Genomic DNA, 142,938 nt, shown 5'->3' with positions numbered 1-142,938 from the left:
ACAGAAGCTCATCGTAAGCGAAGCGGCACTTTTCCGGCTTCAGAGTCAGCCCTGATGACCTGATGGCCTCTAGTACTGTTGCAAGCCGCCTAAGGTGATCGTCGAAATTTCCGGCGAAGACGACGACGTCATCCAAGTATACGAGACAGGTCTGCCACTTCAATCCTGCTAAAACGGTGTCCATCACGCGCTGGAACGCTGCAGGCGCCGAGCACAGTCCGAATGGCATAACCGTGAACTCGTAGAGGCCGTATGGGGTGATGAAGGCGGTCTTTTCGCGATCTCTTTCGTCGACTTCTATTTGCCAATAGCCAGGTTTGAGGTCCATCGACGTGAAGTATTTAGCGTTGCAGAGCCGATCCAATGTGTCGTATATTCGTGGGAGGCGGTATACGTCCTTCGTGATCTTGTTCAGACGATGTTAATTGACGCAAAAACGTAGGGTTCCGTTCTTTTTCTTCACCAAGAAACGTCAAGTGTGTGCTTTCTTGCCAGTCGGCGCCAGTGGACACCTCAAAGCGTCTTTCTTATCCAGTGATATACCTTAGACTCACGCTACCATCCAATCTCTGGGTGTGTAGGAGGCAGGCTTTTGTTAAATTTCTGACGCTCACCCACGTCAGCTCCCTCCCCTCGCCAGACTAGTCCTTATCACAATTTTTCCGTGGAATACGAGCACAGGACCACTTAAACAATGCAAAGAACTCTGCGACACTTCGCAATAGCGAGGTGGAGGAAATTAAACGATTCAAATACTCACTGAAGTTGCGCGAAATACCGCACTGCCTTCATTCTTTTTTTATTAAAACCTGAATCAATAGCATTCGCCTCTTATTTCCTTTATTTTGTTCATTCGTTTATTCATTCATTCATTCATTTATTTCCTAGCTCTAAAGTTCCGGAGGCTCGATAGAGAGGAATGGGGAGTATATAAGTAGTCATTAGCAAACATCTTGAAAGTTTTCGGCGTGGATGATGACAGCTACGAAGACAGGAGGGTGGCTCCAGTCATCGGTGGTCGGTGGTACTAATGCGTGAAAGTAAACGCTGATGTCGCATGGCCTTACCAGTACCAGATCTTTAGCGCGAGATGAAATGTCAGATGGACGCAGGAACAACTCAACTTTAAGGTCAATTTTAGTGCAGTAAATCTTAGTGTAGTACAGAAGGCCTAACATCTTCAGCTGCCATTAATCTCTCTCTATCTCTCTCTATCTCTATCTCTCTCTCTCTCTCTCTCTCTCTCTCTCTCTCTTTACATTCTCAACAGTACATTACCCGCTGCGGTGGCTTAGCGGATATGTCGTTGCGCTTGGTGTGATAGCTAGAGCATGGCGGTGCTGTGCTGAGGGACCGGGGTTCTACACGAACTGTCACAGACAAATCCCCAGCACGATAGAGGTTCTTTCGTAATTTGTAGCCATCTAAGGCATGTAGACAGGGGCGTAGCCAGGGGGGGAGGGGGGCCTTATGGGGCTACAACCTCCCCCCCGCTGAAATGTTTTCGTGCTGTCATGCCCCGCCGACTAAAGCAACCCCGGCGCCGGAAATCATGCTCAATTTTGTCCAGAGTGTCCTTTTCACTCTAGAAAGGGCATTTCAGCGCGAACATTACGAAATTGGACTGAAATTCGCGGCAACGCCAATGCACCGGGAGTAACATCGGAACGCCCCCCCCCCCCCTCCGAAGGAGCTCCATCCGAGCAGTTTCAAAGGCGTTTTGTTGGCTAGCGGGCTTGGCACTGCATCTCGCGGAGGCCGTGGAATCTAGGGAGCGCCTGGATTTCAATTCTGAAACTTTATGTGTATAAAGTTATCATAACATTTTGTTTCGAAAGGTCCATTGACATTTCCAATGTCGTGCTTTAGATTTTAAATTCCGGAACTTTGCGGGTTTAATGTAGTTACAATTAAACATTTCATGCCAAAGGTGCATTAAGTTTTCTAAAGTCGTACCTCGGACCATACTATGAAACAGAGCAAATCAACACACTATCAGACAAGTCTGCTAAGTACGCAGCGAGGTCCGATTAGTCGAAGCGTTGTGGGGGTTCATTTTTGCCATTATGTCACAGAAAAGAATATCAACATGTTTTTCACCTGCGCCAAAGCATCCATATCAAGACACTAAACCCAGCGAAGGTAACTACATTCTTATTCATTTTTCCACTTTGACTTTTATTCGCGAGTACACATTTAGCCTCTTCACTTTTCTTGTTCTCGTTACCCGCGGGCTGCCAGAGCCAGCCAGAGCGCATGCGTTTTTCTCGTGTTGCCCCGACCACCGCGCGGCGCACTTGGATGCGTACTCGTTTGTCCGACCGAGTGGCTTTTTGCCTGGCAGAGTTTTGGACGCTTCCTGGCTAGCAGACGAGTAAAAGAAACAATGGTCCCTCGCCACCATCACAGTGGGGACTCGATGGATTGCAACGCGTTCGCTTAAGCGCAATCTGTCCGGAAAGTCATGTCTCGCTGGTGTAGGATGCCGAGGAGTATGCGTATGGTACTCTGTGGGTCAAGCGTCTCACGTTTTCTTCGATATTCATTCGGTAGCCACATGAGGTGCCCAAAGTGGGCATTCAATTGTGCCCAACATGCTTTCCTTCGCATTTCTTTTTTTTTCATTTTGGCGCCTGCGCGCCACAAAGAAAGAAAGACATTGTTGCGGCGCGGCGAATTGCCGCATGGTGAAAGTTCGATTTCGTTACTTCTCCTGCGGCGGATAAAGGGCCACGGGACGCTTCAGTTGCCGGGTACTCTTATTATATTGCTACGGCACAATATGTGCGATCACGAAACGCGAGCAGCGTGAAGACGACGACGACGATTAGAAGCTAGCGCGAGCTGTTGCCTCTTGGCCAAGCGCAGCGTATTGCCTTGTAAATATACTTGTAAATAGCTTTTCGTCGGTGTTTTCCTACGTAACATATCTGGTGGAGGTGGACGTTCCCTGTACCTCGTCACGGAGCTTCGCAGTGGACGGTACGTCGAGCCTTCCTTCATGGCTCCCGGCGACGACATCCCGACTCCGCCGGCTCCGACACCTGCTGCGACTTCGACGACCTACACCACTCTGCCCGCTCCCCGTGATCCTGGAGTATTCTAAGGCAAAGATGGGGAAGACGTCGATGACTGGATCAGCCTGTATGTACACGTCAGCCGCAATAACCGGTGGGACCCTACTATTATGCTCGCCAACGTAGTCTTTTACCTGGGTGGCACACCTAGAGTTTGGTATCGCACGCACGAAGATGAGCTCACCAGTTGGAATTCACTTAAGACACAGCTTCGAGACTTGTTCGGCAACCCCTACGGTCACCAACTTGCCGCGCAGAAGGCGCTTTCCGGCCGTGTGCAGTCGTCAACAGAGCCCTATGTCACGTACATTCAGGACGTCTTGGCTTTGTGCCGCAAGGTCGACACCCACATGACTGAGTCAGACAAGGTTTCCCACATCCTCAAAGGCATTGCCGATGACGCCTTCAACTTGCTCGTTTGCAACAACGTAACGTCGGTGGATGCTGTTATAAAGGAGTGCCGCCGCCTGGAACTCGCCAAAAGCCGACGTATTGACCAGAAGTTTGCCCGTCTGCCCAACACCCCAGCGACATCTTCCTGTGCCGACGCTCCTCGTGCCAACAACACTGCCGATGTTACCAGGATCGTCCGGCGTGAGATCGAGGCCGCCTATCCAGCTGCCTTCGACTCCAGTCCCACCAACACATCTGCCGTCACGGTCTCACTGATCCAGGCAGTTGTCCGCCAGGAGTTCGAAAACATGGGTCTTCACACCATCTGCTCGGCCCATCGCCCTGATACCCGCCCGGCTTCTTCCATTCCGCCCCGTCCCGCATCTTCTTACGCACCACATTTCCGCAACCCATCTGAATGGCGCACTGCTGACGACAAGCCCATTTGTTTCTACTGCCATCGAATCGGCCACATTTCTCGGCACTGTCGCAGTCGCTGGAGTTTTCCGATCCGGTCTACTTATACTGCCTACTCTCGCTCCTCAGGTGGCCCTTCTCGTCCCTATGCCGCACGCTCCGATAATGCCGCCACTGCTTCTCCTGCAACGAACCGCCCCTATTCTCGTTCGCCTTCGCCCCAACGACGACAATCTCGCTCTCCCCAGCCCCGTCGCTCCTATTCGCCGACTCCTTTCGGACGCCGCTCCCAGCCGGAAAACTAGACGATGCAGCGCCTCGAGGTGACGCTGCATTGCTCCCTACGCCGCCAAATCCTCTACTGACGTTGCCCACTCACCTGAACCTTCTTGACGTGCAAATCGATGGTGTTTCTGTGTCTGCACTCATAGACACTGGGGCGCATTTGTCTGTAATGAGCGCTGACCTTCGTAACCGGCTCAAGAAAATTATCACGCCCGCCACGACGCCTGTTGTCCGTGCCGCCGATGGCGGAACAGCCCCCGTAATTGGTATGTGTACCGCCCGCGACTCCGTCGCCGATCGCTCAACAATCGTGCTATTCACAGTCATCGCCCGCTGTCCCCACGACATCATCCTCGGCTTATTTCCGCACATTCTGCTCTCATCGATTGTTCCGCCAGTACTCTCCGCCTTGACCTGCCTGTTCTGGATCCTGCTGAACCACACCCCAGTCGCCTCAGTTCCGCCGACTTCGTTCGCTTGCCACCTTCGGCACTGACCTACGTTGACCTAGTGTCATCCCCACCAGTCCCCGACGGTCACTACATCGCGGCTCCTATGCAAGACGTCCTCCTCACACACGGGATCACAGTACCTCATACCGTTTTATCTATTACGGCGAATTGCGTCTGCCTGCCAGTGGTCAACTTTGGCTTGACGACACAAGTGCTGCCACGTGGGATGTCTCTGGCCCACCTTTGCTCCTTCGAAGATCACTCAGTAGCATCCATTGCAGTTGACGACACTTCATCCGATACTCCTCTACCATCGCAGTCGGCAAATTGTACCATCGCTGACTTACAGAAAATGATTGCCCCCGACTTGCCGTCCGAGTACGCTCGTGAACTCTACCGCGTTCTCTTTTCCTACCACGATATTTTTGACTTTAACGATCGTCCTTTGGCCCAAACTACAGCTGTCAAACATCGCGTTAATACCGGCGATGCCCCTCCTATTCATCGCCGCCCGTATCGAGTGTCACCAGCTGAGCGTCAAGTTATTCACGCAGAAGTTCGCAAAATGCTTGCCAAGAACATTATTGAACCATCATATAGTCCATGGGCGTCACCTGTAGTACTGGTTAAAAAGAAGGATGGCTCATGGCGCTTTTGCGTGGATTATCGGCACCTTAATAGGGTTACCAAAAAGGACGTGTATCCCCTACCTCGGATTGATGACGCCCTTGACTGCCTCCACGGTGCTTGCTATTTCTCCTCTATTGACCTTCGCTCCGGCTACTGGCAGATTGCCGTGGACGATCTCGACCGCGAGAAGACTGCTTTTGTCACACCCGACGGTCTTTATCAATTCAAAGTGATGCCGTTCGGTCTATGTAACGCCCCTGCCACTTTTGAACGCATGATGGACTCCCTTCTTCACGGATTCAAATGGTCCACGTGCCTGTGCTACCTGGACGACGTTATCGTATTCTCCCCAACGTTCGCTACGCACCTCGAGCGCCTCTCAGCAGTCCTGGACGTTTTTCGTCGAGCCGGTCTGCAACTCAATGCATCCAAGTGCCAATTCGGCCGTCGCCAGATTACCGTCCTTGGACATCTCGTTGACGCGAACGGAGTGCAACCGGACCCAGCCAAGATCCATGCTGTTGCGCACTTCCCTGTTCCGAAGTGTGTCAAGGATGTGCGCAGCTTCATCGGCCTTTGTTCGTACTTCCGCCGTTTCGTGAGAAATTTCGCCGCCATAGCACGACCACTAACCGAGCTTTTGAAAAAAGACGCCCCTTTCCAGTGGGGCGATAACGAGGCCTCTGCATTCTCACATCTAATCGACATTCTCACAACGCCTCCCGTTCTGGCCCATTTCGATCCTTCGGCGCCTACCGAAGTCCGTACTGATGCCAGCGGTCACGGAATTGGCGCGGTACTGGCACAACGCAAGCGTGGCCACGACCGTGTTATCGCTTACGCCAGCAGGCTCCTCTCACCCGCGGAGCGCAACTATTCCATCACTGAGCGTGAGTGTCTGGCCCTAGTTTGGGCGGTTGCGAAATTCCGCCCATACTTATATGGCCGATCTTTTTCGGTTGTCACAGACCATCACGCGCTTTGCTGGTTATGCTCACTGAAAGATCCTACAGGAAGACTTGGTCGCTGGGCCTTACGCCTCCAAGAATATTCGTATACTGTCACCTATAAATCTGGCCGACTACACAAGGACGCTGACTGCCTGTCTCGCTACCCGGTCGACGAGCCTGACGACGCCGACAGTAGTAGCGCCAACGGCATTTTCTCTGTGTCTGCCTTCGCTAACATCGCCGATGAGCAGTACCGAGACCTATCGCTGCGAGCACTTATCGAGCGTCTGCGCTCTACACCTACCGACGCATCCGTTCGCCGATATGTCCTCCAGGGCGGCATTCTGTATCGAAGGAACTTCCTCCCTGACGGCTCTGACCTTCTTCTTGTCGTGCGAAAACAGCTACGACAGACTGTGCTCTTTGAGATGCATGACGCACCCACTGCAGGACATCTTGGGGTAACCCGCACGTACGACGGCGTCCGCCGCCGCTTCTATTGGCCTGGTCTCGCTCGCTCCGTTCGACGCTATGTTGCTGCCTGTGATCCCTGCCAGCGTCGGAAAACACCTCAGGTGCTACCTGCCGGTCATCTCCAGCTGATCACCGTCCCTGTGGAACCGTTCTTTCGTGTTGGATTAGACCTGCTCGGTCCGTTTCCCACGTCATCCTCTGGGAACAAATGGGTAGCCGTCGCGATTGATTACGCCACCCGATACGCTATCACTCGGGCTCTCCCTACCAGTTGCGCCACTGACGTCGCGGACTTTCTCTTGCGTGACATTATTGTGATAGCAGTTATATGGAAGCTCCAGGCGCATTCCTGCCATCGCCGTCGAACTCATGTTCTCTATGAAGTTCAAAGGCGATAACATCGCGACCGGCCTCGGCATGTTGCATGTGCGAGTGAAAGCGAAATGAGGTGGGGGGCGGCATAGGTGAGCCGACGATGGTTGCTTAGTCTTGTGTGTACAAGGGAGAAAATCTGCGGCGCCGCCTTCCGTCGCGCGCGATACATCGGGGGATCGGAGGGAGGAGGAGGCGGTGATCTTTGAATCTGCGGTTGCGCAACATGTTTATTTGCCTTGGTTGACGCATCATATATAGTGACTTTTGCTTATATACGTAGGTTTATTTAAATATTTATATATTTAAAACATTTAAATATTTAATTGCGAGGTTTTGCGTATATGTGCAGTGAACTTTGTTTCCAGTTACACATTTTTGTCATTTATCAAGGTGTATCTTCGCATTTGTGTATTCCATTGTATCTTCGTATTTCTAATGTACGAAGGCGAGTCAAATGAAAGTGAGCCAACTCACCCTGCGCAATATTGACTCGGTTCATTATCGGCGACGCATGCGCGAGGCACAGAGGCATCTCTCATTTACAAAAAGTGACACGCAGGTGGGAGGATCAAGGTTCTTTAATGCTCTCGTACACTAGGTTGAACATGGTTGCGTGACATAATGGACACTTCAAAAGTTGAACAGCGTGGTGTGGTGAGGTTTTTGACAGATGAAGATGTTTCCCAAGAAGAAATTAGTTGCCGTATGGCTGCCGTGTACTTTGAATATTGCATTTCATTGGCCACTGTAAAGCGTTGAAGCAAACGGTTCAAAGAAGGACGGGAAAGTTGCGAGGACGATCCAAGACCGGGCCATAGCCACCGTGCAATAACCTCCAACACAATTGCAAAGGCTGATTAGAAAAGAACGGATGATAAGCATCGAACAATTGGCAGGGCGTGTGAACATCGGTCACGGTTCGGGACCTACCGTAATTCATGAACATCTCGGTTATCAGCTCTTGTGTACGCAATGGATGTCCAATATTTTGAACCACCGCTAGAATATGGAGAAGTTCGGCGCTGCCTTGACTCATCTAATCCGGTATCATGATGAGGGTGACGACTTTTTGTCTGCAATTGTGACCGGGGACGAATCATGGTGTCACTGCTACGAGCCTGAAACACGACGGCAAAGCTTACTGCGGAAACATTTGAATTCACTACCCCTAAGGAGTTTATTACCCCTAAGGAATTTTATTAGAATCATGATACTAGTTAGTCAGTGGGACAAATATCTAAATGCTCATGGAGGCTACTTTTAAATAAAGTACCCTGTTTGTTATATATTCGCATTGGCTCACTTTCATTTCCCTCGCCTTCATACATTTTGCAGAACTTCTACTTTCTATATATTCTCTCTGCTTAGACCATAATTTTGGTGCAATTACAATACACGACCAGTGACAGCTGCTTCTGCACAACACATTGGAACAAATGACAGCGTCATTGATATTTTTCTCGGGTCGTTGCATATGTACAAAAATGCAAACAAGCTTCTTGAATGACAGAGAGAGAGAGAGATGCAACTGAGAGAAATGGCGGGAGGCTTATAAAGTTTTATAAAAATATTTGTCCTCAACTTGTTCATTTCATGGCCTTTACATTTTTCATATCAGCGGCATACACTGCTTTGCTGGTTTGAAACTGATATAGTTCTAAAGTTCGTGTGATATTTGCTTTACGTATTAAATATACAGAAAACATGAAAGCATTGATATCAGTTATTCCTGGCACAATTTTTCAGGCATACGTGTATATTCTCTTACGAACAAATACACATTTTACTCGTCTTTACAGTGCGTAGCGTTCAAGAATTCGTTTGCAGCAACTTTGGCAATGGCAACGCACTTACAATTAATGTTTAATGTATTTGATCCCTGTACAACTTCTATAAGGAGGAGACCGAGCAGCATCGGCCCAAAAAGCGATGAAGGTGCTTTTCTGCTTCTTAAGCTGTGACTACTAATGCAATTTCAGTAAGACCACACGCGTAAGCGAAACCACCGCAATTTCCATCTTTCCTTCCCTCCTCTCTCTCCCAGTGATCTTTGTTTTCCCCTTTCCCATTGCACCGGTGTAGGCTAGCCAACCGGACGTTATTCTGGTTAACCTCCCAGCCTTCTGCTTTTCTCTTTCCTCCTTTCCTTCCCATGTACCACTGGGTATCTGCAAGAATAGACAACGTGGGCCACTGTAAAGTGTAATTTAAATGCAATGAGCATTCTTCGAGAACTTCAGGCACTTTTCAGTATGTCGGCCTGGATCTAAAACCCTTTACGTCAACTTGGTCTTCATACTTCTTACCTTTCCCTGGGCAGAGTAGCAAGCCACACACAAAGCTTTTCCGACCGGCCTCTGTGCTTTTTCACATTAAGAATGTTCCCCTATCCCTGATGGCCGCTGGGTATGTGAGCGATTTTGTTCTGTCTCCGAATAGGTAATGTTGGAGTAGACCACTTGGGACATTGGGTATGTGCCACTACTTATATGCAAGAATAGACAACTTGGGTCACTGAATATGTGCAACTGGGTATGTGTCACTGGGTGTGTGCCCGAATATTCCGCATTGTCCATTCGGTATGCGGAAATGCAAATGTGAAACTAAGTATGTGAACGTCCTCCAGAATGGGTCTGTGCCACTGTGTACGTGCGTGGATAGACAAACAAAAGAAGAACCAAGGTGTTACATATCGAGAGCATAAAATTTTAGAAGTCCACTACAGAGAAGTAAAAAAGTCAGCGTCAAGATCAGCCGAGCGTGAACAAAGTGGTGAAATTAACCGAATGGAGGAATACCGCGCATTCAATGTGGATCGCTGCAGATGTCCTGCTGCAGAAGTGCAGATGTCCGAACCGGAAAATTGATCGAATCGACTGGAAAGAAGGGAAAATTTGACAAAACGGTGGCTCTCTACATTGCTTGACAGGAGTGCACTTGACAATCATGGCAGGAGTTCCACCGGGTATTTTTTTAAGCAACTCATGGGATAGCCTTTAGATAGGAGCACACCAGACTAGTAGGACAGATTACTAGGATAAACATACAAATTGCATTATTAAGCGACGAAGCGAAATGAACTATTTTTTGTTCGCCAAGTAGCAAGCTGAAATGCCAACGCCGTACAAAGGCCCGCGACACTGTGACGAGTGTGCAATGCCGCGCGTTGTGGAAGAAGAAGAAGTATTCGTTTCGGCAGGTCCGCACAGCTAGCTCTCGTCAGGAATCCTTTCTTCCGAGATTGTCCAGGACTACTAAACCAAAAGAGCAAGACCTCAGAACCAGGCAATGGACGTCTTTCTCCCCCACCGACTCGCCGGCGCCGATCTCCGAACTAGCGAGTCGTTTGACTGCCAGGAAGCCTTTGGTTACGGCCCTTTCCAGAGGAGGATGCTCTTTCTCATTCTTCTGGGACTCTTCTCGGCTCATTGCCAAACCGTGATGATTTCACTCGTCACCGATGACGTCGACCATTGGTGCAAGCCACTAGCCGGTTTCAACATCTCTGCAGCCGATTGGAAGAATATTGCCATACCGATCGAGGCCGACGGACGCTTCAGCCGCTGCCGCATTTACGCACGCTGCATGCCACCCGCTGAACACGGCGATTCCGCTGAGCCTCACAAGGTCGGCGCTGTTCTAACCAGGGCCGAAGAGTGGCACAGCCGATGTTTCCAAAACACCAGCGACCCGCGCATCGTGCCCTGTGAAGAGTGGGACTACGACGTTAGATCGGCCGAGGCCAGTGCGGTGAGCTCTTGGAACATGGTGTGCGACAAACGTTTGCTTCCGGCCACCCTTGTCGCCCTGTACAACGCCGGCGCCGTTGTTTCCCTTATACTGACCGGAGCCTTCGTAGACTACGTCGGCAGGAGAGCCATGCTACTGTCCTCCGCCGCAGCGGTAATGACCTGCATAGTGTGCACCTTCGCGGCGACAAATTACGTGCGCTACGCTGTTGTGCGCTTCCTTACCGGGGCCAGTGTCGCGGTATACACGATTTTTACCTGCCTCATACCGTTCGAGGTGATGACGCACGCGCACAGGCCACAGCAAGTGCTCCTCCTGGCGGCTCTGGGCCTGGCGTTATGTGAGGTTTGGAGTGTCATCATCAAACTTATGGTCATCGACTGGCGTCTGAAGCAGGTCATGTTCCTGGCCCCGACGGCTCTCCTGCTCCCGGCTGTGTCTACCGCCCGAGAGTCACCCCGTTGGCTCGTCGCGAAAGGAAGACTTGACGCGGCCGAAGCACTCATGATGGAGGCTGCCAAAACCAACAATACCCCGCTTCATGTCACTGCCTGTCTAGTGGAGAAACTGAGAGAACAGATGAAGAACCACGCAAGTCGCGAAGGTGCGGACACGGAAGACTTGGTCGACTATCGCTCCCTCCGGCGTCGAGCGTTGGCCATGTTTGCCGTTTGCTTCTCCATATCTTTTGTTTTTTACCTCGACGCCTTCTCGACAGCGCAGCATAACGAATTTTGGATCCCATGCTTCACGGCTGTCGTCACACTAACGACGTACGCCGGGATGCACTTCCTGATGACCGGCGTCGTACTCGTCAGAGTGCTCAGCGTGTGCTTCCTGTTGACAGGCTCCATACAATGCGCGCTGAGTGTGACGGTCGGTACTGGATACGTCACGATCAGCAAGAACTTACTCGTCCTGTCCAAGGGCGTCTCTAACGTAATCCTTGTACACTGTTTCACCTACGTCCTGGAACTTTTTCCATCCGCAGTGCGCGCCGGTGTCGCCTGCTGGGCATTCGCCTTCGGGCGCGTCGCGGCCATGTGCGCGACAATGACCCTCGTCCTGAAGCCAGCGGGACACGAAGACCTGGTGTTCGCCGTTGCGGGACTTTTCCTCTTCGCCTCCTTGCTCGTCATCCGGCTCCTTCCACGGACGACAGTGGTGGAAGAAGCACGAATCGTGTCCAGACGCTCTTCATACTTCACCAGGATGTCCATGAATTACATGAAACTAACCCTCGTACAGAGGATATTACGCAATAAGTCCAAGACTGGAAGCGTGGAGTCATCCAGCAAGAAGAGTGGGAGAAGTGGTGGCAGCAAAAGTCCTGGAAGTTTTAAAGTGTCTCGTCGATTTCGAACCGAGCAAATCATGGAATGAAGCCACCGGAAGCTTTGTATGGAATGACCGGGCGCGATGTCCTGTTGGCGACATCAAAGAGTCGCTTCTTGAGTTCGTATCTGCTATAATTACGATTTTTAATGTTCATTTGCACTCAGCCCAAAGAAAAGCACAAACTTATGTTCTAACTTCCTATCTGTTTTGACGGCACAGAGTATTCCTGTGTGTTTTGTAAGCGTTCATTTTTACCTGACAAATATAAATTTATCCTTTGGATAGCTAAAGCATTGGCCCGTAGAAAGTTGATCTGTGTGTTTGACCACGAGACTACTGAAACTTAACCAGAATTCCAGGCTGCACATCGGGAATGGGAAAAAAGGACCATGATTTTTTCCATTGCGAATATATACATAAACTCATGCACAGATGTTTTAATGAGTACGCGCACGTACAGTACATATGCATGCCCCCCTGACCAATATTACTGGGAATAGGGACTCCCCGATAAAGGAGACTTGGTTCCGCGGTCTACGAAGTAACTTCAAATTGAAGACTACAGTCCAAACTGATTTCCACAGTGGTCGGACTACCACTGCGCCAGAGTTCCCCTAGTAAGTTGAATATGAAGCTATAGTGCACCGAGCCATGCAATGAGATGCAATGAAGAAGGCGCGTAGCCAATCTTCAAAGGGGGCAGAAATAAATGCCGCCGTTTCTCACGCAAGACGAAACGGAAGGTCGAGACGTCCATACGAAATATGGATAGTTGCTCTATCGGCCACATAAATAAGCTGTATCGGGCCTGCCAACCAGGGTCCTCAAGCTTAGCCACCATGCTGTGTAAGCATGTCAGCCGGGAGGCTGATATAAAGGCGCAAGCGTCCAATAAATCGGATTGTTACTCTTCAGCGCGGCCTAAAATAATTGACGCCATAATGATTTCGACCACATAGGGTTCCTTAACGTGTAGCTAACGAGCGTTTTTCCCTTCGCCCCGTTCAAAACCCGCGACATCGAGCTCACCAGCGCAACGACCAGAGCCAGAAAGCTGTACCGCAGCGAGAATGGCCAATCTGTGAGTGTGGCATCTCCATACCCTTTACAACAGGAAAGTTTCTTCTAATGTATAGACGTATAGTAGGAAGGACAAAATGCGGCAGTTTTCAGTTGCATTGCATACAGAAATTCACCGTGACCTTCAGAGAAAACATCAGGATATATAGTTAACGAAAATCCTCTTGGAAGAAAGCAGCGTCCTTTAAGCCGATGCAAATTGACACTGCTTACTGTTGATTGCTGCACTATTGATTATCTACACGGAAAAAATTGTTATTCCTCAGAGTGTAGACGCTAATATCAAGGGTGGTTATAGTAAGCCGCAATTGCTGCTCTGCCTTCCTTCTCGAATATGTCAGGAATTCTCTCTTAATTCTTTAAGCAGGGAAAGCCGCAGAAGCTCTAGCCAAGGGTTTCGCAGGGAGCGCATGCCTTTAATCAAAAGTAAGTTTCCACGTGATTTGCACGCACTACCGCATGCGAGCAGTACACTGGGCTTATCCTGAAGGCATCGCACTGGGTGACATTGTTTGCGCAGTTCACTCAAGGTAAAGGAAGCAAAGGGCACTCAATGAACCCTGTTATTGTTAATTCGGTATTTAAAATGTGTTCTGTGACGTTTTGATGCTCCTCGTTTTTCTGTCATATTGGGTGGCAGCAGTTATTATACTCCCATCGCAGAAATGTGGGCAAAACGTTATGCGGATCCCACGCATCCCGGGAGTCAGTGGACACTAACTTCTTTTTTTTTCTGACGTGGCTGCTGGCATTATTGTTAAATGTGTTGACATTATACGTCTAGTAATGTCAACACATCTAGTAATTAGACGTTATAGTAATGTATATGATAGGTTACATTATGTATACACTGTGATTATGTGTTATACGCTCTGTCATGCACGTTATCAAATTTATTGCAATCTCATCCTCTGACATCTACGGTATTTCCGTGGCACAAACAAGGTGTTTCAGCGAACACTTTCAGAAATTGTTAAAGCTCTCCTGTGGCAGATAATGCAATTCCACTTCATTAGGTAGTGTACTCGAACTGGCGGACACTGCTTGCACAAGAACTTTAAATGCATAATGGACTAATTAACATTCACTAAATAAGTTTTAAGTAATTACCTTACCTTCCATATTGCAATTTACAGATTATAGCCGTGGAGTTTGCAAGGCGGGTCCAATTGGAACGAATTTGCAGGATGACATCACTTTCAAGATATTAATTCCCCATCTTTACGAAGAAATGCATTGACATTCCATTTACTTGTTGATTTGAAATAAAAGGTTACGCTCTCTCTCCATTTACTTTCTTATCAAAACTCGTCGTTTTATGCATTCAAGCAAAAAGGATCTGGATGCGAACCTCGTGAAAGGGTTGTCATCCTCATAATTCGTTCCAAGGGGACCTGCTTTGCGAACAACACTGCTAAAAAGTGTAAAATACAACTTGGGCCATAAGGTAATTACTCCAAAACTTAGTTAGTGCCTTTTTAATTGCTCTATTAGGCATTGTAATTTTGTTTTGCACGTAATGTCCGCCTCTTTGAGTAGACCATCTCATGAGCTAGAATTGTGCTAAACCTTTACAAAATGTTGAAAGTGTTCTCTGAAACACACGGCACAACATATGCAACAGCATTTCTGCTGATAGCGCCTATGTTTGTTCGACACGAATAGATTTTTCATTTTGATTGTTACACGATGGCGAACAAAAGTCTGCAAGGTTATCAATAAAGAAAACAAATGCGCTCAGTCCGCCGAGCCGGATTCAAACCAGCGACCTATGGATGTCCTCTTCGAATCAAACCTCTACAGTCCACCGCTCTACCAACTGAGCTATCGACGGCACGGTGACGAGGCGTCTACCCGCTTGTCTGGACTGCACAACAACATGGCCGAGTAACGGGATAATTGGGGCCTGGCACGTGGCACGCATTGCGAAGGTGTCTCTTGAGTCGCAGCCTTTGTCCTTGAGTATAAAAGAGCGATTGCGCGCCTTCTATGCGTCTTCCTTCCTTTGCAATCGAGGCGTGTTGTCGCTAACTGCTAAAAGCACACGATTAAACGTAGTATAAACGCGAATGTTGGTTGAGTTTCTTCAACGAGTGCCTCGTCCTCAATATGGATGATTGACCAAGAATATAGGATCATTCTTGAATATAATTAGCCGAATCTAAAAAGAAACACTAATATGAAATTGCGAATATATCAAGAGAAGAGAATGAGTTAACATTTTTAATAAATTTGAAAATTTACCAAGTGAGTCGTCCTGATTTATTTATGAAAATCACAACAGCTGCAACAACATCCGTATAATAATGTCCTTGAGAGGAGGCTTTTATATATAGAATATAGGGAGCGGCTAGATTCAATCCAGCACCGCGAGATTGTACCACTGAAATTATCTGCAAATTATTCCTTTCTGCAAACTCTACTAATAACTGCTATTCCCCTACTATACCTAGAGCCTATGCCATATTCCCCCACTGACTTGTTTCCAGCCTGCTTCTTGCCTGCCCTGGCAGTGAAGTCGCCCATCATCAATCATCATCATCATCAACAACAACATCATCCTGGTTACGCCCACTGCAGGGCAAAGGCCTCTCCCATACTTCTCCAACTACCGCAGTCATGAATGTGCTAATTGTGACCACGTTGTCCCTGCAAACTTAATCTCATCCATCCACCTAACTTTCTGCCGCAATCTGCTACTTTTCCATTATCTTGGAATCCCGTCCGTAACCCTTAATGACCATCGGTTATCATCCTCCTCATTATATGCCCGGCCCATGCATGTTTCTTTTTTCTTGATTTCAACTAAGATGTCATTACTTCGCGTTTGTTCCCTCACCCAATCTGCTTTCTTCTTGTCCCTTAAAGTTACACCTATCATTCTTCTTACCGTATCTCGTTGCGTCGTCCTCAATTTAAGTAGAACACTTTTCGTAAGCCTCAAGGTGTCTGCCTCGTAGGTAAGTAGGTTAGCCCATCAGTACTTTACCCATCGCCGTTTCCACGTCTTCATAGAAACTTTCGACTTCCTGGTCATCTTGACTTGATGTAGTCGCGTAGACCTGTACAACCTTCAATTTGTACCTCTGCTTAAATTTCATAACAAGATCTGCTACCCTCTCATTAGTGCTATAGAATTCCTGTATGTTGCCAGCTATATCCTTATTATTCAGGAATCCGACTCCTAGTTCTCGTTTCTCCGCTAAGCCGTGATAGCAGAGGACGTGCCCGCTTTTTAGCCCTGTTTTATGCTTCATTTGTCCTCCTAACCTCACTGAGCCCTATTATTTCCCATTTAATGCCCGCTAATTCCTCCAATAGCACTGCTTGACTTGCCTCACGAGATAATGTTCTAGCGTTAAACATTGCCAGGTTCAGGAATACAGGCCTTCAGGATAGGGCCAGCGTATTGTTCGCATGTGGTAGCGCATTCAAGCCGTGTTGAAACTAATGTTAGATTGCAGGCATCTGAGCGTGATCTCTGCGAAAACCTTCCATAAAACTGCTGCGCCTTTCCCTGCTTAAAAGTATTAAGGGAGAATTTCTGACATATGCCAGAAGAAAGGCAGAGCAGCAGTTGCGGCTTAATATTACCGTCTGCACCTTCCCTTCTTTGCAAAGTTGTTTCAGTGTTATTCCTCTGCATTTTGCTAACTACAGTCACTGAACCAATGTCATGAAACAAAGCACCGACAGCGCATGCCTATTATGTTATATGTTCTCAGTCTGAAATATTAAAAGTGCGGAAACAATAAGAGAAGATTGGCCCACGCAAAAGACCGTGCTTCTACCAGAAAGCTCGCCTTTGTGCTTTGCGTTCGCCGCCAGGGCTTCCCGGTAAACTTTGCTGTCACATGAGCGCCTGTTCCGGGAAGCGTGAGAATCATTCAGGGATCTTTATATGCTATCGCGTTCCACTCTTGAAGGCGAAGCGTAAGTGTCTTCCAATTTTTCTTGATGTGGATAGTCTCAGTTTAGCACTGTACAATATTTGTAAGGAGTAGTCGACTAACGCCACCCATGTATCCACGCAGAAAATTGAAATTGCAGTGGTCGTCTTGCTTTCATTCATTACGTCCAGCGTATTACTTAGCGTAGCCGACGGTGTATCAATCGGCAGCGTGCTGTGTAAATTCACCAAAGCTCCTCAGTGCGTCCTTCAAAAAGCAATTTTATTAACTTTATTTCCTAACGTGTTCTTTGAAAGTCACGGGAAATTTCCGTAGGCAATGCAACATTATACAGGCAGTCTGCTTGCAAATACAGGCAATATCTACTGGCGATTACTCCGGTCGTCCGAGCGTCTCCTTTTTGTAATGCGGAGATAAACACGGCGCGTAATGAAACGCTCTCGGAGCAGGCCTAAAAAATGGTCTGAAGCTTTCTGCTCCAGTGCTACAAAGTAAAGCCTAATTGGCCAGTGAGGCTTGATAAGACAGGAAAGATGCCGCAACTGAGGCCAGGTGGCGTTGCCATGTTGAAACTTTTGCAAGAGATCCGTTTAACGTCATGGATTTTAAGAGCGTCCGCTGGGTCTGAGTTAACCGTCAGGTGATAAAGGATAACTACACTGCATTTTCAAAGGGAGCGAGGACAAGTAAACCTCTTGGCCTTTCACGAACTTTTTCTTCGTAAACATTACTCAAGCACATGGAAATAAACTGCAATTTCTCGCGCCACAACGATGTCATCAGCGCGGCGGAATTTAAAAACTAACGCATTATTCGTTTTCTCATCTGATAACCAACCTTATTAAGCCGTACAGATGCAAAGGATGCGTGAATCACATGCCAATAGGCTACGTCGAGTAGCGGAATCTTAACGGAATCTCAACGAATCTCCTCTTAACGGAATCCTGGCAGGGAAATTATCAATTATGCTTTTTTTCATAGCCTCTTCTTTTATAGTTCGATTTTAAAACTACGTTAAAGAGCGTAAATTCTACGAGCCCCATAAACAATTAATTCTTTAGTGGCTGAGTTGCCCTGTGGCATAACGGTGAAATGAAATTACATGTAATCGTTAAAGCACACTTCATGCAGACAAACTCCAACGGCGACTTATGAAATTAATTACATCATTCCTACGCGCCCAGTTAAGAAAATACACGGCAATGTTTCACTTCACGAATGCGGGTGACCAATAAGCGTATGGGTGCTATCGGCCCTCGGTGCGCCTGAACGCCAGCACTGTTCTCAACGCATATCGTATTCGAGACAAAGCTCGCGCGGCCGCACTATATATGCGCAGCAATCGGTGGAGAAGGACGTCACGCTGTAGTCATTCGCTTACTGACTAAATTACCTGGTATGGTGTCAGCGCGCATAGGCAAACGTGAAGACTTCACACTCGATGACCGCGGACACACGCTGTTAAAACGCTGGAGTGAGGAATTGCGGCAGCAGCAGCGAGCGAAGTGACCTTCGTGCTGTATATCCCATCAACGGAAATTGAGTTGTGGTAACACATCGCCCGTGAAGCTACGAGCAGTCGGCCCACGTAGACTGTGTAGTGGGACACTACGGTGGTATCGCTGGCAGGGTAATACCGTTCAGTACCACATGTTTTAACGGTGGTAAGGGGAGCGTTCTCGCGTTGTTCCCTCGTGACAGCTGACGCTTTCACACGCTGTCGTTGAGACGCTGCGCCTCTGGTTACAGCGTCTGCGATCAGAGGTACACGGTGTTCCGAATGCGTTGATTGAGGAAGCGTCGCCCGAAGTACCACTTGGCTTCGGCTTCCGCGTACAGGTAAGGCACGGTGGTAAAGGGGAGCGCCCCCCCCCCACACAACAGTGTGCGGTATAGTGCCGCAAGTAACAACCTCCCAATGCACGCTTAACGTATTCTTGAAAAGTGCGCGAGGTTGGTTCGTCATAACTTTTTTTTCGTTGTCCATTAAGAGAAAACATTACGGCAGCGCAATTTCAGGCATATATGCGTGTCAGACTTCGTGTTGAAATTGTTGGTTTAAAGAGTACGAAGGACGCTTAACAATTTTTATTCTGAGATTTCTGCGTTCTGGTTGTCCACTGAGGTGATTAAATGTCTAGGCGAAACTTGCAGACAACCTGGAGCCAGCATGGAGGCCCAGGCGCCCTCCTTGTTCGCTTGCTTGGCAGCTTCAGAAACCACCGATTTCACGAGCTGGCCAGTTACGCTTCCACGCTGCATGCGTGCGAAGTGCTGTGCTGTTAGTGCTGAAAACTGTCACGTGGCAGTCTCGGCCCTCCCTATTGTACGCCCATCGATTGGAAGTAATTTTCCAATTTCAAAGGTTATGCATAACCCACAATCACCGACTCGCGCTTCTCATTGCTGCACAGCTTTTTGGCTCGGGTCGTTGCGCTGGTGGGCTTTACGTCCCAGGTTTCCTCCCCGTCGCGGACAGAGTAGTTGAATGGCGGGGGAAAAGGATGGAGGAGTGAAAAACGCTCGTTAGCGGCCCGTTATGGAACCTTATGTGGTCAAAATCATTCTGGAGTCAATTGTTTTAGTACGCGCTTCGCAATCAATTCCTGGTTTTGGGGCGCAATACAACACCATTTGGATGTTAGCCTGAATTAACCATAATGGGGTTCGTTAAGTGCCCTTAGCCTCCTTGACCTTGAGTGACCTGCGAAAGCAATATCGGCTAGAGCGACGCCTTCCGAATAGGCGAAGTGAACTGTTCGCATGCGCTAGTGCGTGCAAATCACGTGGAGACATAGTTTAGATTGCAGGCACGCGCTCCCAGCGAAAACCTTTGCTAAAGCTTCCGCGCTTTTTCCCTTGCGTAAAGTATTGAGAGAGAATTTCCGACGCATGCAGAAGGAAGGCAGAGCAGCACTTGCGGCTTGCTATAACCACCCTTGATATTAGCGTCTACACCTTGAGCGACAACATTTTCGCATCTAGGTAATCAGGCATGTAGCAATCAACATCACGCAGTGTAAATTTGCATTGGCTTAAAGGAGGCTGTGTTTTCCCAAGACTACTTTCATTAACTTTATATGCCGGCGTTTTCTGTTAAGGTCACGGTAAATTTCTGTATGCAATGCAACTGAAAACTGCCGCATTTTGTCCTTCCTACTGTGCGTCTATACATTAGAAGAAAGTTTCCTATTTGAAAGGTCATGCAGATCCCACACTCACAGATTGGCCATTGTCGTTGCTGCACAGTTTTCTGGCTCTGGTCGTTGCGCCGATGAGCTGTTTGTCGCGGGTTTGATTCCCCTCGCGGAGACACCAGATGAAAGGCGGAGGGGGGGGGGGGGGGGCAGTGAAAAACGCTCGTTGGCTGCACGTTAAGGAGTCTGATGTGGTCAAAATCATTCTGGAGTCAATTATTTTAGGACGCGCTTCGCAATCAAATTGTGGTTTTGGGGCGGAATACCACAACATTTGGTCATAATATTCCTCGTTGCAGTGGACACGTGTTTTGAGCGTTTAGCAGTAACGAGGAACACAATTAGTTATTCGTTGTACTCACAATGAATTGAAGCTGGAAACCATTATTACTGACTCGATTGCTTTCTCTATCAGTTATAAAAAGACGAAAAATTGGAGGATGCTTAAGCTTCACCTTTAGGAGTGGAACGCGACAGCATTCAAAGATCCCGGACTGCTTTTCACGCTTCCAAGCAACTGCAGCTTATGTAACCGTAATGTTTACCGGGAAACGCTGGCGGTGAACGCTACGCACTAAGGCGAGCCTTCTGGTAGAAACACGGCCTGTTGCGTGGGCCGACCCCGGAGGAAGAGCACAGCCGCGCGAAATCGGAAACGGCAGCTGGAAAAAGGGGTTTTTGTATGCGTTTCCGTGTAACAAAATTACTTTCTCTCGTATACTCTAATGAAAATCCGACGCTATCACGTCAGTACGTAGCGTGTAATTCGTACTCTACTAATTTTCTGACGCATTTTACTCAGAGATATTCAATCAGTTCAGTAACGCCTATGCGCCACGCGGAGGATCTGCGTGGTTCGAGAGTATTTTTTCTCTCACAGACAACGCCGCCGACGCCGACAGCGGATTTTCTGAAACATGGGCCGTTAGCGCTCTGCCATCAAAATTTTGTGGCAGTATATCCTTGGATGTTCCATTAAATTTTAACCGAATAAGCCAATTTCTCTCAGAATTAGAAAAAAAATCATTGCAGGTACTGGGTATCGATCACAGTACCTGTCGCATGCTAAGCGAGCGAGCGCTCTACCATCTGATCTACACCGCCGACAAGTAATACCGGTAACGTAACGGCTTTTCACTCCGTACCGCTTTTCCCCCCTCAAACTACGTCGAGCGCAGAGACCGGAGACTTCCGGAGGCAAACCGTTCGCATTGGAATGACTTGCTATATTCGGATCACTTTTACGGGCGACAGATGTCAGTGAGAGATGCGGACCGGACGAAGCTTACTCACCTATGAAGAAATTCGCAAACATTTGCGCGTAAGTCCATGCAGCGAAAAGGAGGCTTCATTCATGTGGCCACTTAAAGGCGCGGTCCAAATCTTCTTCCGATTCGTAAGTTTCCGAACGAATATTTATTTATTTATTTATTTATTTATTTATTTATTTATTTATTTATTTATGATTGATTGATTGATTGATTGATTGATTGATTGATTGATTGATTGATTGATTGATTGATTGATTGATTGATTGATTGATTGATTGATTGATTGATTCTGTTTACAGCCATAAGCATCAAACGGGCTACGTGCGTACGCGTAGGGATAGACAGGAGAATGACAGTCACTTGCTGGGTTTTCGTGCACCTACTTTTCGGTACACGAGCGCTTTCGCATTCCACCCCCTCGCAAACAGTTCCGTTGCAGACCCGAATGGAACTCGCGACCTCTTTCTCAACAGCACGACGACTGCCATATATAGCCACTAGGCCGCCGAGCCGGTCACCGAGTGTCACTTTCAAACGGCTTATAACCCAAAACGCTTCAGACGCATTGGACGTGTGTGTGCTCTTGCCAGTCCGCGCAAGTGCACACCTCAAAACGTCCTTCTCGCACGGTGCGATACCTTAGACTCGCGCGGCCATCCAATCTATGGGTGAGAAGGAGGAAGGTTAGCGTTAAATTTTGCTGACGCTCACCCACTTCCGCTCCCCCTACCCGGCTGACTCCTCCTTATCACGAGTCTGCCTTGGAATACGAGCACAAGACCACTTAAACAATTCAAGAAACTCTGCGACACTTCGCAAAAGCGAGGTCGAAGAAATTAAACGATTCAAATACTCATTAGTGTTGCACGAAATACCGCACTGCCTTCATTCTTTCTTTATTAAAACCTGAATCAATATCATTCCCCTCTTATTTCTTTTATATTTATTCGTTCTTTTATTCATTCGTTCATTTATTTATTTCCATATTCTAAAGGCCCGGAGGCACGATAGAGAGGAGTGGTGAGTTAATACGTAGTCATTGGCAAACAACTCGAAAGTTTTCGGCGTAGCTGATGACAGCGACGAAGTCAGGAAGGTGGCTCCAGTCGTCGGCGGCCGGTGCTACTAACGCCTGAACGTAAGCGCTGATGTCGCATTGTCTTCCACTACCAGACCTTCAGTGCGAGATGAAATGTCTAATGGACGTAGCAACAACTCATCTTTAAGATCAATTTTAGTGCAGTAAATCTCAATGCAGTGCAGCAGGCCTACCAACTTCAGCTTCCATTAATCTCTCTCTCTTTCTCTCCAATCATACGGCAGACATACTGATCCAGCATATCTGCCTGGATCAACATGAATTACGTCAACATGGCCTTTCCTTTTCCCACTTTTCCCTGCGCAGAGTAGCAGGCCCCAGGCAAAGCTTTACCGACCGTCTTCTCTGCTATCTCACATTAGGAATGTTCCCTCATCCCTCTTGGCTGCTGGATATGTGTGAGATTTCGTTCTGTCTCCGAATAGGTAATTTGCCAGTAGACCACTAAGGCCAATTCGTATGTGCCACTGGGTATGAATAGACATGTGCAAGAATAGACAACATGGGCCCCTGAATATGTGCAACTGAGCATGTGTCACTGGGTATGTGCCCGAATATTCCACTTCGCCCATTCGGTATGTGCAAATACAAATGTGAAACTAAGTGTGTGAACGTCCCCCAGAATGGGTATGCGCCACTGTGAGGGTTCCCGGTTAGACAAGCAAAAGAAGATCTAAGGGGTTACTTACCACCAGCATAGAATTTTAGAAGTCAGCTACAGAGAAGCGGAAAAGCCAGCACCAAGAACAGTCGAGTGTGAAGAAAGTAGTGAAATGAATGGCACAATAGCGCGCATTCAGTATGGATCGGTGAGAAACAGAAATGTGAAGATGTCCTTACCAGAAAATTGAGCGAATGACTACATAGAAGGGAAAAATTAGACAAGACCGCGTGTCCCTACACATTGCTTCAGTGCTATTCGCATGATTGTTTGCATTAATCATGAAAGGACTTCCAACGGATATTTTTTTTCCGACAATCATGGGTTAGTTCTTACATAGCAGCACACCAGACTAATAGGACAGGTCACTAGGATAAACATGGTAATCTAATTATTAAAGGATAAAATGAAATGGACAATTTTTTCTTCGCGAAGTTGTAAACGGAGATGCCAACGCCGTGCAAAAGCGCACGACACTGTGACAGGGTGCAAAGTGCATGCGCTGATGAAGGAGAAGAAGAAGCCTTCTTTTCGGCAGGTCCACTCAGCTGGCGTTTAGTGAAAATCTTCTATTCCGATACTGTTCAGGACTACTAAACCCGTTGAGCCACATCTGAGAACTGGGCGATGGACGTTCTTCTCCCCCAACGACTGGCCGGCTGTAGTGAGTCGTTTGACTGCAAGGAAGCGTTTGGTCATGGCCCTTTCCAGAAGAGGATGCTCGTCCTCATTCTTCTAGGAGTCTTCTCGGCTAATTGCCAAACCGTGGTGATTTCCCTTATCACTGGTGTCGTCGACCATTGGTACAAGCCACTCGCCGGTTTCAACATCTCTGCAGCCGATTGGAAGAATATTGCCATACCGATCGAGGCCGACGGACGCTTCAGCCGCTGCCGCATTTACGAACGCTGCAAGCCACCCGCTGAACACGGCGATTCCGCTGAGCCTCACAAGATCGGCGCTGTTCTAACCGGGGCCGACGAGTGGCACAGCCGATGCTTCCAAGACACCAGCGACCCACGCGACGTGCCCTGTGAAGAGTGGGACTACGACGTTAGATCGGCCAAGGCCAGTGCGGTGAGCTCTTGGAACATGGTGTGCAACCAATGTTTGCTACCGGCCACCCTTGTCGCCCTGCAGAACGCCGGCGCCGTAGTTTCCGTCACCTTGGCCGGAGCCTTCGTAGACTACGTTGGCAGGAGAGTCATGCTACTTTCCTCCTCCGCAGTGGTAGTGACCTTCACAGTGTGCACCATCGCGGCGACAAACTACATGCGCTACGCTGCGGCGCGCTTCCTTAGCGGGGCCAGTGTCGCTGTACGCACAATTTTTACCTGCCTCATCCCGTTCGAGGTGATGACGCACGCGCACAGGCCGCAGCGATCGCTCCTCCTGGCGGTTCTGGGCCTCACGTTATGTGAAGTCTGGAGTGTCATCGTCAAACCGGTGGTCATCGACTGGCGTCTGAAGCAGGTGATGTTCCTGGCCCCGACGGCTCTCCTGCTCCCGGCTTTGTCTACCGCCCGAGAGTCGCCCCGGTGGCTCGTCGCGAAAGGGAAACTGGACGCGGCCGAAGCAGTCATGATGGAGGCTGCAGAAACCAACAATTTCCCACTTCCTGTCACGGCCTGTCTCGTGGAAAAGCTGAGAGAACAGATCAAGAACCACAGAAGTCGCGAAGGTGCGGATACGGAAGACTTGGTCGACTATCGCTCCCTCCGGCGTCGAGCGTTGGCCATGTTTGCCGTTTGCTTCTCCATATCTTCTGTTTTTTACCTCGATGCCTTCTCGACGGCGCAGTATAACGAATTTTGGATCCCGTTCCTCACGGTTGTCGTCACAATGGCGACGTACGCGCGGATGCACTTCCTGATGACCGGCGTCGCCCTCGTCAGAGTGCTCAGCTTCTGCTTCCTGTTGGCGGGCTTCATACAATGCGCGCTGAGTGTGGCGGTGGGCGCTGGATTCATCATGATCAGCAAGGCGTTACTCGTCCTCTCCAAGGGCGTCTCTAACGTAATGTTTGTACACTGTTTCACCTACGTCCTGAAACTCTTTCCATCCGCAGTGCGCGCCGGTGTCGCATGCTGGGCGTTCGCCTTCGGGCGTATCGCGGCCATGTGCGCGGCAATGACTCTCGTTCTGAAGCCAGCCGGACACGAAGACGTGGTATTCGCCGTTGCAGGACTTTTCCTCTTCGTCTCCTTGCTCGTCATTCGCGTCCTGCCACGCACGACAGTGGTGGAAGATGCACGAATCGTGGCCAGGCGCGCATCAGACTCCACCAGGATGTCCATGGATCACATGAAACGAACCCTCGAACAGAGGATAGTACGCAAGAAACCCAAGACCGGAAGCGTGGAGAGCTCCAAGTCATCCAGCAGGAAGAGTGGGAGAAGTGGTGGCAGCAAAACTCCTGGAAGTTTTAAAGTGTCTCGTCGATTTCAAACCGAGCGAACGCTTGAATGAAGCCACCGGAAGCTTAGTATGAAATGACTGGGCACGGTGTCGTGTTGGCGACATCGAAAAGTCTCTTCTTGGAATCCTATCTGCTATAATTACGCTTTTAAATGTTCTTTTGCACTCAGCCCACAAAAAATAGGTACTTTCTTCTGTTCTAACCTCCTATCTGTGTTGTCTTCACAGAGTATCTTTGTGTGTTTCGTGCGCGTTTTTTTTATCTGGAAAATATAATTTTCATCATTTTGGTAGATAAACATTGGCTCTTTGAAAGTTTATGTGTGCGCTTGGCCGCGAGACTGCTCCAACTTACCTCAGAAGTCCAGGCTGCGCGTATGGAATGGAAAAAAGAAGCATCATTCTTTGCCCCATTGCGAATATATACATAAACGCATGCATACGTGCTTTAATGACCACGCGTACGTATAATATATATGCGCACTCCACTGACCAATATTACCTGGAGTAGGGATTCCCCCGATAGAGGCGACTTTGTTCCTCGGCCTAAGAACGTAACTTGAAATTGAAAGACAAGAGTCCAAACTCATTTCAGCGATGGTCGGACGACCACCGCACCAGAGTTCCCCTACTAACTTAAATATGAAACTGTTGTGCACCGAGCCATGCAGTGAGAGGCAGATAAGAAGGCGCTAAGCTCATGTTTGTCGCCAGGCGCTTTCGAAAGTAATCAAACCACGAATGAAATGCAAGGTCCGCACGCAACCGCGTGTTGTGTAAGAAGGGTAAGCGTATCAACCATTTTCTCCACCGGTCGCTTTTAACAACCATGGAACAAACAAATAATATCGTCCCATTGTTCCCGCCTGCACGTATTGTTGCATCACGGTACACATAATTAACGCACGTTTTATTGCTACATTTGCCTTTGTAACCAGTACGCTGACTACTATGGCCAACATATTGAATACAGCGATTGAACCGGAACATTTGTTCAATTTTCCTTCGACACAGTCGCACCGCCTTATAGCAAACTATGAGCTGCTTCATTTGGCTTATTTATTTATTTATTTATTTATTTATTTAGTTAGTTATTTATATATTTATTTATGCGCGGATCGTTTTCTTTGGCTTCTAAACCGTTTTCTGGGTCAGCGGGCTTCTTCCGCTGAAGGCTCGTGGTCTCATGGTACCGAGTTGCAGTACACGTTCGACGTCAAACGCTCTTTTGAGGGCAACTGCGGCGATATTATTTTTACTACAACTGGGTAACGGCAATGTCATGTTCCTGAGACCCTCCCGTCACGTATGACGTATCAGATAGTGGAATTTATCAGCACATTCGGAATTAATTTTAAATAAGCAAAACAGCGCAACAACATTTACATCTGGCCGAGCAGTCGAGGGAACCCCTTCGTGTGACGTACCTGGTAGTCAACGAAAACGGCGAAGGGCAGAGACGCTCAGCCGATTCGTGACGGTGCCGGACCATTTTCACAAAGTCTTCGGGTGACAATGTCAGCCGCACCAGCTTTTCGGAGCTGTCGAACAGTGACAGCTCCGATTCCGATCAACTCGACAGCCATAAATCGTCGTTCGCCTTCGACATGCCGCCAGACCGCGAGCGTCAAGCGCAACCCACCGCACCGCGATGCAACACAAGGACCTAGCGTAAGCCCTAACCACTGATTGGATGCGGGATGCTTGCTATATTAAGTGTTCTACCCCCTTCTCCGGGAATCGTTTCGGTGTGCCTTTCTTCATGTTCCTGCCCGTGTCATTTTTTACGCGCTAGTGCAATGTCCCATTATGCGTATAGCTCAGGATCGTCGAATCCACTACGCCGTCCTCACCCGTCTGCGTATGACGTCATTTCTGTCGAAACGAAATGCGGTCAGTAACTGAGGAGGAGGCGAGGCAGGTGGTCCGAGGCAATTGATGAAATCGATTTGTGAAACATCCGTGACACTCTGCCGCCTGCTGTTATTGAAGAAATTACGGAAGTGTGCAGAGAAACGCACCAGTCCGTTGCCCTTTTAGAAGCACGGGTTCTTGTTCGAGAGCTTCGTGGTGTCCGAAGTTTTAGATGCAACGCTCCCCCTTGACGCGCTGTTTCGCGTTTCTGCGCCGCCTGTGCTAGAATGTTCTAGAAAATACTGCGAGAGTGGCGAGATCGGTGCGCGAATATGTGGACGGAGCGTCAAGCCTTTGCTGCGAGCAGCGGCCGGAGGCTCTGCTTTCGTGATCCCGTGCTATTTCGCCACTCGAATAAGCGGCGGGCATCAGATACACGCGTGCTTTAGTCATTAACACGATAACACTGGTGACGTCAAAATTGTACGACGCTGCAAGGTAATCCTGGAGGGACTAGCCGCACAAAAGTACGTGTTCGCGTCTTACGTGATGATTTATATCTTTCCCTTCCACGAGTGCGTCTTTCCCACCGCATTTCCGTGCCGCGACTCGCCATTCTGAAAGCGCTGATTATTGTGCCACGTGACTTGTGTCTCGCGAATTCAGGAGTGACCTGGCGGTAGCCCTGCTAGCCCCAACTGCGGCATGGGTTTCCATAGGATGTGGGTCCATTTTGTTTTGTGTGTCGTGTTGCGTGGTTGTTCAACGCTGAAGTAAATGCCTCGCCCATCTGCGAAACACATATCGAGTGTTCCTTCGCCGGGAAGAACGGGTCACCTGTCGACAAGTTCATTTTGGGGGTGGCAATTAGGCGGTGAAGACGAGACGGCAGTAGAGTACGCCCCTTTCGGGCCACAAAGAATGGGTAAATGTTTGAGCTCTGGGGTAAACGTAAGAATGCGCCCCTCATTCAAACATAGTGGTATGCAGCGGCCACGTCTGATGAAGCGCTGCTGACGTCAGTTGCTTTTTCTCCGGTGAACAGAAGCGTGCTACGCTGAACAACGCTGTCCTCAATCTGAGGGAAGGGCCAAAAGATGTCGCCTCGGAGATTTTCAAGAGCCAAGAGGGCGGTTCGTCTCCTGAAGCTAATAGCACCCAACCGCCCGAGGTCCGATGACTGCTTTCATTTTATTCTCCCTTCTGGGTTATTTAGACAGCCCAGCCACGCATCTTAATATTCCCTCTCATCTGAAGCCATCACTTTGTTCTAACTAAAACGTTTCAATTTTTGCAACGCAACGTCGTCATCACTACTTGGTCGCCTTGTACATCTGGCTAATGGCACGTTTAGCTGGGACTCCTACCATTTAAGCAACGCCGGATGGGTGTCCCCCATCCAAACAATCCACATTCGTTGCGCGCACAGTTATTCGTAAGCGGGATATTATAAAAGAGTGATCAGTGGTCTGTACCAACGTGAGGCATGACGTACTGTATGACGGGAGAAATCGGGACGACCCGTACAACCAGCCCAACGTAGCAGATATGTTTATAGCGAGCGTCTAGTTCACGTTGGCACTTGGCCCTTCATTGTTTTGTTCTCTCTATTAGTCAGGACCGAAACACCGCTATAATGGAGCACTAAGTACCGCTTAGGTGTCTTAAATGCGTTTAACAATTATTTTTTAGGGGCTGAGTTGCCATAGTGGCATAACGGCGAAATGAAATCACATGTAATATCGTTAAAACCCAATTCATGGAGACAAGCTGCAACGGCGACTTATGAAATTAATCACATCATCTTTTATGCGCCCTGTTAAAAAAATTCGCAGTAATGTTTCACTTCACGAATGCGGATGACCGGCAAGCGTATGGGTGCTATAGCGCACACGACGCTATCGGCCCTCCGGTGCGCCTAAACGCCAGCACTATTTGCAACGCAGATCGTATTCAGGACAGGGCTCACGTGGCCGCACCATACGCACCAACCGTCAGAGTAGAACGTCCTGTTGTAAGCATTCGCTTACTATCTAAATTACCTGGCATGGTGTTAGCGCGCATAGGCAAACATGAACACTTCACACTCGATGACCGCGGACATTCACTGTCAAAACGCTGGCGTGAGGAATTGCGGCAGCAGCAGTGAGCGAAGTGACCTTCGTGCTGTCTATCCCTTCAACGCAAACTGAACGGTGAGAACAAAGAGCCCGCGAAGCTACGAGGCAACGGCTCACGTAGACAGTGTCGTGGGACACTACGGTGGCACCGCTGGCAGGGTAGTACCGTTCAGTAACGCATTGTGCCATGGTGGTAAGGGAGAGTTCGCACTCTTTCCTCGGGACAGCTTGCGTCTTGAGACGCTGTCGTTGAGACGCTGCGCCTCTGGTCACAGCATCTGCAATCAGTGGCGGTGGCAGGCGCTGCACGGGGTTCCAAATGCGTTGCTTGATGAAGCGTCGTTCGAAATACCGGTTGGCTTGCGCGTACAGGTAAAAATGGGGTTTGACGTGCGAAAACCACTTTCTGATTATGATGCACGCCGTAGTGGAGGACTCCGGAAATTTCGACCACCTGGGGTTCTTTAACGTGCACTTAAATCTAAGTACACGGGTGTTTTCGCATTTCGCCCCCATCAAAATGCGGCCGCCGTGGCCGGGATTCCATCCCGCGACCTCGTGCTCAGCAGTCCAACACCATACCCACTGAGCAACCACGGCGGGTGCGTACAAGTAAGGCATGCTGGTTAAGGGGAGTGCCCCTATAACAGTGTGCAGTATAGTGCCGCAAATAACCACCTCCCAATGCATGCTTAACATGTTCTTGAAAAGTAGGCGAGGTCGGTTCTTCATAACTTTTTTTTCCTTATTCATTAATAGTAAACATTCCGGCAGCGCAATTTCATTCATATATACGTGTCAGAGGTTGTGTTCCAAGTGTAGTTTAAAAAGTACGAAGGACGCTTAACGATTTTTATTCTCAGATTTGAGCGTTGTGGTTGTCCATAGGGCTGATTGAATGCGCACACAGAACTTGCAGGCAAGCCGGAGCCAGCACGGAGGCCCAGGCGCCTTCCTCGTTCACTTGCTTCGCGGCTTCAGACAGACACCGCTGATTTCACGAGCTGGCCACTTACGCTCGCGCGCCAGATGCCTGCAAAATGCTGTGCTGTTGGTGCTGAAAACTGCCACATCAGCCCTTCCTATTGTACGCCCATACACTATAAGTATTTTCCTATTGTAAATGTTATGCAGATCCCAATAAACAAGTCGTTAATTCTGCACCTACTCATTCATCCAGGTTGTCGAGTCCCAAATTGTCTATTAGGCAGCAAACCCAGTGGCACGTATACCTAGTGGCTCAATGGACAGAGGAGAACAATTCTAATGCGAGAAAAGCAGAGAAGCCTCCCGGAAAAATTTTGCTACTTTGTGTTGATAACAAAAAGAAGAGCAAGGACCAAGTTGATGTGAAATAGGCTAAATACGGATCGACGACATATCCGAAATGTCGGGGAGGTTAGCTGATGACAAACAGAGGGACAGACATCCTCAGCGAAAACATAATGACCTCTGAAATAGTCCCTATTAAGGGAAAAAAAAGAGTTACGAAAGTTTCAAGTCCCAATAAATCAACCCCTACAAGTTATCCGTTTACTGCTTTTTAATTTAGCGTTTTCCACTGAAGATTTAGATGAAGCAGTAGAAGTAGACGACAGTAATCAAAATTGTCGCGTATTTACCAAATTCTTCTGTCGTATATCTACATGAATCTATTGTCTGCATAGGTCTGGCGCCCTCCTCCTTATTGACGTGAAGATGAGTCTACAGGAAACTTCTTGTCATGCCGCGATTTCTCTCGATTAAGAAAGCAAATTCAGTGGGACAATTTCACGACGCTGGATCAAATCTAGTCTTTCCCGAAATTCAATATTTGAAAGCCTCCTCTCAAGGACATTATTGTACGGATGTTGTTGCAGCTATTGAAAGGTTCATAAATAAATCAGGACGACTTCCTTGCTAAATTATTGAATTTTTTAAAATCAAGATTTATTATCTTCTATTGATACATTCAAAATTTCTCATTAGTGTTTCTCTTTAGATTCGACTAATTATATTCAAGAATGATCCTATATTCTTGGTCAATCATCCAAGGTGAGTATGAGGCACTCGTAGAAGAAACTCAACCAACACCCGTGTTTATACTTTGTTTAGTCATGTGGGCTCAGTAGGTCGTGACAACAGCCTCGATTACAAAGGAAGAATTAAAGACGCATTGGAAGCGCGCAGTCGCTCTTCTCTCCTCAAGGAAAAATGCTGCGACTCTAGAGACACCTTTGCACTGCCTTCCACGTGCCAGGCCTCGATTATCCCGTTACTCGGCTACGTTGCGTGCTGCTCTGCAATCCAGACAAGCAGGTAGACGCCCTGATACTGTGCCGTCGATAGCTCAGTTGGTAGAGCGGTGGACTGTAGAGGTTTCATCCCAAGCGGACATCCATAGGTCGCTGGTTCGAATCCGGCTCGACGGACTGAATGCATTTTTTTCTTTCTTGATAATCCTGCTGACTTTTATCTTTGTGTACCAGTAAAAATTTTTTTTTAATCTATTCGTGTTGAGAAAACGCAGGCACTTTGAGCAGAGATGCTGTTGCTGTAATACCGGGTGTTTCAGAGAACAGTTTCAAAATTTTGTAAAGGTTTTCTGTGGCAGATAGCACAATTCTAGTTCATGAGTTGGTCTACTCGAAGAGGCGGACATTACGTGCAAAAGAAATTAAAATGTATAATATATTCATGAACAAATATTGACTAATTAGGTCTCGGACTAATTACCTTAGACCCAAGTTTCAAATTACCAATTCTAGCCGTCTTGCTCGCAAAGCGGGTCCTTTTGGAACGAATTCTCAGGATGACAACGATTTCGAGAGGTTGTCATCCAGATACTTTTGCGTTTGAATGCATGAAACGACCGTTTTGATAAGAAAGTAAGTGGAACACCAATGCATTTCTACGCAAAGCTTGCGAATTATTATATCGAAACTGGTGTCATCTTGAGAAATCCTTCCAAGTGGATCCACCTTGCAAAATCCACGGCTATAATCAGCACATTGCAATATGGACCATAAGGTAACTTATTATTTAACTTATATAACTTATTTAGTGAATTTTACCCGCCGTGGTTGCCCAGTAGCTATGGTGTTGGGTCAGTAGCCCAACACCATAGCTACTGGGCAACCACGGCGGGCAACCAACCGGCCGCGGCGGCCGCATTTCGATGGGGGCGAAATGCGAAAACACCCGTGTACTTAGATTTAGGTGCGCGTTAAAGAACCCCAGGTGGTCGAAATTTCCGGAGTCCTCCACTACGGCGTGCCTCATAATCATAAAGTGGCTTTGCACGGAAAACCCCATAATTTAATTATTTAGAGAATTTTTGTTAATTATTCATTATGCAATTCAATTTACTGTGCAAGTAGTGTACACGCGTTGGAGTGCACTACCTAATGAACTAGAATTGTATTATCTGCCACAGGAAACCTTTAAGAATTTGTGAAAGTGTTCGCTGAAACACCGTCTTTGTGCAACTGAAATGCTGCCAACGAAAAAAAAACGCAGCCGTAGACGCCAGAGGACGGCATTGCAATGAAGTTCATCACATGCATGACACAGCGCATAGGAAGGAAAGAGGTAAGAAGAAGGCAGGGTGGTTAACCAGAATCACGTCCGGTTGGCTACCCTACACCGGGGGAATGGGAAAGGGGAAAACAAAGATAGCAGGGAGAGAGAGGAGGGAAGGAAAGAAGGAAATTGCAGTGAGTTCGCTGACGTGTGTGGCCTTACAGAAATTGCATTGATAGTCACAGATGGTCGCACAAGCCCGTCGTCCTTAAGAAGCACAAAAGTGCCTTCACCGCTTTATGGGCCGACGGGCGATGGGGGTGGTGTTCCAGCAGCACCTGCACAGAAAGCGGCCGATTGTCCAGTTCTTGAAAAGCTTTGGCAAGTTCTCGTCTCTCGGGGGTGTATCGTGGACAGTGGCACAGCAGGTGGTCGACGTATGAAAACATAAACACAATACCTACATAACGTAACGTATCATATACATTACTGTAATGACGTATACCATCAACACATTTAGCAATAATGCGAGTGTCCACGTCTGAAAAATAAGAAGTTACTGTCCACTGACTCCCGGGTTGCGCGGTATCAGCATAACGTTTTTCCGAAATTTCCAAGACTGGAGTTTAATTATTACTGCCACCCAATATGGCAGACTGAACACGAGGAGCCTCAAAACGGCACAGAACACATTTCAAATACCGAATTAACCGTAATGGGGTTCGTTAAGTGCCCTTTGCCTCCTTGACCTTGAGTGACCTGCGAAAGCAATGTCGGCTAGAGCGACGCCTTCCGAATAGGCGAAGTGAACTGTTCGCATGCGCTAGCGCGTGCAAATCACGTGGAGACATAGTTTAGATTGCAGGCACGCGCTCCCAGCGAAAACCTTTGCTAAAGCTTCTGCGCTTTTTCCCTTGCGTAAAGTATTGAAAGAGAATTTCCGACACATGCAGAAGGAAGGCAGAGCAGCACTTGCGGCTTGCTATAACCACCCTTGATATTAGCGTCTACACCTTGAGCGACAACATTTTCGCGTCTAGGTAATCAGGCATGTAGCAATCAACATCACGCAGTGTAAATTTGCATTGGCTTAAAGGAGGCTGTGTTCTCCCAAGACGACTTTCATTAACTTTATATGCCGGCGTTTTCTGTTAAGATCACGGTAAATTTCTGTATGCAATGCAACTGAAAACTGCCGCATTTTGTCCTTCCTACTGTGCGTCTATACATTAGAAGAAAGTTTCCTATTTGAAAGGTCATGCAGATCCCACACTCACAGATTGGCCATTGTCGTTGCTGCACAGTTTTCTGGCTCTGGTCGTTGCGCCGATGAGCTTTATGTCGCGGGTTTGATTCCCCTCGCGGAGACACCAGATGAAAGGCGTGGGGGGGGGGGGGGGGACTAGTGAACAACGCTCGTTGGCTGCACGTTAAGGAGTCTGATGTGGTCAAAATCATTCTGGAGTCAATTATTTTAGGACGCGCTTCGCAATCAAATCGTGGTTTTGGGGCGGAATACCACAACATTTGGTCACAATATTCATCGCTGCGGTGGACACACGTTTTGAGCGTTTCGCAGTAACGAGGAACGTGATTAGTTATTAGTTGTAGTCACAAAGAACTGAAGCTCGAAACCATAATTACTTACTCGATTGCTTTTTCTATAAATTATAGAAAGAGAGAAAAAATTGGAGGACGCTTAAGCTTCGCCTTTAGGAGTGGAACGCGACAGCATTCAAAGATCCCGGACGGCTTCTCACGCTTCCCGGCAACTTCAGCTTACGTAACCGTAATGTTTGCCGGGAAACGCTGGCGGCGAACGCTACGCCTGATGGCCAGCTTTCCGGTAGAAACACGGCCGCTTGCCTGGACCGATCCCGGAGTTTGCGCAGAGCCACACGAAATCTCAAACGGCAGCTGGAAAAAGGGTCTGTGTTTGAGTTTTCTCATTACAGAATTATGTTTTCTCCTATATTCAAATTAAAGACCGACGCTATCGTGTCTAAAGGTTGTGTGTATGTCACACTTTAGGAGTTTTCTGACGCATTTTACTTTGAGAAATTCAGTCAGTTCAGTAATGCCTCTGCACCACGCGGAGGCCTGCGTGTATCGGGGGATTCTTTCTCACGGATAACGCCGCCGACGCCGACATCGGATTTTCCGCGACACGGACCCTTATTGCTACCACGTCAAAATTTGGTGGCACTCCCTTTAATGTTCCATTACATTTTAACCGAAGTTCGCAATTTATCTCGGAGCTAGGAAAAAAATTCATTGGAGGTGCTGGGTATCGATCACAGTACCTCTCGCATGCTAAGCGAGCGCTGTACCATCTGAGCTACAACCTCGACAAGGAATGCCGGTAACGTAACGCTTTTTCACTCCGTACCGCTTTCAGCGTAACACTACGTCGAGCGCAGAGACCGAAGATTCCCGGAGGCAACCGGTTCCCACTGGAGCGAGGTGCTGCATTCGAATCACTTTTACTGCAAGCGATGTCAGTAAGAAATGTGGGCCGAATGAAGCCATGAAGAAGTTTGCAAACATTTGCGCATAAGTCCATGCAGCGAGAAGGCTTGTCCTTCATGTGGTCACTTTAGGGCGCGGTCCAAATCTTGTTACGATTTGTACTTTTCCCAACTATTGATTGATTGATTGATTGATTGATTGATTGATTGATTGATTGATTGATTGATTGATTGATTGATTGATTGATTGATTGATTGATTGATTGATTGATTGATTGATTGATTGATTGATTGATTGTGTTGACGGCCAAAAGCATCAAACGGCTACGAGGTATACGCGTAGTGGTGGACTCGAGAATAATATTCACTTGCTGGGTTTTCGAACACCTACCTTTCGGTACAGGAGCGTTTTCGCATTCCGCCCGAAAAGACAAGTTGGCCCATTCGGTATGTGTAATGGGCATACTGGGTATCTAAAAAGATAGACAACATGGGCCACTGCAAAGTGGAATTTCAGTGCAATAAGCATTCTTTCAGAACTAGAGGCACTATTCCGTATGTCGGCCTGGATCGAACATCCTTTGCGTCAACCTGGTCTTTACTCGTCTTACCTTTCCCTTCGCAGAGTAGCAGGCCACACACAAAGCTTTTCCTGCCGGCCTCTCTGCTTTGTCTCATTAGGAATGTTCCCTCATCCCTCTTGGCCCCTAGGTATGTGCGCCATTTTGTTCTTTCTCTGAATAGGTAATTTTGGAGTAGACCACTTTGCCCATTGGGTATGAGCCAATAGTTATGTGCAAGAATAGACGTTTGGGTCACTGAATATGTGCAAGTGGGCATGTATCACTGGGTGTGTGCCCGAATATTCCGCTTTCTCCATTCGGTATGTGCAAATGCAAATGTGAAACTAAGTATGTGAACGTCCTCCAGAATGGGTATGTGCCACTGAGTAGGAGCCCCGATAGACAAGCAGAAGAAGAACCAAGGTGCTACATATCGGCATCATAATATTTTAGAAGTCAACTACAGAGAAGTGGAAAAGCCAGCATAATGAACAGCCGAGCGTGAAGAAAGTGGTGAAATGAGCCAAAGAGGACAATAGCGCGCATTGAGCGTGGATGGTTGAGCAACAAAAAAGTGAAGATGTCCGTACCAGAAAATTGAGCGAAGTCGACTACATAGAAGGGAAGAATGCAACAAGACAGTGTGTCCCTACATTGCTTCAGTGTTATTCGCATGAACGCCTGCATTGATCATGACAGGAACCCCACCGAATATTCTTTTTAAAGGAAATCATGGAATAACATTAAGATAAGAGCACACCAGACTAGCAGGACAGGTACCTAGGATAATTATGGTAATTGCCTTATTAAAGGATGAAGCGAACTGAACTATTTTTTGTTCGCCAAGTATAAAGCGGAGATGCAAACGCCGTACAAAGGCGCGCGACAATGTGATACACTGTGAATTGCGCGAGCTGATGAAGAAGAAGAAGAGTTCGTTTCGGCCCCTCCGCACCGCTAGCTCTCGTCTGGAATCGTCTCTTTGGACACCGCACAACACTACTAACCCCGAAGAGCGACACCTGAGAATCAGGCGATGGACGTCGTCCTCCCCCAGCGACTGGCCAGCGCCGATCTCCGAACAAGCGAGTCTTTTGACTGCGAGGAAGCCTTTGGTCACGGCCCTTTCCAGACGAGGATGCTCGTTCTCATTGTTCTGGGACTTTTCTCGGTTAATTGCCAAACCATGCTGATTTCCCTCGTCACCGGTTACGTCGACCATTGGTGCAAGCCGCTCGCCGGTTTCAACATCTCTGCAGCCGATTGGAAGAATATTGCCATACCGATCGAGGCCGATGGGCGCTTCAGCCGCTGCCGTATTTATGAACGCTGCAAGCCACCCGCTGACCACATCGATTCCGCTGAGCATCGCAAGAGCGGCGCTGTTCTAACCGGGGCCGAAGAGTGGCACAGCCGATGTTTCCAAAACACCAGCGAGCCACGCGACGTGCCCTGTGAAGAGTGGGACTACGATGTTCGGACGGCCAAGGCCAGTGCGGTGAGCTCTTGGAACATGGTGTGCGACCAACGCTTGCTTCCGGCCATCCTTGTCGTGGTGCAGAACACCGGCGCCGTTGTTTCCCTCATCCTGGCCGGAGTCTTCGTTGACTACGTCGGTAGGAGAGCCATGCTCCTGTTCTCCACCGCAGCGTGCGTGACCTGCACGGTGTGCTCCATCGCGGCCACAAATTACGTGCACTACGCTGTGGTGCGCTTCCTTACCGGGGCCAGTGTCGCGGTAAACATGATTTTTGCCTGCCTCATCCCGTTCGAGGTGATGACGCACGCGCACAGGCCGCAGCGATCGCTCCTCCTGGCGGTTCTGGGCCTCACGTTATGTGAAGTCTGGAGTGTCATCGTCAAACCGGTGGTCATCGACTGGCGTCTGAAGCAGGTGATGTTCCTGGCCCCGACGGCTCTCCTGCTCCCGGCTTTGTCTACCGCCCGAGAGTCGCCCCGGTGGCTCGTCGCGAAAGGAAGACTGGACGCGGCCGAAGCAGTCATGATGGAGGCTGCTGAAACCAACAATTTCCCACTTCCTGTCACGGCCTGTCTCGTGGAAAAGCTGAGAGAACAGATCAAGAACCACAGAAGTCGCGAAGGTGCGGACACGGAAGACTTGATCGACTACCGCTCCCTCCGGCGTCGAGCGTTGGCCATGTTTGCCGTTTGCTTCTCCATATCTTTCGTTTTTTACCTCGATGCCTTCTTGATGGTGAAGTATAACGAATTTTGGATTCCGTTCCTCACGGTTGTTGTCACAATGGCGACGTACGCGGGGATGCACTTCCTGATGACCGGCGTCGCACTCGTCAGAGTGCTCAGCGTGTGCTTTCTCTTGACGGGCTCCATACAATGCGCGCTGAGCGTGGCGTTCGGTACTGGATACGTCACGATCAGCAAGACCTTACTCGTCCTGTCCAAGGGTGTCTCTAACGTAATCCTTGTACACTGTTTCACCTACGTCCTGGAACTCTTTCCATCGGCCGTGCGAGCCGGTGTCTTCTGCTGGGCGTTTGCCTTCGGGCGTGTCGCGGCCATGTGCGTGGCAATGACCCTCGTCCTGAAGCCAGCGGGACACGAAGACGTGGTGTTCGCCGTTGCGGGACTTTTGCTCTTCCTCTGCCTTCTCGTCATCCGCGTCCTGCCACGCACGACAGTGGTGGAAGAAGCACGAATCGTGGCCAGGCGCGCTTCAGACTTCTCCAGGATGTCCATGGATCACATGAAACGAACCCTCGTACAGAGGATATTACGCAAGAAGTCCAAGACAGGAAGCGAGAGCTCCAAGTCATCCAGCAGGAAGAGAGGGAGGACTGGTGGCAGCAAAAATCCTGACTGTTTTAAAGTGTCTCGTCGATTCCAAACCCAGCCAATGCTGGAATGAAGCCACCGGAATATTTGTATGAAATTACTGTGCGCGATGTCCTGTTGGCGACATCGAAAAGTCGCTTCTTGCATTTTGGTCTGCTGTAATTATGCTTTTAAATGTTCTTTCGCACTCATAACAATGAAAATCACGAACTTAAGTTCTAACTTAATTCCTTTCTGTTTTCACGGCACAGAGTACTTTTGTGTGTTTCGTAAGCGTTTTTTATATCTGGCAAATATAATTTCATCCTTTCGATAGCTAAAGCATTGGCCGTTTGAAGGTTGATGTGTGTTTGTGACCACGAGACTACTGAAACTTACTTCAGCATTTCAGGCTGCACGTTGGGAATGGAAAAAACCATGGTTTTTTGCATTGTGAATATGCACATAAATGCGTGCACACATGATATAATGACCACGCGCACATATGTATGCGGACTACCCTGACCAAAATTACGTGGGCTGGGGATTCCCCGATAAAGGCGACTTTGTTCCTCGGCCTATGAATGTTACTTCAAACTGAAGACTACAGTCCGAACTGACTTCGACAATGGTCGGACTACCACCGCGCCAGAGTTCCCCTAGTAAGTTAAATATAAAACTAATGTGCACCAAGCCATACAATGAGAGAAACAACTTTATTTAGTCGCCTGCAGAACGACACCATGACTAAATGGCGCCGCGACGCGGGCCCCGGACGTCTTCTCAGCGGGTGGTCTCTACTCAACTCCAGCGCTTGTTACTCCCGCGGTCGGTCGCCCTCAGGGGGACAGTCCCGTCGGTTTCGTTCGGCCTTTGTCTTGCAAGGGCCGCCGAGACCTGCTGGGCGGCTGCGGTTTCGATTTCGTGGTCGTAGCATTTCGCCGCAGCCGCCAGTCACGGCGGAATCGTTGAACTTGTCGAAGCTTCGTCGGGCAACTTGGTGCAATACCATAGGATGTGCGTCAGGGTGGCCCTCTCCCGCTGGCACACGCAACACACATCACTCCCATATACTTTCGGGTACAGAATTCATTAACACTGGGGTGGGTAAGGAACCAGCTTGTCATTCTCTGAACAGCACCGCCTCCGCTCGGTTAAGCCCCGGGTGCGGGGGTTGGAAAGTCCTTCGAGCCAGACGGTGAAACTGTTTAAGTTCGTTGAACGTCATCATGCGGTCCTTGGCCCTACACCATGTTGGACGGTCGGTTGCAGCGGCGCGGTTGGTTAGCGCTCGCGCCACTGCGTGTGTCGTCTCTTTGTGGTTATCGTGCTTCTCCGACGCATCGTTGCCCGCGTGCGCCGGGAACCACTTCATTTTAGCATACCTATTCTCTCGTTGCAGGTCAGTCGAGCACAGAACGCGCACAGCCTCACCACAAACTTTGCCCTTGGCATAATTCCACACTGCACTTCGCGAATCACGCAACACCGTCTGGCACCCGGGGTCGGCAATGGCCAGGGCAATGGCCAACTCCTCCTGACACGCATCTCAGACCCGTAAGCTCGCCGCTGCCCTCGTCGCGCGCCAGACGACGCCTCGATGACAGTAGCTGCGACCGCCGAGCTGTCTCCCTGATATTCTGCCGCATCCGCGAACTTTGCGTGCTCGTCCTTGGCGTGAACGTCGATGAGGGCCTTGGCCCTCGCCGCTCTTCTCTCCTTGTTAAACTCCGGGTTCATGTTTCTCGGGACGAGGTCTACCCGAATCCGGCGCCGGGTCCCGTCAAGGGGACAGGAACGTCGCTACTCGCCTTTTTCGCCCCGGGCATGAAGCCGAAGTATTGAAGTATGCGCCTGCCGGCTTCGGTCATAGAGAGCCGCTCTAGCTGGGCGGTCCGTTGCACTTCCGCAATTTCCTCGAGGGTATTGTGTACCCCCAGGCTCAGGAGCTTGTTGGTGTTCATACACTTGAATAGTCCGAGCGCCGCCTTGTAAGCTTGTCGTATAAGGGCATTGATCTTATTCTTTTCACACTGCAACCAGTTGTGGAAGGCTGCAACGTAGGTGACGTGGCTGATTACGAAGGAGTGCACAAGCCGAATCATGCTTTGCTCCTTCATCCCGGCCTTGTGGTTTGCGACCCGTCTGATGAGACGTATTGCGTTGGTATTCTTGGCTGTAAGGCGGGAAATGGTCTCGCCGTTGCCCCGTCGCTTGTGTATAATCATGCCGAGCACCCGGAATTTGTCGACCTCCGGGATCACTTGGCCGTTGCTCGTCACGATCTTGATAGCCTCGTAATCCCTCGGTTCGCTCTTGTTGAGTCTTCTTGTTAAGTCTTCTTGGTTCGCGCTTGTTAAGTTCGCTCTTGGCAACACCAGCAGTTCTCACTTGCTCGGTGAGCAGATCAAACCGGAACCGTTTAGCTGGTCTTCGATCGCGTCGACGGCATCTTGCAGCCTGCTCTCAGTGTGCAATGCAATGCAACGCTCTCAATGCGATGCAGTGCTTGCTTCTCATGCAATGAGATGCAATGAAGAAGGCGCGAAGCTCATTTCCAAAGGGTGCAGAAATAAATGCCGCAGATTCCCCCGAACGACGAAAGGTCGAGACGTCTATACGAAGTTTGCATAGTTGTTCTATCGGCCCCATAAATATGCGAGCATTCTTTGTAACTAAATTAACAAGCATGGTGACACTCGCACACAGGCAAACGTGAACACAAATCGCTTCGATGACCGCGGACACTCGCTGTCAACACACTGGCGTGAGGAAGTCCTTGGGTTCAGGGATAGCAGGCGGAAAGCAAACATGTCTGCAATAAGGAATAGTAATAGGTGATTGGAAGTTTGGTGGCAGAAAAGTAGAGACCGCAAACAACGGAGGCGTGTGCGTGTGTGTGCGTGTGTCTCTCCATAAGCAAGTAAGCTTCCTCCGCCCTACATTTCGAATGTGTGATTCGAATGCAGCATGTCGTTCCAGTGGGAACCGGTTGCCTCCGAGAGTCTTCGGTCTCTCCCCTCGACGTACTTTTCAGCGGAAAGCGGTACAGAGTGAAAAACCGTTACGTTACTGGTATTCCTTGTCGGGGGTGTAGCTCAGATGGTAGAGCGCTCGCTTAGCATGCGAGAGGTAGTGGGATCGATACCCAGCACCTCCAATGAATTCTTTTTCTAGTTCTGAGCGGAGTTGCGTACTTCGGTTAAAATGTCTTGGAACATTAAAGGATAGGATAGGAATAAACTTTATTTGTCCAACGGTTGTTGATGTTGGTGCCCGGGGCTAGGCTGCCAGGGTTCCATCACCCGAGGAAAATCTTTCGAGAACCTCGGCAACGGCCCTGTTTTGGCTTGGTGCAGCTCGGCTCGCGACACACGGTACCAGCCGAGCCTTTCGGACTCCTTACCGTCTAGTATGCCGTACGGAAAGTCATTCTGTACGGTAAAGTTCGCGCAAGCGTAGTCCTCAACCGGTACGGTATTACGCACTTACCGTATCGTATATCGTACTTTCCTTAGCCCCGCTAAAATACCCTAATGTCTTCTATGCCATTTCGAGGCTTCTCGTGTGCATTCTGCCATGTCGGGCGGCAGTTATAATTATACTCCCGTCGCATAAACGTGGGAAAAACTTTGTGCGGATCCAACGCAACCTGGGAATCAGTGGACACTAACTTCTTTTTCTTTTTTTTTCTGACCTGGACGCTCGCATTATTGTTAAATGTGTTGAAATTATACGTCGCTACAGTAATGTATATGATAGGTTACGTTATGTAGATCTGTGTTTATGTTTTTATACGCGGTGTCATGCATATGGTGAACTTCATTGCAATATCATCCTCTGCCGTCTGTGGTTGCGTTTTCTTCTTGTTGGCAGCATTTTAGTTGCACAAAGACGGTGTTTCAGCGAACACTTTCAGAAATTTTTAAAGGTTTGCTGCGACGGATGATACAATTCTAGTTCGCTAGGTAGTCTACACGAACTAGCGCACATTATACTTGCACAAGAAAGTGAAATGCATAACTGACTAATTAACAGAAATTCACTAAATAACTTTTAACTAATTACCTTATGGTCCAGTTTGCAATTTACAGATTATAGCCGTAGAGTTTGAAAGGCGGATCCAGTTGCAACAAATTCTCTGGATGACACCAGTTTCGAGATATTCATTCACAAACTTTGCGTAGAAATGCATTGCCGCTCCAGTTACTTTCTTATCAAAACGTAGTTTTATGCATTCAAGCACCAAAGTATCTGGATGACAACACCTCGAAAGGGTTGTAGTCCTGAGAATTCGTTCCAAGTAGATCCGCTTTGCGAACTACACGGCTAGAATTTGTAAATTGCAACTTCGGCTATAAGGTAATTAGTTCCTAACACAATTAGTGATGTCTCGTTAATTACTCCAATAGGCATTCGAATTTTGTTTTGCACGTAATGCCCGCCTCTGCGAGATGACCAACTCATGAGCTAGAATTGTGCTATCTGCCACACGAAACCTTTACAAAATTTTGAAGGTGTTCTCTGAAACACCCGGTATTACAGGCAACAGCATTTCTGCTCAAAGCGCCTGTGTTTGTTCGACACGAATATATTTTTTTTTATTTTGATTGGTACACAAAGTCAAACAAAAGTATGCAGAATTATTAAGAAATAAAAAATACATTCAGTCCGTCGAGCCGCATTCGAACCATCGACCTATGGATGTCCGCATCGGATGAAACCTCTACAGTCCACCGCTGTACCAACTGAGCTATTGACGGCGCAGCGACAATTTATCTACCGGGTTGTCTGGATGCACAACAACATGGCCGAGTAACGGGCACGCTATGTAGATACTGTGTTTATGTTTTTATACGCTCGTCATGCATGTGATGAAATTGGTTGCAATGTCATCCTCTGCCGTCTACAGTTGCGGTTGTCGCCAGATAACTTCCCCGACTTTTCGAGTATGTCGTCGGTACGTATTTAGCCTCCTTCACGTCAACTTGGTCCTTGCTCTTCTTTTCGTTATCCGCGCAGAGTATCGAAGCCTTTACGGGAGACCGTTCTGCTTTTCTCGCATTAAAAATGTTCTCCTCTGTCCCTTGAGCCACTGAGTATACGTGCCACTGGGTGTGTTGCCTAATAGACAACTTGGAACCACCTGGGTGAATGGGTAGGTGCCAAATAAACCACTAGACCATTCGATCGGTATCATCCTCGGTCTATATTTTTTCGTGTCCACTGCAGGACGAAGGCCTCCCAGCGATCTCCACTCACCCCTGTCTTGCGCTAGCTGATTCCAACTCTCGATTGCAGATTTGCTCATTTCATCACGTCACCTAATTTGCTGACGTACTCGACGGCGCTTCCCTTCCCTTGGCACCCACTCAGTTACTCTCTAATGGTCCATCCGTTATCTACCCTACGCCTTACATGGCCTGCTCAGCTCCATCTTTTTTTCTGTTAATGTCGACTATAATATCGGCGGTCCCCGTTTGCTCTCTGATTCACACTGTTCCCTTCTGGCTATTAGCGTTACACCTAACATTTTTCGTTCCGTTGCTCTTTGTGCGGTCCTTAACTTTTCCACGACTTTCCTTGTTGGCTTCCAAATTTCTGCCCCATATGCTGGCGCCGGTATGATGCAATGATTGCTGGCTTTTCAGTGACAATGGTTAGCTCCCAGTCAGGATTTCGTAATGCCTGCCGTATACACTCCAAACGATTTTTATTCTGTAAATTTCCTTCTCATGATGAGAAGCATTAGTAATTAGTAATTGACCAAGGTAAAAATACTCCTTCACAGACTTAAGAGGCTGAATGGAGATTATGAATTCTTGTTCTCTTGCCAGACTATTGAACATTAGCTTTTTCTTCTGCATATTTATCTTCAACTCCACGTTTAAATTGTCTTGATTAACGTACTCAATAGTAGTTCTGCGGAAACCCGCAAGGTGGAGAGAAGCAATGAATAAAGGGAAAATGAGACATCCACCCGTTTTGTAGCAATTGCTACAAAGGAAACCCATACGGGTTCCTCGAAAGAAAAGCCTCATAGTTGAAGAAAAATTCGTCCTGGTCCGGGACTCGAACCCGGGACCACCGCCTTTCCGGGGCAGCCGCTCTACCATCTGAGCTAACCAGGCGGCTAGCAGATGGTAGGGCGAAGTCGAATTTGTCGACAACACGAAGCAAAGGCAAGAGTTTGACGTAGCAGTTCTGCGGAAACCCGCAAGGTGGAGAGAAGCAATGAATAAACGTACAATGAATTCAACGTACTCAATAGCTTGTTGTAGTACATCCCCAGTACGTGTTGCTGAACAGGACAATGCCATCGGCAAACCAAATTTTGCAGAGATATTCGTGTTGATCCCCACTCCTGAGCCATCCAATTATAATAGATTGATATTTCTAAGCATGTCGTGAAAAGGATTGGAGAGACTGTGGCTCCTTGAGTGAGCCCTCTCGTTATAGGTATGTGCAACTGCAAATGTAAAGCTCGAACATGTGAACATTCTTGGTGAATCATCCATTATGCGTAAATGCTGCAGGGTAGAGTCCCAAATAGCCACGCAGAAAAAGAGACAAGAAGTGAAGTCGGCCTTATATAATTAAAGAAGTCAGCTATAGACGAGTGAAAAAGCCGACACCACTAACAGCTTAATATGGAGAAAGGATTGAAATTAACAGAATTGGACCATCTGCAGCATGCATTGAGCAATACGCGTTGAGCTGGAAAAACGAGAACAAAATGTCGTTAACAGAAAATTGAGCAATATGGCTACATTTAACGGAAGCACATGACAATAAGATAGGTCCCTACATTGCTTCAGTTCGATTCTCGTTAACGTCGACATCATTCCTCGTAGCCTTTCCGTCGGATGTTTATTTAAGGGAGTCATGGAACAGCATTTCGATAGCAGCAACCCGTACGAGCATTAGTAGTCCAAACTTTCCAATAGCAATAATAAAGGTTAAGATCTGATTATTTTGTTGGGTAAACAGTAACCAAAGAAGCTGACGCCGTACAAGGGCGCGCGACACTGCGACTACCTGAAAAGCACGCGCTGAAGAAGAAGAAGCCTTCTTTCTACTTTCTTTCGTAACCAAAAAAGCTGACGCCGTACAAGGGCGCGCGACACTGCGACTACCTGAAAAGCACGCGCTGAAGAAGGAGAGGCCTTCTTTCTACTTTCTTCTTTCGTTCTACTGAACCGTTTCGTTTTTCTCTCGCCTAAATTCATGTAACAAAATTTTAGGTTGTTACCTCCATTTTCTGAACACTTAAGCAAACTCTGCCCGACTCTTGGCCAATCCCCGCGAGTGGGTAAGCGCCAAACTCATCAAGGACATCATCATCATCATCAGGTCCGCAAGGCTGGCTCTCGTCAGCAATCCTTCTCCAGGACTACTAAACCCCAAGAGCGACACCTGAGAACCAGGCGATGGACGTCGTCCTCCCCCACCGACTCGCCGGCGCCGATCTCCGAACAAGCGAGTCTTCTGACTGCCAGGTAGCCTTTGGTCACGGCCCTTTCCAGAGGATGATGCATCGTTCTCGTTCTTCTGGGACTCTCCTCGGCTAATTGCCAAACCGTGGTGATTTCCCTCATCACCGGTGACGTCGACCATTGGTGCAAGCCGCTCGCCGGTTTCAACATCTCTGCAGCCGATCGGAAGAATATTGCCATACCGATCGAGGCCGAAGGACGCTCCAGCCGCTGCCGCATTTACGAACGCTGCAAGCCACCCGCTGAACACGGCGATTACGCTGAGCATCGCAAGATCGGCGCTGTTCTAACCTGGGCCGACGAGTGGTACAACCGCTGCTTGCAGGACACCAACGACCCACGCGACGTGCTCTGCGAAGAGTGGGACTACGACGTTAGAACGGCCGAGGCCAGTGCGGTGAGCTCTTGGAACATGGTGTGCCACCAACGTTTGCTGCCCGCAACCCTTGTCGCCCTGCATGACGCCGGTGCCATTGTTTCCCTTAACCTGGCCGGAGCCTTCGTAGACTACGTCGGCAGGAGAGCCATGCTCCTGGATTCTGCAGTAGCGGCAGTGACCTTCGCGGCGACAGATTACGTGCGTTACGCTGTGGTGCGTTTCCTTACCGAGGCTAATGTTGCCGTACACACGATTTTTACCAGCCTCATATCATTCGAAGTGATGACTCACGCGCACAGGCCGCAGCGTGTCCTCCTCCTGGCAATTCTAGACCTTACGTTATGTGAGGGTTGGATTGTCATTGTCAAACCGGTGGTGATCGACTGGCATCTGAAGCAGTTCACCTTCCTAGGCCCGACGGATCTGCTGCTCCCTGCTTTGTCTACCGCACGAGAGTCATCGCGGTGGCGAGTCGATAACGGAAGGTTGGACCCGGCCGATGCAGTCAAGGTGCAGGCGGCCAAGACCAACAATTTCCCGCCTCCTGTCACGTTCTATATTGTGGAGAAGCTCAAGGAGCAGATCCAGAGCCACGGGGCTCGCGAGGGTGCCAACATGGAAGACTTGGTTGACTATCGCTACCTCCGGCGTCAGGCGTTGGGCTTGTTCGCTGTTTGCTTCTACATATATTTTGTTTTTTTCCTCGACGCCTTCTCCATGGCGCAGTATATCGATTTATGGATGCCATGCCTCACGGTGGTCGTCACAGCGGCGACGTCACTCTGTTTCAAGTACTTGCCGAACGCGCTTCAGAGTCCACCACGACGTAAGCAAACGCTCGAGCCGCGCATACTACGCAAGCTGTCCCAGGCCGCAAGCGTGGAGAGCACCAAGTCAACCATCGTGAAGAGTGAAAGAGTAGTGGCAGCAAAAGTCCTTGCACGTAGTTTTAAAATGTCCCATCGTTCTCACGCCCAGCAGCGGGTGATGGGAGAATACCACCGGAAGCGTACTACGAAGTGATTTTACATATGGTGTTGGCTTCGCAACATAAAATAGCCGGTTCCTGTGTTCGTATTAGCTGTAACTATGCTTTATAAATGTTCCTCTACACTGGACCTAAAGAAAAACTCAAATTTGCTAATGTTTCATCTTGTCTGTTTTCGCGCCATAGCAAGTTTCTGTGTGTTCCACATCGTTTTCTTGAGTGGCAAAAATATATTTTTTTTCCTCATTTCGGGAGTTAATGCGTTCCACTCTGTGAAAGTAGTTGTGTATCGTTGGCCGGGAGACTACTGGAACTTGCCTCTGAATACCAGGCTGCGCTCTGAGGATGAAAAAAAAGATAACGTTATTTCTATGTTACTGCTCCATTTCTCAATCACATAAACGCACGCACTCGTGCTTTAATGACCCCAAAGCCATAACTTGTATACGAACTCCCCTAATCAAAATCATCTGCAGTCAGCTATTATACGTACACCCCTCATCAAAATCATCTGCAGTCAGCTATTATGACGGCTGCAGAAAACAATTCAAAAGAAAACATCATAGTTGACATAATGGCAGCACAATTTAGATTAGGGATACTTCATAAGCCCATCACTTCAGTGCCGTTTTGTTGGTTCCCTTCCCTCTAGCACCTCGTTAATTGTTGGTCTGGTGCATGGTATTGGTTCACGTTTAACTAATTAACTGCGCACTGAATGATTATGAATGTTGCGTGTTGTGTCTATGTCTTCAGCTCCGTTTTTAGAACTTCCATGATTAGCCATGAATCATAAATGCTCGCGCTTAATTAATCGATGTTGTGGATTCGGCAGGTGCGCAGCATTTTCCGAAGTACTTTGCTTGTATTCATTCGCTCACCCGTAAGATATACTTGAGTTACATGACCAGCGCAGCGTCGTACTTCTCCCCAAAATGTCGGCGTTCATATGTACGGAACGTAGCGTCTCGTAAGCTTAATTATGATGACGACTGCATTTATAAATCAACATTGTGCCTAAATTAGGCTGTTGAATAATTGGTAAGTTCCAAGATGCAAAAATCAAAGCTCTCCCTATTTTACTGGGCAATAACGCTGTAAATTCCGGTAACGCTGCAAGATGTTTCCAGTCAAGAAATTTATGTCTCTCTCTAAAAAGTGACAAAAAAAAAAAAAACAAAGACGAGAAAAAAAGTACTCCGTCGAGCCGGATTCGAACCAGCGACCTATGGATAACAGCGTGGGATTTCCTCTACAGTCCACCGCTCTACCAACTGAGCTATCGACGGAACGGGTTCAGTGGCTACTTCGAGCAGGTGTGATTCGAGCACGAGGATTCGAGCAAAAACGACTTTGTAGGTAAGGGAGTACTGAGGTGAGCGCGTACACTGATACAGCAGATGAACACTGCTTTCGGCGTAACTTTGTAGGTTCTACGACTCGAGCCCATCGCTTGGAACCGATGCACGCTAGTTTAAGCACCTCCGTTTGTCTTCATTTTACTAATTACACTCAAGGACTCCAAAAACAGTGAGACTGAAAAGTAATACCAATCGGGAAACTAGCAGCAGCATATACCAAAAGATTGAACGCGATTCACGATAGGTCCACGGCTCGAGTCTGTCGACTACGACCTACTGTATAAGTAGGTCGTGCTGTGGACGCACGAGAATTTTGGATTGAAAAGCAGCCTTGCATAGGAGAGCCGATTTACAATATTTTTGTAACTGTGCTTTTTTTTTTTTCCTAAAGCTTTCTCAATCACTGATGACAGAAGTTGCGTAATTCGAACACGCCCGGCGTCTCTAGTGTACGTAGTGCTGCTGCCAGTGACCAGTGGAGTAGCCAGTAAGTTTTTCCTGCTGGGAGGCAGGGGGCGCGGGATGGGGGCACGAACTTGAGCGGGGACGGGTGTGTGTGAGGGGACTTCGGTCGGCCGCATATTCACTCAGAAATTTTCGGGGGAGGGAGAGCACTTGCTCCGTGTGCATCCACGCCCTCCCCCCACCCTTGCTGCCATTTTTGTATTAAACTTTATTCTTGCTGCCGTTTGTTGGTGGATGGATGTTAGGAGCGTCCCGTTTGGAACGTGGGGCGGTGGGTTGCGCCACCAAGCTCTTGCTATTATATACTGCCTAATGTCCTACCTAGGCTAAAAAAAAAGCAATGGAAAACCACGATGAACTCCCACAACCAAATTTTCTGACCCCCTATTCTGAACTTGGCGTTTGTACGTCTCCGTTTTTTGTCGTTTCCCTACTTGGGAACCAACAAAGCACCTCCATACACGTTTTTGCCGACCAGTGGCGGTGGCGCGTGGATGGAGGCTATATTACAACCAGGTAGTGACCATAGCTAAGTTCGCAATTCTGGCTCTAGAGGTCATCATTAATTTTACATAATTCGGATACAGCAAGCGGTACTATCGAGAAACCCTATGATATTTGGGTATTTTGTAACAATCCACTTAATTTTCTGTCCTCTGTCACTCGTGGCACCGAGTGCCCGATTCTGTCTGAGCCATAATTAGGATTAGAGGAATGAGAAATGGAAGAGGTCGCTACCTAGGTCAACTAATCACAGGGAACCCTGACCATGAGAAGAAAATTCACAGATAAAAATGGGTTAGATCGCATACGGCAGACATTGCCAGTTCCTAACTGGAAGCTTACCGTTATCATTGAAAAGGAAGGTGTACAATCAGTGCATTTTACCTGTGCCGACATATGGGGCAGAGACTTGCAGACTGACAAAGAAGCTTGAGAACAAGTAAAGCACTGCGCAATGAGCGATGGAACGAAGAATGCTAGGCATAACTTTAAGAGACAGAAAGAGAGCGGTTTGGATCAGAGAGCAAACGGGTATAGATGATATTCTTACTGACATTAAGAGAAAGAAATGGCACTGGGCAGGTCATGTAATGCACAGATTAGACAACTGTTGGACCATTAGGGTGACAGAATGGGTACCAAGAGAAGGGAAGCGCAGTAGAGGACGGCAAAAGACTAGGTGGTGCGACGAAATTAGGACATTTGCGGGTGCTAGCTGGCGCAGGACAGGGGTAATTGGAGATCGCAAGGACGGGCCTTCGTCCTGCAGGGGACATAAAATAGGCTGATGATGATGTTACGAGGTCAATGGAGCAAACAGACGAATATTCATTACAGCGCAAGCTTCAACATACATCAACCTTGGCATGAATATTCCTACAGACCAATGATAGTTGGAAAGCACTGTCTACAACACACTTCTAAGTATCAGAAGTTGGTATTCTTGCTACCGACAACAGTTATTGAAAGAGCTGTAGATATGGGTCGCACATTCTCTGAAAACTTCCAATGCCTCTTCTGCAAACCGCATCGTACAATCCGGCTGCATCATTCCGCTTGCTTGACAAATGGTTTGCATTAATTTTGTCAACTTGTTTCATTTTATCCAGTGCTACTAATAAAGATTGTTTTATATTGCAAGAAACGTTTTACTTCACCCAGGCACACTTGAGCATATTTCCAGTTAATGCTGTCGGCATTGTTTATTGAAAGAGCTCAGGGCTGAGATAACGTAAAAATATTCCAGGATGTTTTTATGCCAAATTCGCCATTAGCCTTCCGTGATAGGTCAAAATGAATCGAACCAAACCCACATGGGTGGGCGCCACATCCATTTGAGCACATTCCGAGCCATTTTGACCTATCACAGAGGGCTAATGGCGGACTTGGAATGAAAACAGATCGAAATAAACTTACATTATCTCAGCCCTGTGCTCAACAACAATAGCGCATACAATATTTTAGCATCTCACTTTATCAATTTTGTTTGATCTACATTTGAATTTAGTGTCCTTCAAAAGCATTATTGCTTTGATGGCAGCTGGCCTATGTACGATGCCTAAGCTGTTTTATATTACATCCCTCATGATTTATTTGGACTTTTAGTGAGCTCCTCTGAAATGAAAGAACCCATACCATTACCACTACAGGTAGCATAGTCCCTGTCAATTTACTTTTGCGTTAGTCAAGACAAGCATTACTCATATACTGTCTACCTATCAAAGCATATACACTTCACAATGAGACTGCATTTCACGGGAAGGTCACATTTTGCAGCACAGACATAAAAACTGCTGCGGACTGCAGAAACTTTGGGTCAGTTTATTTCAAATGAAGTCAGTGTATACACAATAGTCCGCAGGTGGTTCAGAATATTTACACAGTTAGTTCATCTCCCCATTCTAAAAATCGGCTGGCATTTTGTCCAATTTGCTGTTTTCTGTTCTCACAGCAAAACTTCCAAAAAACATCTCAGCAGTCAAACCTTTGCATGACCGCTATCATGCAACAAAAAGAAGAAAACAATGTGTCTACAGTCACCAGCAACACTTTCAAATGGCCACCACATCTGGAAAAGCAGCACTGTGGTCCCACAAATTGTAAAAATGTATTTCTTGGGAGATCACAGATAGGTCTTCGTCTTATAGGCAGGGCCAATGAGAGGTATGATCTCTATCAAAACTTTCCAGTACATCTGTAACGAACTTCTGTATGCCAGCACAATCACTGGTGAAGCAGCGAGACGATCTCATCATACTCCCTCTGCTTCTCACTCTCCTCCATCTTCAGAGCATTGACAATGTTCTGGAACCGCTGCTTGAGGGCCTGGTTTTCTATCGATGCTATCTCAAGCTCCTGGGCCTGCCTTCGCTCCTGCAGCTGAGCGATCTCCCGTTCCAAATCCGACAATCGGTTCAAGAGCGCAGAGTTGTCCTGCTCCGGTTCGTCCACGTCATCGTCTTCCTCCTTCTTGGTGGCAAACTCGATAACTTCCTTGTCATCACCGTAATCGGGATCATCAACATACTCGTCCACAAGCGAACTCGTTGCTGCTGCTGTTGCCGCCGCACTGGTGCTTGCACCAGACGCCATCTTATCGGTGGCTGCCAGCATGCCCCGCCGGAAGTCAGTCACCATGTCCGGCGAAGAGCCACCATCCCGCTTTCCAGACAACGACGGATGCCTCTGCTTTGGAGGCCGTGAAGAGAGCTCTTCCTCCCCGCCCGAGTCGACGATGTTGACATCATCCTCATCAGAGCTGCTCAATGCTTCGCCGAAGAGGTCGTGTTCACCAACATCCATGCTCTGCGAGTTGCTGTTGAGCAGCGCACTCACGGAAGGTGAGCCGAAACCACCGCTCACGTGAGGCTCACCAGAACCCCCACCAGCCACTTCAGTTCCATCAACCTTGCCATCACTGGTTTTGTCGTCATCGGCATTGACCACCTCATAGCGGATTGAAATGGCTTCATTGTCCGTGCGGAAGAGTCGCTTAACCTGCAAGCGAGTACAGCAAAATTATGTCTCCATTTAAAAAGGCGTTATGGCATCCAATACATAATCGTTTTCATTGAAGCTTTAAACTTCTCAACAAAATGTGCAATGCAAGAGGTTTCAACAATACCTTACATGGAAAATAGGTTAATGTTTCAACATGAATCACATTTTAATTGCTACACAAAAGTTTTGCTCTTGGTACACAAAGGTAACATTTAATCATGATAACGTTCAAGCCTTCCAGGGGACTTATCTGCTTATAACTGCAGATGGGAAGTAAAATTCCAGATTTTTCTCCCTAGCATGAATGGTCAGCAACCAATGTTTTCTAGCTACTAAATCCCCATTTGATGACACCCACCATTTACGGAATAATGTGTGTAAGCAACAAAAGCCTTCTGCAGCAGGCCCTGTTTTTTTCAGAAAACAAGGCAACTGAAAAACATTCCGGAAACAGTCTGGCAAGGGGCGGTCCGCATGCTCGCCTCCCCCTCTCCCGATCCAACCCGTTCACTAACCGCAGGCACCTCTCCGTGCCTCAAACCTCATGTTTCATGACTTTGTGTCCCGTTAAAAATACCACTTCGTTTCGAGGAGTAAGGTTGTCTCCCTGTTTGCGACTTTAAGTGCCCTTTTGCGTGAGAGCCATTTGGAGCGAGTGTACACGTGTGTTACTTTGCGGCATGTATTTCTGATCCATGTGTCATATTCGAGGCCGCTCTTAACCAGGACGAGTCTCTGCAACCAACTGCACAGTTTGAAAGCAGAGTCCGCGGTCGGTAACTTTACACATGTATATGTCGACCCATGAAAGATCAATGCTTAGCAGTGCAGCAGTTTATGGTACACTAGTGGCACTAGTGGCAGTTACCTGCATCAAGAACTGGTTACATTATCTCTACAATGGAAGCGCTACCACAGCACGGCAAGTGTCGTAAGCTAAAGGTCGCCACTACACCTAGGCCATAAACCAAGGTGTAGCGTGCACAAAGCAGCGCTGATAGACTGACACATGCACAGTGAGCACCGACAGTTACATCATGCACTGAGCAGTGCTGACACCCTAGCTGTTTCAGCATGATGTAGTGGCATTGGGTTGCTGGAAAGATAATACAAGAATTCGAACTTAGCATTCGTTACATTCGCTTCTCTTATCCCACGACTACTGTTTCGATTCGTATTTTCTGCACCGTAGTGGTCAGTCTTCTCAACACCACCGCAAGGCACTTACTTCCTTCTCGATCTCCGGGAAGTCGACGTACTTCTTCTTGAGCACCTTGCGGAAGCGGCGCTTCCGCACGTTCTTCAGCGAGGGCGTGATGCCGTGCGGGTACTGGTACTTCTTGTCCTTGGCGTCCTTGCGTTCCTTGCGGCGCAGCGACTCTTCGTCGTCGGCGGCCGCCGCCTTCTTGGCCTCTTCGTCCTCCGCGCCGTCCTCTTCCTTGCAGATCATCAGCTGCGCCACGTCGGCCGTCTTGTAGAAGGTCTTGCGGTCCAGCGTCTTGTGCGACTCGATGATGGACGGCAGGTCGACGACGCGCGCCGACAGGCTCCAGCGGTCGAAACGAACCGTGCCGTGCCGGTTGTCCGGTTCCAGCTGGATGGTCAGCCGGTCCTTGAGGTTCATCACGCCGGACCGCACCGCGGCTCGCAAGGCTGCGGCCACCTGACCCGGCAGGCGCAGGATGACCTGACTCTCGAGTTCGGCCGGAGCTTCTTCCTTGGTCTTCTTGATTTCGGGCGGAGCGTTCATCGTGCCAAGTGTGTGTTGGCGTCCACGAGCAGTGTATCGAGCAGCAGAGCAGTACAACTGCGACGACTGGTGATGCCGAGCCTGCCAAGAAAGCTCGCGGCACCCGGTCGTGGAGTTCAGTCGCAGCAAACTTCGTTTTCGGCCGAGATCCGCTTTACTCAGTCCCGTTAGCCATCGCGTAGTCAGCACTTATAAGTGTGGCAAGACGCTCCTGCAGAACCGCCAGCACCACCTTTACAGTGTTTGTTTCAAGATCTACCACTCAGACACATTCGCAAACGACAGGCACAAGGAATAGATCGCGCTTGACTAGAAAGCAATGGAAAAGTGTGGAAAAACGTAAATAAAAGCGCAACGTGGCTGATGTTTACATAGATCGGGCTGCCACTTTCCCAGAGAGCTGACTCTACTGTGGATTTGGTGTGTTGCGTAAAAAAACAAGCACGCATGTCATCTTACGTATCTGAAGCTCACATACTTAGCAAAAACAAGTCTGTCCTTGAGATACAACACACGCTTCACACAGAACGCGCGTTTTCAACCATTGCAGATCGCAAAAGCTGCGAAACCTCTCTTTAGCTAGCGACACTTAAAGTTTCACCTTAAAACATCTATGTAAAACATCGCCATTGTTTAACAACATTAGCATCTGCTAAACTTCCTTTATAAAAGCCATGATAGTGTGATAATAAATTGTAGCATATTGCTGCATGCTTAGTTGCAGCCCATTTGCGGTCACGACATCGATTGCGGCAAAATCGAAACTGCCGTGTGGCATCTGCAATCTGCATACAAAATCAAGTCGGGCCAGGTCGATTCGAGTCGCAAGGTTTCGCACAAAATCGTCAGTGGCGAGCGAAAGTATGTTGAAACCCGAGTTCAAACTGCCGTGAACAGCACTATGTCGTGTCAGTTAGTGAAGATAGCAGCAATTAGTAACGTCGCCAGAGTCAAGTCCTACTTGTTTCCAAGCGGTCAAGAACAACAGGGTGAGGGGTCTGTTTCAAATCGTTGGACCACTAGGGCATATTTTCGCGTCAGCTGCTAGGCGCCCTCGCTCTTACTATCGGATGTCTAACTTTGTTACAGAAGCTCTTGCATTTTGGTTATCCTGGAAGCTATTCCTTCGCTATTACTTCGAGAGTAATAACTGCTTCGAGTTTCTTATTCTGCTGTTAGCTGTCAAAACTCGCATTGGAAACAACTTACGCTCACAACTTGTTTATAGCAGCTAAATATCTGCAGCAAGGATGTTTCAAGTTATTCTTCCTTTTATTTTCTAGCTGATGTGATTGCGAGCGTTGTGGCTATCAGCCGGCGCCTTTAGCGCAAAGAATGTTCGCAAAGAATGTAAGTGGCGAGTTGAAATCGCAGTCGCTAGGTTTGCAAAAAAGTGTTTGCTTACTGCCAGTAACGCAGGCTTTTTTGCATGGTGTGTAGTTAATTTTTTCTTCTTCGGATATGTAGGTAATCATCAGCGCCCGCGCCTAAAGGTATCTGTTCTATCCGCTGATGACATTGCTTTGTCAAAGTCTTTGTTGCAGGTGCTTTCGCTGGAAAGCTACGCTGCAGCCGAACAATGCTCGGCTTTTGAATGTTTTCATATCTTACTCTAATATATTCCGAAGTTGCCAGTTCGTGCTCCTACGTTTTCGCAATTTTTGAAAATACCTTTCTGACGTGGAGTGGCATGTTTTCTTAGGTTTCGCGACATCTTGAACGGAATTGCTTTTTATATTGCAGATACTTGCTCTTGGTTAGACCGCCACTTGTCAGCTTCTAAACTCCCTTAATTAGAGAACTTAACACTTTACAAATGCTCGCTTTTTTTTTACGATAACTGTTCATAAATTGGATGAAGTTCATTCTGTGCACCTCGAAGGCACTGATCAAAAGCCTGACGCACTCTATTGTCATCGTGTGAGAATCATCACATAATCACATAGTAATGATTACCACACTAATGGCAACAGAAGAGCAAAGCAGTGCAACTATATTAGCAAGAATGTGTTTTCCTATTTAATATTGTAAACGTTTTTATGAAATGCCAAGACATATAAATCGACCTTCCTGTCATTAAAGGCAAGCGACAGTGAAACTTTGCATTGCATAAAAAATATTTGTGATGATGGTGTAGGCCACAGGGAAGGCTCAGTACAAAATACAAATGGGCGCATTAGAAATAACTCATTGAAATCCATGTTTTTACATATCAAAACTGGAAAAAGCACTGCCACTACAGCTTATCCGAACTGATATGCCTGCTCGGTGCTTCAGACACATAGTCTATGCTGCATTTGGCTGAAGTTCCAATTCCAAGACATTTTCACACACTTTAAGATAGAAATACCTTTGGGACAGCTATCAGCACACCGGAAGGGATTGTGGGATAGATGTCATATCTGCCTTATCGTGTAGCTGTATACTACATGACTAGGGGCATCTACCATCTGTTTTTAACACGTTGAGCTCGAGAGAGATTTTGTTTTGAGTTGGCTTTTGAGTATATGTTTATTGACCACAGTCGCTGCTTTGTATTCTTGTTTTCGCTTCACAAAGCAGACGACGCAGCATCAAAGGCAGCCATCGATGCTTGGGATTGGCCTTTGGAAAATGAACAGCCGGCAGAAGCAAAGTCAGCCAAGGAGGAGGATAGGTGGCTGCAAGATTGTGTTGTCGCTCTTTCATCGACGGCCGATGTTCTGGCACTGGCAAGGGAAAATACAGTCGTGTTTCTCACGGGTAAGTTGCCAATAGCTACCCCCTCACATTTCTTGTCAAGCAGATTAAAGGCTGCTTCGAAAGTTGATTCCCCACTCGCCAGAGTAGCCCAGTGGCTAAGGCTTGAGCTTGAAGTTGTGGGTTTGATCCCGGCTATGGTGGCCCCATTTCAATGGGGGCAAAATGTGAAAACGCATGTGTACTTGGATTTAGGTGCACCTGGGATGCACCTGGGATTTAGGTGCACCAGAACCCCTGGGGGCCAAGGTTAATCAGGAGTCTCACTATGGTGTGCCTCATAATCGGACCATGGCTTGGTTTTGGTGCACAGAACACCGGGGCCTAATTAAAAATTTTTTGAGTGATTATTTCTGCTTGCCTTCTGGAACTTTGTATGCAATTGCATTAAAAACAGGTCAATTCACTGTGTCTAAATACTGCACGTTTTATGTTGATAGTTATCAATTTCAATAACCAAAAAAAAGTTCCACCAGGTTTGTGCAAATCTTTTAGTGTCCACGTTCTCCCAAGACCTGTTGTGCAGTCAACCACAAAAGTGGTTGTCTGTACGTGTTGACTCTGCTGTGAGCATCATCTGTCATACTGTCTGCATGAGGAGGACAGATGGGGTTATCTGTGCAATCCTGTTTGCATAGAGCCGGTGTGAGAATAGGTGTAGATGTAGAATATGTGTGTTCTAGTCTGGCGACTACTGCGTATGGCACAGCCGCGCGCTCTGTCCTGAAAGCAAAGTGCGATGAGGACAGAGTTTAGGTGCGCAGAGGGCTCAAAGCTTCATGTGCGCTGTGTTCTCAATGCTTAATTCACATTGAAGTGTGAGGCAGAACGAAGGTCGATTCGCTCACTGCTGCTGCTGCTCTTCCGCATGCCAGCATTTTTGACAGCGAGCGTCCGCACTCATTGAGTGAAATGTGTTTGTTTGCTTGTGTGTGCATCACAGCGTGCTTGTTAATTTAGTTAGTAAGTGAATGCTTATGAGTTTATACAGCCGATAAAACTACTGTCCTTACTTCGTACAGCTGTCTACTAATTTTCTATTGCAATAGATGCTTCGCCTTTCAGGCAGAACTACAACGTTTATTACTTCACGAATGTGACATTCCAGAAATTTATTTTGGTTCTTTTCTTTGGCAGCCAAGCATGGTATATCTGAGAGGAACGACTGGAAGTATGAGGTGTCATTCCACAGTCAGCTGCGTGAAGCAAATGGGTATGGTACTTCACACCTGCCTTGTGTTCTTGTAGCAATGGCTTTTCGAGTTGCAAAATTTATTGTTCTTGCATTTTTTTTTTATTTAGAGAGGAAACAAAGTATGCAAGTAAATGTAGGAGCAAATGAATGTGCCTGTTGAAGAAACCTTTTTCCCTAATACTAAAACGAAATAATTTTGCATGCTATTTCAGTGACTCTGTCTGTGCCATGCTGTGCTTGCCAATGAGCTCCCAGAAGAGGTGAGCACTTCAAAAATTAAGCATGATATAAAAGCATTTCCATGTAGCTATACAGCTGAAGCTTCTTACAGGGAACAACTGTTTAGCAAAGTGGGGGATGCTGGTTTGTGGCTGTAGAGTTTGATTGGTCATGCATTGTTTCATTGGAATACCTGCAAATTCCGAAAGTTTTCTCATAAAGTACCAGTTCTATCAAGCTTGTTTACAGCTGTAGTAATGACAACAATAATTTTATTTATTTATTTTTTGCATCCAGTTCGCGGAAAAACTGACCGAAGGAAAGATGCCAAGTACAATTGCCAATCAATCTTTAAGAATTTTCAATCTCGCTCCATTTTTCAAACTTTCCTGTAGCACTGACACACATTCTGTAGATCCAGTGTATATGGGCGTTTGATATTTCAGTTGCTGTTGCGTGAAAATTCGATGAATAAACATTGCGAATATTCTTGTGTGTGCACTTGTTTGTGTGCGTGTGTGTGCAGTTTGTGTGGGGTGCAGATCATTATAATTACAACTGTGAAAAAGAATGCCTGTTCACTGCATATGTACAAAAGAGACTGAATATTTTTTAATAAATTGTCTAATTGTGTCTAATAGACACTAATAAAGTGTCTAATTTCAATATTTTGTGACAAAACTTAATATTATATTTGGCTTTGGCTGTAGTATATTTGCAAATTTTAAGATTAGCAGGTCTGCATTGAGTGTTTTGCTTATGTAATGCAGCCTAAGCTGCAATATCTGATAATTTGAACATGGTTGAGCCAATGGTTTAGCTGTGTCCTGTGCAGGATGAAGAACTCTGCAGAGATCTTCAATCATTGCTGCCCTGAAAAGACTGATTTTGGCATTGCTGACAAATTTCCTAATTTCATCAGTCTGTCCTATTCTCTGCCACTTTTGAATGCACTTTCCTTTCCTCTGCACTCATTCTGTTTTACTCTAACAGACCACCAGTGTGGTATAAGTTACGTTGTCATAGCATGAATCTCTGCTCTTGCACTGCCCAGTATTGTTATAAATTTTTCTCAAAGCATGTAGTGCCACCTGAAGGCAACAGCAAACACTATAGTCTTGCAAGCGTGAACTCACCTAGCATCATCCCTCATCTTTTTTACAGTTAAACTTATATTTAAATTAAGGTAAATTCAATTAAAAGCAGGAACAGGGGAACATTATACATTCATAATATAGGCTTTTGTTTCACACTGGCAAGTGTTGGCTACATTTAAATGCATTTTGTGCACGCCTAGCTCATGTTAATTTCTGTTGCTTCACTTGATTAGATTTGCTTCGAGCATAATTGAATGGCATTCATGCTGCAAGGAGTTACATGTCTTTTCATAAAGGCTGTATTATCATGAATGGATAATAATGTAAAGAGAGAAATGCTAACTAGAATCTGTTATTAAAGGGATATCTAAAGAATGCAATTTTCAAGCCCTGTGTCCTTTTGGCAAATATTTTTTAGGCTCAAACCAAGTCTACGAGCCGAAATGATGCGAATATCACGTGAAGTGGTGAAAGGAAAAAATAAACAAATACATTCTAGCTAGCCCTAACGTGTTCTTGTTCTCATTCATTTGTGATAGTATCTCAGCTTATGTTTTATTTGCTCTCACTTGCCTGTGGCTTGTTGGTAATTTTGTCTGTCTTCTGTTTTCCCCTAACATGAGGAGCTACCAGGGGGGACCTGACTGGACCTGCATTGTAGTCGGCTTCAAATCCGGCTACGTCCACATGTACACTGAGGTAAGCCCAAGACGAAGGTGTAACACAGGTACTAAACTACTCTCATGGCTGAGGTTTATTGGAAGAAAGAGACACTTATGTACGCACGCAAAGAATGCCAGGTAAGTAGACAGTAGAAAAACTAAAACACTTTCATATGGCATCTATGAAGGTGACTTAACCTTGGTACAATGACATTGAAGCCTGACTCGCACGTTTATTAACACTAAATTAACGAAGTACACTTCCGCGATCTCTGTTGGGCTCATGTTGTGACAGTGATTGAGTACATATGTATTTTCAAAGTGTGTCCGGCGTCTCCAAATGGTGCAATGCTGTGTCAAATGTTGACAGGACGGAGGCTGGCACAGTTTACAAGCTTGTTCAGTCAAAACTGACTAGCTCTATTTTCTGTAATGTGAAATAATACAAAGTGCTTTATTTATTATATTTTTTATATGTTAAGAGGATTTAATATGACGCTTGTGGCATACTGCACAAAACTAGTCATCAGGCTGGTTTACTCGAAGAGACAGCCATTACTTACAGTTGAAATCAAATTGTATACCTGATTAAAAAATTTCAGAAATAAATTTTTTTTAACTAATAACTTTAGTGCACATATTGCAATATACAAGTTGAAGGCAGTGATATCACGAAGTACATCCACTTGAAAAGAATTTTGAAACTTGCACCAGTCGTTTTCTTTTTTTTTTTTTGATAAATGTCAAACTTGCAATAAAAATACCCTGTTGTTCCACTTTTTTTAACGAAATGCATTTTTGTACATTAAAGCTAAAAAGTTACTGGAACACCAACGGTATTTTGTCACGAACGTTGGGGAACTTCTATCTCGAAACTAGTGCCCTCCTCAGAATTCGTTACAAGTGGATGTGACTTTTGATGTCAGCAGCTATAATTAGTAAATTACAATATGTGCCTTAAAGTAATTAGTGGAAACATTAATTAGCCAGACCTTGTTAATTAGTCAGACTTTCATATTGATTTCTCCTGCTAAAAAGATGCCACATCCACCTCTGAGAGCAATCCATCCCAAGAGGTAGAATAGTGCTACACGTCACTGGTGATTTTTAAATGTTCTGTTGAACAAGAATTTTTAAAAAATGCCCTGTACCATGTTGCGCCGACACCGATCTGTATTCTTCCCAGGACGGGCGCCTGCTTCTGAACCAGCTCCTTCACGAGGAGCCCGTGTTGTCACTGAAGTGCCAGACGTACGTGGCGCGTCGTTTCAGCGGTTTCGGAGAGCAGGTGAGGTCATCGAGGTGCACCTTCAAATTGTGATGTCAGTTCTCCACGAAGTGGCCATTGTTTCCCGTGCGGGAGTTGGACCTCCTTGCACGCGGACAAGCATTCCAGGGCACCTCCTCGTGCCAGCCGCAAGGGCGGCAACTTGCGCTGGTGGCTTAGTCAAGAGCTTGACAAACACTCGTCTGGGCAAGCAGCGAGTTAGTAAACTTAGGATTCCGGTCGCTAATCTAGTCGAAGGTTAATTGATATCTTGGAAACCATACGGCTTCATTGTTCACGAAGAATCACTGCGTTGGGCCAGTGGCTGTGGTGTTGCACTGCGGAACTTCAGGTTGCGGGTGCAGTCTCGCAAGAACCACTGTGTGCCATGCATTGAGTGCGTGTTGAATGAGCCCCATTTGATAAAAGTTATCCTGGGCCAACCTCGTTACGGCGTGCTTCATAATCAGATTGTGGTTCTGGCACATAAAACCCCAGAATTTAAATAATATTTAGTTCGCGATGAACAACGAACCCGTGCCGAAAGGTTGCTTAACTTTTGCTTTGGTCAGTAACCAGAAATCTTTTGTTTTTCTAATGTTTTGGTGGTTATTTCTGTGTATGTGAATCTAGAAATAAGTTTTTGTACGTGTTATACCTGGCGTGTAAACTACCACATTTATAACAGGCCCCCTACTTGTGAACAGCTCAATACCCGAAGGCGAGAGTTATAAATTTTTGTCTGGTCATGAAGACCTATGGAGAAATGGGACAAGCTCCAACTAAGAGGAAAAAATAATTAAAAGCTTGGTGTTATGACGCACGCATGGGTGCCTTCAAGATTTTAATCTTTTGTGCCTGTCATTTGTAACACTACTTTTGTAACAGTACTTGCATTCTGTTCACTTCGTTTAGGATGAGCCAAAATTTGGGTTGTTTTAAGGTGTTTTGTAATAAATAGTTAAATCATGTCAGTTATGTCATGGCCATGTCTCCTAGATGTGTTAATCGAAGGAGCCCACACATAACCTGGTATGAGCACCGCAGCTCATTGGTCCATCCTTCTTAAGCTGTATGTTACAGTTTTCTTAGGTGCATTGTGTTGAAAGGCATTTACGACTGCTTACCTAATTTTTAAATTTATTTCCATTTCCACTGACAGCAAGACGAAGTGCGGGTCACTTATCCCCATGCCATCGTGTGCCTCGAGGGCTTCGGTTTGTTCCAGACACTTCGAGCTTGTCGGAATCAGCTGGCTAGAGGTAAGTCTTGTCTAACATTTTATACACCTCTTTTGCAACACTGCAGGAGATATGTAGCTGTCCTCTTGTGCTTGAAATGCATGCCTTCTGATTGCAAGCATATTCATAGATACCCACATGATAATCAACAAGGTGAAGTAATTAATGAAGCTTCGTAGGCCAGGAGTCTGCAGTTAAGTGGATGCTCACTCTCTTTCAGCAGTTGGTTCTCGTTGTTTCACTCGAAGCACAACTTCATTGGGTCTGAGGGACAACAAGTTGACAAACCTGTTGCCAACTGTGTTCTTATGCTGTTTCCACAAACCACGCAAATCCCACAATGCTACATCCACAAGTTCTTCATTGTGTTCTGTGCATGCACTTTTGAAGCCACTATTATGTAGGCAAAGGCATGACAACAATGTCGTCATTGCAGAGATTGAAACTTATCTCTGGTTAAAAGAAAAATAATTTCTGCCTGTTCAGAAGCATACACGACTGCTTCAGCTGCTAACGAATCATCTTTGGTTGAATAGGTGGCGCTGGCAACCAGAGTCCCATGGTGACTCCCCCGCCGTTGAGCTACAAAAAGTGGGGGCCCCAGGACATACGTCATGTGGGAGACTGTGAGGCCGTAGGTGAGTCATACCACTTCGTTGGCGTTCGATAACGCAGCCACTTGAGATTGTGAGATGAAGGAAGAAGCTTGAAGGGACCATATTCCGACATCGTCATTTGGAAAGCCTTAACCCCTTAACTGCTTCAACAAATTCCGAAAAAGAACGTTTGAAGTGTATAATTTCTTTATACCTGCATATCTTGCACCACTCATTAACAAAAAAAACCTAGAAATACCTATTGCATTTTTACTGGTCTTGTTGAAAAGCAATAGCAAAAGTCACTGTGTTTTATTCATTTGTCGAAATTATGAGAGGCTGCACATATACACATGTGCAAAAATCTCTGAAAGTTCACAACAAGTTGATTTGTCATTGGCACCAGAGGGTGCTCAATTGTGATGACAAGTTACCTTGTCATCGGCAATTAGTGGGTGAAACTGTTTTCAAAAGGTAGGGAGCTATGAACCACGCAATTAATGATGGAACAGAAAGAGGCATTGAACATGTGTGCATCTTCAACACATATGTCATAAATGCTAAGCTGGGCATTCCCAGGTCAGTTTGCTTTCTAAACCTGGTGAGTGCACTTTTGCACACACCTTGTGCATACTAACCAAGATGGTGGACGTCAGGCTAGAATCGTAAATAATGCGTCAGCGTGAGCATTGTTGCTGCCACCACTGCTGTTCATTCCTTGCAAAACATGCTTTTGACCCCTTAACTGCCATGAGAAATTTTGAGAAGTTGTTGAGTGGTGTGGATTGCTTTTAAACCCTGTGTTTGTTTCCCTTTCTTTTTCTAGAAATTATATTACCAGAATTGCCCATAGTGCATTTGCTGCTCTTGAAAAAAATGTACCAAGAACATTGTGTATTATTTATCTATGTGCCAAAATTACAGGGTAGCACAACCTTTGTCACGACAAGTTAACTCGTCGTAGGCAGGTAAGGGGTTCAAAAGGCATCTCTTAGCTTCAAAAGGGCTTATTAGTGGCAGGTTGGCCATGTTGGCTAGGGCATGTTAGGTGTGTGGGAACGCGTGCTTGTGGCTGGTTCATGAACAAACCAAACAAAGCTCACGACTTTTAGTGCTACGCCATTGAGTGCGACGAAGCGCGGCCATCTCCATGTGGCTGCTCGGCCATTGCCGCCGCCCTCTTGCGAGCAAATGCAACCACGGTTGCCCGTTTCTTTCAGGAACCGTGGCTCCACGGCCGTTCGACCAGATGGTGACAGAGTCTATCCGCAAGGCCCACAGCGGCGTGATGCGGTTCTCTGCAGCTTCCTCAAGCCTCATTTGTGCAACGGGCACGGACCCGTACGTCGGCTTCTACTATGCCAAGGAGGTCAGCAATGCTTTCATTGTTTGCTGCGCTTCACTGAAGCACCTGAGGTAGTTTGCATGACCCTAACCACAGATGTTGCTGCGCATCATGTCAAGCTCAGTGGCTATGGCTGTCTGTTGCTGAGCCTGAGGAGGCCTCGTTCCAACAAGGCCGGAATGCAGAAGTGATTGGTGCTGGTAATTGGATGAATGTTATCAAAGAAATCTAGGTAGTCAGAATTAATCTGGCGACTTTTACTGGGGTCTCTCATAGTTCCTGTGTTGTTCGTGGTCACTAGACTCTTTCAGTGAATGAATGACTGACTGAATGAAACAATCAATTAATCACTGCAATATGGTGGAAACTGGCAGTGTACTTGTGGTTAACAGGTGTCATATTTATTCATATGTCTGTTCTGGTCACACCATCTGTTCAAACAGCAACCATGCCTGTATATCTGTTCATAAAACAGCTCGTAATTCTGTTTTAGACCAAGCTTTACTCAGTTTCTAGAGTAACTAAAATCTCTGGTAACTGAAATTAAACCTGTGATTCCCACAAGTTCCGACTTATCAGAGTTGAATGTTCATAAGTTCTTATACAAATAAAGCTTTAGTCGTCATCTTCCCTTTCCCCTCTGCAACTAGTTTCCCCTTCCAACTAGTTATTCCTGAATTTTCTGGAATTCATGAATTGCTAGCTGGAATACGAGATTCGGAGGCACCTTAACTGGCCAACGATCGCAAGTAGCAAGGGCATTGCAACAAAACAACATAATTTCAACTTGCTCTCATTCATTGCAGGGCTTTGTTCAGCCGCACCTCACGGATGTTGCTGTTGCAGTGGCGTCACGGGTAAAGACCTTCCTCGCTGAGTAAGAGCCGTGCATTGTACCATTCTTGCTTCGTACAGCATCTTCTGTTGTCATGGGAATAAAAATATGAAGTACACTCTAAGAACAGTTTACACCCTTTGGCATGCCCCTTCTGCCACACAAAAATAATCGTCATCTGCCTTGATGCGTTTCCTTTTTTTATCGCTGTGAGCCCAGAACTTTCCAGTAACGAATGGCACGCACGTTATCGGCATAGAACAGTTTACACCCTTTGGAGTGCCCCTTATGATAACGCGCATGTCGTTTGTCACTGGAAAGTTCCGGGCTTGCAACTATAAAGAAAGGAAACGCATCAAGGCAGATGACGATTATTCTTGTGTGGCAGAAGGGGCAAGCCAGAGGGTGTAAACTGTTCTTAGAGTGTAGCTTTGCGCTGGCCTTGGGTGGATGGCCATTTTTCTCCATGTTGTAGCCCTCTTTGTGAACCACTCTGACGAAGCTTTACCTCAGCAGCTCCCACATGGGAAGGCATAAATTATTACATTTGTCAGGAGTGCGGCACCCATTATGTATCGCACCTCCGTAACGCATGGCCTCCGAGATCCCTGTCACAGCTGCATAAGAAAGCCCATTCATCATGAGTGATTTGAATAACGAAAGAATTGCGTGGCCCTTTAACACATCTCTTGCCACAGAAAGAATGTTGCAAAGTTTCCATAATGTTAATTGAGCATTCTAGATAGGCTGAGTGTTTGCCTTTTAGTCTCCCCTTCATGCACAGCTTTTGGCAATTTTAATTTTTTCACCATGTGGACACACTTTGTGACCATGTTTCTTGGCCCACGATGTCGCCCCAGCTCTCGCACACCCGGTGCGTCACCCTTCTCCTGCGTCTTCCGATCCTGACAAGCCCTTTGTTCTGCGTCGCGGTCACGCTGGGATTGAATGGTCACATTCAGAGAAATCTTCCTCCACTACCGCAGAGGGCGGTTACGCTGCCCCCCAGCGCACAAAACACTGAGTAAATCTCAATCCACCACTTGGCGACTACTTCAGACGCAAACTTTCCCAAACCGCCGTGCTATACAACCACATTTACCCCGATGCATACTCCCCACTCTGCAAAGCATGCGAGGCCCGCGTTAACCTCGTTCGCATTATGTGGTCATGCCCCAAAGCCTCACCCACCACACTAACACTACATGCATCACAACTACAGCCGAGCAATGGGGTACTTTGCTGCTCAGCTTGGACCCAGAAGAACTGCTCTGGGCCGTCCAGATAGCAGAAGACGCCGCCAGTAAGAAAGGACTGGCCGCCGTCTGAGGAAAGGGGGCACTTGGGGTTAGTCTCCCAACTCCCGCCACCCCTGGACCCCATCAAGGACACAATAAAGTTTTATCTCTCTTGACTTGTTGATCGATCTCAGCAGCGCTGCTTTCTCCTTCAGAAAAGGTTGTTGTAATGCGATTATCATTATTAGGATAGTTTGCGCACTTTCTGGTATCTATCTGCGTCCAGATGTAACTGTTTTCTTTTCATGCCAACTTGCATCACTTGGCATCTGCCATTGGGTATGTGCCACTTTTTAATGAAGCTCTTTGACGCCAACTTGGGTCGCTTGGTACGTTCCACTCTTCGTAATAATCATCATAGCTTATAAAACATGTCACCAACTACACACCCATCATAAGGTAGATGGATAATCTCATTAGTGTCGCCAATCATTTCCAAAGGATGGATGCGCCACCAATTTTCTTGCCATAGAAGAAAAAAATGAATAAATAAACAGAAGAGAGGAAAAGCTAGAAATGGGGAGAAAGATCCCTGATATAGGCAGTTTAATTTCATTTCTTGAGCGTTCGTAATGTAAGGGCTTGGCATATGTAAAAGAACAGCTGGGGCAGCTTCTCTTTTCAAAAGTATGGAGATGTGAGCCCTGGTACTTGCCAAATGTGCGATTGAAGTTTGTCCACGCTCGTTTCAGCTCCCTTCTGGGCAAGCTCACAAAGACTCAGCAGGAGGAAGTCAAAGCCCCTCCGATTGAACCTGCCTCCGGTGTACCATTACGGTAAGTTGTGCTAGTACTCGATATCAAGGCTCATTGTCCATGGCATTCCGCTGCTAAGCACGAGGCCTGGGCATTCTGCTTCTAACTGCAGCAAACGCATTACAATGAGTGAGGAATGCAAGAGACGCATGTCGACCGTTCTGTGGGTGCATGTTAAAAAAAATCCCCAGGCAGCCAAAATTAATGTTGGCTTCAGAATGAGGTGTGCCTTGTGTCCAAGCCTGCAAAAGGCTGCAAATGGTGGTACTATGTTGTAGTCTTATGCAGTTTTTCTCTGATAACTAATACTACAATAAAACTTGGTGCTGGGCTAGTTGGTGATGCATTCTTTAAAACTGATGGTAGTGTTTCCTCGTCGTCGTGTCGTCTTTTCATCGTGTGTCCGTCCTTTTTAGCGCTACCATCAGTTTTAAAGAACTGATACTAACTTTACGGTAATCGAAGATCTAGAAAGGGGCCAACAGATGGAGTTGCAAATTTTGGTATAAGAGTTACAAGCAGGAATAAGGTGCCTCAGAAAGGCTGGCGTACATTGCTATACTAGGTGGGTCTATTGTTAGCATAAATAGCATAGCCCACCTATTGAAACGTAGGCGAGCCTTTAGGTGCCTTAGAAAGGTTTTGCTTTAAATAGCTCAGACAACTGTCGATCAGCACAGCGGTGTAAGCATTTGTCACCTGTCAGTGCACATCGAAGTCTGCCAGTGCGATATAATCCGCTCTGTAATATTACTTAACTACAATACACATTTATACACAGGACATGTTACATCACGGGAACTGGTAGCTTATATTCACAGTCCTCCCCTGTGTTTGCATCATATTCTCCCTCACACAAGCTCCTTTCGCTAAAGTGATGCTTTGAATAGCTTGCAACATTCGTCTACCAATCTAGCGTGGCTCAATATTTGTCTTTAATATCTTGTTAAACCTCTAAAAACATTGCTACTCGAACATATTAGACATGTAAACATCCGGTAAAAGACCCTCGTGTCATAAAATAGAGTTCCATTAATTCAGCCCCAGTTAATTCGATCCAGGCCAAAAGTCCCAGCCAGCACCCATACACTTCTGTGGCCCAAACTTTCATTATTTCGATCCTAAAATTGACATTCGCCGAATAATTTGAACTTGACCAATCAGCATGCATGTGCCTGACGCCCATGGTGACCCAAGTGGCTATCCCTTAGTGGCAGCATCTATCTCGTCGGAGCTTAGGGGGCAATGTATGCATTGAACACACGTTGTCTCCCGTCAAAAAAAGTATGAGGGCAAATCAGAAAGTCTTTGCCCCTATTTTTATTAGCCAAAGTAAGGTACATGCACCTAATTACAAATATAAGTGCTGTTCTACACACCTTATATTATTTTTCCACATAGTCCTGACACCGGTTCAGACACTTGTCCCATCGCAGTACTAAATTTGATGTTGCTTTGTTGACTTCACATTTACAGCTGTAATTTGGCTTTGAAAAAAAAGGCAAAGACTTTCTGATTCGCCCTCATATTTTTGGCCTCTCATAGGAAAGTTTTCAAGCGATAACCGTAGCTTACGATGTCTGATTATGGTATTTACCCAATTCTACCCCGCATGTTTTCTTATTTCTTTTTCTTCTTTTTTTTTTCAAGAATTGGGACGAAAATTCACTGCCCGATACAATTGGACACAATACCGAAACCGCCTTTGTGGCATTCATATGCATTACCGCATAACAAGAATGTATTGTGGCGAAGCTGACATTAGGAAACTGTTCATCATTGTGCAACGCATGTATTAGAACCTTGCTCTCCTGCCTCCCCCCCCCCTCTTTTCTTTCATTGTTTTTCTTTTCGAAAACATTCGATGTGCATTTGATTTCTGCTTTGTTTAGCTTTAATGTCATTTCTACATTCATTTTTTACTTCAGGCACACAGAATGTGGGTCTGAAAGAAAGGTGCACTTTTGATTTGGAGGCGTGTTAGAATCGAGGAATATACTGCCAAGTAAATTAGCAATGTGTTTTGGAATTTTTTCTTTATCTTGTTTAATTTGATCTGCCATATAATTAAATCACTTTCGTCCAGTCAGAGTCAAATTAATGGAAGTCAACTTTATCTGGTATTTTACATTGTGAGCCATTTGTCACTGTGGCTTATTGACTATAGTGTTCCACTGTGGAGAGAGAAGTCGTGGGTTCAATTCCCAGCAGCCGCAACTTCATTTTTATAGGGGCGGAATGCAGAAACTCTTGTTTACTTTGATTTGCGTGTACGTTGAAAAACCCCAGTTTGTCAGAATTTATCTGGCACCTTTGCTATGGTGTCTTTCGTAGTTCATGTGTTGCATTTCTATGTTAAACTCTACAATTCGGTTTTCATTTTGACATTACTTACCGTTCCTTTGTTCTTTGCCAGTAACAGAAACTTCTGTTGTTTTCCCTAGGTGCGGCATCTTTGACAAGCACCGTAAAGGCATGCGAATCTTCCTGTCTCCAAGCAAGCAGTTGGCCGCTGTCACCGACAGTGTCGGCAGGATTGTTCTGTTCAACGTCTTTCAGAACACCGCAACACGCATCTGGAAAGGTGCATAGGCATGCAAATTAGATTTGTACCAATATTGTATGTTTTGGGCACAAAATACATGCCAAATGTTTGAAAAATTGAAGAAAACGTTAGGCCACAGGCTTTGCGCTAATATTGCCACCGGCGGCAATTTCAGGGCGATGCATTGCCGTAAAGCCGCATGTTGCACCTAACGAGCTAAAATTTACTTATTAACTTGCACTGTATTACAGGCAAGCCACACCTATTGTGAAAAAAAATGTAGCAACAATAGTAGCAAGACATGGACATGCAAAGCAGAATTGCTGCCAGAGCATCACTTTCAACCATTGATGGTGTCACGTTGCTTTCATGAAGATTTCCATGTTGCTATCCATGGTCATTTTGGTCAGGAATACACTGGAGTATCAGTTTTTTTCAGTTTTGATTTGGGCCGCTGCTTTTTATAAGGGTCAGTTGTATGCACGAAAATAAGGAAGACCTGTGGATTGGAGCTGAACAAATACTTGTTTTTGAAACTGAATTTAGTTCACATCAAATAATTATGGTAGCAAATTGAATACTATACAAAATATTTCTTCTAATATTATTTCTTTAATAGTCTTTGGATATATGTACTGTTCGACCAAATCTATTTATGCTTTATCATGGTTAGAAGTGTACAGAAAAGCAGCACGTGTAACTGTGGCTTGTCTTGTGCCTGGCAACATTTTTAAAAAACGCCAGGCTACCGAGATGCTGAGTGTGGCTGGGTTGAAGTGGAGGACAGTTCACCAGACACAGCGATCAATGGAGTGCCGAGGAGAACGCAGTTCCTCATTGTCTATGCACCACGCTGGGGTGTTATTGAGGTTAGTGCCGTTTGCATTCACTGTGCTTTATCTGTACCGTCTATTAGGTTGAATGATAATAATAAAAGCAACCATTTAATAGCTTGAACTTAAGAAATAAGGGAGGCACTTAATGGATGAACATTTGACCCGCCGTGGTTGCTCAGTGGCTATGGTGTTGGGCTGCTGAGCACGAGGTCGCGGGATCGAATCCCGGCCACGGCGGCCGCATTTCGATGGGGGCGAAATGCGAAAACACCCGTGTGCTTAGATTTAGGTGCACGTTAAAGAACCCCAGGTGGTCAAAATTTCCGGAGTCCTCCACTACGGCGTGCCTCATAATCAGAAAGTGGTTTTGGCACGTAAAACCCCAAATATTATTATTATTATGAACATTTGTTCAAGTGAATCACTGGATCAGATGCTGTAACTTACAGTGTAACTGCGATTGTACAACTTTATGACGACCACACAAGAATGTCGTATAATTCAGGCATCGTATAATCAAACCAACAAAAATTGTATGTATAGTATAGTCAACATTCAATTTTTCAGACTTCCTAGGGCCCGCGAAAAATATTTTGAAAAATCAGGCAGTTCAAGATAAGTACATGCCTTACTGCCCCCAAGGGCTTAATTCGCCACAAGTATGTCAAAAAGACCCCTGAAGGCCCGCCACTGCACTTACTAAGTGTACTGGTGCTCTTACTGTGACAGAAGATTTTGAGTGAATGCATGTATAATTAAACAATACATATGGTATACCACGATAGTGGCCCCTTTCCACTGTTGGTGTGCTCCACCGCAATACATTGCATACGCTTGGCCGCGTAACACTTCTATGTTGTGGTGAAGCTAACTTTCGGGAACCGGCATTATGCAGTGTCAGTACTTCCCCCCTTACTTTCTCCCTTACTTGCTGTGCTTCGACGCCATCGACGAAGGTGACAGAGGCGCAGTCGGCACCATTGCTGACAGGGCCAAATTTTTTCAATAAAGAACATGACACCAAACAGCAGAGAGCTTGGTAGCAAACATCAAAGCAGCTAGGCCTAGCATTGCCAAGGTGGCTATCGCTGCTATTGCATCAGCATGCGAATGCTGGGTCAGTGCTGCGAGGTAATGGTGGTGGAAGCTTCAATTGCTGCCATTTTGTACCTGCAGTCATGGCAAAAAGTCAGGAAAGCCAGGTAGGGGAGGGTTTTAACGTCCAAAATTTCAGAAGTCCTTATGCATTGGCTTTATGAAGTACATGGTGGTGCCGTGAAGGCATCCAAATTATTGGGCATGTCCAAAAAATCTGTCATTAACTAACATGTGCCTTCGTGCTACAAAGTAGCGAGTAGCTTGAATTTAAACTATAGAAGGGTAGACATTCGGCCTTGTTGGTATGGCATACTGCAAGTGAAGCACATTCAGTAATAAACTATAGGCTTACACTCTACTGGACTCAGAAACCAGTACCCCCAAATAAGTAAATGCAAAAAGTGTACTGCAGTGCATTGGGAGAGATTTAGCATACAACGTACCATGATTTTCACCCACCAAATGCCATAATGTTCTTATTCTCACCTACAAAAAGAAATTGGTCAGTTTCCTTGAACATTATTTGAGTCAGACAGCGGGAGCTTTCATTCAAGTGCAGCATCACCTGCAAGGAGGCCGCCTATGGCATTGCCTGCATAGACGAACGCCAAAATGTTGTAGATGCTACACAGAGCATACGCTGGCACAGGCACGGCAGAATCTGTGGCATTGTCCTTGGCAGCCAGCAGTGTCAGCCTGAGGGAATACCTTCTTGCACATCCCGTGTCGTACGACGACCCATGCAAAACTGGCAATCCAACAACAGATTTGTGAGAAAACAAGTCTGGGCTTTCTGCTTGCCAATGGGTGCGGTCCCGCTCCTCATGGAGGGGATGGTGCCGCAAGGGTGCTGTCGAAGGCTGGCAACCTTTCTCACATGTTCGTCATTGGTTCGCAGTTTTTTTTTAGTCATCGTATGAGATGGAACATGCATGATCCTGCGTTATATATTAGAGGTTTTTAACATCATCCCTGTGGGTAGTTCGCTAGGACTGCACCAGTCCGTTGTAAAACCCTGGACGTCGCAAAATCGGGAGGCGCATAACCAGGGTTCCACTGTAGTGTGAAAAAAAAAATCAGTGACAGTGGTTCTAATCCTTTCTGTACCGCAGGAAATGATGAATATTGTACGGAATTTTCTAGAAATGTGTGCACACAGGCAGCCACATTTCCAGTGCGAGCATTCAAGCAGTGCCTAATATAAAGACTAATCATAATGCCACTAACATTAAAATCACTGGAATCTTGAAAGTACCGCAACCATCGTAGCTTGTGCCGACAAAATTGTGCTATTATTGCGAGATTTGGTCCAGTGCACCTCTCCTACTACAGCCATCTGTAGTATCGCTGATCGATGCCTTTCTTTGTTCTTTATTTAAAAGATGAGATGCTGCATCTACATTGCATAATGATGATAAGTTGTGCTGGTAACTAAGGTAACAATGTGACAGCCAAATTGTGTGAAGCAAGATGGGCGATAGCATGGCCACTCATACTCCTGTTCTGTATACTCTTCGCCGTCCCTGAGCTCTCCGATAAGTTATGTGTTCGTTGCTAAAATGTAATGGCTGGGTACTAAATTACTCTATACTATGCTTAACTAAGAAGCATTGTTAATGTATAAAGCATTTATACATGGCCAGCCGATGTACATGTAGCTAGCGTAAGAAGCTTTGACCGGGTACTCGTCATCCACACACTGTGGAAAGTGCGATGAGCTCTTGACATTTTCTGTACTTTCGCGCAGCAGAGAAGAATAAATAATAGAAATAATAGTTGCAGTTTGCGCTATGAAATTCACACATGATGCCGAACTCGATACCCATGTTACACAGGCTCTTTTAGCTGACTTGAAATCAAGCACTGCTATGCATAATGTTAAACTATTGCTGTAATTATGGTCGAAGTGTTTCACACTGATCAACGATAAGGATCAAAATAACCAATGTGGCTGTAGTACAAAAGAGACTTGCGTTATAAGAAGCATTGGTGCAATGTCTGGCTCATCTTAAGTCAGAGTAAACAACAAAATACTACTGCGACGCTCGCATTGCAAAAAAAATTCGTCGTAGCTTTGCGACTTATAGCGAATGACGCAGGCCGAACACACTTCTGCAGTATACAACACTTCATGCAACGCTTCTTTAAAGTGTTTGTCTGTGGAAGCCCTTGTCTCTCAAAGTCAGGTGTCACCAGTGTGAGTGAATTTGTCGCACTGTATCCGGTGCAACTATATATCATTGCTCTTGCTGTCGTTCTTTCCTTTAAGTATTACAAAAAGTACCTTCAGCAGAAGAGAAATAGGGTGAGTTGATATCCTAAAAAGCACTTCTCCAAACTCCCAGTGATTTCCACAACCAAAATCTTATCCCCCAGGCACTCCTGCTCACCTTTTTGATTTGCAAGAGAGATGTAATGTCCTAATAGACATACAATGAAATATTTGTCCACGTGGACCGCTGGCATGCACAGTGATTGCAACATTGCTTCACCTACCGTCCACTTCATTACAACATGGACCATTCCTGGCAGGAATCAACCACATGATGGCAACTGACCAATCAGTGGCGCAGCAGCAAAGAGAAAAGGGTTGCGATATTTTCCAAGTTCAAGCAACTTTAATTAAAATTGACAAGCACTGCCATCTAGTGTCGACAATGGCAATTAAAAGCAAGCTGACAAATATGCCCGTCATTGGTTCACACTGTGTAGTATTTTTTTCTAATGCCGACTGTTTGTCATTTGTAGAAAAAGAATTAAGGTCAAAAAGAGGTCTTCCAGGAAAAGAATCAAGATTTGGGAGAAACTACATTTGATTGAGTAACTATCATATAATGCCAACACCCAGTAAGCCCAAGGAAAGCACAAAGGAAATGTTCATATTTTGTTTAATTAAACTGTCTAATTGCAGCAGGGACAGTGAAACTTGTCTTTATTTTGTCAGATATATTTTTATTCTGCAGGATGCACATATATTATATCTGCTTAACTTGGAATTTGAGAGATGGTGTGTAGCAAGCATAGCTATCACATATTCTCAGTGCAATCTATTGCTGCGTTCTTATCAACAGCTTGCGTCCTTTTTGACTGCAGGTATGGTGTCCTCATCAGTCTTCAAGGGTGGCTGCCTTTGAAGTCGGAAAAGGTGGCAGGTGTGGTGGAAATGTTTTCAGCCTTCACTTATTGAGCCAAACATTTCACGTTCACTTGACGTGAGATGAACAACACTAGTACTGGCTAAAAATTAGGAGCCGTGCCTTTTTTTTTCAGCACCATCTTCAAAGTTGATGAAGGTGGCGGTGAAAGTGCCCTTCACTTATCGAGTCACAAATGACTTAAGTTTGCTTGACTTGAGGTGAACACTAGCACTAGCTAAGAACTAAACCTTGTTTTTTTATCACCAAATTATAAAAAGAAGCGAAAGAAAAAAAGTGGCAGTTTTGCCCAAAAGGCAAAGCATCGATTGCGATAGCAAACTACCAAACAGCTATACAAAGTAAGCATATAGCTTTATTGGCCATATAAACTCATAACCATTGACTTATGCTGCATTTTTTAGCATGTAACCCACCATGGCACATAACCCACACCCCCAGTTACAACAGCCTGGAAAAAAAATCAATTCGTATAACCCGCTGAAACCGCTGTATTCAACAATGCTGACATCTTTGCAAGAACAGTCTCCATTCACGGACGCACGACATGTCCATGTCTTCAGCCAGCGGCACTGTTCCGCCCTTTTTCAGCGATGCTGTGCTGTAAAGGACGGCCGTTGAGTACAGCTCATTGTGGTCTGAGTTCTAGTTTCTAGATCTGAGTAGTTCTAGTAGTGATCCAAGATTATCATCATCCGAGTTCAGAGCAGCATGAGCTGTGCTGCCGTGAAACCACCTCTCCAAACGAAATTTGCATATAATCCGCACCTTCACTTTATTATCAAATTTTTTTCATTTTCAGTGCGGCTTATATGCACAAAAATACGGGAACTAAATTAACAAGCATGGTGTCACGCGTGCACAGGCAAACCTGAACACATCTCACTCGATGACCATGGACACCATGCTTGGCACAAAAACCCTGGCATGAGGAAGAGTGGTGGTAGCAACAAGCGCATTGGCCTTCATGCTGCCTCTCGCTTCAGTATGAACTAAGCAGAGAGAAGACAGTGCGCACAAAGCTATGAGCCCACGACATATCTACCATCACAGATTGCTTTTAAGATAGTGCCCGCGTGGCCATGCTCAGCCACACCATACGCGGCCGCCACCAGAGAAGCCCCACTCATAGCCCTACTGCTGCTTTGGAATGTTAAGACCACATGAATTAAACTTCTTCCATCAGACACCAAGTTTAACCCCAGGCATGGTTGAAATGAACTGCAGCTACAATAAGTTCAAATGCACGAGGCTTACTCGTCTTCTCAATTTCATTTGCTTCCAAGGCTACTGTACAGTAACTACACACTCATGGGCCTGAACAACGTCCTGGTGAAGACTGTACGGCCAAACACCTACCCGTGCTGCTACATGACCTCTGAGGGCAAGCTGTATGCTGTGGCCGTTCCTTTTCATCGTGTGCTCAGGTACAGCTTTTCGTTATCTCCAAAATGTTTTTGAAATGCGCAATCAAACCGTGATTGCTGAGCATGACTATAACAAACTATCGGGAATAGGGTAATCTTCCTTCTTGTTTTCTGTTACCTCCTGCTACAGTGAACGCAGCCGCGCACGTGACTGGCAGCTTCTCAACGAGGTACAGGTGCTGCTGAAGGAAACCGATCCACCGATCGACGAGGGTGAGTGCTGGTCTTACCAAGGTCAGTACTAACACCTGCTTCCTTTCAATCTGTCATACTAACCGTCTCACCGACTGTCCCATGTTCTTGCTGCTGCATGAGTATGCTTACTACGTTCCCGACTTAATCTGAACATGTGGAACGTACTGTACTCTGTTTCATACATCAAAGGCAACACTACAAAGGCGACTTCTTCGACTTCTCTCAGTGCTTTCATTCGGGACCAAAAAGTAGTGTGTCACTCATGAGATAAATGTACATGCATCATGTAATTTGGGGTAACATTGAGTCTTGTGCATTTATGTTGCAAAATATGGTGTAAATATTACATGGAAGCTATCGCAAATTAGAATCTATTTACCAGCAAACAAGCAGAGCGACCCATTTCTGTGACCAGCAGCCACAGCTCACTGCTCGCAATCGCAATAAATATATAATACGTTGAGTGCTGGGTGCACAAATGTTCACAGATAATGTGCATTGTGATGTAACCTAATGTTCACTAACTGTAGTGCATAAAGTAGCTATTCCGTAGAAAGCTTTTTTGCGGCACTGTGTTCTGTCCTCAAGCCTTTCCTATCTCGCACCTTTCTCTATGCATGCTGGGTAAGAGTCTCGTTTTTATTGGTCCTGTTGGTGGCCTCAAGGCTTTTGCACCCGCAGACCAAGCTCAGGAATTGCATATGCACTCTCCAATCCAAGATGTGGACTGCTGTGGGAGAATTGGGAAAAGTTGACATTGCAGAGTTCAGGCATTTGTTACCGACACATAATTGCAGGTGTCAGTAGCATTTGGTCAACAACAGTTAGCCCACTACATTTAAACTTCAATACAGTCAAACCAGTTTATAATGGTACTGTTTTAACAATACTGTATCTGATGTATCTGTTCTATGTTAAAATAAACTATTTACAACAATGCTCCTATACAGTGTTATCAGTTATATAACAATTAAATCTGGCTACTGGGTGTGTGCCGAAAGGGAATAAAATGCAGATTCTTTGAGAAGAAGAAAAAAAATGCAAGCCGCTTCGCCGCCATTGCATTCATGCAACACACCCCGTCATCACATTGCTTGGTCTTCCATGCCCCTCTCCCATCTCCCTTCCACCACCTCGCGGGCTTTGGAGGGGTACTAGGGAGAGGGGCAGTGAAGGCATTCAGGCAGGGTGCACGGCACAAAGGCGAGTGTGGCAAAGCGGCTTGCTTTTTTTTTTCATGGAATTCCCTTATGTTTTAAGTGCAGACACCCAGTAGCCAGGTTTAATTGTTATAGCCGGTAATGTAGCGTGGGGGCATAGTCGCAAGCAGGTTATTTTACAATCTTATTTTACTTATTTTACTATATTATTATTATTATTATTATTATTATTGCAGCTGAACCCAGGTATATTGAATTGTCTATGTTAAATAGTTGTAACATACCCTTGGAAATCCCATGTGAAGGTACTATGCTTATATCGAACTCCCGTTCACCACCACATTCGATATATCGAACACTTCACTGCAGTGCACTTCTACTAACGAGACTCCAATTACTGCTCGTGTCATGGAAAACATTCATGTTGCCAAAACAGCACTGTTTTGGCAGATGCTATCAAGGAATTGAGTATGAAAGGCTGTACATACCACAGAGAAAAAATTAGCACAGTGCATGCCTCAAGATATGGAGGGCTCGTGCAGCAAGGGTCCTATTTGCACTCCATAGTGCCTGGTTTGCTTAAGTAATCTTCACCGCGCTACAGCCGTGAAATGCGGTGAAGCACACTGATAGCGCAAGAACTCATTGTCAAGCAGTGAAGCATACTGCCTGCAGCCATTCGTTATTTGAAAAAGAATTGTGACGCTGCTTCAAGAGCGCAAAAGGCCTCATGGTCCGATACATGCTCTCCACAAGAAATGCATGGCACTTTTAACCAAGTGGCTCCGAATGTGCAATCAGTAAATTCCTGCTTTTAACATTCTCTGGAGGCTGACCGAGATGTGTGGAATTTTCAGATAAACTTCAGATACTCATATTTTATTTTTCGAATTATCGATATATCAAGCTATTTTCCAATCCTCTTCAAGTTCAATATACCTGGTTTTGACTGTATTACCATTATTAGTAACTACTTCACAGACAGGATGTGACAGGCATTCTGTAGAGAGCAGTATATTCTTGTTGAGAATTGAGAATTGCACCAGCACATTATATTAGTGTTGCCACAAAAATAGATAGGAAAATATTAGGATTAATTTTCCAAATCATGGTGTCCAAAAACCCAACGTCTGTTGCATGTTTCTATGAGCAAAAGCATAGAAGATCCACATTTTCAATCCAGAGAGTACCAACCTATGGGACGTGGATTCAGATGCCACCTGTTTCCAAGCCCAAAGTTCATTTGTCCTAGCACTTTGTACTAGCACCAGTCGAACCTCAACTTCAAAAAAATTTCAGGTATAACAAAGTTTCATGCACAATGTGCTTTTGTTTGTTGAGGCCCACCTGTATTGCCAAAGACAAGTGCTGCTCATCCATGCCTCTTTGCCGCTATAATAAATTTTAGCACAGGCCCTATCAAAGATTACCTACCCGGATGTCACTTGAATTATCTCTAAGACTTGGGAATTCATTTGCTGGGAATTTGACAGTATAACCAGTTTTAAGTGAACTGTTCAGGTACTTTCAGGAACTATTCAGGTACAACTGTCTCGGGCTGTCAGTGCAATTCAGTTGACTCATGCCAATGCCAGTGCACAAAAAATGCAGTGATCACTCAGGCACAGTTGTAATCGGACAAATGCACGAGTTTAATGCCGCTATGTCCACTAAAAAAAGAAAGGTGTTAATAACTGCCCGTACTGAAAATGGTTGAATTTTAATCTGTTTGCAATAGTAAGGGTTTTTTTAATTGAGAATATTTCGTGATTTTGAAGGTGGGCAGCTCTTCATCATCATTCTTTCTCTTTGCAGCCCAGCTGGTGGCAAAGCTAGGCCGCCTTTTGCGGGACATGAAAGCAGTCAGCGTGCAGCAGCAGGTAACATGCTATCACAGCTGTAGCTCACATGAGCTCTGCAGGCTCCTGACATGCCCCACATGCCCTTATTCTAACATATCTACTATCCCGATTCATGCCTTAAAGACAAGTTTCATTTACGATAATTGAAATCCTCTAGTACCGATCATAGTCATAACATGTCTGTTACTCTTTGTACGAGCCAACACATTTACTCCTTCATTTCTCAAACATGTAATTACATTACTGAAGTACTAAAGCGTCAAACAGACGGCACAAGAAGAGACATCCGAAGAGTTCGTCCATGTCTCTTCTTGTGTTGTCTGTTTGGCGCTTTAGTACTTCAGTAACATGCACCAGCTAGCCCAACAAAAAGTTCTGCTGGAATGTAATTACATGTAATGGCTGGAACCACCTTCCCACCTCCGTTGCCTTTATTATAAGCTTTAGAATGTGCTTGAAGAGTATGTTGGGGCTCAATTTTTGTGTTTGTAGCATTTCGTGACCCCATTCCCTCTTATGTCAATTTATGGATCCTGAAGGTGTGTAAACAAGTAAATATGTAGTCTACACTACTGAACTAGCTAACTCACACAAAGTTCTTAGTTACTTCCTGTAAGTGTGTTGTTGAGCCTGTTCAAATGCTTCTATTGTCGTAACAGCCATCAAGAAATAACATGAGTGGTGAGAAATTCTAATTACAGTATATTTCTTCCAAGCTAATATTGCTGTTTCTACAAAGCTTGGTTCTGTGTTCACTATTGTGAATGTTGTGGTGGTACTAGTAAAACCAATTGAAAATGCCCGATAATGGGTTACTGCAAGGTGATGGTAGGCAAAGTGGCTTAAACACACATTCTGCTTGTATGCTGTGCAACTATGCTACATTTTATTAAAAGGGTTCATTAACTGTGCTTTCTTTTATTCATACGCTGCTTAAAGCCAGATGCGATAGTTTGTAAAGATTCCTTTGCTGCAATCCACTTAATTTCTTGTCATCCATGCAACCAAGTGGCTGATTCCGAAGATAATGGGAGCACGACTTTGTGCGAACAGATGGAAAAGGACTGGAAGGATGGCAAATGTAAATAAATTGCCATAAAATACCACCCCGAATTTGAAAAACAATAAGTTATTTGGGAGGCTCCAGAATCTTAATTTTGGAGCCACTTGCCTAAGGCTCTAGCAGCTTCAACCTTGCAAAAGAAAAGCATCTGATTTTAAAATTTTTCGGTTTGCTTTTGTGCAGGCTCTGGAAAAGATTGTCCATAGCAGCAAGGCGTCACATTTCGTCGTTTCCACAGTACTCGAGGTGCTGGAACCAAAGTCTCAGGAACCTCAAGGTATGAACGGGACGACACTGTCGTACCTGTCACGATGACACAGTGGCCGTGACATCCTTCTGATGTCGTAGCCGCAAGTTTGATTCCCAGCCACAGCAGCTTCATTCCAGTGGAGGCATAATGTGAAAATGCTTGTACAATCGAACCCACATATAACAATAGTGGTTTTAGCAGCATATTTGATATAACAATGAGCAGCTGCGACACTGAAATTTTGTGTGTGCTCTGTGGTAAAATAAACACAAACACATTTACCTAAATGTTCCCATGCCACTTTATCAGTTATAACAATTAAATCTGGCTATTAAGTGTCGGTGCCGAAGAGAAAAAAGGCGAAATTCCCGAAAACAAACAAAAAAAAAAGAAAACTCGAGCCACTGCACTCGGCCATATGCCACGCAGCACGCCTTCGCCAGACTCACACAACTCTCTCCGAAAAAAAATTGAAATCGATTGCGCCAGCTGCAACGACATCAAAGGGATGCAAGAGAGAGGGGAGAATGTTAAAAGAGAATGTCAGGTTAGTACTCTCCCACCAATTAAAGCCAAGATATGACATGAAGACCTGTGGGCTACATTTGTATGCATAGATGCCTGCCTGATGCTTTATATGAGACCCTTCATTTCGATTAGCTTCAGGAACTGTTGCTTTCGTAATGATGTAAGCGTTCCCTCCAAGAGGGGCCCTTGATGTACATATATAATAGTGGGGATGACGATGTGTCTTGTTGAATATTGAACCTGATGTATACATTGTCTTGGACTCTAAGACAGTGCAGGAAGATTTAGCTTTTTTCTTTTACTGCTGATTGTCCGTGCTTTCATTGCATCTCTTTATAACTAGCATCGGAAGACGAAGAAGTCAGCTGTGACTTTGATGCCGAGCTGTTGCACGAGACCTGCCGACGACTCCGGCAGCTTTGCCGCCTCCACAAGGCTGTAGACAAGTCGCAAGTCGATGACATTTACGAGCCATCGTTGGAGGACGTTTCGCCGGAGGCAAGTGCACTCCAGGCCATTGTTGCTCATCCTTGGGTGTTCTGGTCAGCTCACATGCAGTGGTAACAACAATGTAGAGGTGATCACATTTTCCCATGCCGGTGCCGCACTACGAAGCCAAACTGGATGCCTTTCATGGTCGGTCTGCATGCACAGCCATAGAGAAGAAAGCCACTTCGAATCGCACCTTAGCTATTTATGCCATCGGGTCATTTGGCACTATCGTGGGAGTGCTTGCACCGTCTCTTGTAGCTACACAACTATGACACCAACTCCCGCAGTTGCATCTGTGTCACGCAGGCAAGTCGACGAGGAGGAAGAGGAGGAGGAAAAACATTTATTTAAAGAAAGAAAGGACAAGCAGGTGTCTTTCTGCTTGTGCGTGAAGTGCTTTTAGTACAGGGCTCCTGCGGCTCTTGCTGTCTCCTGGGCCCGCGGCACCAGTTGTTGCTGGTTACGAGGGTCCAAACTAGACAGCAAAGCCTCCCATTGCTTGGGTGTGGGGTTAGGTATTTGCAGTGCTGCCTTGACGTTGGGGCACGCCCGTGTGGCGTGATATAGGGAGGCGTAATCGTTACAAAGGGAACATTTGTATGAGTATAGTGTAGGGTGTATTGCGTGTAGTCTGCTTAAATGGGGGTATGTATTGGTTTGTAATTGTCGCCATGTTACGGCGTCTTCACGTGAGAGGGTCTTGTGTGGAGGTAGGTATTGTCGTCTGTTCAATCTGTGGTGTTGTAGTATGGTATTGTATTGTAAAGGTACGGGCTCCATAGATGCGACCATATCCCTCTCTTGTGGCACCGGGGAGGCATGAGCTCGGGCTACAGCGTGCACACGCTGATTTCCACGGAGGGACTCGTGCCCTGGAGCCCATACTAATTCAACGTCCAGGAATTGGGAGGCTTGTTTGAGGAGTCGGTGGGCAATCGAAGATATTCTGCCTCTTGTTTAGCATCTGTCATGGTCAGTCACTCAGCAGCAGTGCTGGATAAAAGGAAGAAAACATGTGGTCCTATAAACATCCATAGCACACTCTACAGGAACGGTTGACTTTCTTGTGTACCCTGATGTTTGCCTTCCCTGCACCACTCGCATGTCCAAAGTCGATGAGCATCAGGAGACGTGACTGGTGTGGGGAAGGTGAACATCAGGGTGCACAAGAGAGTCAACCATTCCAGTAGAGTGGGCTGTGGATGTTCATAGGACCACATGTTTTCTTCTTTTTATCTAGCACTGCTGCTGAGTGTTTTGTCTTGTCTGTTACAACTGGCTCTTTCTCATATTTGCACAGGAGCTAGCAGATGAACTGTCCATGCCACTCAAGAAAGTGTCGCGCGTGTTGACGCACGTCTTGCGTTACCTGTCACTCTGGACATCTAGCTCCAGCAAGCGGGTGACCTTTGGTGATGAGAACCCTGTTGCACTGCCTGTGTTCCTCGGCTACTTCGACATTGGCGACAGTCGTCGCTTGGCAAGGGATCGAAATGATGAGTCTCCCCTGCCTGTGACGACCAAGGCAGATGCCGACTGCAAGCAGCTTGGTGAGAAAGTTGCGTTTTTGCTTGACATGCTTTCAAACTGTGTTTTTCTTAGTGTTGTTTCTTTGGAGCAGCCAGCAATTTGTGCTACGGTCTTCTTTTTCTGTATTAGCCACCTAATTTTATCATGGTACTGTACTCTCCAGAACGAAATAAAACATGAAAATGGAAACAGAAAAAAATAGGTTAAAAAGTTCTCGATGTTTCAGCTTCCTCACGGAAGATTTTACAGCCTTGTTCACAGACAAAATGTCTTAGATGTTTTTAATCTAGCCCCTTTTTGTTGTGTGTCTTGAATGTTCTTTTCTTTTTGTTCAACATGCTCCCTCTCAACCAGACGCAACATTATCAAACGATCGATTTTGTACTCTCCAGGCTTCTAATGAGTCAGGCTCCTGACTTTACACATTACGATGTTAGATTTGTGTGCTGTAAAGACAAGTGTTATTTAGAATTTTGTGTTCCGGATCACCTTGTTAGGCTGTGACAATACCTAGCCTATTCTCCCTGTGGGAAAGTGATGTTGGCTGAAAAAGCAACAGCACTTATTTGACATAGTAATACGGACCTTTTATTGATTGACTGATCCTTGGCTAATTGATGGTAGTGTGTACCATGAGAGATGCTGTGCTGCAAATGGCTAAAGATAAGACAAGCATCACAAGTAGAAATGACTGTTTTAAATCTAAATGCATCTCCACCAGAGCGCCATGTTCCACCACATTGCACACTCCTGTGGTGCAGTCAAACGTAATCTTGCTTGAAATAAGTGCACCAGTTCAGCCCAAGCGAGAACCTATGTTCTGACCAGCTATTGCCGTTTTGAGTATCACTAATGGCAGTAATTTGAACTACATTTTGTACATTTTTTTCGCTATTCTTGCAGGACACCTTCTGTTCTCAAGAGCACTGGCATCAAGCGGCTGTCATCCATTGCTCCTGGAAGCCCTGAGGAAGTCAGGGATTGCGCCTTCTTCACTAGTGGTGAGAGCAACAAAACCGTCACAGTGACTTCACACTCATGACAAATCGCTTTTTGAATTAGGTCAAACTCGCTCAGCCTTTTGTTCTCCTAAACTACACCTATGCCTTATACCTTACAGCTGACTTAACACCTTAAACTAATCCATTGTAACCTTACTCAGTGGTTGTATCAGTAAGCAGTGCTCTAATTTAGTTAGAAGGGACAGCTGTTCACTTTGCATGTTACGTGAGTGACTTGCGCCCAGTGCAATCTTATCTGCTGCCCTCTAACACGTCTCTCTTCCCTAGGTACCCACCCCATTGCTCTCGCAGACCAACAATTATCTGTTCTGCGCATCACGTGACATGCCCAAATCAACTTTCTTCTCTGATTCTTAACTAGAACTAGAATCCACACTGCCATCTTTTTGTCTCTTAATGTTATACACCATCGTTTTCCGTCACGCTGTTCTTTTCACTGTCCTTAGCATCTCTTTGAAGTACCTTTCTTATCCCTCAAGCCTCAGCACGATAATTTCGTAACCCCTGTAACCTGCCTGCACCGATTCAGAACCCTCAAGCCTGTGCACACACGTATGCACAAGTAAACACACATCTCTATGGCACCTATTGCGGTTGGCACTACCAGGGTTATGTCGCAAGCAAAAAGCTGGCTTGACCATCTGATTCTGTCTTGTGCAGCAATCCCTCCTGAAAGAATGGCTGTCATCCACGTGGGCCATGACCAACAAAAGGAGCTGGTGCCTGTTCAGTTCACTCCTCAAGTCACTCGTGGAAATGGCTGGTAGGGACTCTGATGGACACATTAAGAAAAAAAGTGATGTCAGCAACTTCTGTTCATATTCAAACCTCATGAATTTGTGTCTGACACATTATCCTCATTACATCCAATATTTGTTAAAAGTGTACATTCATTACACTCTAATATTGGCAGAAATATTTTCGATTCACTTTTTTACACAAAAAAATTGTTATACAGTAGACTTCCGTTTGTTCAACTCTGGTTACTCTGATTTCTAGGTTAATTTGACCCCGTCTGAAGGCCCCTGTCTGTCTCCTACATTTCTATGGGCCCAATCTTCCGTTACATAATCTCAAAATGGGCCTTCAGCGAAAAATTCGAACTTGACTGGTCAGCTTTGCCACAATATAACAATGTTATGCGGTGAAGCATACATAATTTATTGCGGTGTAGCTTATTAAGGATGAAAAGGGCCACTGTCGCAGGATATAGTACATGTTTTTTAATCATACAGGTGCACACGCCGTCTCCGGTCACAGTACGAGCACTTAGACTCCTAATAAGCATGCTGGCAGCCATTCAGAGCTGTTCCCGGCGTTGCTGTGGCAATTTGAGCCCTCGTTTTGCCCACCATGTGTGTCTGGCATATAGAACCGTTAACGCGGCCTAGCTTGTGGTCCTTAATTATACATGGGCACTTGCGCCATGCACCTAGAAGTGGGAAAGAAACCATCTGTGTGTTAGGGAAGCTAGAGATAAAGGAGGCGGTAAAATAGGAAAAAAAAACTAGGGAAGTCGAGGGGGCATTTAAAGCTAAGAAAAGAGCAGAAATCTATCTGAAACCTTGAAGACCTGGGCGCACGTACCATGACCGGAGCTGGTGCGTGCGCATGTGTAAATTAAGGAACAAGTGCCACGTCTCGTAGCAGTGGCACGTTTTCTCATTGGTGTGCTTCACCGCATTGTACGACTGTACTACGGTGAACCTAACTTCAGAGGAATTACTGAGGAAACCAACAGTGTGTTTCAGCATTTTTGTTCTTCCTGCATTTTGTGTAATTCAACCCGCCAGATAGTTTCACCAGTTTCAGCAGTGCCGTCAGGATCGAATTAATGGAAATCGACTATTTGTGTTCGCTAAAGGAAGGTTTGACTGCACGGCGACGAGCGATCAAGCCTGTCTGATGTCGTCCTTATGTTACTTCTACACGTGATATAAACTTGCAACATAATTAAATGTCAATTAGCCCAGTCTGCCACCCTTCCGAGATTGCATTGGTTTGGTCCTCATCGTTCATAAAAGCACTTGACATTCTTGATTGACTGATTCATCCAGTATAAATGAAAAGCTATTGTTGTTGGTGCACTTTCATTTCACTTCAGTACGGTAACCTTGGACTTCTTTCCGCACTCTGCTGCAGAATATCTGGTAAAATGTACCTGTATCTGTGCGTCTATCTGTCTGTCTGTCTGTCCATCCATCTGTTTATGCATGTCTTAAATATATCTTACCTCATCTGTATACACACATGACTTGTTGCAGGAGAAGAAGCTCACTTCACAGCATCGATGACAATGTCACCGTGGTGGCGGAGCATTCGGACGGTGCTGGCTGCATCATCAAACGTTCCGGCAGCCTACATAGGAGCAGCCGTTGTTGGCTATGCGGCAAGAAGCTTTCTCCAGTTTCCAAGTCCACAAAAAGATGAAGCTACCAATGCTGCAGAAAAAGTGGTGGGCACACTTTTTCACGTACCACCTTCACACACGGATCATACCAACTCATAAGACAGCTCAGGTTAGCGGCAGTAAGAAATGAATGCCGGTTAAAGAGCCGAGGTCTTTTGTTAATCCTGTCTCACAGTAGCCTTGCTTTTTTATTTAATGCCAGGGGGAGGCTACACTTGAAAGCCAACTTTATTATTTATGGATAGATCTTATCCAAGTTTGCATACCTTGTGTATGTTGAATTTCTGATTACAGAAATGTAATTATTTATGTCCTAGGACAAGCAGTCACCGTCATTTGCTGTCTTGCTGACTAGAAGTTGTAGCTATTTGGGATACAATCCCTTTCATGAGGTTTCGTGTGACTTGCCACTGGACTTGTTGGCACAGGAAGCTAACAGTGTTTCTCGGGCTATGCCAAACATGCTATCTTTATGCAGTGCCAGGAACTCTTTCAGCTATCTACTTCGATGCATCTGATGCCGAGTTTCCACAAAATCTTGGTAGAGGTGACGATATCACTGAAAGTTATTGATCAAGAGTATTTCCCTTGAATAAAACTTTCCTTTGTTCTGTAAGGCATGCAGCCATGGCTGATGAACGTTACAGGACACATTCTTCGCTGAAATCGTCTGTGAATTTTTTATTGTGCTGCGCCATTTTGTCTTGCTGGCTCATTGAAGCTTCAGTTTCACTGTTTCCCACACAGTACATGGAATCTGTAGGATTTTTTTTACTGATTATCAAGCCTTGGAGTATTCCTCGACATGTCTTATAGGCAGTTTCATTTTTTTTTGTCGCCGCATATTGAACATGGTTGTAGTCATTTGTGATAGGTAATGTTAGTGCATTAACACAAAAGGCATGCTTTACACCCACTTAACGAAACTGCAGTGCATTTTTAGATGTGGTCCAGATCTTGTAATCTTTAAATGATGCATGTCTCTGGAACATTCTCTCCAATTGAGAGGTTACTAACGACACTTGATGGGGTTTTGTATCCCATCAAGGAGGATGTGGCATGGTCGCCCAAAGGTTTTCATTTTATCGCTGTAACTGATAGTAGAGGGGCCTGTATAGTTCTGCACATGAAGAAACTGGGCTCTCAAGGCACATTTCAACTTGAAATTACAGTTTTAAATTACTGCCTCTAAGGCCCTCCCACCAACAGCGACTGCCGTTTTGTCATCACTTGTGTGACATCGAGAAGCGTGGGCGCACTGCTGTGTCGTCTGCTCCGAAACATTTGGAAACCATGTCTGCACTGCGTCGAACTCTCCTTGTTCCACACATTCAGTCAGTCTATGGCACAACACGGGTGTCACTGTGTTAATGTGTCTGCAATTCTTTCACTCGCTCGAGAAAGACACCACGAACTGGAGAACACCTGCAGCAGCTATCTTGGGGTGACCGCTGATATGCACATGCAAAGACAAAACTGCGCACTCCCGTTAACCACGCAGAACATGCTTCATTTCGTCACCCATCTGTATTGCCAGCTTAACTGCAACTCTGAAAATTTTGAACACATTTTCTACTGCACCGAATGCACTCAAATTTTGCCATCTTGCTGTGGAACGCATACGGTTTAACTTGCAATGCATAATTCAGAATCGGAAATTTTTAGAGGGACGTCATAGTGGTGAGGCTTTGGGTGAAATTTCGGCCACCTTCCACTCCGTGGACATCGCATTGCAACTGCCATGCTAGGAATCATTCCTACAGTTTTCAGTCTTGGCAACAGAGAAACACCAAGCTGCCAGGAAAGGCGTTCTGCCTTTGTTACAGGCATGCAGTTGTTAGCATTTACTGTTACAGACCTTCAGTTCAGGAAGACCTTCAGGAGAGAGTTCAGGAAGTTGCAGACCTTCAGGAAGAGAACAGAAGTTTACGATAGGTATCGAGGCACTGAAAATGGTAAGGGAATACATCTACTTAGGACAGGTAGTGACCGCAGATCCGGATCATGAGACTGAAATAATCAGAAGAATAAGAATGGGCTGGGGTGCATTTGGCAGGCATTCTCAGATCAGGAACAGCAGGTTGCCATTATCCCTCAAGAGAAAAGTATATAACCAGCTGTGTCTTACCAGTACTCACGTACGGGGCAGAAACCTGGAGGCTTACGAAAAGGGTTCTACTTAAATTGAGGACGACGCAACGAGCTATGGAAAGAAGAATGGCGGGTGTAACATTAAGGGATAAGAAAAGAGCAGATTGGGTGAGGGAACAAACGCGAGTTAATGACAACTTAGTTGAAATCAAGAAAAATAAATGGGCATGGGCAGGACATGCAATGAGGAGGGAAGATAACCAATGGTCATTAAAGGTTACAAACTGGATTCCAAGAGAACGGAAGCGTAGCACAGGGCAGCAGAAGGTTAGGTGAGCGGATGAGGTTAAGAAGTTTGCAGGGACGACATGGCCACAATTAGTACACAACCGGGGTAGTTGGAGAAGTATGGGAGAGGCCTTTGCCCTGCAGTGGGCGTAACCATGCTGATGATGATGATGACCTTCAGTTCATAATTTCTCACCTCTCATTGCTGCACGCTAGCCTTGACTTTTTCCTCTGTTGTTCCACAGCCTCAACCAACAGAAGAAAACGAAGGCAAGCCACTACAAAAACTGTTGGGAGCACAACTGCCTCCCACCGGGGACCGTGATGATCCAGTCATCATCAATGATGAGGGCGAAATCGAGGAAGACAGCTGGGAGCCTGTGGTCATCGAGTGTGATCACTGGGAGTCACTGCTGTGCAAGCTGGAGGACGTACTGGTGCTGGCGTCACTGCTGAGGCGCTCCTGCAATCAGCGACAGCTCTTCCCCGAGCACCGCGAAGTCTCCCTGTCCTCCCTCTTCGCAAAAGGCCAAGGTGAGGTTTGCAACGGTGGTGCTGGAACTAGTAGTACAACTCATACCACTTATAATGTAAATGCTTATAGTGCAGAACTGGGCATAACTTGGTCTTTTCTGACTCCCTTTACCCTCCCATATAACTCCATGTATATGCATACCGCTTATAGTGCAGCCGGTTATAATATGCGGCGGCAGGAAAATCCCACAGGCAAGCGAGACAGCGAGCCTGCTTCCCTACAAGGTGCGCCAGCCCTGGAGAGAGCAAGGAGGGCAGCCAAAAGGAATGCGGAGGCGGAGGAGACATGAAGTGAACTAATAAGGAATCAAAAAGAAAACACCATGGCGGAATAGGCGGCAGCCTGTTTTGTGTATACTATATGCAGCGCTGGTGCACATGGGTTGCAGGTGGCGGAGAAGCTTTTGCTCCGGCCACTTGTGAGCAGGCCACGTGTCACACCGGATGCATGCACATTGTCGCCCTTTGGCTTTTCAGTTTGCATACGGAGAGTAAATATAGTTTTCAACCGCTCATTGATGGCCGCTGAAGTGGCATTTGAGTCCGTGGTCAACAAGCCGGCAACCAGAGCGAGCATGCATGCCAAGTTTCTCTGTGTGCGGACATACGAGTAAAAATCTCCCAACTGTGCAAAACTACATGTGCTAATACCGAACTCCCATATTTGATGCAATCAACATGGCTTTTGGTGGCTAATCAGTCCTATCTTCACACAAGCTTTCGTGCTTTCCACATGCACTGCTCTTATTGTTCTCTCTGTTCACATAGCGTTAATCGTTTCAATCGGCCTGGTCAACCTGGTCGAACTTTGTACCGATAAAGATCGCCCGCGGTGGGAACTCGGAGCGTATCAAGGCACCGACCACAGCCGGGTCATTCACTGAAGGTGCCAATATGTGAAAAATGGAATAGTCGGCACATCGAATATTATATTTATAGATGTTATATTAGAATGTTAGATATTTCATTTGCAAATCGTGTTATTAGAACAATCACTGTTTGATTCGAAAACGAATATTCTAGTATTCGCACACCCCTGATTACAAGGATTTATTAGGGCTTTACTCTAGTCTACAAAATAAAGTTAAGGCTTTTTTGGTTGTTCGAGTCACAGAATAAAACAGAAGTTTATCATATAGTCTGGTTCACAAAATAGTCACTGCGATAAATTTATATACTGTAAAGGTAAAGCTTGCTTGTCTCATTTTTTTTTTTTTCTTATTGCCAGAATCAAAGGCATGCTAGGTTTTTTTCTTGCTAATAATCGTGCGGGCTTTCGATTTCTACATTTGTTTTCTACTTTGAACCCATAAAAAATTGGTGTGCATTCAATTTGGGGACGCGCTAGAAGTGCACAAATACTGCCAAATGAATCAGCAGTGTGTTTCGATGCTTTTTACAGCCTCTTGATTTAATTCTAAACCCACCAGAGGATAATTCAACCAGTTTTGATGGTCCCGTTTATGTTGAATTAACAGAAGTTGACTTGAAACAACAAAACAAACAAACAACCAAGAGAAAGCATCACAAGTGCTGTACACGCAAGTTTTCTTTCTCTCTTAGTAAATATTTGATGTTCCTGCAGGCATTATCACTGAACTGGTGTCGGCATGGGCCTGTGATCTCGAAATGACCCCTGACGACCTCCAGCGGCTCACGAAGCTGCCATTTCCCACTGGGTCCGAGTCTCAGGAAGATGGCATCGATTGTAAGATTTTTCTTCTTCCTATAGCCAATGCACACCTGAAACTGTAATACTGTGGAGCCTCGTTGATACAATCCTGTTACGTACTATTTCCTGGCGCCAACGTTCATGATAAAGAACAAAAATATGACCCAGTACAACTACACTTCTTTTTTTTACCATTTCATACATTGCCAGAAAAAACAGACTCCCAACACCAACGTCATACATCGCCAAACAGCGATGTTACAATTTCCAGCCGCCAGGTCCCATGTAAACAAGAAAAGGCACAAGGCATGTTTGATCAAGAACAGTAGCTGCCTGTCGCAGCAGCTTGCTTGCAATACTCACCTGTTCATCTCACGTGAAAACGCCTACACACACTCGGTTTCCTACTCCGGTACCAGCAAATCTCCTCTCTGGTCATGGCACACATTCACAGTTATCACTGCCAACCCTATTGCGATAAGCATCTTCACCTATCGATTTCACAGTGCGTGGGACGTATTGCTGTTGGAGTCATACTGCACATATTTAATGAGTTAAAACTCAAATGTGCACCGTTCCCTTCTGCAGGTGGCACAAAGTGAGCATCATGCTTCGCTCTCGCGACGTCGTAGGCGCTGTATTCCTGCATCGCCCACCCTCGTCGGCTCGATTTCGTTTGTTTCCCATCTAGGAAAATGACAATGTGCCTCTCAGGCTGTTAGGGCCCCACTAGCGAGTGGGCACGTCAAAACTGTACTCGTCGAATTGCCCCGCTCAAAGCTCAGGCAGAATTCGAGGAGGTTGAACTCTGGAAGCTTACAAGTGTACATAGAAGCTTCAACAAAAGCCTGACAAAAAATATATTAGGCAGATTTCACACATTGCTCACTGAAATTGCAAGAACAACAGCACACATCTTCACCACCTCGACATGCTTCGGTACCTCGAGCTACAACAATTCGATTTGATTTCAACAGTTCAGTTTGACAGGCTCAACTAATTGAGTCTGTATGTTATTTCTCGCATGTTTTTCCAAGTACATATGAACAAGGTTCTACTGCAAATGTTTCTGCACCTTATTACCAGCATTGTTGAGTATTCCATTATTAACATTATTCCAGTATTAACCCACCGTGGTTGCTTAGTGGCTGTGGTGTTGGGCTGCTAAGTACACGGTCACGGGATCGAATCCCGGTCACGGCGGCCGCATTTCAGTGGGGGCGTAATGCGGAAACACCTGTAAACTTAGATTTAGATGCACGTCAAGGAACCCTGGTAGTCCAAATTTCTAGAGTCCCCCACTACGGCGTGCCTCATAATCGGATCGCGGTTTTAGTCCGTAAAACCCAATCGTTAAATTTTTGTTTAATTCCACGAGTATTAGTGTGCTTCTTTAACTCTGGAAGCTTACAAGTGTACATAGAAGCTTCAACAAAAGCCTGACAAAAAATATGTTAGGCAGATTTCACACATTGTGGGAATCTATGGTAATGCAAAGCATTTGCTGCATAGCGCTTGTGGTGAGGTGTTTGAACATTGTGGCTCGTGTGTAATTAATTTCCAATGTTGGCACTTGCTAAGGGGCCATTAGAAGCAGACCTTACAGTTATACAGCACAATTGTGACTTGAACCGCCCCGATGCCATGTGCAGTAGAATCCGTTACGGGAGTCAACTGTACCAGAGAGCTGTTGGGCTGCTGAGCACTAGGTCGCGGGATGCAATCCCGGCCACAGCGGCCGCATTTCGATGGGGGCGAAATGCGAAAACACCCGTGTGCTTAGATTTAGGTGCACGTTACCAGGTGGTTGAAATTTCCGGAGTCCTCCACTACGGCGTGCCTCATAATCAGAAAGTGGTTTTGGCACGTAAAACCCCATAATTTAATTTTTTTTTTTTTACCAGAGAGCATGATGCAAAGAGGAAGCCTTCTCAACATGCCCAAAGTGACGCTATGCTTGGTGATCACTTTGGACTAATCAAGACATGCCGTCATTATGGAGTCAACAGCTAACTAAGGAAAAAAAAATACCCAGGACAATTTTTTTTGTCAGTGCTCCTATGATGTGCTGTGCAATAGATGGTAGTTGTTCTAGTGTATATGCTATGGGTGTACTAAAACCTAGTAGTGCAATTTCTCATAATTGTGTTCATTAACATTTTAGTTGAACGCACTCAACTGAGGGCCTTTTAAGAGTGCTGTGAATAAATAAAATAAGTACAGTTGACTTCCATTAATTCGACTGCTGGTAATTTTATTTTTTCGTTAATTCGATCCCGACAGAAGGTCCGAGCCTGCGCCCATGCATTTCGTTATTTCGGCAGTGCATTTGTTTTCCAACTTTCGTTATTTCTGTCCTAAAATCGGCCTTCACCGGATAATTTCAACTTGACCACTCAGCATGCATGCATGACTCCTGTGGTGACCCCAATGGCGACACTTTTGGTGGCATTGTCCATCTCGGCAGAACTTGGGTGACTGTGAAGGCATTGGAACACGTATGGCGACCCATCAGAAAAGCCTATTTTCGGTTAGCCCTAGGAAGTTTTTCAGGTAATAACCGCAGCTCACATGTCCGATTGCGGTATTTACCCGGTCCTAATGCGCGCATCATTTCTTTCGTTTCTTTCTTTTTCAAGAAAACTGGGCCGGAAATGTCTGTGCAGTGCAGTCAGATACAAAACCAAAGCAGTCTTTGCGGCATTTGTATTTTTTACCGCGTAGCACAAATGTACTGTGGCGAAGCTGACTTTAGAAAACCGGCCACCAATGTGCAGCACATATATTTTTCTTGCAAAAAAATCGGGCGTGCTTGATTTTTATATTGTTTGGCTTTAATGTAATTTCTCCATTAGTTTTCTGTTTTGGACACCTGGAAATTTGGCACGCGTTTGATTCGTGGGGCATGTTAGACTAGCAAATACTGCCAATTGGATAGGTGGCTTATTTTTGCATTTTTATGTATCTTGCTTAATTCGACCCGCTGGATAATTCACTCTATTTTGTCCGTCCCATCAAAGTTGAATTAATGGAAGTCGATTGTAATAAGTGTAGGCTTGCTTGTGGTAACCTCTATGTGGTCTTTTATAGTCAATATCAAATCTATAGTATTAATGCAGTTTGCCTTGATGCACTAAGTTATCACAAGGCTCAACTGGGCCGAAAATGTCTGTGCAGTGCAGTCAGATACAAAACCAAAACCGTCTTTGCGGCATTTGTACGCTTTACCGCGTAACACAAATGTACTGTGGCGATGCTGACTTCAGAAAACTGGCCACCAATGTGCAGCATGTATATTTTTCCACAGCGTTGTTGTGCATGGTATTGCGTATAATGATACTTTTGCAACCTGTATTCATATGGTACTTAAGCCAGTAATATTTTTTGGCTATTGGACAGTCACTCATGACCCTCTTCATGATTCTTTCTTTTCATATGTTTAATGAATACCACCACTCGTTGCAGTGACTCAATAGCTGTGGTGTTCTGCTGACTGTGAGGTCATGGGTTCGATTCTCAGATGCGGCAACCACATTACGATAAAAGGCAAGATGCAGGCATGCTAGTGTACTTGGATTTAGGACGCATTTGAGGTGGTCAATTCATCCAGATCATGTCATGCTGTCTCTCATAGCCGATTAATTGCCATTGAGACATTAAACCTTATAATTTGGTTTAATTTTGATTTTGATCAAGAGAATCTGTCAAAACCCTTTTGTGAGTTCTGGGCATCTAATTTATATGCATATGTATGTACATAAATGTAGCAATCTTATTAGCAAGGCAATTGCTGGTTGAGTCAGCACTTTTTCTGTGTTTTTCTCTAATTCTGCTTACATCCCCTTTTCGTTGTGATGATCACGAATTTTCTTAGTAGCCACAAGTCTTTACATCCTTGTTTCCTAACTGACGCAGTGCATTTTGTGCGGGCAAGACGACGGTTCGCTCGGTCCTTGGAACTGGATTCTTTGCTAGTCAACTGCGCCTCGGAGCAGCTGGTGCGATGGGACCGGGACCGGGACCAGATCGACAAGCTGGCCAAGGCTTCGGCTTTCCTCTCGGCCGTCTCCAGTAGCATACTCAAGAATGGTCAGTGCAGTTCCCTCTCGAGTGCCATGTTTTCTTACTTATAACACACACCTTCATAGGGAAAAATGGGAAGGAAACATTTTGTCTTTAACACATGCAAATGACTGCACACCAGAGCATTTATGTCTTTATAAAAGCAATGTGGTAAATTTTAAAGCACAAAGCAATACTCCAGGAGCAGCAAAATTTGTTTTCTTTGTTTAGTTTTTGTCACTCCTAATGATGTTCGTTACCGTCGCAAGGTTATGCCTTCACAGCAATACGTACTTGCATACTTGGCTTCACTGTGATGTGCCCCATATTACAGTCGACTTTCGTTAATTCGACCCTGACGGGACTGACGAAATCGACTGAATTATCTAACAGGTCAAATTAAACAAGGTGCAGAAAAAACAGCGACACACACCGCTCATTTATTTGGAAGTATTTGCCCTTTTGTAACATGCCCCTGAATGAAACGTGCACCCACTTTATATGTGTCCAAAGCGAAAAACTAATGTAGAAATGACATTAGAGCTCCTAAACAAAGTATAGATAGAGTATAGATGTTTGGCAAGGAAAATGGCCTAGGGTCTCATATGTGTTGCACAATAGTGGCCAGTTTACTTCACCACAATACATTCTTTTTATGCGGTAAAGCATATGAATGCCACGAAATTGGTTTTGTTTTTGTATCCAATTGCACCGTGAAGGCAATTTTCTGCCCAGTTTTCTGAAAAAAAAAAGAAAGGCACGCATTAGAATTGCATAAATATCATAGTCAGGCTTTGTTAGCTACACTCATTGCTTGAAAATCTTCTTAGGGCAGGCCGAAAATAGGAATTTTTGATGGGAGAGGGATGTGTGTTCAACACATTTACTGTCCCCTAAGCTCCACCGAGACTGACACTGCTACTAAAGGGCTCATATCACTGTCCCCACAGGGTTCAGGCACATGTGTGCTGACTGACCAAGGTCCAATTTTAGGATTGAAAGGAACGAAAGTTTAGGCTCATAGAAATGCGTGGGCGCCAGCCAGGACCTTCAGCAGGGATCAAATTAACTGAAAAATTAAATTAAATGGAGTTGAATTAACAGAAGTCTGCTGTACTGAATTTCAAAACTTGTCAGTACACTGGGATCACAGCCACGGAAATTTTGATGTAATGCAACCAGATCACCTTATAGACAGGTGTGCCATTGTGTGCTATTCCTGCCTTTAATCCTGCGCAGGTGTGGGCCTGATCATATGGAAGACATTCTTGCAAAAACGATTCGAAGCATTAGTTCTGCTGATGGAAAAGGTAGGTATTTCATCGTTTTTGTTGTTGACGCTGTCTTCCTTCTACTGTGCAGCATTGGTTGCTTACATCAAGCTTTTAGGCTTAGCTGTTCTTTTAAGCACTTTTTTTGTGTGTGCAGGTGCTGAAGCTCTTTTGTTACGGCATCAAGTCAAGCTGCTTTTGTGTCGGGTGCTTTTTTGCTACAAATGACTTGGGGTTCATAGCACATATTTCAGATTCTCATGCATTCGTAAACAAACTCGCCGTGTTCAGTATCAGCCTCGTGGGAGGGCACAGGTTGAAAAGACAAGGTCCGTTTACCGGCGTCTGCTTCCAGTAAAATTTGCTGCCATACTTTTCATGCTTTGGGCTGCCTATAAGTATTGAGTGAGTATCTTGACATAAGTGTAGATCGGCAGAGCGACAGCAGTCAGTTTTAGTGTATTATACCATACTGATGTTCAGGACTTATTATCTGTTGCACAATTATGTTGATGTTTGTATGATCACTGATGTTTGTATAATCGCACAGAATTGTGCTCGATTCCACACTGCTGCACATTATAGCCTGAAGTTGTGCAGGATTGGTGCTACGACATCTGTTTTTTTATATATGGCTCCTTAAGTACTGAAATGTGCACAGATCTAGGGATTTTGTTTTTTTAAAAGAACATTTCTGGACAGACACGGAAGCAAGTCAGTTGAAAGTTAAACCTTAATGAAACATGCAAACGCATCAAGTTCATAGGCACCTTGTTCTTTTCATTGTGTTCAAGGATCCCAGAGCCGCCCGGAGATGTCAGTTATAGTTTGGCTGTGATTTCATAGCAATGCCTTTTCCGAAGCGATTTCTTTTCATGACTCATCAGTGGTCAAAGCAATGCCCAGCCTGCATTATCAGTGAGGCTGATAAGAGTGGCATAGAATCAAGTAGAAGGCATCGCTACAAAATCATGGCCTTTTTTCTGTTGACCCTTTGACGCTTACTCATTTTATTTAAACCAAACTATGTTCTGATGATGCGAAGCTTTGGCTTAGCTAAACTTGCTTTGCTTTTCAGATGGGAAAGACACCCAAGGACCGCATCTGTAGGAGGGTGAGTACCAGTCGCAATATATGTGCATGTTTACTAGGATGCCCTGCTGTGACGATAATCTGTTATTTGTGTCACTGGCTGCATTCTTGTCATTTCATCACAGGATGTGGAGATCAGTGACATTCACCTGGAGCCGTTTGTGCGTTTTTGCACAGAAGTTTTGGATGCAATTGTTGACGTAAGTGTCCCCGAAACGTTACCAAGTTGTAAGGCCATAGATTCAGTGTGCTTTTTACGAATGTGGGAATTAGTTTGCATGTTACAGAAAATTTTCAAAAATTTCGCCACATCTGCGCAGTCTTAGCAAACTGCAAAAACAGTAATAGCCAAAGCCATCACCAAAGTCATAGTCCTGATGGTTTGCTGTTGCTGAACAACTTTCTGCTGGACTCTCCGACAGTCTAGCACTCTGCTTCCTAGATTTTTCAGACTCTCCGACAGTCTAGCACTCTGCTTCCTAGATTTTTCAGTGCACTGCGGGTGGCTGCCCTTATCTTGGAGGCCATGCCGAGGAACCGTGCACTCCAGGTCCTGTGTCACTTTTAGTGAGCAGTAATGCTGACGGTCCTTTTTTTTCCAGTTTTGGTTTCAAAAACAGCCGTTATTGCAAGCTTTTCTTGGTGTTTCCGGCTTTTCATGCAGTCCAAGATTTTGTTGCAGTTGGCCTTTCAAGGCTTAAGTTAACGGATGGCGCTTGTGTCCCCTGTGCTTGCTCTTTTCCATCCGCGTTGAGTTTCCGTGGTGCCATTACACCAGAAATGTGTCCATACCGATTAGCCCAACTATATTAGTGCTCCTCGCGTTTTGTTGAGGTGATGCTTGACCTCTCCGCATCGCAGGCCTCTCTGGGCCCGGAAGCCGAGACCCTGCCAGTGCTGCCGCAGGGGGAGCCCCTGTGGGAAGGGGCCCCGCAGGACGCGTCGCGGCCACAGTCGCTCGTGGCTCACGCGCTCGGCCAGCGCGTCCCCAACTTGGCATCGGTGCGGCACCACCAGCTCTTGGCCACCGTGGTCCAGGTCGTGGTGCTGTTTGGCATGCGCTCGGTGCGACCCCTGTCCCTCTTCACACCCACGGTGAGTGATTGCCTACGCCAGGGACAAACACCCAACCACATGCCTGCCCAACTGTTCCGAATTTTCCATAGAGTTTACAAGTTTAGGCCCTCTTTACGGTCATACAAACGTTGCATCAAGTTTTACGAAAAAAAATTTCGGTTGGCAAAGAAGCTTTCCTTGTCGGTCTCCAAACCTTTCGTGCGAAGTCGTCTGGTGGTGAAAGGACACCAGAGGGGTATAGTGATTCCTTTGAGCAGGTTTGCGCAGACGAGTTCCTGTAGCAGGCAAAATCAACTACAACAGAGTTGTTAAAGAAGTCACTGTGATCTAAAAAAAAGAAGAATGTGTTGCTTGTCAGTATGTGCTGTTCCAAGGTTTCTACTGCTTGTGTGATGTGTAGATCGCTAAAGCATCTTGGATAAAGTGTGTTTGCATATGCCACAATAGGTGCGTGCTCAGAGCAAGCTTTTAAAAAAAATGCCTGCTACCCGCCCATACCCACCCACACAGTGCCATGTCCACACGATAGTTACCAATTTTAATGTTCACAGGTTGACAGGTACGCAACCAAAGCAATAGAAAACTGAGCGAGACAGGCATACGAAACACTAACGCAAGAGTAACAAAAAGGACAACACAAGCGAGTAGTACTCGTTCATTTCGTATAATTTTGTACGCCTACCTTCTCAGACTGACACTAAACTAGGCCTGACACACTGAGCAAGAGAGAGACCTGTAATGAATATTGAAGTTTGGAGCTCTCCTACGTGCAAGGCTTGTTACAACTGATGAAGGTGGCTGAGGAGAAGACTGGCATAGGTATAGCAGCAGCACCCTTGTTCCTCACGTAGTGCCATCATTTGTACCCCGAAGCCCTAAAAAGCAATTCAGATGAATGTGTCCACAGCTGCATGTAGTACCGAGCAGCGTCTTGGCTGCCAAAAACGTGGTAGTGAAATGCAGTCGTTGACGCAGCGCGTGATCGTCCCGTCTGGTAGATTACACGCAGATGCCTTCGATCCTTCTCTCTCAATAGTCATGCTGGCCATACACAGGCCATTCGCACAACAGTAAGCTCGTGCCCCAGTTCTCTGATTGCATCGCCACGTCTAACTTTGTGCATTAATTTCCGTGTACAGGTGCGCAAGGCATTCTTTCAGGACCTGCACGCACCACTCCTGGCGCCAAGCACAAGGGCTTCGTCGTCGCTCACGTCGTCACCGCAGCAGAGCTTCCTCCTGCGTGCCGCATCGGCTGTGATGCAGTCCCTGCCCGACAACCCGGATAACAGTGTGCTTGGCTCGACCTTCGGCTGGATGAACCGGCTGCTCGACTTGGCCTGCAGCTGGGGCGAGGATCGAGACCTGGTGCGGCGACACTGCGTGTGCGAGCTCTATTCGGCCGGCCACGACATCCTCGCGCAGGAGGTGCGTAGCAGCGGATGGGTTTTCATCCTCTAAGTTCCTGCCTCACAGCCTTAGTACTGGCACAACAGTGGTTATGTACTTATCACCATCAGTGATTTCAATTAGATGCACAAGCATTATAGTACAGAATTTGATGGAAACCCATTTCATGAGGAAGAAGCATAGCTGAATAAAATATATCCGTAATACTGATTCAATGTTACGGGGCATATACGGGTCCCGTGTTCACTAATGGATTCCTTGTTCATCGTTAACAAAAGACTTCTATGATGTCAAATCTATGTTATACTCTACTTCTATTTGGTGAGTGTATATTTTACTTCAAATATGCATAAGCTTTTATAGCCTGTCCAATGTCAAGTGTCACTGCCTCTAAATGTGAGACCCGTAAAAGAGTGCCCATGGTAAGCAGTTGCAGCGCTGGACAGTTAACTAAAGACGTTAGGAACATGGGCCCTTTGTTGCATCACAGGTGTCTCTGGCAGTCAAGGACAAGGCCCAGCTGGCCTCGTGCCTTCTGGTGATCGCTGGGCAGCGCCTGCACCACCTGCTCTTCATGAACGACGGCCACCGACCCAGCCAGATGGCGCTGCTGTCGCCTCACATCAGCACTTGGATTCTGTCCCTGGTACGTCCCTCGTCGCTCGCTGTTTGGCATAGCAGCTTTTATGTATTTTTTATTAATTTATTTAACAATGTCCTTACAGGCCTCGTATGAGGCATTTGGTAAGGGAGGCGTTACAGTAGGACGTTAGTGTTAGCGCTTGCGAGAACAGCGCAGTTGGGAAACAGGAATAACAGGACTAGCATGAGGTTTGTAGGGTCACGACATCTGGCGCATTTCGTTCCTTGAACTCAAGATCTTTTTTTTGGCTTGTTCATTGCTTGACAGTAGCTGCACTTGGAACCACGTGTGAAACGACAAGTGACAAAGAAATTGCGTGCCAGCAACAGAACTTGAACCAAGATTAGCACCGCAGAGGCCACGCACAACGACCACTGGTCGATACGTTTGAGAAAGGAAAGAGATAGGAAATTTATTTATGAATAGGCTGTGCGGTTGGGCTCTCAATCTGGAACAGAGCACCAAGGTGTCATGGCAAAGTACGATAATGGCTGCATGCATGCAATGGCCATCTGTCTTCACGAGACAATGTAACACTGCAGCTTTAGCTGTTGTACTGAAGCTTGTGACACTTACCACAAGTACTATTGGAACTAAAAGACGATTTGTCTGCCAAGCTACATCTTTATTTTAGTCTTGATTTCTCGTGGTTGGCCAGCTGCTGTATTTGCACGAATCGTAATGCACACCTTTTTTCAGAGAAAATAGGTCCGGAAATTGCCTGCACGTTGCAGTCGGGTACAAAAGCAAAACCGTAACCACAACAGGCTACCATCAGAGCCGTCAGACGCAGTGTCATCGCTATCATGAGACGGCAACAGAGCTCATTTTCGTGAAGGTTCTGTGGATTCATTTTGCACTCTACAGTCAGTCGCTTTCAGATATACTATCACTTTCACAAGATTTCGCGTGATTCTGCACTCTATGCGTTAGCTTACACAGCTGCCAGTGTTTCTGGTGTTGTACCAAACTCGCTGTTTGCACGTATTCCAGAAACGCTCTCAGCCGCAGACTTCGTCAAGTTTGATTCGGAGGCATGTAAAATCTCGTGAAAATGATATAGTAGTACATCTCTAAAAGTTATGGCTCAACAGGTACCATACCTGTGTGCTCAGTATCTGTGGCCAAGAAAGCATAAATGGCAACAATGTGCCGCTTTGATTATGGAAGTTCATTTAAGAAAAAAGTTTCCCTTCGTGAAGGTCAGTTCTGCAGGTCTCGCTCTTTCTAATTGCAAACATGGGGGCCTGCTATATTTGTCTTTTATACATCGGGCGCATGTTACATTTAGGTGCACTTTCATTTTTTTGCTTTAAACCCGCAAAAGTTGGGCACGTTAGAATCGTGTTAATACGGTATGTCTTCAATTTATACCACGCTTCATTTTGGCTAGACACGCACCCATCATTCTTTGGACCTCAATTCATGTGTCTTGCAAATAACAAAACCTAGTGCTATTGCCAAACTGGAATGAGTGCACAAATTGGACTATCATTATACATGTGCGTCATTACCAGTTTCTTGCAATTTCTGAATTGAGCTCCCTATTTTTGTGTTTATTTTCAGGACCTCAGCAACCTTCGTTGCTGCAATCCGCCAACAATGCAAACAATGAACCTCCTTCAGAACATAGTCAACATGCTTCCGGAAGATCACTCAGAACACCGACTGGCGTTATCCTTGTTAGATGTCCTGGAATCCCTACCCGAGCCTTCTTAGCCACAAGCCAACGTTGTGTAGGCAACGTTCATGTGATATCAGTTCAGGGTCTGCAGTGACAGCTGTGACTGACTCAACGTTCAGCTGGTTCCTTGATGAAACCAACGTTTAGCTGTGGCACTGCGTCTAACTTGATGATGGCTGACAGGCCCCATAGTGAAGACATGGTGCGTGTTTGACCAGTGAACTTCCGACTGATGGATTCCCAGCAGTTGGGCTTCTGACAGATGAATTTTCCACCTGATTAATTTTTGATAGGTGGACCTCTTAACAGGTGCATCTTGTGTTGTGTCCTTTGACACTGATTGTCTGCAAGCGATGCACGTTCATTGAACCGTTTTTAATTTTCTGCGCACGTAAAGGCACCACCGTAGTTGCAAGTCATAAAAGGTTTTAGTCTCAGAAGATTATTTGTTTATCGTCTACGTCGTTCCAGAAACTATGTTGTGTTAACAGTCTTGTTTTAAAATGCCGGGCCACATGTATAAACAATGAAATTAATGACTGCAGCTCGTTTGCTGACTTTTCTTAGTCTTTACCAAGCAGAGTCAGAATGCTAATCATTCTTCGTGATCACATCAGAAGTGGCTTTCTGGTGATCTTTAGTCCTGCCTAAGTGATGCCAGACCTGCTGCGTTCCTCATACCAGCTAACATAGGGTGCTGATTGTCAGCCAACACTTCAGCATCTCATAACCTGTGCCAGCAGTCTATATTGCGTGATGGTGGCAATACTTACTTCTTCAGGTCAATCAGTGCTCTTGACAATGCTTGCGGTGATGTCAGGAATACTCCCTTTTAGCTGTCGGAGTGCAGTGATACTTGTGTCCATAGCAGAGGTACTAAACCATGTACTCGTCGACACAGGGGCATGGTTAATGTTCTTAGGCCCAGTGATATGTAAGCTGCTAGTCTGTCGAATCCTTAGCTTTGTCATGTTGACAGGACAAGTAAGGGTGATTTTAACATGTCATAGTGCTATGTCATGGCATCGGAGCTTGAAGTCTCATTGTGTATATGAAACAGTAACTCCTCTTAGCACGCCTTAAGCACTGATACAGAAGCATTAATGTGCAACTGTGTAAAGTTGGCAAAGAAAGCAAATATAGAACAATTTGCACAGATTATGCAGCACACGAAATTGCCAATGCCAGAGATGCTTTTCTCATGGTAACAGGGTTTCCTTTTTGCTGAGTTCCCTTACTGCTAGAGCCGTTGTGAAATCTTTAAGTTTTGCTGACAAAAACTGCACCGTGGTTGCAGTTTCCTTGGCATTGATGAAATGATTGTCAGCTCCTGTACTTGTGTTTGATCAGTTCCTCTAAATTTCCCAATTGTAGTTGGCCTGTCAACAGTAAGCCTGAAACCTAGCAGTCCTGTATGCCAAAGGCAGTGCAAGAGACTCTATATTCTAAGCTTGTTTATTTTCGCCATGTTCTACGCGACAATTGGCAGTCAAAAAAAGAAAGAAAGCAAGACTGGAAGAATTAACTTTTGCAGAGGTTTAGACATGTTTGTTTCAAAGTGTAAAAGATGGTTTGCAGATGTGCAGTCTTTATCAAAAGTTTAGTAAGCTCCTCATACAAGAAAAAATCTTCAGCGAAGTGCTCTCGTGGGAGCTTAGGGCTTTGGATTGGCTAAAGTTCCGCAGTGGCTTCAAGCTATCCTGACAAAGACCATACAGTACCTTATGGCCATAAATTCAGCATACTTACTGTGTCATCTCACTGTACATAATTTTAAATGGCCAGAATTTATTTACAACAGCAGTAGTATTTGTGCTGCATTGCATAAACAGTTGAAGTAAGCTTACGTTTAGCTCGGAGCGCACAACAATACGAGACGGCGAGGAAACAAAACAGTTATTTCATTACGTTCTGAGATTGCTTGTAATTACAGAGCCTAGGGCAACTTCTTCCTCTATGTCCGTGACTTTGTCTGGACTTTGTCTTCTTGTTCTGCAAATAAAATGTACAAAGGGGTTTCTGAATTAGCCACTTTTCGCGCTCAAGTCAAGTTGAAAGGGATGAATATGCACTTTTTTTTTTTTTTGTCAATGACAATTGCATGCACTTCTTGCAGAGACATTTGCCGCCTATGGTAGTGTTGAACCTCAACATAGCGCATTATCGAATGTCAGAAAATAAATCTTTGTTCCTTTTTTTCCCACTGGAATCTGTATGCAAGCATATATAACGAATATACACTTTCATGAAGGTGCTAGATGCAACTTCATTGTTTGACTGCATGGTATGTAAATTGGAATACCAGGCCCGTATATGTAAATATTTGGCTTTTTCTCAGATATTGCAGTGCATAAACTTTTAATGCTGACTGTACGTAGCCGCTTCCAAGACACTCGGGTAATGGGAAGATCTGTTTGGTTCTACAGTCACGTCTCATAAAAGCAACGTGTTATCGCAAACGACTGTTGTCATTGATGGCGCTTCAGCTTTGCGAGTCCCCAACCAACGACCATGTGTATTCCACGAAAAGTTCACAGGACACATAACTTGCTAAAGAAAAAGTTGAATTCGCACAAAGCCTGAGCAGGTATCCTCAAATTCAAAATTTAGATCTATAGTAGTTGCTGTGACCTACACATTGATCCATTAAATTCAACGCCCCATGCTTAAATGAAGCAGAAATTCACTTGCCTGCTGTAACAGCATCGTCCGTGTGAACACCCCACTTGAAGTTCAATCTCTGGTAAACAGCCTCACACCTGGTGCACAGGCGGCCCTCTTCACTGGAGATGTTGCGTCGACACCGCTCACAGGCGGCCATCTTTGTGGGCTCAAGCACAACCAACATCTTTTCGTCCGCTGCGAAAAGCGTACAAAAATAACTTATGCAGATCCCCGTGCACTGTGCAAATAGGTGTTATATAAAGCATTTTGGTAGAGCATCTGGCTTTCGTGCTGGGGTATCCAGGTTCAATTCCACCAACAGACACGCAGTTAATTTATTCTGTTGGAGAGGCCCAAAACAACGCAAGACAAGAAGCTACCTGCCTTTAGCGAATACAGCAAAGTGGCTTATATTTCTAAAGGGAAAACAAAAGAGTGAATCAATTCAGACTCTTTGGATTGCCCTTCTGGAGACTTTGCAACATTTTATTCGTGCCGAGTGGTGATGTAATTGCGGAAAAAATTGCTACTGATGGTGTCGTGCAATCCTTCTGCAACTGAAGTCAACCGTAGCACAAGTAGTTAAGTAGCCGATCCACCAGTCTCGGAGGTCATGCTGTGACAGGTGCAACTACCTTTGAGTCACATGGCCGCACAAAGAGGACGCCACGGAGAGGTGGCCCCAGTGAGTTAATCTGTCGAAAAATCCAATGAGATCGGCCAAACTGTCCTTCCATTTATTTTGAAGTGCAGCATAATTAACTTTTGCTTCTCACTTCCTCGCTACAATTTACCTACGGTACATGTAATAACAGGCGCTGGGACAGTACTCTTGAGTGATTATGTTTAGGGATATGAACCATTTCACCGGATTTCGATACCGGATGCTTCGAAGTAAATGGCTGAAAGCATTCCTGGCACTCTGTGAAGAAAGTGAGCCTGGCACGTTGCCAGAAATGCTGTCGCACATATACGCGTGCACGTCTGGTGCAGAGTCGCACGAGATTTCACAAAAGGGATTGTATCTCCAAAAGTGATCGCTCAATAATGCCATCGCTGATATCGCAATTTTTACACTAACTGTGTGAAGTCTTCCCTATTTTTCCCCGAGACTTTAGCTACCATGGCTGGCCGGCTCCAGTAAATTGTAGCTGCAGCCGCTTCCTCTCCTCGGCTGGCTCCACACGTCTTTTTCTCGCTTGTAAAAGTTGTGCACTTGGTAAAAGGGACGCTTTTGACAGCTTGTGGCACTAACGGAGCAGTTTAGCTTGACTTTAGCACCCATTTTAATGCACTGGAATGGCCACTGACAACTGCAAACACAAACGCATTGACACAAAATTGCCAACAAACACTTCCAATAGGCTGACCTGCATCCACAATCACAGCCCTGTCAGAATCGACTTGTGCTATCAGCTCATCCTCTTGTTCAAAAGTGACCGAAGCCACTTGCAGCACATCAGTCAGCCCTGAGTGAATGGCTGCATCTTCTGGCTGAAGAACCTGCAATGAACAAGTCGCATCATATTCTCATGCTTTTCTGAACAACTGTTTATGTATTTAGGTTCAGAGTACCAATAGATAAAGAGACATGCACCTAACACCAGTCCCTTCTGCTTTTGAAGTTTGTAGCTACAACCGTGGCAACAAGTGGTACGTGGCACTGAGGAGGCACTGTTTTTGCCGACACTCGTCTGCTATAGTAGTATTGATACCTCCATACATTCTGGGCTTTAGCGGCACAGACCAATGAATAATGACACGATGCTACTGCTAACTTGTTGGAATGTACGCTTCGCCATTACGGACTCTGTGTCGGCCACTACGATCCTGCTTGGACGGAAGCTAAGCGCCAGTTCTCCAGAGTGCACACTTCTGTCAGCTAGGGATTAACGGAGCAAAGCGGGCACTTCTCTGTAGTCCCCAGATTTATCTCTCCGGACTCGCACATGCACACACGCTTCACGCAAAAGGCGGCGCAGCTTGACTAAACAAAGATGCAACCACAGTCACAGGCTGCCACAGCAGATCTCGGGCGTAGTAAAGGGACTGACCCTAAGACAGGTGGCCAAAGGGCTGTCCCCACGGGCAGTGATGATCTTGATGTCGTGCAGCACTGGCCGAGACTTGGCAACAGCTTTATTCACGGCTTCTCTCAGCTTTGCAAGTGGCTTCTCCAACTGGGAGAACTCCGGCCGTTCCCAGTTATTCGGAGGCGTGCGCCACACGCGCCGGAAGACACCGGTGTCGTCTGCTCAGAGGGCGGAAGAAAAAAAAGAAAGACACATCGAAAATTAGCCGCCAGACAGGGAGCCGGCAGCGGTCAAGAAGAGCTACCTAAATCTACCACAAGAGGTAAGACACGAGCCAGTAAATGATGCAAAACATCGCAAAACAAATGGCGAAAACAATTTTCTCGGGAAGTTGCAGCATTGAGGATGGTCTTATAACTGCTTATCAAGTGTCTTGAAAAGCATCCAAAGCTTTACTTACAGAAACATCAAATAAGTTAACTGTGAACAAAATTATGAGGTTTTACATGCCAGAACTACATAATAATTCGAGGCGCAACCTAGTGGCAAACTCCAGGATACTAATTGTGACCACCTGTGTTTGTTTAATGTGCACTTTAATGTAAGAGCACATGCGTTTTCGCTTTTCATCTCCATCAAAATGTGTTTGCTGCGGCTAAGATCGAACAATTAGCTGTAAGAAAAAAAAATCGCCACTGTTGCTTGCAGAAGCTCTTCAATTAGACAAAAAAGCTACAGATATGCATAAAAGACTGGATTCTACTTTTTGCTGCAAGATCAGAGAAAGTGTATAAAGTGTAATCGGCTTTGGTGATGACCATGGCACCCTGCGACATTTCAACGGCTTGTATCCAATTCTCTTGGCTAGCAACTCTACAATTCTGTAGTGTCACAGTGCACAGTACTGTAAATACTGCCACAATGTCTAGTTACTCTAGTACATTTTCTGCGAAACCTTGCACAATGGACCTGCTGACTGGATTTAAATAAGAACTTACACTTGCCAGGGTCTGCATGGTGGTAGAAAACTTCTTCCGCAAGGTGCGGAACTACAGGAGCGGTAAGCTTCACCAGCACGTCTAGCACGTGGCTCAGAGCCGTTTGGCAGGACCTCCGACTCACGGAGTCCTCCACGTCGCAGTAGAGCCTGTGAAGGCACAAGATGCCATAGGGAAACCACAGTGCAGCAACAAACGTAAGCAATGAGAAAATTACTATTTTTATCAACATGCATTTATAGCCTTCGTTGTGGCTTGTTGGTGGGCTAATAGTTGGCTATGGATAGTTGTTGAAGTGTTTAGCAATGCAAACAGATGTAGGGAAAAAAAATCAACCCGCGCAACGCACGGGCGTTTGTGTGCGCTTGATTTTGCATAAATCTGAACATTGCAAGCTGTCACCTTAGTGGCATTGTGTGTGCAAAGTTGTTTCCATTTTCCGGAGACTGTAACTGGATGGAAGGGTTATATGCCTTACACACATGTCAGACAAATAAGTTAATCACCCCAGTTTACCCTCCTGACTAGTATCAATGTATAGTGACCAGTTCTCACCTGTCCTTCACAGCTTGGAAGTAGAAAGACGATGCTTCATTCACAACAAAGTTTAGCACAGCAGAACAGGCATGGTTGTACCTCATTTCATCGTACAGGGACATAACCTGATAAAAAAAAAAAAGGTCAATGTTTGTGTTGGGGATTGCACACGCTTTATCTTGAGCAGCAATGAACAGAGCCATTTATAGACACCATCAGCTACATTTAACTGCTACAAATGCATACCTATCTTTGTTAGGAATTATAAAACAGTAATAATTTTGCACATCAATGCACTGAGAAAGTTTAGCATTTTATTGTGATGACTGTTCATGATAAACCTGGGTTTATTTTTTCTTTTGTTTGTAACCTGAATCAACTGAATGTTGCTTAAATAGGAAAGCCAGGTTGCCTGATTCTCCCAACTAAACTGGCTGGCTCTCTTGTGATCAGATTTCACACACAAACACATTTCATAGTGTCTGCAGCTTAATATGTATGCACATAGTAGTGACTGTGAATAATGCAGTGGCAAACTTTTGAATGATGAAACTAACTTTTATTGGGCAAACTTGTGCCCACAAAAGCAAGTTACGCTCGAAGCACAGCGATAACTGTAAACACGAAAATCTGATCTGTCGGTCAAGCGCATCGCCTTTTATACATGAGTCATCGAAAGTTCCAGAGTAATCGCTGGTGCCTGCGTGTCTTCCAGAAAGTTCTACACAATTCGTCTCGCACATGCAATCAGATTACACAAGCTTTGGTGACAACAGACAGCAGGTAGAGCCATCGGTAACATTAGAGAAACTTACGATACATGCAGGCGCATCCCGCACTGAGCAAATACTCACACCAATTTACATTCTGAGAGATAGTGATGCTGCATGAAAATGCAGCATGCTGAGCAAGAATCCACAGCCTTACCCGATTGTGAAATCCGCCCAGAAGGTGAAGCATGAACCGGTCTAATGGGAGCATCTCTTCGTACGGCAATACGTGGTGCGAGTGATCGAAGTCAGAGAGTGCTCCAAGGCAGAACCTGAGCGTGCCTCGAAGCTGCAACAATGGATAAACCGTGTTAAATATCTGCAAGGTTAACTCGTCATCTAAAGAGGTTTGCCACAGCACTAACCAAGCACACTGAAGAAGTGAAAACAGCAAGCTTTTGGTCAGGCTTCGACACTAGAGGGAGCCACCTGACACAAATTTTCTGTGGGCTCCCTGCTGCAGTATAGATGCACGATGCAAAGCTCCAAGGATGAATGCAGTTGTTTCTGTGCTGACACCAATAATGGCTTGCTTTGATACAAGATTTGAATGTCTCTTTTCACCTCTTTTGACACACATGCGAAAACACGAGAAGTACGAAAATGTGGTAAGCAGACAAGTACAACCACGGCCACTGAATAAAAAAAAAAACTGTGCGGCCTGCCACGTCATGCGGGCTGCAATGGGAGTGAACTTGACAGCCGTAGTTGCATTCTTGGCCGCTTTGCTCGCCTGAACGGCGCTAGCTGTTGGGGATGGGATGCGTCGGCTTCTACGGGCGACGGCGTTCCAAGCGCGCTCCTGGCACATTTTCTATGCCGACCCCAGACAACAGACCCCGACTGGCAGCACCGTGGCTGATGACACCGTTTTCAATGCATGCGGCAGGCTGCACCTTTATTTTTTTTTATCCAGTGGCCGTTGAACAATAATTTCTGGAGTTTTATTCAGACCTTTGCAACGTTTTCCTGGCACTCTGCCAGGACATGCTTGGCAACAGGAACATTTTCATGGTTGCTAGTGTGGGCGGCAACCCACCACCGAAGCACGTCGACTCCAAAGGCGGGGTCCTTTTTGAGGTCCTGAAGACAGGTAAAAGCAAAGGCGAAGTAAGTGGCAAGAAACGGGTATTGTTAAATGGCTCCTTGAATTAATAAGTAATCAGCTCTTTACACATAACTCCGCCGAGCTAGCACACTGCAATCGCAAAGGTGAAGCTAAACTACTACTACATTCCTCGTGTTTCTATTTGTTTCATTTGCAGAGGAATTGAAGGAATCTTGGCTTAAACAATGTATAAGTGGCGAAGCAAAAGTCCAGGAAACTTCTTGCAAGGGTATCTTCAGTGACATATTGTGCCCCCCCCCCCCTTGTAATATACGATTTTTTTTTTCCTTTCTTTATCCCTCCTGCAGAGAGTAACACATCAGCCCTCACAATGGTTCAACAGTACGTATACTTTAAGCTGTGCAGTTTTCATGGTCAGCTAATAGCAGGTTAGCTCTACACTATCAAGAAACTGGCCATCTAATTCTAAAAATCAATCTTTTTCATTATATACTCATTAACATCACTTCCCTGTACCACTTATCACTGAATTAATCTAGCTCATCACTTTCCATTTTGGCTTCTGTTGCTATTGGTGCTCTTTTCTCCAAGTCTAGCTTCGCTGCCTTTTTGCGCTGTGCATCACTACATGGATGCAGGTGGATTATCTGCTTCAGCTCAAAACCTAGCCAGAAAAGTGCCAAGGTTTATTAGCAGGTCTCTAGAGAGGTTATTAAAATAGCAAGCAAACCCACAACACTCACTTTTCCACCCTTTGTTATCGTCTCGGGGTCAATGACGTTCCCCAGCGACTTGGACATCTTGCGACCCTCAGCGTCCAGAGTGAAGCCGTGCATGTACAGTTTCCTGGCGAGTCACCGGACAATTATTTCAAAAACAAAAACAAAATAAACTAAAGGAGTGAGAATTCTTCTGTAGTATTGAATACGCAAGATCGATCTGCCACTTTAAATGGAGCATTGCTTCCGACATAGTTGCTTGGCACAAGGTCATCCACAGTACTGCTCACAAGCAGTTTCGCAGCAGCTTCCCAACATTTAGACATCCATAACTTGCTCGCAAGGTATGACATGGCTTTCGTAATACACATATCCCAAAACTGCTTCCAGCTGGGGTTATCAATGGGCAACCTACCTTATCTGTGTAATACATTCTCACATTTTGTCACCACGTTTCTTAGGAAACATGAGGCCTTCTGCTTTGTTGATTCATGGTCGAATGACAACACCTGGTGCCCGTGTGCTTAGATTTAGGTGCACGTTAAAGAACCCCAGGTGGTCAAAATTTCCGGAGTCCTCCACTACGGCGTGCCTCATAACCAGAAAGTGGTTTTGGCACGTAAACCCCCCCCCTCCCCCCAGAAAAAAAAAAAGAACACCTGGTGAGCTATCTAGAGACAGGGCAGTGATGCATGTGGAAAAGAGGCTTGTCAGCTTAACCTCTCCCCAAACTTCACAGGCTTCCTTATGCATGCTTGCACGCACTATGTATCACATGTGCATTCGTGTATGTAAGATGTATGTGCATGTGTGATATAAGATGGCACTATACACCCACTATACATGATATTTTGGCTATGCCACTGCAACAGGGGCAGCTTCTTTTACGAAAGTGAGCTCAGTTATAGCTCACAAAAGGCTGGGATAGGAATGTTTTTTCTGCTGGTTGCCCCATCCTTAGTGCCTTTGGTCTGAAAATATGTCGCTGCAAAATTACTCGCGCATCGCTTAGAGCCATTGTTGGATCTATGTTGCCCTAACTTTACGTGCTGCAACGGACGTCCACACCTCCTTTCAATGGGGGCGAAATGCAAAAATGCTTGTTTACTGTGCATTGGGTGCATGTTAGGGAGCCCCAAGTGACTGAAGTTAATGCACCAGAATCCCCCATCACGACATGCCTCATAATCAGATCACAGTTTTAGCATATAAAACCCAATAATTTCAAATTTCAATGTTCCACAGCACAGTGTGAGGCCATAAAGAATGGAGCTCTAAGCCTTTTCAGTTTCAGGATGTTCACTAGCTTTCAAGGTGATTGAAGGAAGCCCCTGCGTTCTTGCCCCTAGGTTATGCACGTGACAAACGGCACCAGTGCATGAAGCATCAATGCATGGCCACATGCAACCGATCAAACTAGCTCCACAAGATTCACTACACAGAAGCAAAAATTAATACTACAGCTTGTAGTACAAAAAGTGCATCATTTTCCTTCACAAAAGAATGCACAGGAAGCTTGACAAACAGGGCTGAATCAAGGTCAGTTCGTATTTCGAGCTGGCAATTTTCGGCACGTGCAACACTGATGTCGTCTGCTCTGAGGCTTAAGCTGTGCGATGCGAAGCACCTCGTCCACTACCTGGCCACATCTGAAAGGCATGGAAGAAGGAACAAATTTCTGTGCTCACTATAATACACTAAAGAGTAACTACCCCCATTTGCATAGAGGTACATTCACGTCTTCCCATACAAAACTAGGTGTGTCACACAGTGTCCCGCAGATGTGATTACCTGTAAGGTGCTCTGCCCGTAAGTGCAACACTCGTGAGTAGTGAAGACTGGAACCAACCTCGAACCTGGTCGAGGCCTTCCAGGTAGACGTCTGCTTGGCAAGGTTCTGAAAGAACAAGTGCGTCTGCAATAAGGGACAGGAATTTTTACGCATACGTGCTGCATCACTCTCAAGGTGTGCATGGGAGCAGTCATCCTTACAAGCTCTATTCAACGAGTCAGGCTAACCAAAGATGACCTCGTTACTGCTTTTTCTGTGGCAATAAGGAAGCAGTGTATTGAGGAAAAGTTATAAAACATAATTTGAGAATGTAGTCACGTGTGAACAATAGAAAATTTATTTATGAGCACATAAGCTGTACTTGCATTTTACTTGCATCCTCCTAATTACAACAATCAGGAAAAAAAAAGAAGAAAAGACTGAGCTAATAATTGTGTACAACAATGCCTAAAAGTAATCCCACATAATAATTTTCACGTAAAGCAACATAGCTTAGCATGCTTATAGTTATCACTGCATCCACTGCTGCTCTCTGTTGAAGTGTGGTATGACATTACGGCAATACTTTTGTTGCCGTGAAGCCACTGCAAGTTTTTGTGGAACATAATGGCAGCTTGCAGGAGACAGCTTTTTCTGCCATTAGAAAGTCGAAATAGCTTCAATATGTTCGTATTTTTCTTTTACTTACCTGGAAGAACCATCTTCCAACTAAGCCCACTGTCCAGCCAGATGTCCATAATGTCTCGGCCTCGTGTTAAAGCCGCATCCTCACCAACTCCAAGCTGATGAAAAGCAGTAAAACATAAAAAAACATCGCCACATTCAAAAACAAAATTAACGTGAGCTAGACAGCAAAAGTGGCAGTCAGCAAATGGTTAAGAGTTCCCGTTTTAAGCGACACAAAATCACAACTACAGTGAACTGTTTCAAATTGACCCTCAGAATTGAAACTCTCATCAAGATTTTCTTTTCTGTGGACTTCCCATACGTTATGTTGTTTGTCTTAATTAAAGACTTTGTCCTCAGCTTTCCTCTCTTCTTCCACTCCCTTGCACCATAAAACCCCACAGATCATCATCATCATCTTATTCAACTTGCTGCACCACTATTTGCGATTCACATCCAATGGAAACCTGGCCTTTGATGTTGATGTTCTGGCAAAAGGTTTTCATGTGCTTCTTTTGTCTGCAGACCAACTTTTGGAAAACTTTTCTGCTCACGACGGCTATGTTCCAATCGACGTTTCATAAATCAATGACTTGTCACCACATAGTCTTACAGACAAGTCCATTCTGTCTTCTAAAGCCACTATGCCTAGCACAGGGGTGGACAAACTGCAACTTCCGAGTCTGAGGTTCTTTCTTTTTTTTTTTTTTTTGAGGGGGTGGGGCGAGTCTACTTGCATTTCACAGCTGACTACTTGGTGAGACAAGTTACTCTGTGCTTCTGACCTACATGTATGCAATTTACTGCACTAGCTTTTGCTGAATTAGGCAATTTTTGCAAGCACATTTATTTGCCGCTCTTGGATATTAGGCCATTGCTTCTAACTGAGAAGGTAAGAAAGCCAATGGCACTAAGGTTTGTTTGAAATTACCATGTTTTGCAGTGGCTTGTGAACAATGTGGTCAACTCCCTTGAAGCGCCATGATTATGCCTGGCCACCCACTCCTTCACCAACACACAATTGCTAAAGATTGGCAGGACAGCATCTAATCACTAAAGGCAATCGAACTGGCTTGTCAAATGAGCTCTTCATGTACTACAACTGTGAGCAAATGAAACACAAACAAAATAGGCGGCATAAAGTAGAACACCTCCATAATACCTTCAGAGTGCTATTTTTATTTTGCACGGTTACATATACAGTCGCCAAAGATGGTAATGGCCCTGAACTAAGGTGCCTAAGCCAACATCGTGTAAGTTGGTGAAAACAGAATCAACAGAATGTGGTGATGTTTCAAATAACCACAATACTACGTCAAAAGAAGGGGCAAAGGGCAGTGCTCCAGACCTGTTCGCGCACTTCATCAGGCAAAAGCTCCTTGTCAGTGGCTGTCCACCACACGTCCGGCCCTCTTGCATTCATAAGATTGCAGACGTGTCTGATGAATTCTCTGCAGTTTGATTTTCAAGATGAAATAGATGCACAATGTAAGCGCAGAGCATATGCTCTGCTACTGCTCGGAAGTTGCACACTTGAACGAGGTACCTCTAGCACATCACAAGTTGATGACTAAATCCAGTCTGAAATGACATGCTCACACAGACACCAATGCTGTGTTAAAGTTGTGTGTAATTATGTGTGCATCTATAGTAGCTCACAAGGGCCTGGAGAAGCAAAAGAACCAAGTAAAATAAGTAATGAGGTAAATGCTAAAGGCTTGAACGAAAAGTCATGGTGGCACAAGAAATAGTACTAAGTCATACAAAAGAAATAATTTGTGGCTTTGTATCGGTAAAACACCTGAAATACTTTATGCTTCATCTTGGAATCTCTGCAGTATGTAGGAATGGCATATGTAAATACATGAGAACGCCAGCCGCAGTAAAAGCTAAACGGTCGAAGGAATAAAAATTAGAAGCGTAAAGAATGAAGAATGGAAAAATATTCGGGTCCTGTGTAGAAAAGTAAAAACATGTGGACACTGACTAAAGTAAAATACTACAGCCTAAAGGACAAGGAGTGAAAAACTAAAAAGCTAAAGGGTTGGAATACAAAGATACTAAAGGTCATTTAGGCTACCACATGGGAAGTTGGTAAAAACAATGACAGAAGTAAAAGCGAAAAAGACTAAACGAGTAAAAGCTGAAAGATGCTGCAGTAAACGCTTCTTGCATAGGAGCAGAACCGTCCTTTAGTTTCCTAGTTTGTGGCCTTTTAAGGACTTCTTTAGCCTTTTAGTTTTTATTGCCATCAGCATTTGTGTACTCTTCTATTGTGCCATGAACATTTTATAGTGACAGTCGCCAACCAGGGAATGTGTCCATTGCCTGTCAAACTAGCAAATAAAATTTGCAATCACCTTGAAGTGAGTGACCTTTCATCCTGAAAAACCACCGGTATTGGGACGCCCCAGTACCGTTGCCTGGAGATGCACCAGTGGGGCCGCTGTGCCAGCTGGTTCTCAAACATGGTGCGCGCTGATTCTGGCAAAATCTGCACTTGTTTGAGGCAGTCCTGTTGAGACGAGGACAGAAAAAAATAAACAATGCAAAAAAAAAGTGAAGGAAATGATTAGAATAGTACTCATGCATCACATAGTCGGAATGTTCAATAGTGTTAGCCGTATTCAAAGTGATTCAAAAGAGGAGCGGCAAAATTGTACATTTTAAAAAGCGGTTACTGTATTTACACACTGTTTAAGCTGGTTATTGGTTGAGTTCAAGCTAAACTGCTTACAGATAGTACCAAGAAACTCGCAGGACAGTTATGAGTGTATAACGTGCATTAGGTTGTGGAGCAGACCAGGCATTTTCACTCCCAATCTCAAACTCGCCAAATTTCTTGGGAGTCTGAAGGTCCTGCTTCCTCCGTGACATTTCAGTGTAAAGAAGGTTTTGTAGCGCTCTTGTTTAAATTACTACGCTCCTCTCCGAGGCTTGAGTGCTCGCCGGCTTTCTAAGCGTATGCTGGCGCAGCCGAAGGTGGCGTGACAGCAATGGGATGATGATTATGAAATGATGACAATGGCATAACGACAACAGCATGACATGATGGCATGAGGACAAGGGGATGACTGTGAGTTTATGGCGACCACGACGTCACTACGATTGTATGACAGTATGACAAGAATCGGGTGGCGAAACTAGAAAGACAATGATGGAATGACCCTGATGGCATTATGACAACATTATAATGAATGCATGACAACTATATAATAAAGATGGCATACAAACGATAACATAACCACAATTGAATGACTACAGCTTGATTACAGTGGAATGACGAATAAGGAATGAGGGCAGTATGAGGAGGACAACACGACGACAATGGGATGACAAGTGCATGGCAACGACTGTATGTTGGCAACAGTATGATGAAAATGGCCTGACAACAATGGCATGACGAGAATCGAATGACCAAGCTGGAATGATGTCAACTATGTGACCACCATATGACAACAATGGTGTGAGATGGCGTGACAATGACTATATGACGGCAATGGCACGAGGAAAACTGGATGACGAAGCAGGGACAACGACGATGGAATGACCACAACGGCATGACGACGACGTTGTGGCAACTGCACGACGATGACACAATGATGAAGATAGCATGACAACAGCGTCATAATCACAACTGAATGATGCCAGCATGATTACGATGAAATGACGAAGGAAAAATGCTGATGGAACGGCAACGGGCGCTGTCGGTGGGTTTCGCCACTTGCGATGCATGGAGGTTAACACCATCTGGTGGTGTTCTAGGAAACCAGAAAATTAAGCTTTGCATCACGGTGACTGAACTGTGGTCTCTCACTTGTGGAACCGGATGCGACATCGTGAGCGTTTCTACCTACAAAAGCAACTTTTTGGCATGCCGCCAAGGTCTGTGCCTGCAGATGGCGCAAAACTGAGCGATACGGTGTCACGTGCGCTTATTCCTCACCTTTCTCACTCACCCGCCTCTCTGGATGGCACCAACAGCACAAAACTGAGCAGCGAGCTAAGAGACGCTAACGCCTTAAGAAATAATACTATAGGCAAACTGAAGCAGCTACCATATTTTGAAGCATACGACCTGTTTCTGCAGATAACCTTCAAATAACCGCTTAAGAGTTTCACAAAACTGTGAAGCTTAACACTCTTGAAAATGAAGAATCAATCTATACTGGCTTGCAGCATAGCTTCATGGCAGTGCATACTGCCTCGCAGTGTGGCTTCGCAAAAATGCAGAGCGCACTGCCATGATGCCACACCACGAGGCAGAATGGAGTGGTTTCAACGGCCTTTCAACACGCCACCGCCACAGCCGCAAAGGATGCTGGGAAAGGCAGTTTCTAGTGGACTGAAAAGCAACTATAACTGGGAAAGCGTATATTTTTCTCCAATGTCCTTCTCTGTGACTGACCAACTTAACCCTTGGTTAAAGCTACTAAGGTGCACAAAGGACAAATAGCTGGGACAGACACATATTTTTGTTCGCTTTTGCACCGCATTAACCTTGTGTTGAAGGTGCAAGGCTGTATGGGCAAGTCGTTTAGGAGTGGGTATGGGGAAGGGAGGACCTCCTCCCAAATACACTTCGATGATCACAACAGCCCAATAATTCAACAGTGAAATCCACAATGCAGCGGACCTCTGCATCCAAAAGGTTAACATAAGCCTAAACACAGCCAAAAAAAAAAAAGGAATACGGATTACTTATGCCATAATGGCACTGCCAGGACAGGTGTACGTGCGATCAGGGCATGGTGAGATTAATCTATTCATGTGTATGACCCATGCCCCCAATCTGTACTTAAAGCTTTTTTTTATTTACAGTGCCAGTATTGCATGTGAAAATATAGTAAACTATCTCTCAGTGTACTAGGATAAAGGCTTGGGCGAGTTGGTCGTGGTTCATAACGGCGGAGTTTGCGTAGCGCATGAAAGTAGGGAAGGAAGGACAGAGAGGCGTAAAGAGCGCTAACTGCCAACTGATCTCTATTTGCGGACGAGCATAATACGTACGCGCAACAAACAGGAGGAAAACACGCAGAAAAGGGGGATACGCAGAACCAGCACATCATTAATAAGTCAAATCACTTCAAGTGCCCAAGATTGCCCTGCCCTCGGCCAGGTGATCTCGCTCAGGTAGTGACAGAGCAGTGGAAGGGGTGCTTACGTAGCGGTCACCTAGATTGTGAATGCTTCTATCATTTCTCGGGTTAACTGCGACCTATGCCTTGCCAACACCACGCACTGATGAAGGGGGGGGGGTGCACTCACGATTTTGCCAATTAATGCCAAGATGCCCCTGCACCGTATTGTACATCTGTTTCAGTGCTCGCGCAAACGGTCGTTGAGGCATCTGACAGTTTGGCCAACATAAGTCTTGCCACACTTCAGTGGAATCAATTAAACGACCCTCTTCTACGCACAGGATGAAACCCGCCTTGTGCTTGATGGCACACGAAGAAAAGTGAGCATGTGACGCTCTTTACTCGTCTCTGTCCTTCCTTTCCTACTTTCGTGCGCTACGCAAACTCCGCCGTTATCTCTCCATGACCGAGTTTCTACCATGAGAAAAATACAGGACGCAGCATTTTCTAGCAGGATTTCACTTCTTTAGGCATCTTATGTCTCGGAGTGGGTCCATTACCAGCGCACGCTGCCTCATGTCGTCGTCGAGGTTGATAAACCACTGGCGGGAAGACCTGACGATGACGGGCTGTTTGCTGCGCCAGTCGTAGGGATAACTGTGGGTGTAGCTGCCAGTTTGGATGACGTGATTAGCCAGCAGTTTTGTGACCGCCTCGGAGCCCTCGGTCAGCACCGGAAGGCCGCGCAGCTCTGGCCTGCAGCTCGACGTGAAACGTCCCTCTTCGTCCACAAGACAGTCCTGGGAATATTGAGAAGGAAGGTAAGCAGACCGAGCCTCATCACACAAAGAAGAAATGGAGCTCAGAATGATGAACTCTGTTATGCCCAAACACATTACCACATCAAGGGAAAGTAGAAGAACTTGTTCACCTCTATTTCTGGCCATCGAATGTACAATTGTACAAAGAAAAAATAACGGAATGTTATTTGACTTGTCAGTTAATTAATACAGTCGTTAATTCATAATTGCCTTGCTGAACGATTTACAATTACACTTGTAGCCTTAGCAGCACTTTTGATATGCTGAAGTGAGTGTTTGAATCACAATTCTTCACTCGCGCTTAAATCACAACTCTTAGCTATCAAAAGTATGACATTATTTTTTTTTTTTTTGGCATGCTGCAGTGGAGGACTCCATATTAATTTTGACCACCTGGCATTGTTTAACGTACACATAAATCTAAGTGCACGAGCGTCCTTGCAGTTCACCCTCATTAAAATGCAGCCGCCGTAGCCGGGATTGAACACTCTAGCTCAGCAGTGAAATGCCACAGCCACTGGGCTTCTGCAGTAGATTATCAAAGGTATCAAACATATCACCATACACATACAGATATCACATTTTGTATCATAAGAAGCCAACCAACATTTATGCCAAGCAAAACATAGGGTAAATTACTTTTACTTACTAAAGGAATTATAGAAATGATAAATTAATGGAAACGAAACTGGATGAAAAAACAATTTGGCGCAGGTAGGGAACGATTCCCACGTCTTCGCGTAGTGCGTGCGATGCTCTTGCCAATTGAGCTACCGCGGCGCCGCTTTCCCATCCACTTTCTTGGGTATTTTAGGTTTTCCTACTATAACCCTGGGAGTGCTAGCCAGCGCCACCACTCACAAACCTTGGCGGCGGATGTGGAACATTCTTTCTGCCGCAGGTATCATGAGTATGTGATCTTTTTGGGTAAAGGCAACTGGTCAATACGGTTTCATGAGATATTAGTATCAGACCTTTCATATACTAGCTGACATTTTCATTATGTGTTGAGCAATACGAGGCTAAAGGAGTGCTGACGCATGTTATTGAAGTAGGAACTCTACTGCACATTTCTTGCACGTAAAAGGAAAGACACTTAGCAAGTGCTATAAAAGTTGGAATGCAAGAGATTTTCATTTGACACTAAAGTTTGTCTCAGAATGGTGAACCAGGCATCATCGTCATTACCATGATGTCGTGACACAGAGCGAAAACTGCCGATGGCTTTGCTCGTTACAAAAGAATTATTGAGTACAAGACATTCTTTAGGCTGCACTCGCATAAGGCAGACACGGCAATCACGAAAAGTAAGCAAGTGCATCATGATGTCGCGATGCATCCACCACCTCCTGAATACCAAAATGAAAACTGGCTCACTAGAAGCTAGAAGCTTTGTTCTGCATGACTAAGCCATTGAAATAATCGCAAGCTATTGAAACAATCACAACTAAGGACAGCAGAGCACTGTAGAAAACAGGAGACGATACCTCCATTGCTATACTATGCTTCAGGGCATTCTGGTAGTCTTCAAAGCCATGACTAGGAGCCGAATGGACCAGTCCTGTGCCTTTATCCATGGTTACAAAGTCTCCTGGCAAAAACCTCAGCTCCTTGTCAGGATAGAGGGGGTGTGCGTACGTGGCGTTGGACAACATGTCACTTCCTGCGGATAAAACCGGTAGAGAAGGGATACCAATATGAATCATTTACCACACTTAAAGAAAAAGAGAGAGGCCCTAATTGCAACTTTTACTAAATGCTGTACTCATCACTGTCATTTTAAGATTCAGAAAAAATAGTTCCTTTCTCTCTTTTTTTTCTTTTTTTCAACCCAAGCTTCTCTCACTCTCTCAGTCACTAGGAGTACACTGGTAGCACATAAAGAATGCACTGGAGGCAATCAGTATGAAATGAATGTGATGTCTAGTGGCTAAACAAGTTTCAAAGAGTAGTTGAGAGAATACAGTTCAATTTATGCTCAATGGTATTCACAAAACCCAGAAATCTGACTGCTGAACTGTCTGGGCATATTCTATCTATACCTGGAATACACAACGTACCAGAGAGCCTGTCACTATTGACTGTTTACTATTATAAGTGCTACTATCACTGTAGGCTGACTACATATGGTTGACAGTGTTAACATCGAAAGCAATGCTGCGAGCAGTAGTGTAGTGGAGGGCTGTGAATAAATTGAGACTGCCTGGGGTTCTTCAACGTGCAGCTAATATAAGTATGTAAGTGTATCTTTGCATCCAGCTTTTGTCATGATGCAATCGCTGATATCGGGCGTGGAACCCACGACCTCGTCCTTGGCAGCAGAGCCCCTTCCAGTGCATTCTGGTCGACAAGAACGCAACAAGATGTCCCCACCAGCGCTACTGTTTCCGAATACGTGTTCTGGTCCACGTCTATGATGGTAAGTCCCTCCTTTGCTAAAACTCTCCACAAACAAAACAGAGAACAATACCAGTAGAACACACAACAGTAGCAGTAGCTGAAAGCTGGCCACAACTATCAATTTAAGAACACCAATATGTGCTTGAACACCAGTGTGGCTACCTCATATGCTAAAGCATATGAGGTAGCCACACTGCAATATATAACCTGTGAAATTCCAGAATATATTCAAAATAAAGGCTCTTCAAGTCTTAAATGACAGCAACAATGTCAACTTTCTACAATCAACTTTAATCCTCTCGACATGGGTACCAAATCTAACCCTCACAGGACCACTGATGAAAGCATTTTTGCCTGGCTACCACTATGTATAAAAAATATCCACCTCCATGGGATCTTTTAACAAGTGTTTCACAAAAAAAAAAATGTTGCAGAAATGTAAAACCATGGGAAAGTAAGTTACCTGTGAAAGTGGCTACAATCTCCAAATCTTCTTTGAGCTTTTGCTGAAGATAAGAGACCAGGTCTGAAGCCACGAGCAAGTGTCTCCGAGTGGTGCTCATTCGAACAATGCTATACCTGCGAGTTTTCAAACACTGCACTCACTGGTATACTCATACATACCAGGACAAGCACATTCTCAACCAATGGCCTTTCAGCTTTCCGATACAACTGTGCCAGTCAGACACGCTCGTCTATTTCTATCTGAGAAAATAAACACATTGCAGGAATGCCTGTGCTGGATCAAGTACAGACTGATGGCTTTTGCCTCCCTTTTCACAAGTGCAGCTATTGTCAAAAGAAACAAAGCCAGTACGAGCATCATCACAGCCGATGCAAGATGTCTGGTAAACCCCTTGTTACTGTACTGCTTCACTACTCTGGACAAAGTTGAACTCTCATCCAAATCTTTCAGATCTTCTAGCTTCAGAATTTACACACGACAATGCCAGGACTCCCAAAACTCATGACACTAATCGCTTTGTTTAATTTGACAAACGCTGTACCATGGGCTGTACCTTTGTTCTCTCAACTTACAACAAGAGCAGCAAGACATAGTTCAGACTCATGATACTACTGCAACACTCACGACACTAGCAGCTTTGTTTCTTTTGATAGAGTCTGCATTTACTGCCACTGTACTGACCTAAGGGCAATAATAATGCACTTTTGTGGCCCCTTAAGCACACCTGCCAGCATGTAAACTTTAAAATTTGTAAAAATCTTATGAGCACAACACCGGCCAAGAGGGAAAGGCAGGGAGGGGAACGAATAGCATGCCTTCCCTTTCAAAGCTTTCCCTGAGCACACACTTTTTGTGGGATACGTACGCACTTCGTTAACCCTTTCAGCACCTCAGGTGTACTGGTACATTTTTGCATTTCTGTCCCGCAATGTTTGTTTAGAGCACAGCTCATAGTTCCTGCGGTGAGCATAGGCGTAACCGAGCGAACGAGAACAGCAAAAGATGAAAGAGCGAACGTAGAACGCAGCAGGGGATTAAAGATGCGAGGAGAAAAGCAGAGGAGGAGGGTATGGTGAAAGAGTGAGAAGGAAAGCGTAATGTGGTGACGATGGCTACAAGATGGCACTAGAGTAGCGCGCATCGCCTGTCAGCGGCAGCTGCTGTGAATCGCACTCATGTGTCACCCACGCGCTAGCTCTCGCGATCTCCAGATTAGTGAGGCAGTCGCGTCACACTTCGCTCCATTTGCAATGTGCTGCATGTGACGGATTGTCCACGCCAGTCAATATATCGCGAAATGACAACACGTATAGAGCTGCGCTCAAATTTTGCATTAGGGAGTATCGTAATCGTCAGTGAATTTTTTGCATCCCTTTTCACTTCTTCAGAACCAAAAATCACTGGTTGTATTCGTTTTATATCCAAGAGAAATAAACAATGCTGAGGGTGTGTGATGTGCAAAAAAACACTACACTGAAAGGGTTAACAATGTTCTACCTTCATGCACATTACGCTAGCAGCAGCAAACTTCAAACAGTGGAGACCGACAAGCAGCACATCATTTTTAGATTGGAGTGAATTTTTCAGCAACTCTGATGTTGTCGATTTTACCTGCTTTAGGAATTTGTCTGTATAAACGTGCTTGAAAGCAAGCACCCCCCCTGGCATCTTTTCATTGTCAGAAGACTTCTAACAGAAGGTTCAAAGACTGCCGAGCGATAGTTTTCCATGAATGGAAATTATTTATAAAATCTTAGAATGGGGGGAGCCCAAATCCATAAACTTTACGGAAAATTCTGGAGTTTTGGCAAGTATGCTTAAGGCATTCATAGTAACGGAAAGGCAAGCCCACTCACTGATGTTTTGAGGAGAAGCAGATGGCCTGATTTGCTGGCAGGGTCCACGGTGTGGTTGTCCATATCAGTGCCAAGAGCTCAACGCCCTTTGCTGAAATGCGAGTGGCTTGAAATCAAGAATGAGTGCATCACATCACAATTTCCGTGGCATAGTTAAATACCAAAGTGAAAGGAAACAAAAAGGTAGGGGAAGTGGAGTGTGGAGAGCAGACATCGACAAGTTGATTGACAAGTTGACTGATAAGTGGAACAGCATGTAACATGAAGATAAGCTGCTTGATCCAAGTGGGCATACATCTTTCACTTTTCCACTTGGACATTGGCATTTCTGCCTCGTAAAGGCAACTTCAAAACCTCCTCAGCAACTTTCCTTGCTCATGGACAATGAATAAAGTTGCACTAGAGGCAGGCAACAAGTCTAGCTAATGTGATTGATTATTAGTCTGCCTTAGCGTCCGAAGCACAAATGTTTGAGAGTAGTGGTTCTCAAACATTTGGGAGAAAAGGGGATAAAAGGTGGAAAAAGGTGGAAAACAGGTGTAAACACAGGACAGATCATAGATCTTGATGTTAAAATTGCTAGAGAAAAAGCTGGCACTAATTTCTGTGCACACTGTCAGTACAATGCTTTATTCAGTGTACAGAGTTGGGAAATACTGTGCCGATTGCGCCATTTTGATACTGAAGCACTGTGCCGCGCCCAATCGTGCAAAAAGTGGCAAAATGACCAAAACTGTACCCCGCTGTGCCAGAAGAGCTTTGGCAAGCATCAGCAAAAGATAGCCAGCACTGTGCAGGGCATTATGTCATTGGTCTCGGAACGGGTACAAAAATAACTTTCGTACCCTGGCCGCCAGTGGGCGCGAACAGCCACACCCAATTAAGCCCCATGAATAATGCCAAAGGTAGCGACAGTTGTTTACTATTGTTGGTAAGCGAGGGCAGGCAAGTAGGCCTGGAGCTTATCCACACTTCACTGTTGGTGGTGCAGAGTCACAAGGTTGCACTGGTGCTGCTTCCGTGGAAACACGCACCAGAGTCCACGGGCTGATGGCCGCACCTTTTTTTCTTGTTTTTATTATTATTATTTTTTTACTCAAGTCAGCACCCTGACAGTTGCTTTTGATCACAGTGTGTAGCCCCGTGATCACAGTGATCGTGGTGATAGCGAAAACTGATATCGCATCAATCACACTGCTGCTCAGCCTGATGGCCGTAATCAGAACAGTGCAAACTGAGAGGGCAAGTAGCGAGAGAAGGCAGGTCTGGCAAGGTTACTTGGAAAAGAGGCCAAGAGAGGAGCAATGTCGCTCCTTTTAGCTTGTGAAAGGGGCTTGCACCCTATCGCTCAATGTGAATTCCAGATGTCTAGGTACTTCTAGCGAGTGGCAAAGCGAATTCAGTCACATGCAGAATCTTGGTTTGAGCTAGTTGGCGCTGTCGCATTAGCTAGAAATATATTTGAATAAGCCTCCGTGGTGTTCAATACCCCTAGCTTCTTCCCTACTTCTGCTGGAAGTCACTTTACCAGCTCTTTAGCAGGTCACTTTACCAGCATGTAATGCAAAAATACTAGTATGAAAAATGGCTTTAGGCTCCTCTGCAGCACTTCCTTAACCCTTTAACTGTTTTATTATTTTGAGAATTTCTGTGCCCAAATTGCTTACTTTTTTTTGGTACTGAATATTTTCCTTCTAAAAAGCAAGTTTTCGATGTTGAAAAAAAAAAAAATTCAAGCACATACTAAGTCAAACTAGCATAACAAAGTTTATTATTGCTCATGATAAAGGAGGCCAGTTACCTGCCAGTAATCAAAAATAAAGAACAGAGCAAGGGTGCAGTTCGGAAAGTGGTGTCATTATGACAGCGGCTTGCCAGGGACGGCCAACAACGGAAACTGAGGAGGCTTTGTTGGACTGTCATTGATGTCAATGTATTGCCAATGACACGCACTCACAATAGTGTCTTCTGGGCAGTTTTCTTCATCTCATGAACTACTCATTTCGAAGTCATCGCTATTGCTTTTGCTTTCAGAAACGAAGTAAACATCTGCATCTGAATCGTTATTGTCCAAAGAGCTGGAGGATGGCGAAAGGCTTCTTTTCCGTGACAATGAACCAGTAACATGTGTCGCCTCCACCAGACGCCATTTTTTTTAAACACGAGTTGCCCCCAATGAAATTTGAAACGGCGGTAGAGAAAGAAACTACCTGCCCAGTGCTGCCATCTGTGAGGAGACACATCAACCAGCCCGCAAACGAGCGTGTCTTGTTCAAAACATTCGAAAGGAGATATTATCTCGATGTACCAGCTACACTCATCCAAAACGGTTTTGGGATAGCTCGGCAAAGACAAGCTTTGTTCGTTCAATATGGTTAAGGGGTTAATGCTGCAAAATGCAAGGCTTTGTGACTGCTGCCCCACTGAATTATAGTAATGTTCTAAATTAGTATTTGCATGCTCCCAACTACTCCAATAATAATATATGTATATGCTACAGACTCCTCCAAAATCAGAATTTGTCTGCTCGAATCTGCTCCAAAATGAAATTTAGTCTGCTCCAAAACGACTTTGGGCATTCCCGCCCTTGGGCATGGCAGTGATGGGAACCAGTGCTTAGTTTTTCGTGCTATAAATGGTCGCCCTAATGTATTTCAGAGCACAGTGAGAATCAGCGGAAAGCACATACTGCTGCCAGCCACACTGAGATAGACATCACCGATTTAGCAACTAAAACCAGGATATCATACAAAACTATTCCAATCAAAGTGGCCAAAATGGCTTTGGAATTTTGGCCTACCACAGAGGGCTAATGGTGGATTTGGAAAAAACAGATTGAAATAGTAGTTTTATGTTATCGCGGCCTAAATTACTGATGGGTTGCCCCATTTCTTTCTTGACCTTACTAACTAGACGAAAATGCATGCTTCTGGAAGAGGACTGTCAAGGATGAATGCAATGTCCACTTACACAAAACACTTCGCACAGCGTCCGGCACTTTGACTAGCGGGAAGGCAACGTACACAGATTTGCTGAAAAATGTAATAAAATAAATAAAAATCCAAGAAAAGCAGATTCAACATGGTTGCAAGGGGGAAGTCCATAATATTTATTGGCTTACTTATTTAACATATCTCAAGGGTCCTGTGAGGGACATTACATGACGGGCATGTACAGTCGCAGTAAATACAATAACATGAGAGTAAACACAAAAGTACAGTAGCGTTCCGTTAATTCGATTCCCCTTAATTTGATCTCTGCTGAAGGTCCCAGCCAGGGCCCGTGCATATCTATAGGGCCAAACCTTTGTTATTTCGATCCTAAAATTGGCCTTCGCCAGATAGTTCGAACTTGACCTGTCAGCATGCATACGCCTGACCCCTATGGTGACCCCAATAGCAACCCCTTTATTGGCAAGGTATCTCTCAGCGAAGCTCAAGGGACATTGAATGCGTTCGCACATTTCTCATTGAAAACGCCTATATTCAGCACGCCTTAGGAATATTTGTTATGGTATGAGCATGTGGGTGGGGCAAGACACACAACGGATGGGTACAATGAGTTCACTGTTAAATGGTAGCAAATGCAAAAGCTCGTGATAAAGTTTTACTTGAGATATTCTGTGACGAACGGCCAGAGCTGTAAGGGAAGATCAAGTTTCGACTTTAAGGTTGTGATACTAGAGTCTTAAGAATAATCAGTAAAGATGAATCTAGTAACACTGTTCTTGACTGATCTGAATGTTTTAATTGGATTTAGTACGTAAGGGTCACATGCAAAAAAAAAAAAGCTTGCATACTCAAGTTTGGAATGGTCAAGGACATTCTAGGCTATCAGCTTAACACAGGAGAGCATAAGAGAAAGGTTGCGACATGGAACATTCCTTACCTAACGTGATTGACATTGTACTCCAACTCAGCTTCAGCAAGCGCAGTTCTGCGAGGAAAGCATGAAAAAATAGAGCAGGAATTCACCTCTCAGGACTATCTATGAGAATGCAATAGCATCCCGACATTTTCGTGCATTATGACTGTATTCATGTTTCCACATCTTTCTTTGTTTACTGTGACAATGTCTGTGACATCAGGGGCGATTCTTATGCACCATAGATGATTCATTGCCCATGAAAGCAGTAGCGGTCAGTGCTTGCTAAAGTATGATACATATCTTTCCGATATGCAAATGTTGTATATCACTTGTGAATATAGATTAACAATTACACCTTCAGTCTTTGCAGTGGGTACTAAGCTTCACGATTAATTTACACCACGAAAGAATGGCTTTCATATTTCGCCATGCTACCTTTAATCATCATCAGCAGGAGCCTACTTATGCCCACTGCAGGATCAAGGCTTCTCCAAGCGACACTCTGTTACCCCGGTCTTACGCCAGCTGATTCCATAGCCGATTCCTTCCAGTTCACAAAATAGTTACAGCGGGTCACGTTAAAGTAACTGATAGATGGAGTTAGCTGCCTTTCATGTAGCCCATTAAAACTATATTGTGAACTGGAATAACTAGGTCACAGCACTTTCTTCTTTTTCTTTTGCATTTGATGCACGGCATTGATGGAGTGCTAGCAGACTGCCTACATCACAGTCATGGAGGTCTTGGTTTGAACCCAACTAATGAGAACATTTTTTTCCCCCCTTGTTTTATGTTCATACAGCTTCGAGATGAGATACCCAGCCAGAGTCAAGAAAGTGGGTGTGGGCACACAAAAGCTATTGCATAAGAAAAGCTATAGGGCTCAAGGTGAGACACTACAACTTCTTATTTTGGTACTTCACTGCTACATAAGTGAAGGTTTAGTTGCAATACTTCAACCTGAAATGGGAATAACCTAGCAACACAGCAGCAATGCAGTAAAAACCTTTTTAATGCCATTGCATTAAAAAAATATGCATGGCTCAAAGTGAGACACTACAGTTTCTTACTGTAGTACTTCGCTGATACGTAAGTGAACGACGAATGAAAGTACATTGAACTGAATTAAGAACAACAGCAAAACAGGATGGCAGTGCAGTTTGGCTAGGCAGAAAAATCACTGATGTGGTTAGGAACAAAGTCACAGAGAAAAAAGTACAGTTGACTCTTGTTATAACGGACCGTGATAATTCGACAAAAAAACGTTCGTTTCATCGAAAGTTCATAATATCCGAAACGCCTCACTTTCGAAACTTTCGTCACGATTTCTAACAACATTGTTGCAAATAGTGAGTGATGAACATCCAAAGTAAAAAACAAACAAAATGCCGCAGTTTCACCCGAAAGGTAAAGCATCAATTGTGACAGCAAATAAAGCAAGATAAGCACGGCAGCAGCATTGAGTGAATTGTCCTCCGTGCTCTCTCTCGCTTCAACGTGAACTAAACGTCAAAAGCACAGCACAGATCGCTTTGAAGAATAGGTCCGAGCGGATGCGCACCTTGTCCACTTCACAGATCGCTTTCAAGATACAGCACCCACACGGGTGCGCCGTTAACAGCAGCCACCGGAGTAGAAACCCGCCGTCCCCATCTTTCCCTCGCTTCCTTTCTGTGTCTCTCGCGCGAAAGACAGCGTGCTTCCGCCCCGCTTATCTCCCTCGCGCGCAAGATATTGAGATATTAATGTAGATAATAACAAAAAGATATTCATAAAATAAGTAAAACAAGCTAAGGCTGAAATATGGTCCGTTATATCCGAAAGTCTGTTGTACGCGGGTCCACTGTAACAAACGTAAACTGTATTTCAGGAGGGGAATCCGTCTGTACACAACAGAGAGAGTGTGCAAACAGCGTGATAGCGTCACGGTTTGGTGAGGAGGAAATGCAGTTTTGGTCACAGCATGATAGATGACACGGAGGGCACGTTCCCATCGCTTACCAGCTCTTCTAAGGGTGCAACATACAAAAATTGTGATATCGGCCCATATTTTATAAATTGCAAGCAACAGAAGTGACGGTGACTGTAGCAGCAGCAATTGCTTGGTACTGCTCAAATTAGATCCCACGCTGCCCCGGAAACGAACTACCAGCAGCATCCCACAACAGATGGCATGTGCAGGCCCCACGAATTCACTCGCTTGCAAGCGGTGGGCATACACGCATGCGTAAACGACCTTGGGAGACAAAGCTCAGATTGGTTAGGACACGATGCGCTCCTACAAGCAAACTGTTGCGGCTTTCTTTACGGTATGCAGGCTTTTTGTCTCTCTTGTTCTCAAGCGCCTGCATTGCACCACCGGCGCCAGTTTCTCAGACACTGTGCGAGCACTTTTCATCCATGCCATTTGAAGATGGAGTGGAAACGTGTCATGCTGAACTGCAGCAGTGGCTGCAAGGAAAAGGTAATTACCTTCGAGATTCCTAGTGACCTGATACAGTTGCAAGTGTGGGCTCGTGCAGTCCCAAGGAAAGATCTAGACCTAACGTCTAGCGACTATGTTTGCTAGAAGCATTTCTCAGAGAGCGGCATACAGAAAAGGTGGTATTACAGCGAACTAGGGGGTGAAGTCCTTCTAGACAAGCCGAAACAGCCCGTTTTGTCGCCAGACACTGTGCCATTAATATTTCAATATTTTCGCAGCCTACTTGTTTTCAGTTTGCAAAAAGAAGAAAGCCAACCGAATGTGACGTGAAGTAAATGAAGCATGCTAAAACGGAGACTCCAGTGCGCCAAGGTACAAGCATGCACACCTCTTGCGACAGTGAGCAAGATGTGGTGAGGGATCTTCCTGCCTCCCACGTTCGCCACAAGTCTGCGAGCAGTTGTTTTTGTGCCACTGCTTCAAAATTTGTGGAAGTAGCACCAGTACCAGAAACGACCGCATACATTCGCGCGTAGCAGTGGCTAGCAGCAGATGGTTCCAAATGGCATTGAACCTTCAAGCCTCTGTGGTGAGCAATCTGATGCATGCGTCCTCCCAATTTCGACGGGCCAACTCAAAAAACAGAGGGCCCATCGGGACCATGCCCTCTGCCATGGTTCTATAGGGGCACCAGAGCAAGCACTGTTTCACCTCCTGAAAAATTCTTGCTCCATGAACAGTTACCTGTTTCACTTACTATCAGTGGATTTGGGCTCACTGGTTTCACTGCATCGCATATGAAATTTTTCAGCTGCCCATAGCAGATTTTCGCACCATGTAGCATTCAAGCTTTTCTAATTAAAAACAAAATTAAACTTCAAGGAAACTTTCTGGTGCTAGAAAACAATGTCTTATATAGCAGTGTAACATAAGCAGACGCATACCGGTTAGATGGTGACCAGTAGACGGGCTTGAAGTCTCGAAAAACATAGCCCTGAAAAAAGGGGGGGGGGGGAGAAAAGGGTGGCAGCTGTCATTTCCAGAGGGAATTTCAAAAGCCGACATTTTATAAACGACTGTTGACATTTTCAACTCGCATGTCTGATGGTGGGATTTGAACCAAGGACCCTTGTGCAATTCTTTAGCCATTATGCCACAAATGCATGAGTGGCATGATTGCATAACAACTTTACCGCCTTCCTTCACTCATGCAACCCAGCACTTTGAGAAGGTGGGTGCATCTGGAAATTCACATAGCAACAACTTTCTTATAAAACTAACAACACACCACATTCCCCTATCCTTCCCTAGTGGCAGCGAGTCCTTTCATGCCTTATGAGACATTGCACCACCTTTCAATCGACCCAGTTTACCCGGTGTACTACGTTCAAAATCGCCCCAGGTTTTTTTTTTTTTTTTTGCAACAGTGCAATAAATCAACTGTCATGCAAACACTGTCACACCATTGTCACCATCTTGTTGTAACTCGTCGTGTTGTCATCACTCACCCAATTGCTCACCTCACACAGGCATGTTGCAACATCTGGTAGTACTTAGCAGAACCGAAAAGGATGGTACATTACCAGTTTCCAGCAAAACACTTCACTTTACATTGATTCCTATAGTGCGTGGGATCTACATAGTTCCCCGAGTTTATGCACTACTGTTCTAAAAGGACTGTGCTAAACTGTCAACACGCACATTTTACAGCATGCAAAAAATTACACAATTCCAACACACACATTGCAATCTATACGAAGCAAAGATTTCGTAAAGCGGTAAATAAAATGCTATAAAACTAAACATGTATGATGCATCACGCTCTGCTTACTGTCATCCTAGGCAACAAGTTATCTCACGCATTGCCTATGTTCGTACAATGTCGTACTTTTAATGTCATGCGCGCAATGTTCCCACCATTCACAAGCTATGTCGAAATTCAAACTGCAGTTCATGTCGATGTACACTGTGAAACATCGATGCAGTGATGTCATGTGGATCAAGTCATTGTTTGATGTTTGTCGAGGAAATAATGGTGAGGGGAGGTGTACACAGAGAGAAGTACCATGAGAAAGGTTCGCCAGTTTCACAGTTGCATCTGTAGCCTAATGAAAAATGGCACGTGCACATATGCCATACAGTGTGACACATGTGCTAATTGTCTGAAAGAGCTACTTGGCGTTGGCACAACCGAAGTATGTAGGCGAATGTGGTTAGAGCATCGGGATGCACAGAGAGAGTGACATTGGATCCCCACCCATTGGGCATAAAAATACAATTCCTTTCTGTGTACAAGCTACTCAGCAAGCACTAGCCAAGGTCAGCAAAGGCTGAGAGGGTTCTCAAAGAAAGAAAAAGACCTACCTTTTCGTAGAGATCATAAAAGGCCTCAATCTGCTTTGTGACGTAGGTGACATCGAATGTCCTGTACGGTTTCTTCCAGTTGGCCATGACACCCCAATGCTTGAAGGAGTTCATCTGCTTCTGAATGGTGGCAGATGCAAAGCTGTGTGCTTTGGCAGTTCGGATTAAGGTGGGTGAAAGGAAATGAAAAAAAAGTAAAAACAAAATGTAGAATACAGTTGAACAGTGCGCATATTTAGGTCAGTTTTGGTCGTTTATTTCGAAACTTCTGGTAGTGCAAAGGTCAACTGCAGAGTAATTACACTGTGGTTAAATTGAAAACAAGAGAAAGGTTTGCAGGATTATGGAGGCTTGAAGTGATTAAAAAGGGTGGAGCAAGGACCGTTGAAGCCAATGCTTCTATTTTTGCTAGCTTTCTGTGAGCATCTATCCATACTTCAAGTGAAAAATTTTGCAGGAAGGTTGCTCTACGTCTATACTACCTGAAACCAAGCATCTAACGTGGCCCAAAATTTCATTAGAGTTGCCTTATAACGTGGCATAGAAGCAAAGCAGCTACACACTAGTAAAATGCTCATTTCCAATGGATGTATACCAAAAGATTAGCAAAAACAGGTCATGTACAAGCATTTGAAAGAAAAGTTGCAGGAAATTATGGGGAATAGGGAATTTAGAAAAGTATGATACATATAAAAATACATTTAGGGCCTTTAGGTATACGTCTTGTGTCAAAGTGGCACATACATCTTTTAGGTGATTAGCCAAATATGGGGACATACAGAGTGCCCCCAAGTTGTTGCCAACTCAGCAAGACAGAACCCACAATGCGGGGCAAGGAGGCAAAGAAAGCTTTGCCTTAAAATTTGTACAGAGAATTTTGAAAGGATGATCTGCCAGTATAGCCTAGTTTAGCATTTCTATTTGCAGTTTTTTTTTTTTTTAAGTTAAATGCAGAATGTGGTTGAAGTCAGCTACCTTTGGAGCGAACATCAGTTGGTGTTCCATGGCTTTCAGCTGCAGTGAGAGCTTTTGTCTCGATGGGGAGGCCATGACAGTCCCAGCCTGGCACAAAGTGCACACGGTCACCTCTTAAGGAGTGGTACCTGATGGTGATGTCCTTCAGAATCTGCACAAATAGAAATATCTTGACACTGTGAGCAAATTAGAGCAGCTCATACGTCAAAAGACAGCAGCAGAACTGTTTAAGGAAGTTTTCACAAGCTTCAAATGTCCTAGGTGTCTCCTAACTACCTGCAAATGATTTCATTTTATTTGGGGGAGGGGGGGGGCGCTAGAAGAGGAGAGTGGGATAGTAGGATTTGCCGCAAAGCATATGGGGAATAAAATAAAAGCTTGTGAACTGCATGGTGTGGGAACTGCAGCAACGTCTCAGCAAACTAATTGTCCATCACCTAATGAGTGTAGTATTCAGATACATCTGGCTTCTGTCCGCCCTATCTCAAAATGTTAACCGACTGCTCATGCTAAAGGGCATAGCCAAGGCAGGTGTCAAACATCTGATGCTGCCACGGAAACCAAGCAGTTGGGACACGTTCCTTGGTCGACGTATCCCCAAGTCTTTGCAAACGCCTCACTAAATCTGGTGCGAGTACTTCAATATAGCCAGGGTACTTTCGCATGCTGTATTAAATCTGAGCCCAGTACTTCTATACTCTCCACTGCATCCAACACATTCTACATCCTGTGCAACTCATCCGCTACACTAGAAGTACTATATTGGGGTGTTTCATTATATCCAGTACACCCCTTTGTCATATTCAAGGTCTTGTGCATGCTTTCACAAACCACTTAAGATCTATTTATACCCAGGTCTTTTGAAATGCTTCATTATACACACGCTTAGTACTTCTACGCTCTCTGTTATATCCAATGTGTGCTCCTATACGCCGCGCGCCAGCACTCCAAAATGCAATGCATCTGCGACTCCTCAATAGCAACCATGCCGCCACATGAAAACCAGTGTTGCACTCTCCCACACAGCTTCGCTGTAAAACAATGTGAAAGACTTAGTGGTTATGCTTTGCTTATTCACACATCCGTATGCAGGCTCCCAACATGGTCTGTGCACAACAAGGGCGCTTGAATGCTGGAAATCTCATTTTTCATTTTCCCTAACCAATGTTTTGGCAAATAAGCAGGCCAAGATCAAGCCTCTAGTGGGGGTCACCTTGTTGACGGCGTGGCCCAAGTGCGTGTCACCGTTCGCATATGGAGGCCCGTCGTGAAGAATGAAGTGGGGTCCCTTGTTGTTTTCACGTTGCCATGCATAGTGCTCTTCAAAGCATGCATACTGAAAAAGGAAAGAAGAAAGAAAGCCTGAGCAACCGTCATCTGTCCATAAGTCATGTACATTTCGAAGTGGATGTTCAGTACACATGGAGGAAAGGAAAAAAAAAAATCTAGGAAAGAGCATGACATCAGGCAGCTAGCCTAGGCAAGACGACCTCCTCCCCTGACGCCGTTTTCTCTGTACTCCTGGCCCTTCTGCGTGTTGGCTCTTGGGAAGTAGGCCCTCCGGGGTTGCCGGTACTATTATAATCAAGACATTGTTTAAATCATGGTAGCTTTTAGGGACGCCCTCGCCACCTCCCTCCGAGGTTTTTTCCCTTCCTTCATGCATTCCATTTTCGCTCAATATTAACGATAACGTAACCCGGGCATTTAATAATGCAATGCCGACCACGTCTTCGTGTTACCAGCGCGGATGGCACCACGTCATTAAGCACAACAGACGTCATCCACTTGCGTGGCTCGGTTGGCAAAGCACCGCGCACGACTTCGGGAGGTAGTGAGTTCGACTCCTGCAGGCCGCGCTTAAGCCCTTTCCTCCAGCTTTTGCTCTTTTAAAGGTTCAAAAAACGTGGACGAGCATTGTGAAGTTTCCCGCTTCACCTGTTAGTTTTAGCGACCATTGGGTGATTCAGCTTACGTATGCACTACAAATGCAGCGGCAAGGTTATTCATAATAATGTATGTAAGCAGAAATTAAGGGCACCCAACTTTTGTTACTTAATACAGGCTAATGACTATTCACGTATGTAATGAATGAAGACGATTGACCCAACAGTACACTAAAACCACAGCACATTAGTCAGTGCTTTAGTAGCCGCGGTATGTGTCACTTAAATGCAACAGCGAAAATCTGTCTCATAAGTGCCTGAATCGCTTATTCGATGTTGTACTTTTCTATTGAACAGGGTGTTCGCAACGAGCGCCGACGGACGCGCGATGTGAGGCGACATGATTTTGCTCAATACAAACACGCGAAGGAAATGTTCACCGATCACGGTAAATGTGTGTGACTTTCGTATGCGATCCCTAAGGCATTGCGATAGCTTGAACACATCGTAAGAAACGAAAACAGTCGCTCATAAACTGGGTTTATTCTGTACGCTGTAAACCAACAGTAATAGAGAACCGCTCGAACCGAAACTCACTTTAGCGATCTTCTCATCGTTTTCGGACCTTTTCGCGCCTGTGATTCGCTGGGGAAAGCCTGTCTTGGGCAAAAGCACAGTGCCACTGTACGATATCTTGCTGCTCTTTCGAATGCAAGTCTGCAGACATGATGTCGGTCTGCGCTTACTGAGAACGCAACACGACCTCGCCAGTCCGTGTGGCATTTCACAAGACACGTTTAGCCGCTGTGTGCGCAGCCATATTGGTAAACGTGTTGTCCATAGCAGTTGAGCTGTAGTGCCTAGAATATACTGGCAATTTGAGCTGCTAAACTTGTACAAAGGTATGAGGCTTTGCTACTTTATACGCTACTCAAAATAGTAAAGCCTACTAGTAACAATAAATAATAAGCATTAGTTCAGCCTTCCTAATGCCATCGCTTATGAGAGTGACCAGGAAAATGTCCGGCATCTTCTAACGCATTTTTCAAACTCTACCTCACCTAACGTGTTGTTTTTTCTTGAGTTTCCCGTTATTATTGTGCTACTATCCCTTAAATACTATTTCAGTATAGCTAAATATGTCCCGCTCGCTTTGTAATTCTATTGATTATATTTTTCTTTGTGAAAGTTTCTTGTTCACCGACTTCTCGCGTTCAAAAGCATTATGGTCTGTCCTTTGTACAATTTTAACGCCACATTAGTGTATGTTAGCGCGTTTCTTACACTGTATTTTTGTTTATGTATTCACATATGTATTCTAATTATTGTATAATCTTTGAGTGCACTCTCCCCCTTACACAATGCTTTAGGGGCCTAGTAAGGTATCTTTAAATAAATAAAAAGCACAAAGTTCTGTTAGTTATGCTGCTAAAATTTTTAAATAGAAGCCCAATATGCCGTAGGATTACATGGATCTCATCCATGTTACACACAGGTCATCAATCTGGTTATCGAGAAATCCGCCGAGTACAATAAGCCTCTCTATATGGCTTTCATTGATTACGAAAATGCATTTGATTCAGTAGATATACCAGCAGTCATAGACGCATTACGTAATCAAGGAGAACAGAACGCTTACGTATAAATACCTTCGGAAATATCTACACTGGTTCTACAGCTACCTTAATTCTACACAATAAAAGCAGGGGTCAGACAGGTAGACACAATCTCACTAATGCTATTCACTGCGTGCTTAGAAGTATTCAAGCTATTAAACTTGGAAGGCTTAGGAGTAAAGATCCACGGCGAATGTCTCAGCATCCTTCGGTTTGCCAATGACATTGTTCTATTCAGCAATAATGCAGACGAATTACAACAAATGATTGAGGACCTTAACAGAGAGAGTGCAAGAGTGGGGTTGTAGAGTAATATGCAGAAGACAAAGATAATGATAAATAGCTGGGCAAAGCAATAAGAGTTCGGAATCGCCAGTCGGCCTCTAGAGTGTGTGAAGGAGTACGTTTACCTAGCGCAATTAATCACAGGGAACCCTGATCATGAGAAGGAAATTCACAGAAGAATAAAAATGGGTTGGATCGCATACGGCAGACATTGCGAGCTCCTGACTGGAAGCTTACCATTATCATTGAAAAGGAAGGTGTACAATCAGGGCATTTTACCAGTGCTGACATATGGGGCAGAGACTTGAGACTGGCTAAATTAAGAAGCTTGAAAACAAGTTAAGGACCGCGCAAAGAGCGATGGAACGAAGATTGCCAGGCATAACGTTAAGAGACAGAAAGAGCGCGGTTTGGATCAGGGAGAAAACGGGTATAGACGATATTCTAACTGACATCAAGAGGGAAAAATGGAGCTAGGCAGGTCACGTAATGCGCTGGTTAGATAACCGTTGGACCATTAGTGTTACAGAATGGGTACCGAGAAGGAAAACGCAGTCGAGGACCACAAAAGAGTAGGTGGAGCGATGAAATGAGGAAATTCGCAGGCGCTGGTTGGAATCGGTTGGCGCAGGACAAGGGTAATTAGCGATCGCAGGGAGAGGCCTTCGTCCTGCAGGGGACATAAAACAGGATGATGATGATGATGAGGATGATGATGATGATGCCGTAGTCGGATACAACTCGAGCCTGCAGTGAAGCCCCGCCCAAGCCCTCATAACCGCCAGTGACTGTTCCTCCGCGAGGCTGCCGATAGTTCGTACTTCAAATTTTTCCTGTTACCTAAATAAGGCGGTAACCACAAAAATAAGCGTGGCAGTTTGGGTGAGTTGGTATGTCATGACTTATTTAGGCTTGTAGCGCAGCAAAGAGCAAGAAAGGAAGGAGGTAGGGGTAATTAATGAAAGGGAACGGAGTACTCACTTTGTTTTCTGTTCCCTTTCATTACCCCTACCTCCTTCCTTTATTGCTCTTTCTGAGCTGCGCTACAAGCCTAAAAAAGTCACAAAAATAAAGTTGTAAGCATGTAATTTTATGCATTTTCACTCGTCTATTCTAGTGCAACGGCGAAAGCCTTATTGTTTATTGAACTGAAATAAACCGCTTTCTTCGCTGCAACTATTTACTGTCAAGTTTCACTTCAGTTGGCATGAAGTTTCACGAGTAAAGCGAGCTTAGCAATGAAATGAACTGCACCGAGGACTTTTGAAGAGTGAAATGCTCAGACTCCATACACTTCCTCCATGTCTGTTGCACACCTCATCACTTCCGCCGATGAAAAGACTCTTCAAGAACAGCAGACGCTACGGAGATATCAAGTACGACGCCATTTTGAAAACGTCGCATGACGACGACTTTGTTTGCTTCTGTAATTGGCTAGCGGAATAACGGAACGCCGCACTACAGTGTACTATTCTAGTACACCGTAGCCGCGCGTTGCGTGTGCCTTGGTTGCCAACTGCTGTATTTTTTTAAGTTAGTAGGATACAACCAGACTTCTTCAATGCTGATACAACTTAAAGAAACAGCAGTTGGCAACCAAGGCACATGGACCATGCGGAGCTGTTACTCCGCCAGCCAATCACAGAAGCAAACAAAATCGTCGCCATGCGATATGTGCGTGTGCGTGCGTGTGTGTTTGTTTTTGTGTGTTCGTGTGTTCGACGAATTTTATGGTACCCAATTTTTTTCAGTGCAACGGAAAGCACTCGTCAAAGTGTTGAAGAATGCAGGGCTAACGCAGAAAATGTCATGCAACATTTTTATGAGAATGTTTCGATCTGCAGTGAGAACGTAGTCGTTCACTGGAAGCATGCTGGAGGCAGTGATAGGTGAGTGCGATATAGCGATTATACGGTGGCATTGGTGGAAGGCAGACGACAAGTTCAGTCGTAGCAGTGACAAAGTATTATTTCGTTTATTAAGCCGATGTTCCGGTGAGTCATGCTTTCCGAATTGTTAAATTACTTCAACAATAATAGCTACGCGTGCTTTCGATTCAGGGTTTCTTGTCCAAGAGCTTTGCTCATTAAGTCAAGGGTGGTCCCCTCCTATTCCTAACTTATATGACTTACTGCTATTACCTCCAGAATTTGTTCATTTGCTGATGACTGTGTGATTTGCCGTAAGATAACTAACGATTCCGATATTCACTCGCTCCAAGTCGATCGCATGCTTTATTGGCGTCATATTTGGGAAATGGACCTAAACGTTAAAAAAATTGAAGTATATGAGAGTTTCTCGTTCAAATACAGCTGTCCCAGCTTATTTCCTTCACAGTCATCCCCTTGAAAGCGTAACATCCTAGTGGTATCTCGGCGTCCATATAACTGACACTCTGTCCTGGAAATTACATACAGAACATATAGCACCCGAAGCAAACAAAACACAGGGTTACCTGCGAAGAAACTTTTTTTCTTGCTCTATTATCGCTAAAATGACTATTATACACCACCCATGAGCAACCACAAATGGAATATGCTTCATCGGACTATGAGACTCCGGACAGGTCACAATAGCACTCATGTTTGAAACTATGCAGTTCGTTTTATCCTAGCGAACTATCATTGTTCAGTCAGCGTCACCCAAAATGAAAACATCTTTAAACCTCATCCCACCTGCTAACCACCGAAAGCACACCCGCTTTTGTCTCTTTCGCAATATTTTTCACCATAACTGTAATCTTCGCCCCCGATGGTTTCAATCAGCACCCTTTATTGCTCATCGCCGTAATCACCAACAAAAAGTCTCAGTGCGCCCCATTGCAATAAAGTAACGTGTTGCAATAATATTTTCCAAGAACGTGTAAGGAATGGAACCCTCTACCCGCATTACAAGCATCACTGATTCCATTCAGTTGAAAAGGTCCTTACAACGCTGATTACCTAAATATACCGCTTTCGTGTTTTGCCCGTTAAGTGATTTTAGTAACCTTCATTGGTTATCCACCTGACGTTGTCACGTAGTAGTGACGGTAAAGAACACAGTATACCAATACCGCGAATGACGAAACTAACTTTTATTGGGCGGACCCGTGCCCACAAAAACGGGCTACACTCAAAGCACAAAGATAGAGGCGAACACAGTCGGCGATCGTCGAAATTTGATCTGCGTGCCAGAAAGGGCGTCGGCTTTTATACAATAGTCATCGAAGGTTCCAGAATAATCGATGAGGCCCGCGTGTCTTCCAGAAAGTTCTACACAATTCGTTTCGAGCATGCAAGCAATTATATTACGCAAAGTTCAGTGACGAGAGACAGTAGATAGAACCATGGATAACATTCGAGAAACTTCCGATACATGCAGGGACGACGTCCTGCTCTGAGCCGTAACATTTCTTAGACGGTGACACGCGGTCATCCAATAAAAATAAACACGTGTCACTATTAACGTTCATAAATTGTTTTATTATGTTGTAAGAAGGCGAAATGCGAAAACACCCGTGTGCTTAGATTTAGGTGCACGTTAAAGAACCCCAGGTGGTCAAAATTTCCGGAGTCCTCCACTACGGCGTCCCTCATAATCAGAAAGTGGTTTTGGCACGTAAAACCCCAAATATTATATTATATTATTGTAAGAAAATTGTTAGCATTGTTAATCTTCTTCCTCTATTGTTTCACATACGTGGGTGAAACACGCATTGTGCTCTTTTCATTTATTATGTGAATTGCCCTTCCCATCTGAAATGTACTCTGTGCCCTCAGGGTAACATAAATAAAGAAATAAATAAGGTGATAGACGGAGAGACAGCATTGGTAGCGCTATCTTGTGATGTCGACGTCAACTAGAGCACGTATACAGTCAAAAGTGCCGGAACGGGCCGGAACGTCTTCCCCGGCTCGATCAACCCCAATGAGCTGGCCCACGACAGGGCGTGCGAGGTCTCGCCACTAGCGGATCCAGAGGGAGGAGGGCGCTTTACGCCC

At 45.5% G+C, this 142,938-nt stretch overlaps 7 protein-coding genes and 4 non-coding genes across 13 annotated transcripts; 7 read left to right on the top strand and 4 right to left on the bottom strand.

Annotated features, from left to right (window-relative positions):
* The first annotated feature begins 10,341 nt into the window (after positions 1-10,341).
* LOC142563197 (solute carrier family 22 member 7-like) lies at positions 10,342-12,186 on the top strand. The gene has a single exon (XM_075673748.1). It carries the CDS (start codon positions 10,342-10,344, stop codon positions 12,184-12,186), a length of 1,845 nt encoding a protein of 614 aa, XP_075529863.1.
* Positions 12,187-14,962: 2,776 nt separating this feature from the next.
* TRNAY-GUA (transfer RNA tyrosine (anticodon GUA)) lies at positions 14,963-15,055 on the bottom strand. The gene is made up of 2 exons: positions 15,019-15,055; positions 14,963-14,998 (listed from the first exon to the last, which is right to left on the bottom strand). It is a non-coding gene; the product is annotated as a tRNA-Tyr (tRNA).
* An 8,932-nt stretch (positions 15,056-23,987) lies between these two features.
* On the top strand, positions 23,988-25,829 carry LOC142563196 (solute carrier family 22 member 7-like). Its single transcript, XM_075673747.1, has one exon. The coding sequence runs from the start codon at positions 23,988-23,990 to the stop codon at positions 25,827-25,829; it is 1,842 nt and encodes a 613-aa protein (XP_075529862.1).
* A 6,241-nt stretch (positions 25,830-32,070) lies between these two features.
* TRNAY-GUA (transfer RNA tyrosine (anticodon GUA)) lies at positions 32,071-32,163 on the top strand. The gene is made up of 2 exons: positions 32,071-32,107; positions 32,128-32,163. It is a non-coding gene; the product is annotated as a tRNA-Tyr (tRNA).
* A 5,157-nt stretch (positions 32,164-37,320) lies between these two features.
* On the top strand, positions 37,321-39,171 carry LOC142563195 (solute carrier family 22 member 7-like). Its single transcript, XM_075673746.1, has one exon. It carries the CDS (start codon positions 37,321-37,323, stop codon positions 39,169-39,171), a length of 1,851 nt encoding a protein of 616 aa, XP_075529861.1.
* A 2,993-nt stretch (positions 39,172-42,164) lies between these two features.
* Positions 42,165-42,237, top strand: TRNAA-AGC (transfer RNA alanine (anticodon AGC)). Its single transcript has one exon. It is a non-coding gene; the product is annotated as a tRNA-Ala (tRNA).
* Positions 42,238-49,138: 6,901 nt separating this feature from the next.
* Positions 49,139-49,229, bottom strand: TRNAY-GUA (transfer RNA tyrosine (anticodon GUA)). Its single transcript is given in 2 exon segments — positions 49,139-49,174; positions 49,193-49,229. It is a non-coding gene; the product is annotated as a tRNA-Tyr (tRNA).
* Positions 49,230-52,068: 2,839 nt separating this feature from the next.
* Positions 52,069-55,370, bottom strand: Taf7 (TATA-box binding protein associated factor 7). Its single transcript, XM_075675624.1, has 2 exons — positions 54,499-55,370; positions 52,069-53,267 (listed from the first exon to the last, which is right to left on the bottom strand). Exons 1-2 carry the CDS (start codon positions 55,018-55,020, stop codon positions 52,494-52,496), a joined length of 1,296 nt encoding a protein of 431 aa, XP_075531739.1. The 5' UTR covers positions 55,021-55,370; the 3' UTR covers positions 52,069-52,493.
* Positions 55,371-55,818: 448 nt separating this feature from the next.
* On the top strand, positions 55,819-59,101 carry LOC142563193 (rab3 GTPase-activating protein non-catalytic subunit-like). The gene is made up of 4 exons (XM_075673744.1): positions 55,819-56,009; positions 57,583-57,762; positions 58,897-58,972; positions 59,062-59,101. Exons 1-4 carry the CDS (start codon positions 55,922-55,924, stop codon positions 59,099-59,101), a joined length of 384 nt encoding a protein of 127 aa, XP_075529859.1. The 5' UTR covers positions 55,819-55,921.
* A 40-nt stretch (positions 59,102-59,141) lies between these two features.
* Rab3-GAP (Rab3 GTPase activating protein) lies at positions 59,142-105,864 on the top strand. 3 transcript variants are annotated; one of them, XM_075674595.1, is made up of 30 exons: positions 59,142-59,214; positions 60,894-60,969; positions 62,119-62,220; positions 63,362-63,461; positions 63,977-64,078; positions 65,257-65,405; positions 66,188-66,258; positions 68,207-68,290; positions 70,714-70,853; positions 71,559-71,683; positions 75,842-75,900; positions 77,190-77,330; positions 77,461-77,543; positions 80,501-80,565; positions 81,794-81,887; positions 82,732-82,886; positions 84,181-84,430; positions 85,314-85,411; positions 86,093-86,195; positions 87,697-87,887; positions 90,467-90,755; positions 92,341-92,463; positions 96,343-96,516; positions 97,729-97,799; positions 98,839-98,874; positions 98,978-99,052; positions 99,714-99,947; positions 101,069-101,356; positions 101,829-101,984; positions 103,548-105,864. In XM_075674595.1, the coding sequence occupies exons 1-30, from the start codon at positions 59,183-59,185 to the stop codon at positions 103,698-103,700; spliced, it is 3,819 nt and encodes a 1,272-aa protein (XP_075530710.1). In that variant the 5' UTR covers positions 59,142-59,182; the 3' UTR covers positions 103,701-105,864. The 3 variants fall into 3 exon arrangements, with proteins under 3 accessions (XP_075530710.1, XP_075530708.1, XP_075530709.1); XM_075674593.1 differs by having other exon boundaries at positions 77,461-77,564; XM_075674594.1 differs by having other exon boundaries at positions 59,172-59,214; positions 60,897-60,969; positions 77,461-77,564.
* IleRS-m (Isoleucyl-tRNA synthetase, mitochondrial) lies at positions 105,547-137,887 on the bottom strand. Its single transcript, XM_075674597.1, has 24 exons — positions 137,652-137,887; positions 136,382-136,504; positions 135,169-135,319; positions 134,194-134,342; positions 132,774-132,823; positions 129,426-129,473; positions 128,508-128,569; positions 125,538-125,628; positions 123,679-123,794; positions 122,303-122,478; positions 120,555-120,794; positions 117,274-117,428; positions 116,262-116,364; positions 114,936-115,029; positions 114,247-114,352; positions 112,480-112,582; positions 111,622-111,750; positions 110,825-110,956; positions 109,916-110,022; positions 109,361-109,509; positions 108,384-108,580; positions 107,700-107,832; positions 106,357-106,524; positions 105,547-105,657 (listed from the first exon to the last, which is right to left on the bottom strand). Exons 1-24 carry the CDS (start codon positions 137,835-137,837, stop codon positions 105,620-105,622), a joined length of 3,006 nt encoding a protein of 1,001 aa, XP_075530712.1. The 5' UTR covers positions 137,838-137,887; the 3' UTR covers positions 105,547-105,619.
* Between the last annotated feature and the right edge of the window lie 5,051 nt (positions 137,888-142,938).

Source organism: Dermacentor variabilis, chromosome 11 (assembly GCF_050947875.1).
Source record: "Dermacentor variabilis isolate Ectoservices chromosome 11, ASM5094787v1, whole genome shotgun sequence".
NCBI classification, from domain to species: Eukaryota; Metazoa; Arthropoda; class Arachnida; order Ixodida; family Ixodidae; genus Dermacentor; species Dermacentor variabilis.
This window is presented reverse-complemented; position numbering and strand designations above follow the sequence as displayed.

Excerpts from the sequence above, each read along its gene's own strand:
- LOC142563197 (XM_075673748.1), top strand. The coding sequence starts at position 10,342 with ATGGACGTCTTTCTCCCCCACCGACTCGCCGGCGCCGATCTCCGAACT.
- LOC142563196 (XM_075673747.1), top strand. The coding sequence starts at position 23,988 with ATGGACGTTCTTCTCCCCCAACGACTGGCCGGCTGTAGTGAGTCGTTT.
- LOC142563195 (XM_075673746.1), top strand. The coding sequence starts at position 37,321 with ATGGACGTCGTCCTCCCCCAGCGACTGGCCAGCGCCGATCTCCGAACA.
- Taf7 (XM_075675624.1), bottom strand. The coding sequence starts at position 55,020 with ATGAACGCTCCGCCCGAAATCAAGAAGACCAAGGAAGAAGCTCCGGCC. Across the intron at positions 53,268-54,498 it reads TCCCGGAGATCGAGAAGGAA|GTTAAGCGACTCTTCCGCAC; the intron begins GTAAGTGCCTTG and ends ACTCGCTTGCAG.
- LOC142563193 (XM_075673744.1), top strand. The coding sequence starts at position 55,922 with ATGTCGTGTCAGTTAGTGAAGATAGCAGCAATTAGTAACGTCGCCAGA. Across the intron at positions 57,763-58,896 it reads TACAGTCGTGTTTCTCACGG|CCAAGCATGGTATATCTGAG; the intron begins GTAAGTTGCCAA and ends TTTCTTTGGCAG. Across the intron at positions 58,973-59,061 it reads CAGCTGCGTGAAGCAAATGG|AGAGGAAACAAAGTATGCAA; the intron begins GTATGGTACTTC and ends TTTTTTATTTAG.
- Rab3-GAP (XM_075674593.1), top strand. The coding sequence starts at position 59,183 with ATGCTGTGCTTGCCAATGAGCTCCCAGAAGAG. Across the intron at positions 62,221-63,361 it reads TCAGCGGTTTCGGAGAGCAG|CAAGACGAAGTGCGGGTCAC; the intron begins GTGAGGTCATCG and ends TTCCACTGACAG. Across the intron at positions 77,331-77,460 it reads CCTTTTCATCGTGTGCTCAG|TGAACGCAGCCGCGCACGTG; the intron begins GTACAGCTTTTC and ends CTCCTGCTACAG.
- IleRS-m (XM_075674597.1), bottom strand. The coding sequence starts at position 137,837 with ATGCCACACGGACTGGCGAGGTCGTGTTGCGTTCTCAGTAAGCGCAGA. Across the intron at positions 135,320-136,381 it reads TGGGCCACGCCGTCAACAAG|ATTCTGAAGGACATCACCAT; the intron begins GTGACCCCCACT and ends CTATTTGTGCAG. Across the intron at positions 108,581-109,360 it reads CCATGCAGACCCTGGCAAGT|ACGACACCGGTGTCTTCCGG; the intron begins GTAAGTTCTTAT and ends CCCTCTGAGCAG.